The sequence below is a fragment of the Vombatus ursinus genome, unplaced genomic scaffold, assembly GCF_900497805.2.
Source record: "Vombatus ursinus unplaced genomic scaffold, bare-nosed wombat genome assembly UNPS02014828.1, whole genome shotgun sequence".
In the NCBI taxonomy this organism is placed as follows: Eukaryota; Metazoa; Chordata; class Mammalia; order Diprotodontia; family Vombatidae; genus Vombatus; species Vombatus ursinus.
Window position 1 is genome coordinate 2,486,577 of NW_020954606.1, and position 144,179 is coordinate 2,630,755.

At 37.3% G+C, this 144,179-nt stretch overlaps 5 protein-coding genes across 7 annotated transcripts in view; 2 read left to right on the top strand and 3 right to left on the bottom strand.

The window, feature by feature from the left end:
* Positions 1-19,309: 19,309 nt before the first annotated feature.
* LOC114025146 (carnitine O-palmitoyltransferase 2, mitochondrial-like) lies at positions 19,310-50,294 on the top strand. The gene is made up of 5 exons (XM_027838484.1): positions 19,310-19,536; positions 21,083-21,163; positions 22,789-22,895; positions 27,635-28,936; positions 49,966-50,294. Exons 1-5 carry the CDS (start codon positions 19,310-19,312, stop codon positions 50,292-50,294), a joined length of 2,046 nt encoding a protein of 681 aa, XP_027694285.1.
* Positions 50,295-64,245: 13,951 nt separating this feature from the next.
* On the top strand, positions 64,246-80,382 carry SPATA9 (spermatogenesis associated 9). The gene is made up of 5 exons (XM_027838485.1): positions 64,246-64,306; positions 64,489-64,577; positions 66,378-66,605; positions 77,699-77,794; positions 80,077-80,382. Exons 1-5 carry the CDS (start codon positions 64,246-64,248, stop codon positions 80,350-80,352), a joined length of 750 nt encoding a protein of 249 aa, XP_027694286.1. The 3' UTR covers positions 80,353-80,382.
* A 3,013-nt stretch (positions 80,383-83,395) lies between these two features.
* RFESD (Rieske Fe-S domain containing) lies at positions 83,396-98,099 on the bottom strand. Of its 3 annotated transcripts, XM_027838488.1 has the most exons (5): positions 98,009-98,099; positions 87,130-87,312; positions 87,004-87,038; positions 85,239-85,305; positions 83,651-83,738 (listed from the first exon to the last, which is right to left on the bottom strand). In XM_027838488.1, exons 2-5 carry the CDS (start codon positions 87,305-87,307, stop codon positions 83,731-83,733), a joined length of 288 nt encoding a protein of 95 aa, XP_027694289.1. In that variant the 5' UTR covers positions 87,308-87,312; positions 98,009-98,099; the 3' UTR covers positions 83,651-83,730. The 3 variants fall into 3 exon arrangements, with proteins under 3 accessions (XP_027694288.1, XP_027694287.1, XP_027694289.1); XM_027838487.1 differs by lacking the exon at positions 85,239-85,305 and having other exon boundaries at positions 83,396-83,738; positions 87,130-87,309; XM_027838486.1 differs by lacking the exon at positions 85,239-85,305 and having other exon boundaries at positions 83,396-83,738.
* Positions 98,100-119,302: 21,203 nt separating this feature from the next.
* Positions 119,303-120,715, bottom strand: GPR150 (G protein-coupled receptor 150). The gene has a single exon (XM_027838470.1). The coding sequence runs from the start codon at positions 120,713-120,715 to the stop codon at positions 119,303-119,305; it is 1,413 nt and encodes a 470-aa protein (XP_027694271.1).
* Positions 120,716-124,187: 3,472 nt separating this feature from the next.
* The window catches only part of ARSK (arylsulfatase family member K), a 48,006-nt gene continuing 28,014 nt past the window's right edge, over positions 124,188-144,179 (bottom strand). Inside the window, exons 4-8 of the mRNA XM_027838476.1 lie at positions 139,487-139,769; positions 137,204-137,375; positions 135,963-136,187; positions 130,158-130,382; positions 124,188-125,199 (exon numbers count right to left, since the gene is read on the bottom strand). Of these exons, the coding sequence (XP_027694277.1) occupies positions 124,919-125,199; positions 130,158-130,382; positions 135,963-136,187; positions 137,204-137,375; positions 139,487-139,769 (1,186 nt within the window). The 3' untranslated portion in view covers positions 124,188-124,918. The remainder of the gene's footprint in view (positions 125,200-130,157; positions 130,383-135,962; positions 136,188-137,203; positions 137,376-139,486; positions 139,770-144,179) is intronic.

The following is a 144,179-nucleotide window of genomic DNA, read 5'->3' on the forward strand; positions in this document are numbered from 1 at the left end:
CCAATGATAAACTCATTTGAATTAGTTAAAAGTCCAAATTGTAGGATAAATTATGGATGAAATAAATAAAAGGAATATAGTATGTATTACAACAAACTGACAAATAATTATTAAGTAAAGTTTCTATATCTGCTTCAATAAACACATAAGATTCAAGCAAGATTTAAGAATGAACAAATTAATGAACAGACAATCCCCAACCCCAAATCAGTGGATCTCATGGACAGTTCTTTCTGTAAGCAAATATTCTCATTTTAGGACAGCAGAATTACCCACAGACGTGTCACTCTGCTATTGAGATAACACTTGTTGTTCTTCAAATAATCCACTTAGAACTCTGGACTGGCTAATTATGCAAATTAGTACTGTCAACATACTATGCCAGTCTATCCATCATCATTTTGATTCTCCAATCCTAGCCATCTGGTATCACCAAGTTGGATGCAACCTACTTGCTTCTACTGGGCAGCTAGGTGGCGCAGTAGACAGAGCACTGGGCTTGAAATCAGGAAGATTCATTTTCATGAGTTCAAATCTGGCCTCAGACACTAACTAGCTGTGTTACCCTAGGCAATTCACTTAACCCTGTTTGCCTCAGTTCCTCATCTATAAAATGAGCTGGAGAAGGAAATGGCAAACCACTCCAGTATCTTTGCCAAGAAAACTCTAAAATACGCTCACAAAGAGTCCGACATAACTGAAATGACCCAACCACAATTGGTTTCTACTATCTTTTGAACCTTCATCGCTATTTGGATCAGCGCTCCTCCTCTTCAGACACACTCCAACCCAGTTCATTCCTCTTTTAGCCCATTCCCCTGGGCTATTTTGAATACAATTTAACTCTCTATTCAACAAACTCCCCTTAACAACTTCAGATTTTTTCCTCCAACATTCCTTTCATCTCCTTGAATTAGCTGAAACATAGCTTTCTCCAGAGGATACTACAACCTTCACACACACTCCTTTCATTCCCCCAATAGGGTATATTTGAGATTCTTCCTCCCCTAATCTGTTTTATTCTTACTCATCCTATAAAGCCCAACTCAAATTCCACCTTCTCCAGAAAGCCTTCCCTGATTCCTCTATTTTGTAATGACCTTCCCTGCTCTTCCCAGATCTCCCATACTGCTTATGTACTCGTGTGTTATTTTGTATAATAGCTGTATGTCATATTTCTTTACCATACTGAATGAAGGCAAGGGCAGTGTCTTATCCAGATTTTGTATTATTTTATATATCCCCAAGAGAAACTGAACTTAATAATCAGGCTTTTGTTGTTCAGTTTTTTAGCCGTGTCTAACTCTTCATGACTCCATTTGGGATTTTCTCCGCAAAGATACTGAGGCAAATAAACTTGAGAGACTTGCCCAGGGTCACACAGCTACTGTGTGACCACGGTCACACAGCTAGTAAGTGTCTGGGACCAGATTTGAACCCAGGAAGATGAGTCTTCCTGACTCCAGGCCCCACACGCTATCCACCATGCCACCTAGCTGCCTAATAATCAAGGCTACATTATGGTATATTCCATGAGGAAGACATTTTTGCTATTTGGTCTCAGTACTGAAAGGCAGATGTTAGATGTCCTTAATATTATTTAAGAAGACTTTCTTTGACACAGTTTGCTCTTTTCTTTCGGAACTCGAACATATTCAAATGATTCATGGAACATGAGCAGCACAGTGAAATTTTTTTAATATAATGAGGACCAGGTATGGCAGGATGTGCCCAAAATCTCTGCTACTGCAGAAGGTTGAGACCAGTGGATCTCTTGAGTTCAGGGGTTCTAAGCTACGGTGTATTAATCTAATCAAGCATCCACTCTAAGTCCAGCATTAATACAGTGAGCCCTCAGAGGAGGGCCACCTGGCTGCCTAAGGATGGATAAGCTGAACCATATCAGAAATAGAGCAGGCTGAACTTCCAAGCCAATCAGCATTGGGAATAGACTGTGAGTAGTCACTGCATTTCCAGCCCAGGTGAGATAGTGAGACTCAGGCAAAAAAAAAAAAAAAAATCATGAGGCACCATTGCATTTCTAAAGCACTGGCATCATAGGAACCCTGCCTTGCTATTTCAGTGTGTTATCTAGCACAAGGCAACACGTATGAAATAGGTGAAGCTTCCTAATGCAACAGCAGCACAAAGTCCACATCTCACAGCCACTTAGCAAAGTGGTGAGAACCATAGCAAGATGCACATTCATTTTGTTACTGATCTGACCTTATGAAGACCTTCCACCAACATTTTTTTTTTCAGTGTCCAAACAGAGCATTGGCTTTTTGCCATTTCATACAATGTAGTAAAATTTGTTCTCTTAAGTAAGCAAAATATACTCTCTTCAATCCAGCTTATTATTTGTATAGAAAGCTCTTTCATCATAAATAGTGCAAAGGTAAATTTCAGCACAATACAGCAACACGGCAAATTTTCATAAATAATAATAGCTAGCACTTAGATAGCACTTTAAGGTTTGTAAAGTGCTTTACAAATATTATCTCATTTGATCCTCACAACAACCCTGGGAAGTAGGTGCTATTATTTTCTTCATTTTACACATGAGGGAACAAACTGAGGCAAGCACAAGTTAAGTGATTGCTCTTCGTCACACACCTAGTAAGTGTCTGAGGTCATAGCTGAACTCCGGTCACTCTATCCACTGCACCACCTAGTTGCCAAATTCCAAGTTAGTGGGCTATGAATGAATAAAATTCAACCATAATATTCTCAATATTGCAACTTTAGGAGTGGTCCATGCACACTATTTTAACATGTAAGCAAAACAATGTTATAATTTAAATGTTTTTACCTAAAATTATATTTTCTTTAGGGCAGTTAGCTAATTTTTTCAATTCAATGATCAAATGAGATTATGATTTTATATATATATACATATATATGCATGTGTGTACATATATGTATATGTGGAAAGTGTTTTGTAAACCTTATAGAATTATATAAATATTAGATATTATTATTGTTGTGGCTGTTGTTATTATTATTTTCCATGCCTCAAGTTTAAAACCTTGATTATAAAGTGAGTGTTTGGCAAGCTAAATTATTTCAAGTCAGTATTATTATATAATAAAATATGCTTAAATAATATTAATGGGTTCCATAACAAGATGTTGAAAATTGACTAAAAAATTAATGCATTTTCTATGGGTGCTTGCTTTACAAGGGCATGAGAGTAGTGAATAGCCATAGAATCAAAAAATCATAGAAGTCTAGGGCTGAAACAGACCTCGGCGATCATCTAGTCCAATCCCCTCATTTTTGCAAATGAAGAACCTGAGGTCCCAAGGAGTTGAATGATTTGCTCCAAATCACACAAGCTGGTGACTGAAAGTATTCTCTACAATAGAAAAATACAAAATTCTTGTTTATTAAAACTGTCTTAAAACTTACATAATCTTTGTTTTATTGAGTTTTTTTACCCCTAGAGAGAATCAGTAAGTTATAAGGAGGACTTCTCACTTCATGTAGGTAACTGACTTACTGAGGAAGAACAAAATTTTGAAAAAAAAAGTAAAGAAGTATACTTGAATAATATTTAACAACTAACTAGCCTTAATCACTGAATGGACATTGCCCCCGTCAACTTGAGACCTGAGAAAGACCTTAGGTTTCCCACAGCATCTGGGGCTATCTGCAGTTGCCCTGATCTATATCTTGCCACTGGACCCAGATGGCCGGGGAGGAGAAAGTGAGGCTGGTGATTTTGCACAACCCTCCCTCACTTAAATCCAATTCAACTGCAAGTCATGACATCACCTTCCTGATGTCATGATCCTCTTCAAGAATGAAGGACAAAGGGGAACAGCTAGATGGTGCAGTGAATAGAGCTCTGGCCTTGGAGTCAGGAGGACCTGAGTTCAAATCTAGCCTCAGACACTTACCATTTGTTGTGTGACCTTGGGCAAGTCACTTAACCCCGACTGCCTCACCAAAAAAAAAAAAAGAATGAAGGACAAACAACAACCTGTGAGTAGTAGGACTACCTCCTCTTTCTTCTCCTTCTTTTCCTCCTTTTTCTTCCCTTTGCAGATGCTCTGCCCAAAGGAATGTAATTTGATTGCAGAAACCTGTTTAAGGGCTAGATTTCTTTCTGAACGACTATGCCTTAAACCCATTCACTCTAGCTCTCACTGATTGGCCAACAATAGGTCCTAGACCAAGCCCCATTTAGTGATCATGGAGAAACCTTAAGGATCTTCCCTCCCCGACTGTTTTTTTTTTTTAACTAGGTGAAAGAGGCCATTCTTTGCCTCAATTCTTATCTGGGTAAGACCTTAGCTTAAAAAGGCCAAGGTCCCCCACTGCATCCTGGGCCATCTCCAGTCATCCTGATCTATAGCTTGCCACTGGACTAGGTGGCTCTAGAGGAGAAATCAAGGCTGGTGACTTTGCATATCCCTTCCTCACTTAAACCCAATTCACTTGCAAGTAATGATATCACCTCCCTGATGTTATGGTCCTCTTCGAGAACAAAGGACAAACAACAATAACTAATTATTACAAAACTTTGTTTCATCATTTTGGTTCTATTGGAACATTCTTAAGTATGCATTTGTAGTTAGTACTGAACATTATTACACCATACTGTGCTGATTCTCTTCCCACCTCTCTGACTTCAATGATTTCTCTTCCTTTCTTATCCCTAAACTGTGGGCATTCTCCCAGATTCAGGCCTCTGTTTTGGGTTCTTTTCTTTGTATGCTCACTCTCCAATATCTTTATGTTTATGATGATAGTTTGAAAATGTATCTCCTGTACCACCAAAACCTGACTACCATCCAGCCCCTCCGGCCAATTTCTTTACTTCTATCAACAGTACATTCTCCCAATTATAGAGGCCAGAAATTCCTGGATCATCCTTGGCTCCTTCCTCTCCTTCATCTTCTATATCAAATTTCTTGTGCATTTAAAAAGTGTACATTAGGTTCTTGTACATTTTAAAAAATTCAGAATAACTCTTTTATATATACCTTTCCATCTCTACCCCATTCCTGATCTGATGTTCATATCTTGACTACATATTTATCCATTCAACAACCATGTATAGTTAATAATAAATTATTATTGTGTACACACAAAATTCTCTGGTTTTGTTTTTGTTTTTTGTTTTTTGTTTTTGAAAGCTTTCAAAAGGTACTGTTCTTACCTCTGGTCTTTCTTTACCTTCAATTCATCCTGCATATTGATTCATGATTAATCTTCCTAAAATACCACTTTCATCACCATTTTCATCTTGTTATGAATCGCCTTTAAGGAACTATAATGGTTGCCCACTATAATTGATCCAAATCAAAACTCCCCAACCTATCAAAGTCTTACTTTGCATCATTATTTCTCACTATTCTCCAACATAAATCATCCAGCCAATTAAGTTGGTGTCCACATGGCCTGTGAAACAACTACATGCTCATTCTAGCTTTCCTAAATTTGTTTATGCTGTCCTCCTCTTGTTCTGCCAACACACATCCTATACTTGCATGGAATTGTAGAATCTCAAGAGATGGAAGAGGCATCAGAGGCATCCACTTCAGTCTATCCCCCACCCCGCAAAGAGCTCCCTCTGCAAAGTAGCCAAAAAGTGATTATCTAGTCTTGCTAGAAGACTTTCTAGCAAGAGGGAAACCACTAATTCACGAGGTAGTCCATGCCACTTGTGGATAACTTTAGTTGTTAGGAAAAATTTCCTGGCATCAGGCCTTAATTCACATCTGCACTTTCCACCCATTAATTATAGTTCCATTGGCTCCCGCTGGAGTCATACAGAACAAGTCTGTTTCCTCTTCTACGTAACAGCCTTTCAGGTATCAAATATTTGATACTATCAATATCTGAAGATAGCTGTCGAATCTTTATTTCTAGTGAGACTGAAAACCAATTTTTCCCCCCAAGAATTTTATTAATAAGCTCATCCTACTTTTTAATTAAGTTTTACTTGAATAATCCAAGACCACAATTTGACTTGAGTGCCTGTGACAATCTATTCTGTAGCAACCTAACATTTAATTATAGACTGTTGTAAGTATTGTCTCCCCAACAGGATTATAAATTTGTGGGCAGGACCAATAGTTCCTATTTCTTTTTGTTCACAGTGCTGTACATATAAGAGGCAGATGTTCAATAAATATTTATTGACTTTTTTGATTGAGGAGAAAGCTTTCTTCTATTGACTACTAATGTCATGTATAATCACACCAGGACTTCATGTGATATCATCTTTCATCTTAGAAAACAATTAAAATGCTTCACTCATTAGTGAGACTATATTTGTGAATTTTAATTCTGTGGGTATAAAACATTAACTATAACAATGGTACCCATTAGTTCACAGGAATTGCAAATTTGATCGAATAAATGCACCCATGTAAAGAGAAAAGCCTATGTAAAGAGAAAGTTTACTTTGCATGAATCATATGAATATATCTGTATCAAAGATTATTTTTTAAAAACTTAAGACTTAAAACAACTCATAAACTACATCATAGGCTGCCTTGCCTCTCTAAATCCTATTACAAATAGGGCTTGGAAATTATTTTGCCATTCATTGATTTGGACTGCAATGGGATTTCATCTACAGTATTTCAATAAACACCTAAATTAACTCTGACATTTAAAATTTTTTTACTTATGTTGTTGGAATAATAGTAACAATTTGCTTTTTAAAAATTAGGGGAATCTACTCTTTTTTAAAAAACTTCTAATAGAAAGGCCCACCTTTCTAAAATTTGCATCTTGTTATAACAATTATTTGAAAATCCTGACTATAATCAACATCTTTTACATATGATTCAGCTAACCAATGGATTTGTCTATGATAAATAGAACTATATTTTTAATGCTACTCCCTTTGGCTTTTCTCAACTGAGAAGCTTGTTTCATACTTCACTGAAATATTCTTCATACTTCACTGGGCTATTCACCCAGCGCTCTCTTTTTTCTCTCTTCCTATCACTCAGTTGTCTTCTCCTCCTTTACCCCTGCCTGTTTCACTCAAAGAAATGGCTCTTCTCTGTACTAAGGAAAACCCTTCTACATTCACAAGTGATCCATTGCATCCTATCTGGGGTAATGCAGAATAAGTCTGTTTCCTGTTCTATGTAACAGCTCTTCAAATACTTGAAGAAAACTATCAAGTCTTTATTTCTAGTGAGACTAAAAACCAACTTTTCCCTCCAAAAAACTACCTTGCCAAGGCAAATTCCTCTACCTCCATCTGGTTCCATTCCACGCTCTCTAGCAGCCAAAAAAAGCCTCAAAGAAAAATGCAAATTTCACGTTAAGTCCAACAAGAATTCCCAAAAGCATTAAAGAAAAAGAGTGGTAGAGGAAAAATTAGGAAAAGAACAGAAAGTGATGTAAGAAAAGTATCAAAAGAGAAATAACAGCTTGGCAAAAGAGGCACAAAAAATAGTGAAGAAAATAATTCCTTAAAAAATGTAATTGGTTTAATGGTAAAAACAGCACAAAAAGAAGAAAAGAACTCCTTAAAAAAAAAAAGCAGAACTGGCCAAATAGGGGGAAAAAAAGTACAGAAGCTCATTGAAGAAAATAATTCCTTAAAAATTAGAATTGGGAAACTGGAAGCCAAGGACTCCACAAGACATCAAGAAACAATAAAGCTAAGTCAAAAGAATGAAAAAAAAATAGAAGAAAATGTGAAATATCTCATAGGAAAAACAACTGACCTGGAAAATAGATTGAGGGAGAGATAATTCAAGAATTAATGGACTACCTGAAAGTCACAATCAAAAAAAGGGCCAACATGTCAAATTTCAAGAAATTATAAAGGAAAACTGTCCCAATATTTTAGATCCAGAGGGTAAAAAGAATTGTTGAATCCACCTCCTGAAAGAGATCCCAAAATGAAAACTCTCAGGAATATTACAGTCAAATTACAGAGCTCCCAGGTCAAGGAGAAGATATTGCAAGCAGCCAGAAAAAAAAAAAACAATTCAAATATCATGGAGCCACAATGATCATACATGGAGTCATGAGCACACAAGATTTAGTGGCTCCCACATTAAAGAAATTGAGGGCTTAGAATATGATATTCTGGAAGGCAAAGGAGCTATAATTACAACCAAGAATCACCTACCCAACAAACCTGAGTATAATTCTTCAAAAGAAAAGATGACTATTTAATGAAATGGAGAACTTTTAAGCATTCTTGATGAAAAGACCAGAGTGGAATAGAAAATCTGACATTCAAACACAAGACTTAAGAGAAGCAAAACAAAAAAACAAAAACAAAAACAAAAAAACCCGTAAACTTGAAAGAAAAATTATAAGAGACTTAAAATGTTTGAACTGTTTACATTCCCATATGGGAAGGTGATACTCGTAACTCCTAAGAACTTTGTCATTTATTAGGGTTCTATACCCACAGAGAATATAAATCGATTATGTTGAGAGGATCTCCAAATTAAAAAAAGAAAAAAAAAAGAGTGAGAAAGAAGGATGCAGTGAGATAACAGGGAAGGGAGAGGCAGAATGGGGGAAATGATCTCACATAAAAGATGCATAAGGAAAAGCTTTCACAGAAGAAAGGAAAAGGAGGGGCAATGCTTGAACCTCACTGTCATCAGAATTGGTTCAAAGAAGGAAGAACATCACACTCAATTCTGACTCAGTAGGGAAACAAGAGGAGAAGGGGATAAGAAATATGAGGTGGGGGATGACAAAAGGGAAAGTGAATTAAGGGAGGCAGTGGTCAGAAGCAAAACAGACTTTTGAGGAGAGACAGGATAAAAAGAGAGAAAGAAGAGTAAACACAAGAAAATAGGATGGAGGGAAATTCACATTCAGTTATCATAACTGTAAATGTGAATAGGATGAGCTCATCCATAAAATGGAAGCAGACAGCAAAATGCAGCAGAAACCAAAATCCAACAATATATTGTTTATAAGAGGCACACTTGCAATGGAAAGACATAAATATAAAATAAAGGGTTAGAGCAGAATTTATTAGGCTTCAGGGGAAGTAAAAAAAGGCAGAGATAGTAATCATGATCTCAGATAAGGCAAAAGCAAAAGCAGACCTAATTAAAAGAGATAATCAGGGAAACTACATTTTGCTAAAACGCACCATAGACAATGAAGTAATAACAAAAAATTTTACAGCAAATTTCTCTGATAAAGGCCTCACTTCTCAAATGTTTAGGGAAATGGGTCAAGTTTATAAAAATAAGAACCATTCCCCAACTGATAAATGGTCAAAGGATATAAACAAGCAATTTTTCAGAAGAAGAAATCAAAGCTATCTATGGTCATGTGAAAAAATATTCTAAATCACTATTGATTAGAAAAAAGCAAATTAAAACAACCCTGGGGTACCACTTCATACCTATCAGAAAGGACAAATGTTGGAGGGGATGAGGGAAAAATATGTACACTAATTAACTGCTGGTAGAGTAACGAACATTCTGGAGAATAACCTGGAACTATGCCCAAAGGGCTATAAAATAGTGCATACTTTGGACCCAGCAATACCACTACTAGGTCTGTATCCCAAAGAGATCAAAGGAAAATGATCTATATGTACAAAAATATTTATAGCAGCTCTTTTTGTTGTGATAAAGAATTGGAAATTGAGGGGATGCCCATCAATTGGGGAATGGCTGAACAAGTTGTGGCTTATGATTATGATGGAATCCTACTGTGCTATATGAAATGACAAGGCGAGTGGTTTCAGAAAAAATGTGGGAAGACCTATATGAAATGATGCAAAGTGAAGCAAGAAGAATGGGGAGTGCATAGTCATAGCAATGTTGTAATGATGACCAACTGTGGAAGACTTGGCTATTCTGATCAACACAATGATCTAAGACAATTTCAAAGGACTTACGATGAATAAATGCTATCCACCTCCAGAGAGAGAACTGAAGAGCTCTGAACGCAAATTGAAGTATAACTTTCTAGCTTTCTTTGTTGTTTGTTGTTGTTGTTGTTGTTGTTGCTTTTTTGGGGAGGATGTGATTAATATGGAAATGTTTTGCATGATTTCACACGTATAATTAATGTTATTTTTCTTGCCTTCTCAGTGGCTGAGGGAGGAGCAAGAGGGAGGGAGAGAATTTGGTACGCAAAATTAAAAAAAAGAAGAATGTTAAAAATAAATAATAAATTTATTTAAAAATAAATGAAACAAAAAAGTGATCTTGACCTATTCCTAAGGTATAGTAAAGTCACCCTAGGCCCTGTGCTTCAGAGTTTAGAGAGTGCTCTAAATTAGAGGCCACATAGCCAAGGGGTATGTCTGGCTGATGTTAAAAATACCTTAGACATTGTGCCCATAATAGCCACCCCTCTTCCCAACATAAGATTTAGTATTTAAAGACTCTTGGGCATAATCTAGTCCAGGGGTTCTTAAACATTTTATGTGTGTCATGGACATATTTGTTAGTCTGGTGAGGCCTACGGACCTTTTTCTTGGAATAATGGCTTTTTTTAAAAAAAAATTTATAATTGAAGAAAATGCTAAATTTTAAAGTAAAAATAAAGATATACTTTTTCCATCCAAGCTCAATGACCTCCTGAAATCTATATATGGATTCTAAGTTCAGAACACCTGACCTAATTAAACTTTATAATTTTACAAAAGAGAAAAGTGGGTCCCAAAGAAGTTAAATGATTTTCCCACTGTCATAGAAGTAGATAGAAGTAGAGCCAATATTGGTGCCCAAATCATCTGACTCTAGATGCAGTGTTTTATTTTATTTTATTTTTTATAAATCATACTCTCTCTCATCAAGGCAGAGGGTTTCACTTGCCCTTTCCCCCTCTGGCTTCCTTTTTGCAACTTCTCTCCATGGCTGCCCTTGACTTCTTGGTATGATTTTCCATTTACAAATCTGTAATAAAAATTGGGGGATGTAAGGTGGTGAGCACAAAATATGATTAGTCCTTAGGGATGCTCCTGAACCCCTCACTTTGGTATGTTTTCTTCCTTAGATGTTTAAGAAGATTTTAGCAGAGATCAAGGAATCCAATTTCTTAAAATTTCTCCTAAGAGAAACAGATAATATAAATACAAAGGTAGTGACAACAATAATAACATATTTGTGTAACATTTAAGGTCCATAAAAGAACAAAGGCAAGCCAATTATTCTGTTTAACAAAGAAGATTCAGGAAGCTGAGAAATCCTACTCCAAAACTGTAAAGACTAAGCTTTATTCAGGGTCTTTAATGAACTTATGAAAATGATTTTCACATTATAGAGAAGAGCAGATGTGATTGAGCAAACAGCCCTAAGCAGTGTAGTTTGTTTTTTTTTTCCCTTCTTGGCCTATATAGTTTTCTTGTCTCTCAAAGTATAAATTTCATTCTATGCATAGACATGTCTCTGATTAACACAGAAGTTTCTCAAATCTAGAGATTAGGTTTATTCCTATTCCTTTTTGGCTCAATACATACTGAAGGAATCAACCAGATTCCATATATCTGTTCTGGTTTGTAGAGTAGGTAGTGGAATTCACTTCAGAAGGCACCAAAAGCTTGATAGTTGGAGAGAATCAATAGGTAAGATGCAGGCAAATAATGGTAAATATGATTTTTATAGATGAAGAGATCAGAGAGACAACAGTTTCATTAGAAGATTGGGAGAAATTTCTCTTTAGAGTTAACTTTGTATTTAGTCAAAAGATGAATGGTGAGTTGACAATTAGGAGTAAGACAGTAATATGTTAGCAAACTGAGTTTGCATAATAAAAAAAATCATAGTATCCATGATTACTTTTCTTTTCCAATAACTTTATTATAATATTGAGTGAAATACAAAAAAATTCAAATTATATAAACAGTATGCATGTGGTATATACTTTATATGCACATGTGAGAATACAATATATATGTGAACTTGTATAAGTAAAATAGATCATATTTTAAAAATCTTAAAGCATACACATTCCTTATAACAAATTGCCTACCCTATAGGAAAGGTAATTTATGCACTTTGTGAGAGAGGTAACTGAAGCAGTATTATTCCCAATTTTTAGATGAGGAAATTGAGATTCAGAGGCAGTAGGTTACTTTCCTAGGGTCAAATATCTAGTAAGTGTTAGAGTAAGGACTTAAACCCAGTCCTGACACCAAGACAACTGGTCCTTCTAATATTTTTGTGATTGTCCAGTCATTTTTCAGTTGCGTTCCACTCTTCTTGAACCCATTTGGGGTTTTCTTGTCAAAGATAGTGAAAGTCCAGTACCACAAATAAATTTGCTTTTCATTTTACTTATATGGGGAAAAGTTAAAAGTTTTTTGTTTTTTTTTTGGTGAGGCAACTAGGGTTAAGTGACTTGCCCAGGGTCACACAGCTAGTAAGTGTCAAGTGTCTGGTCTGGGCCACATTTGAACTCAGGTCCTCCTGACTTCAGGGCCGGTGCCCTATCCACTGCTCCACCTAGCTGCCCTAAAAGTTTTTCTGATTAACACTTTACTGTCATGCAGTTAAGTTGAAGAAAGATTAAAAAAGAAAAAATCTAGGTCTCCTATTTCCCCTATTTCCTTCCTTTCTCCCTCCTTTTAAAATCATAAAACCTTAATATTGGAAGAGTTCTTAAATTATCGAGTCTCAGTCCTACCTAAAGAGTGAAAACCCTTTACAACAACTCCAAAAAGAGATCATTCAAATTTCACTTGAAGAATGACAGTGACAGGAAAATCACTAGACAGTTCCTTCAAATTGTGGACACTCTTTTTATATGGGGTTTTCAATGACTTCCCTGTAGCTTCCACCCATTGGCCCTAATTCTGCCTTGTGGGGCCAAGGAGAGTAAGCTGAATCTCCCTTTAACATGACCACTCTAAAAGATTTGCAGACAGAGATCAGTTTGTCCCTCCCTCAGTCTTTCTTTCCCCAGAATAAAACATTCCAAATCGTTGTTGTTGTCATCATCATCGTCGTCATCCTCCTTCTCTTCCTTCTTCTCCTCCTTCTTCTTACCAATTTTCACAAGATCTGCTTTCTCATCATCATAGCTGCTATCATCTGAGCCTACTCCAACTTTTCAGTGTTTTTCATAAAATGAGGAACTCAGAACGGAATAGTTCTCTAGAAGTGGTTGGACCATGGTAGAGACCACTGAACATTCTGAGCTAAGTAATAATAAGGAGGTTCTTTTGTTAGGAGGACCCTCTATGGAGGAAGAAGCTGCTTATGCCTTGAAGGATTATGTGGATACACAGGGAGCCCTGGAAAAGAGATCATTCAACTGGATCAAGGGAAGAAGACAAAAGGAGTAGTGGTAGATGATTTCCTGTTGAGAAGGCCCAAGGCAGCTATTTATTGACCTTAAATTCACAATAACGAGGTCTGCTATCCTCCTGGGGCACACATAAAGGCCATGATGAATAACCTCCCAAGATTTGTCAAAGACAATAACTAATCCTCATTTCTGCGGTACTACCAGAGGAAAGTAGGAAGACATTACTAGGAATTGTGATATCTTAGGCAAAAAATCGAAAGCCTTAGGGGGCACTGATGATATTTCCATTACTTCTACAGTTGAAGGTAGATGCCTTAGAAGAGAAAAATGGATCTGGAAAGTGAGTAACTGGTTAAGAAGATGGTATCTGATGATGAAAATACACTTTACTTCTCTTAGCAGAGAGGTCACAGCCTACTGTCATGGAATGAGTCCTATGTTGTTAAGGCACGGTCAATATGGTGGATAGTTTAGCTTACGTAAACTTCTTTGCTACAAGGAAGGTTTCTGTTGGGAGGGAAGGTACTCAGAAGTGACAATGACATTTAAAACAAAACCATAATTAAAAAAAATGATGAAAAGATAAGCTTTTTATTTCTGCACATACTGTTAAAAATATAGGAACGACAGGCTTAGGGCAGGAATATACTGGACTTAACAAGGGCTGATGAAAAAGAAGTATGAAATAGAGATATATTTGCCTGGAGTTCTGTAAATCTAATCAAAAATCTCACCAACTACAAGAAGAAGGAAAGGGGAAAAAGAAGAAAACTTCCTTCCTCTCCTTTTTTCTCCCAACATCTCCCTCCTTATTCCCCTCTCGCTATATCCCTATATATGTATATTCAAAGTAGATATCATAGAAAGCAATAAAACCTATGTTCGCAGTCCATTGAACAAAAGATGGGTTAGAAACTAAGATGAACTTAAGACAACGGGGCAAATTTTATTACATAGATATCACTGATATTTGGTAAGATAAGACTGACGGGGTAGATTCCTTATTAAAAAGGAAAAAAAATAAAGGGGAGGAATTGTATTAACTACTAAAACAATCTATTCATAAGAAGAACTTTTGGAACCAAAGGAGGAAGCATCATAGAACTCAAGTGAGGAAGAAATAAAATGATTGTGCCACGTAAGTGTAGTGCAGATAGGAAGAAACAGAGAATTTGAGAAACAGGTCAGAAACCTGGCATGATGATATAAAATAGCAGTAATGAAGTCACACAAGTTGATATATTACTTCTATGGATGCCAAGGAGTCCAGAAGTTCCTACTAAAAAAAAAGATTCGTCAGAAACGATTTCCAGAAATGACCACATCTGTGTTCCAGCATACGTGTCTCCAGCATTCTCTATTTCCATTGTCTAGCTCAACTCAATGCATACAATGAAATGTGTTCTGCTGTTGCTGCTGTTGATGTTTAGTCATTTTTCAGTCATGTCCAACTCTTCTTCATGACCCCTTTTGGGGTTTTCTTGGCAAGGATACTAGTTTGCCATTTTCTTTTCCAGCTCATTTTACAAAAGAAGAAACTGAGGCAAACAGGGTTAAGTGATGTGTCCAGGGTCAGACAGCTAGTCAGTGTCGGAGGCCAGATTTGAACTCAGGAAGAGGAGTCTTCCTGACTTTAGACTTCCCATTGTGCCACCAAACTGTCCAAAGTGTGTTCTAGCCTGAGTATATGGGGGAATGAGGGAAAATTGACAGACTGTCAAACAAAGGAGTTTATGTTTGATCCACTAGACTACAGCCTGGAGCCATTTCCACTCTTCCCCTCCCCCTCCTCTCCTTCCAACTACCATCCTTCCCCTGCTTCCTCCAACTATCTCTCCTTGATCACCATTTCAGAAAAACCTCAGCTGTGACTCACTTCACTTCCTACCCAGACTCTCAATTCCCTTCTTCTCCTCCATCTCCTCATCCTTTCCTCCCCTTTCTCCTTCCTCATCCTTTCTTCCTCTTTCTCCCTCCTCACTCTTTTCTCCCCTCTCCCCACCTCTGAAGTTCTGGAACTTTGAACCAAGACTAAATCAACTCTGCCATTGTTCCTGCGCTCACCACCCCAATAACTTTTTAAACCAGAAAGCCTTCCTTGGTCATCATTCCCTTAGCTCCTTGAGAACAGGGACTATCTTGGCTTCTAGTATCTGTATCCCTACCTCTTAGCCCAATGTTTAACAAATGCTTTTTAAAATCATTCATTCATAGGGAACCACTGAGTCTGAGTAGGAGTGGCGGCATGATTAGACCTAGGCTTTTTTTTTTTTTTAAGTGAGGCAATCTGGGTTAAATGACTTGCCCAAGGTCACACAGCTAGTAAGTGTCAAGTGTTTGGTCTAAGGCCAGATTTGAACGCAGGTCCTCCTGAGTTCAGGGCTGGTGCTCTATCCACTGTGCCACCTAGCTGCCCCTAGACCTAGGCTTTTAGGAAATCACTTTGGCTGCTGTGTAGATGATAGATAGGAGTGAGGAGAGGCTTGAGGCAAGGAGACCATAGGGGAGGCTATGGCGATAGTCCCAGGGAGAGGTGATAAGGATTTGAAATAGAGTAGTGGCTGTTTGAGTAGAGGGAAGAGGAGGTATAAAAGAGTATTATATAGAGAAAAACAACAAGATTTGACATCTGATTAGATACATGTAGGGGGAGAGGGATGAGAGTGAGAAATTGAGGATGACATTGAGGTTGTGAAACTGTGTGACTAGAAAAATCATGTTTTTGACAGTAATAGGACAGTTCAAAGGGGAAAGTTTGAAGGGAAACATGATGAGTTCAGCTTTAGAAATGTTGAGCTAGAGATGCCTCTGGGATATCCAGTATGAAATGTCAAACTGCCACTTGGTAATACGTGACTGGAGTTTAGGAGAGAATCTATATCTGATCTATAGCTAAGAGTCATCTGCAAAGAGATGATAATTGAACTTATGGGAATTGAGGTGACCAAGACAGGGTGTGTGTAGAGGGAAAAAGAGAAGAGGATCCAAGAACTTTGAGATACGCCAGTCTGGTAGGTGTGACATGGATGACGAAGCAGCAGAGGAGAGGAAGAAGGAATGGTTGTACCGGTAAGAGGAGAACCAAGAGAAAGAGCACAGAAGCACAGAGAGCAGAATAGCCAAGAAAGGGTAGTCAACATTGTCAAAGACAGGGGTGAGGAACCTGCATCCTTGAGGATTTGTTCTATAAAATCTGGATTCAGGCAAAAGGCCGAACTTAAGGATCTCAAGGCTGCAGGTTCCCTACCCCTGGTCAAGTGCAACAAAGAGGTCAAAGAGTCTGAGAACTGAGCAAAGACCATTAAACCTGGGCAAGTCACTTAACTGTTTGCCTCAGTTTCCTCATCTGCAAAGTGAGTTGGAGAAGGAAATGGCAAACTACTCTAGTATCTTTGCCACAAACACCCCCAAAGGGGTCACAAACAGTTGAGCATGACTGAAACAACTGAACAACAACAAAAAGGGAGAGTGGGACCTAGACTGGGCAATAAATTTGGATGGAGTGAGTCTCGAAGGAGGAGAGATTGAAGAGCAATGGTGACAGAGGAAGAATCTGAAAGTGGCAATGGGAAGCAATTCCCTACCATGGCCAGTGAATCTCCTATTAATGTACTAAAGTTCTATAAATTTAAGGAAGGCAGCACTGCTTACACTGCTGCAGTGTTCCAAGTGTCTCATAGTGTGGATGCTGCAGAATCCACACATAGCTGAAAGTATTACATGTGTACATACGCCCACTGGCATCCCATGGGAATTCAATTATCCAAACATCTGTTGGAATTCTGTCTAAAGCAGAGCAACTAGTAAATATTTGACTTGCTATAATAATTTCATTCTCCAAAATGTAGAGGAAGTCACAAGAGGAACTGTTGTACTAGACATGATTCTGATTAACAAGGAGAAACTGATTAATAAAGTAGAAATGACAGGAAAATGAAAGGTAGTAAGTCTCTAAGGCTAGATTTGAATTTAGCAAGATGAGTCCTCTTGACTTTAGGCCTGCGCTACACCATCTAGCTGCCCTTAATAATAATAATACTTCTAGAATAACCACTAGGGCCATAATATGAATGGGCTTTCTATACTTTGGGTGTTGTTACATGTAACTGAAGTATAATTCACAGTGAAATAAAAACTACTTGGCACAGTCAGTAAAGAAGATGAAAGGAAGGGAGGAAGAAAAGAAGAAATAAAAGAAAAAAGAAAAAAAAGAAAAAGTTTCCAGTTCTAGCCTTCCCCTTCAATGCTTCAGGGGGACAGTGTGACCCCAAAGTAACTATCAGTACAGAAAATTCAGCCAATCTTTTTGTGAAACTGTCATTCTGAGTATCATCATCTTGGGGGATGGGTTAAGGGCAAGGGAAGAAATTGACTGCTGTGTTCAATTTGAACTTGATGAGACTGATGGGACTTTGTAGAGGGTAGCTACAACCCTGAGAAGTAGGAACTGTTATCTTCATTTCATAGATGATAAAACTGAGGCTGAGAGAGGTTAAGTGATTTGGACAGGGTAACAAAACTAGCAAATGTCTGGGGTAGTATCGAAACTCTATGTATCCTAGATTTTTGAAGAACAGATTTTAGAAGGTTTAGAGGAAGAATAGGTAGGGTTAAGATTGTCCAGGGGAAGTCAGCTCAAGAGATTTGAAAAACAATTCAGAATGAAAATCTGAAGGCATAAAGAGAAACAATATCATTGAAAAGAAACAGGAAAGTTGTATAAAGAGATCGATGTGGATGAACAAAAAACTTACATACCTACTTATATTAGATAATCTCTAAAGTCTCTCCCAGCTCAAAATTTTTAATCCTAAAAAATTCTATGTCCTCAATACTTCAAGGATTTCTAATTTGTTATGAATCCTGAAATCCTAGCTACTAGTTTCTTCCCCTTGGATCCTAATTAACTTACATTTATTTTGCATATACTCACACATATAAATGTTTCCTCCTCCAGTAAAATGTAAACTGAGGGCAAGTGTTATTTTGTCTTAGTATTCTAACACCCTAATTTTACAGATTGGAAAAAGAAGCCCAAAGAGGAAGTGGCTTAACTAAGGTTACACAAGCAGGCTGAGATTTTGAACCTGGAACCTGGGTCTCCAATTACAGCACTTTCTATTGTGTTTATTATGGACTTCTCAAGGTTAAGACAAGTGATTAGTGGCAGGATAGGTCCCTAGGTCCCGGGATCTCCAATTTAGTGCTTTTTTTTTTTTTTTTTTAACTACCTTCCTACACTTTCTGTGGAATTTTCCAAAACAATTCTGGTAAGATATGACAGAATCCCAGATCCCATATTTCTGTGTGGTGTAGTTGGGGGTGGGGTGGGGGATGGGACAGAGAGAAGGGGGTTTTACACTGAAATTGAGAAATCTGAGATTCTGACCTAACAAAAGAAAGGTATATTTTCTATTTCTAATTAAAGTCTTAATATCCTATAGACAGGGTCCCAGGGCCTTATTCCTAATCTTTACTTTTTCTGTACAAGGCTGATTTGTTACCATCCTGTCTGTCCCCTTAACAAATTTCACTATCCATAAATTGGCCACGTTATAAATAACTGTATGGAAGTTTTCTGAATTTTTTGAAATGCCACCTGGATCCCAAACAGGATTTACTCTTATTTATTTATTTATTTATTACCATAAATTACCCTTCTCTCTGTTTGTTTATTTCCATAAATTACCCTTATGTCTATTCTGGCCCCCTACAAGATCACCTGGACCCCAGACAGCTAGCATCCCTCGTGCACCCTGCCCCACACACCCACACACGCTCTATGAGCGTGCATATATACGCACCAGACGTACAGGTTAGACACACATACCCCCGGCACCCCCTCCCCCACCCCGTTCTCTCTCTCCCTCCCTCCCCTTCCCAACACCTCGCCCCCGCCCCCGCCCGTCCCAAACGCGCCTGCGCGTTCCAAGCACGCGTCGCTGAGCCCGCGAGGCCCCCTACCGAAGAGAGGAGGGACTTGGGTCATCCAACCGCCCGGCCGGCATCGGTGTGGCCGGGCGCGGCCTGCCGGGAGCCAGCGTCCATCCCCGGGCCTGCGGCCCGCCCTTCCGAGGTGCCCCGCGGGATGCTCTGTTTGAAAGGCCCGGGGGCGCGCTGTTGGCGGCCCCGGCAGCCCCCGGGGGGCTGGTGGAGGGCGTGGTCGCTGGCCAGGCCGGGGGCCGGGACGGGCGCGGCGCGTGACTACTGGCGCTCCGGCGATCACGGGCTCGTGTCGTCCACCTGGGACCTGGACCATCACTACGTGCACCGCAGCATCATCCCCACCTTGCACTTCCAGCAGAGCCTGCCCAGGTGAGGCCCCCGCCCCAGGGGGGAGAGGAGGCCGCCGCCGCCGCCGGGGGCGCCCAGCCACTGAACACTGACCACGGACGGACGGACCGACGGACGCACAGACGGACGGGGTCTGCGGCCAGCGAGGCAGAGGAGCCTTCCAGTTTAGCATTAGAAGCGGGGAGGAAGCGAAGCAGAGGCATGCAGGAACAGAAGAACTGGGCCTGAGGATTTTAGGGATGGAAGAGAGGCAGAATGGAAGAACAAATGGAGCACAGCGTACATTCCTCCGGAGCCGGAAAGGCTTTGAGTGCCGGGTGCAGCCGGCGCGTTTGTGGGGCAAGATTTGCACCCCCAAGTGGGACTGGTGACTTAAAAAAGAAAATCTCAGCAATTCAGGAAGACTGCCAAAATTAGCCTTAGGCATCCATTGATGCGTGTATATAACATATATATATACACACATACACACACAGTGGTCTTGTGTAGTTTGGAATTTTATTTTCATAATCATTCCTTTTCATAATCCTGGGAAAGACACCCATTGAATAACATTCATAGAAAAGCACACCTACAAAATATCACAAATACACTAGCGTTACAAATAGAACCTTTGGAAGGTCTTAATTGAATTTTTTCAGCATTTCAGGTACTAAGGATTATCATTCTCATCTTTCTCCTCACCCCCGTGGGGAAAAAAAGACTCCACAAAAAAACTTTTCACCTCTATCACACCATTTCTTACCAACATTATTTCTAGTCTTTCTAATGAAACACTGCTTTCACATTTCATTGTTCCATCTCGCTATGAACTGTGTAGTTTCTAATTGTTGATTACTCCCATGCTTTATCTCCATAGATACCAACATTAGTCATAGACTAATGGGCCTTGGTCTTAAACGTTTTTGATAGTTTTTATTCATAATCCTTGTAGAAGTTGGGAAAGAGATTTACTGAGTAGCATTCATAGAAAAGGACATGCCCAAAGCATAGCAAATCCACTGATATTACAAACAGCCTTTGAAAGTCTTAATTGAATTTTTTCAGCACTTTGTGCCAAAGATCATCATTCTCCTATTTCTAACCCCCCCAAAAAAAACTGTTAAAAATTTCTCACCTTTATCACTCTATTTCTTACCAACATTATTTCTGTCCTTTCTAACGAAACACTGCTTTCCTATTTCATTGTTCCATCTTTGTATGAACTGTAGTTTTTCATTGTTGATTACTTCTATGCTTTATCTCCCTAGGTGGCAAGATTTATGGATTAATACTTGCTGACTAGTTGGATTCAAACTCTTTCTCTAACCTCAATGTTATATGCATTGATAGGTAATAGAAAGTCTGACTATAAGTAATGAAAATGTTTCCATGTCACTATGTGAGAATCAGTTTCCTTACTGAACAGTTATACTTGGCTTGAGAGTGTAGCAATACATAGCTGACTATAGAGTGAAATCTGTGAATTCTAAGCAGTTTTTCCCCAATTATGAACTTAAAAACATAAAATTCTGTCTTAATACCTAAACATATTTCATTTACTTTTCTTAAATTCACACAATTCCAGATTACCAATTCCAGAGTTGGAAGATTCCATCAAGCGATACATGGCTGCTCAGAAACCTCTACTGGGAGACAGTGAATACAGGTTGGACCACTGAAATGTGATAGAAAAGTTTCCCACTTTAATGATAAATTTATAAATTAGTCATAAGTTCTTCAAAGTCTAAAATCAGGTTTAAAGCCAATAAACATAAATCTTTTGTATGGATACTTTTCTTGGTGTGATGTAATGGAACATTTACCCCCAAGTCTGAGTTAAAACATTCATGAAAGAAACTAGCTAGAGTTCAGAAACAAAGCCTTCTTCTCCATGTTCATTATGATAACCTTTGTTGACAATTTTCCAAGAACACCCTAATTTTATTTCTCCCTACCCAGCCAACTTTTCTTCCTTTCAGTCTAAAGAATGCTCTGTCTTCTTTTAGACACACAGGGCTTGAAAAATTAGAACTGTATGGCAAGATGTTGTGGCAAGACTCTTAGAACAGGAGTTGACTATCCCTTGCCCCTATCTTCCTTCTTCCCATCTCAGTTAGTAATTCCAAGATACCCTGCATGTGTGTTTTTTTTCCATCTTTTTCTGCCCCTTTCATGGCTGCAAATGAAACATCATCTTCTATATGTCTTCTCTTTTAGTGGAAGATGGCCTGTTATAGAGCTGAATTAATCACTGTAATCCTCAATTCATAGTTGTATGTTCTCTGGCTTTAATGTACCGTGCTAACCATTGAGCAGAGATTCACAAAATAAAAAAGTTCTGACCTTGAGAAACTTGAATGTATGCTGAGGAGAAGGCAGCATTGACAACAAAAAGAAACTGGTCTCCAGTGGTGCTTTGGTGACCTTGATATTTGAGCCCTGCTAGACCTGTATATCTACTTAAGATGCATAGAAAAAGAAATTGCTTTACGGACACCTACTTGCTTCAAAGGAAGATTAAACCCTAGAAAGTTTATATATAAGACTGAACAAATTTGTGCCTTTTAACTTAGTAGTAAAAATACTCACATAATGACAAGGTACCTTCCTCAAACCAGTGTCAGAGAACCAGAATTTAGAGGTGGAAGGAACCTTAGAGACTGTCAAATTAAACTTTCTCATTTTATGGATGAGATAAAGAAATATTGCCAAAGATTACATAGTTGGTCAATGGCAGAAGTAGTATTTAGAACCCAGGTTTGTTGGCTACTAATATAGTGAATGTTCTTTTCAAATTAATTTCTGAAGGTAAGCTATTCCTGCAGAGAATATAACAATTTAGGGGAATAAGATTGTTCCAAAATTAAATAAAACCTGATTCAGGTACAGCCATAGGAACTAAATAAAATTATGTGTGGTAGTGACAAAGGGGGTGTTATGCTAGAATTTCTTTTAGCAGCTGGAGATATTTTAAGGCTATTAACTAACTATTCCTTTATATGAGTTCTAGTGAGCTTTTAAAGTAATGATATTTTTGTTTCCTTACCTTTCATCAGAGTCTTTAGGTTTGAGATTAACAATAAAAAAATCAAAAGCCATGTGAGAGTTTTTATTAGATTTTGAATCAAAGGAGAGTTTAAAGAAAAGGAAATTCTGAAAGTGCAAAAAAAAAATAGTGTAGATGTTGAGATTAATAAATACTGAGTAGATAGAGTTAATTTTGTTGAAGTTTTCCCATGAAATGTTAAATTATATTATGTGCTATTAACATTTTTTTCCTTTACAAACTAGAAATACTGAAAAACTTGCAAAGGCTTTTAAAAATGGAATTGGAAAAGAGTTACACAGAAATCTCATTGAGCTTGATAAAAAGAACTTTCATACAAGCTATGTAACAGGTTTGCTTGCTTATCCTTTTAAAAAATATTAGACATTTTGCTTTTAACATACTTTAATTTTTAAACTTAGTTATCTGTAGCAGCTGTTTCACTTCTAGATACTTCTGGAGACCTGTATGTTAACTATCTTATTGCTGTAAGAACTCTAAAAAAATGGAATGGAGTATCCTTCTCTCCCCCCCGCATCATTTATTTTATTGCATCCTTAATTTGTTCCTGTTACAATTATGCATCATATTCTTTGTGGTTATTTATCTGGAAGATACATTTTTTTAAAAATGAGATGCTCACATTGTGTTTTTTTTTGTTTTCTTCATTCTTTCTACATCCACCTCCTTTTACCTACCCTAAAATGTAGACATTCTCCAAGTTCTGTCCTTGACTCTTGTTTCTCTTTACATTTCCTTGAATTATATACATGTCTACTTGATAATTTTATCTGCTACAAGACACATATTTGTAACACAGTTGATTTGGAAATAGATTTGTAATAATAGAGAGAAGTTATTAAATGTAAGCTGAGGTGGAAACTTGTCCCAAGATCAAGGGACTTGATTTTTAACAAATCATAATTAGATAAAAGTGAACTTTTGGAAGCAAAGTTGAACTATTGATATAAGCTAATTCATTACTGAGGGAGAAAAAGTGATTATTTTAGGTGTTGATTCTTGAAACTCACATTGGTTGAAATTAGGATTTTTTTCTAGATTATGCAATTCATTATTCGATAATAAAGTCATTTAAAAGTTTCATAGAACTTAGAATTGGAAGGAACCTATTTCTCTCAAGAGTTCTCCCTTCTTTTCAGTCACCTTGGTTTGCAACCTCCAGATCACTCTCAACTCCTCCCTCTTCCTCAACCCATATATTGAATCTGTTGCCAAGCCTTCTCGGTTCTACCTCTACCCATCCTTTCCCATTCTTTCTCCTCCCTCCACTCACATGACTACCTTTCTATTTTGAGCCTTTACCTCTACCTGGACCAGTACAGGAGACTACTAATTGGTCTCCCTGCCTCAAGCCTCCCTTCCTTCTCCCTCTCCGCCCCCCATCTGTCCTTCACACAGCTGCTAGAGTGATTTTCTTAAAGTACACGTCTGACTCAAAAACCTCCCTATTATCTCTAAGTTTCAATATAAACTCTTTTGTTTGACATATAAAGCCATTCACAACCTGTTTTCAGCCATTCTTTCCATATTTATATGTAACTCCCATTCATGCATTCTGGAGTCTGGCCTAACTAGCCTTCTTCCTTGCATATGAGCTTCAGTCTCCTCATCATAAAGCACATACTTTTCCCTAAATTTAAAATGCCCTTCTTCCTTACTTCTGTCTGAGAGTCCCTAGTTTCCTTCAAAGCTAAGCTTAAATACTAGTTCCTGATGAGGCCTAATCTACCCAGCTGCTGGTGCCTTCTTTGTCAAAATTATCTTATATTTATTTTGTATATGTTTGTATATATTTTATATTTATAAATATATTTTATCTACTTGTATATATAGTTTAAGCAAATATATACATGCTATCTCTCCCAATAGAATAATCATTATTTCACTTTTGTCTATGTTTAGCATGTGCCTAGCACATAATAGGTATTTAATAAATGCTTATTTGTTTGACTTTAAAAGTCATCCAGTCCAATAAATGTTTGTTGAATTGAATTAAACTTCCTTGATTTACAAATGAGGAAACTGAACCCAACAAAGATAAAAATGGTTTACCCACATTCACAGATAAAGTGCGTGGCAGAGACAAGATTCAAACTCAGATCCTGTGAATATGAGGTTCTGTGGTATAGGGAAAAAAGAGTTAGCAACTTTAGTTAGGATCCCAGCTCCTCCATTTACTGCTTGTATGATCTGAGCAAGTCACTTCACCATTCTGGGTCTGTGTTTCTCAAATGTATGATGAAGAAGTTGGCAGTATCATAAGAGCGTAGATCTCTTAGGGCTGGAAAAGACCTTAGAGACCGTTGTTTTCAACATTTTATAGAAGAGGAAACTGAGGCACAGAAAGGCTAAGCATCTCACTCAGGGTCACATAGGCAAATATTTAAAGAAGGGTTTGAACTCTGGTCTTCCTGATTCCAGTCCAATGGTCTGTCAAGATCTATGGTCACTTCCAACTTGATATCTATGATCCCATAATACTAAATTCTATGTTCTTTTCATTATATCTAATATGAATAATGCTGATTTTTAAAAAAAATTGTTATACAGGAAAATGATAAATGTTGGAGAAGATGTAGGAAAATTGGAACACTAATGCATTGTTGGTGGAGTTGTGAAATGATCCAACCATTTTGGAGAGCAATTCATTTTTTTTGTTTTTTGGTTTTTTCTAATTCTTTTTTTTTTCCTAGTGAGGCAGTTGGGGTCAAGTGACTTGCCTAGGGTCACACAGCTCAATTGGAGAGCAATTTAGTACTGTGCCTAAAGGGCTATAAAACTGTGCATACCCTTTAACCCAGCAATACCACTTCCAGGGCTGTATCCCAAAGAGATCATAAAAATGAGAAAAAAGACCCACATGTACAAAAATATTTACAGTGACTCTTTTTGTGGTGGCAAAGAATTAGAAATTGAGGGAATGGTTGAACAAGTTGTGGTATATGAATGTAATGGAATACTATTGTGCTATAAGAAATGATGAACAGGCAGACTTCAGAAAAACCTGGAAAGACTTGTATTCACTGACGCTGAGTGAAGTGAGCAGAACCAGGAGAACGTTGTACACAATCACAGCCACGTTGTGTGATGACTTAACCCTTCTCAACAATGCAAGGATCTAAGACATCAACAAAGGTCTCACGATGGAAAATGCTATCCACATCCAAAGAAAGAACTATGGAGTTTGAATGCAGATGGAAGCATACTATTTGCTATTTCTTTTCTTCTGTTTTGTTTTGTTTCCTCTTTCTGGTGGTTCCTCCTATTGGTGCTAATTCCTCTTTACAACATCACTAATGTGAAAATGTTTAATAGGAATGCATATGTATAGCCTATATCAGATTACATGCCATCTTGGGGAGGGAGGGTGGGAGGGAGGAGGAGAAAAAATTTTAGAACTCAAAAGCTTATGGTAGTGATTGTTGCTAAATCAAAATAAATAAATAATTATAGATTGGCATAGATGTCACATACTTGTGAAATTAGTTTCTATTTAGATTGTCTGCCTAGTATCATTTTGCTTATTTGGTGGGCGCACAATAAATGTTTAATAGTGACATTTTATACTTCAAAAGAGCTATAATTTCACCAGTGAAAGGTTGTCCCTCCACTGACGCAGATTGTAACCTTATTGTGCCTTAGGAGACAACATTCATGAACTACTGTGACTAAAAAAAGTAATCACCTGGTAGCCAGTCTTCTAGAGATGATCCTTCTCTCTGAATTTCATAGTCAGGCTGTTTTTTGCATGACAGACAGTCCCAGGTCCCTACATTAAAACAGCTTGATAGTGGCCAGAGCTTATTCTCTGTTAGCATTGCTTTGGGATCGCAGAGTCACGTCTGTGCTATGATGAGGGCTCAGAACAGGACTTTGGTAGAGGGTGATATTTTATGTTAATGCTATTTTTTCCAAGTACAAATGACTTTGATGTTTACCTGTTAGCTCTTCATTAAAATTCCTACTCCAATCCCTTATTGCACTATGGAATTGACCTTGGGTTTCCAAAGGCTGGTTGTGCAGAGTATAAGCTCTTAAAGGTCCTGTTATGCTAGAAAGACTTCATTTAGAGGCTGTAGAATGAGGCCTGTCTGTTGATTGAGGACCAGCCTTGATAAGTCCAGAGAGACTTATCTGCAGGCTGGCCTCAAGAAAATAAAAACAATGTTAATTCTCAAAGAGGGGTTACACTTTGTATCAATGAAGGGAAGTACTCATACCAGTGAAGTTACATGTCTTTTATAGATCAGTCTCACTTTGTATATATTTAAGGCAATTTCAGATTCATGTAAATAATTATGGAAGGTCTCTAGATTTACATACGTAAATGGTGCAGATAAGTGTTTTCCACATCCTACAAATTCTAGCTTAACAGAAGCCAAAAACTTTTATAGAAATTTCCTAATTCAGTATTTAACTGCTACCAAGGATTTTATCGGAGTAGCTGGTAAATAAATAGGTTACTTTCAAAATATAAATATTGATTGCTTTCCTTGACTGCCTACTATCTTTCTTTCCAGTGAGTGAGTAGAAATTACATTTATTTCATAGGAAAGGCCTATTTATTTTGTCTAGATAAAGTTTTAATAAAGTTGCTAATATGATTTCCCAGCTGGGAAAATTAGAAGCATGTTAGAGAGAGCGTGATAGTGTGTTACAGAGAGTTGGCCTCGAAATCAGGAAGACCTGGGTTCAAGTCCCAGTTCTGCCATTATTAGTTGTGTGACCTTTGATCTCACTTTATCTTCTGTAAGTCTCATTTTCCATATTGTAAAATGGCAATATTTGCACTACCTTCCTCAAAACTTTTTTGGAAGGCTCAAATGAAGTAATATATATAAAGTACTTTTCAAACTTCAAAACACTACATAAATGCATTCTTTTTATTATTATTGGAGACTTCCTGTTTCCTTATTAATGCCAAATAAATAAGAGTTTACCGGAACTGAATTTTTCCTTGACATAATAGTTGCTTTATGCAAATATACCATATCTATAACAATTATGCCTTCTCATAAAAACCATTTCACTGACTTTTATTTGTCTGGCTTTGTTTTTTTGTTTTTACAGGTCCATGGCTTGATAGGTATCTTTCTTCAAGAGACCCTATTGTTTTAAACTTTAATCCTTTCATCACATTTAAACGAGATCCACAAGAATCATATAATGACCAACTTGTGAGAGCAACAAATCTGACTGTATCAGCAATAAAATTTCTTAACTCTCTGAGGAGTTCTATCTTAGAGCCAGACATTTATTATGTCAACCCACAATGGAGCAAGAGTAAGGCCTTTAAAAGGTTTCTCAGCCTTCTCCCAACTTCGGTGTCATGGTATGGAGCTTATTTTGCACAAGCTTATCCTTTAGATATGTCACAGTATGGTCATCTCTTTAATAGTTCCAGAGTTCCTAAACAAGGTAAAGATGAACTGTTTTCAGATCATGGTGCACGCCATTTGCTGGTAATGAGAAATGGACATTTTTATGTGTTTGACATATTGGATCCTATTGGAAATATTCTACATCCATATGAAATACAAGCACATTTAATTAATATTTTACAGGATGGGGAAACAGTAGCTGAGTATCCTCTGGGCTACCTCACCACTGAGAACAGAAATACCTGGGCAGCAGTAAGAGAACAGCTTCTGCAAGCTGGGAATGAAGAAAGTGTGTACAAAATTGATAGCGCAATATTCTGCTTGTGTTTAGATAGTTTTAGAATAGAAAACAGTTCCCACCTATCACACTGTATGCTTCATGGATATGGTTATAATCGCTGGTTTGACAAATCTTTCAGTTTAATTATCACTGTTGATGGGAGTGCAGGGATAAATTTTGAACATTCTTGGGGAGATGGAGTTGCAGTTCTCCGTTTCATTAATGAAGTATATGCAGATAGCACAAAGCATCCTGCGGTTGTTCCAAAAAGGACTGCTGCTGTACTATGTTCTGCAAATGTAGAAAAGCTGCAATTTCATTTGAATGAATCAATTCGGTCAGCTGTGACTGTTGCACGTCAAAAATTTGACAAGCAAAGACATAAAATGACGGTGAAACCATTTGAGTTTAGAAAGTTTGGGAAACAATACGTAATTCAACAAAGAATGAGTCCAGATGCTATATTTCAACTTGCATGTCAGGTTGCTGCTTATCGTCAGTTTGGGAAAACTGTTCCTACATATGAATCATGTAGTACTGCTGGCTTTAAACATGGTCGAACAGAAACTATTCGATCTGCAACAGTTTACACAAAACGATGCGCTCAGGCGTTTATCATAGACCGGAAAAAATACAGTGCGCAAGAGCTAAGAAAGCTAATTGAAAGCTGTTCAAAATACCACAAGTTTTTACAGATGGAAGCCGCACTAGGTTAGTTTTATGCCACTTTGTGATGTTCAGAATTAGAACAGACCTTGTTAATATTTTTAGTAGCTATAAGTCATTTAAAAAAACTTTATGTACTATGTTCATTAGATTTTTTTATGTTATTGATTCAGGGTGAAATTTTAATGTATTATGTTGTTGTTCTAACAAAAAGAAACGTCCGAAAATTTATATAGGACTTAATATTTAGAAAGCACTTTATTTGCGGCAATCCAGTGTGTATATAGTATAAGTATTATTATCTCCATTTTACAGATGAAGAAACCAAAGTTTGAAACCATGAGTACATGCCCATGATTACATGGCTAGCAGATACGAGAGCCAGATCACAAACCCAGGTTTCCTGATATGAAGCCTATTGCTCTTTCCATTACTCTAGCTTTATAAGAAAAAGGTGCCAGTTCTTTCTCCTTGAATTGAAAAGAGCACTGAATTTAGAAAATCTAGATGCCCCAAATATTTTGGGGGTATTTATTCTCAAAGTGGTGATATACCAAAACTGAGGGATTCTCGAGACCAAACAAGTGGATAAGATACAGGATTCCAGCCATATTCATGGGGTAATATGAACAGATTTAGGATTTTCCTGGTATTTTTAGGTGCATCTTCAAACTGCAGAAGTGATAAGTCCATGCTACATGTTTTACTTTCTGAGCAACCAACTGGAACTTTTGAACACAACAGCAATTTGATCCATTTCACAATAGATCTATGATTATAGCCAAGTTATTTAACTTCCATGTGATATTTCCTCATCTGTAAAACAAGGGAAATAATATTTAAACTTTATACCTTGAACTTGAGAACTCAAGCAATTAAAGAATATATAAGCATGTTTATTGTTTGAAGCATAGTTTTAAAAAAATTTGTAACAAGATACTTAATTTTACCCAAAAAAGTCATTGAAAAAATATAAACTACTTACTTTACAAAATTGTTGTGAAGAAAATGCATTATGAAACAAAGCACTATACAAATCTTAGACTAGTCTAGAAGTTTACTGTCCTGTTTATCTTTGGAGTTCAGACTTTTTTAAGATTGAACGAAATGAGGGATTTGGAGAAAGTTAAAAAATTTTTTTTGTTCCAGGGGTATAAGACAGAAGAAGGTCATAAAGGTAGGAATGAATATCAGGTAGATTGTTTTGGGGAAGGAAATGGGGTATTTTTTGTTTGTTTCTTTTGGGGGGTTTGGTTGCTTTTTTTGTAGTAGGTATTTTGAAAATTAACAGATTTTCTGCAGGCAGGGATTCTAGCTTTATCCTTGCTGGTACCCAAATTGGTAATATGCCATAAATGAAGGCTTCCCAAGACACCAAAAAACAGACAAGTTACAAGATTCTAGCCAGATGCATGGGGTGATATGAACAGATCGAAAATTTTCCTGGTGATTTTGGGTACATCTTCAAGCTCTACATGGGTGATGAATCTATGCTACATGTTTTACTTCCTCTATAACTAGCTGAGCATGACAGCAATTTGACCCATTTCAGAAGTCTCAGTCACCAGATACTATTACTCAAGGCATATGATCAAAGTTTTAAGAAAATTATCTGTACATCTGAGCTACATGTTGAATTCTACTGCAGGGTTTGTAGAATTCCTTTCTGATACTATGAGTGGGATAAGAGGAAGGAAATAGTGGAGAAATAGTTATTTTTCTACCAGCATTTAGAAAGAAATGGATTTGGGAAGAATAGGATAGGTATATAGTCTCCATCTTGTTTAGTTTGAGGAAGTACTATAACTTCAAATTTAAAGTATTTGTTAATAATACAGAAAGTCTTGTCATTGTTCTATTTCTATGATCAGGAACTCTGAAATTCTAGTATACCATGATAGTATCCTATCACTCTTATCTCCCTGTGTCCCATTCTTCCTAACCCTATTCTATGTCCTCCCTGTGCCCTTCAGTTCATGTATTCCTCAGTATTTTCCCAGGCACTGATCTTGTCTCAGACTTTACTTCCCAGACTTAACTCTAGTTAACTAATTGGACTCAACATTATTCTCTACTCCTGAGTCACTTGTTTCCTTTTTTATATTATAACTCATGCCTTTACTAAAACCAACTCAGGATTACTCCCACTACTCATTTCCTCTACTTCCACTCAGGTGATAGAAGTGAAGCTAGAAAAGTCTCTACTATGTTGATTGGTTGCATTACAAATTTATGGTATCTAATCTCAAATGGGCCCTCACTGCAGCAAGGCAATACTTTCACTCTTCCCTAATTGATTCTCTATTGTACTCTGCACAGTGGCTATTTAAAGCTTCTATCTTCCTCAAGTCTCTTGCACCATTGTTTCCTTGCACCCTCAGAGCTAAGAATTGCCCTTCATACTTCACCAAAAAGATAAAAGCCATTCACTGTGAGCTCTTTCTTCCCTTTTCTGCATCTCAGGGCCCCCATTATCCCTCATTTTCCCCTTTACTCCAAGGCTAAACCTTCCATATGTACCCTTAATCATTTCCTGTTCTAGCTCCACCAGATTGCCCTCACAATCATCCCTTCTCCTTATTCGTACATCACTTCCTACCCTTCTCATTACTGCCTACCATTTCCCAAATCTCCCTCATCTTTTTTTGAGATTTGTTAATTTCAACATTCTTTTAAAATTTTGAGTTCCAAATTCTCTCCATCCTATATCCCTTGAGAAGGCAAGTTATATTTCTATACACAACTGAGTATGCATATACTTCTCTCTTTGAGCCAATTCCAATGAGAGTGAGTTTGAAGCATTTCCCTCCACCCCCCATCCTCCTTATTTTCTCATCAATTGTAAAAGCTCTTCCTTATATGCATTTTTTATGTGAGAAAATTTTGCCAATTCTACTCCTCCCTTCACCCTTCTCCCAGTGCATCCTTGTTTCTCATCCCTTTATTGTTTTTTTTGGGGGGGGGGCAGATCATTGCAACATAATCAATTCATACTCTCTCTGCGTAGACCCCTAATGACAATAAAGTTCTTAGGAGTCATAAACATCAGCTTCCTATATAGGAATGTAAGTAGTTTAAATATTTTAAGTCCCATGTGATTGGTCTTTCATGTTTACCTTTTTATGGTTTTTTTTGAGTCTTGTGTTTGTCATATTTTCTATTCAGCTCTGGTCTTTTTATCAGAAATGCTTGAAAGTCTTCTGTTTCATTAAATATCCATTTTTTCTTTTGAAGAATTATACTCAGTTTTGCTGGGAAGGTGAATTTTTGGTTGTAATTCTAGCTCCTTTTCCTTCCAGAATATCATGTTGCAAATCCTCTGGTCCTTTAATATTGAAGCTGCTAAATCTTGTGTGATGCTGACTATGGCTCCATGATATTTGAATTCTTTCTTTCTGGATGCTTGAAGTATTTTTTTCTTTGATATGGGAGCTCTGGAATTTGGCTGTAATATTTCTCGAGTTTTCATTTTGGGTTCTTTTTTTAGGAGGTGATTGGTAGATTCTTTACCCTCTAGATCTAAGATGTTGGGCCAGTTTTCTTTGATAATTTCTTGAAATATGGTATCTAGGCTCTTTCTGTTATCATGGCTTTCAGGTAGTCTAAATTATCTCTCTTGGATTTCTTTTCTATGTTATTTGGTTTTTCCTATGAGACATTTCACATTTTCTTCTTTTTTTTTCATTCTTTTGAATGTGTTTTATTGTTTCTTGATGTTTCATGGAGTCCTTAGTTTCCAGTTGCCCAATTCTAATTTTTAAGGAATTATTTTTTAAATATTTATTTAGTTTTAGTTTTCAATATTCACTTTGATAAGATTTTAAGTTTTAAATTTTCTTCTCTTCCCTCCCAACCCCCTCCCCAAGATGGCATGCCATCTGATAGAGGCCATACATGTACAATCATATTAAACGTATTTCCACATTAGTAATGTTGTAAAGAAGAATTGGAACCAAAGGAAAAAACCACAAGGGAAAAATAATATTCTTTGATCTGCATTCAGATACTATAGTTCTTTCTCTGGATGTGGATAGCATTTCCATCATGAGTCTTTTGGAATTGTCTTAGATCATTGTATTGCTGAGAAGAGCTAAGTCTATCAAAGTTGGTCATCACACAGTGTTGCTGTACAATGTTTTCCTGGTTCTGCTCACTTCACTCAACATCAGTTCATTTAAGTCTTTCCTGGTTTTTCTGAAGTCTGCCTGCTCATCTTTTCTTAGGGAACAATTGTATTCCATTACATTCATATATCACAACTTGTTCAGCCATTCCCCAGTTGATGGGCATTCCCTCAATTTCCAATTCTTGGCCACCACAAAAAGAGCTTCTATAAATGTTTTTTTACATGTGGGTCCTTTTCCCACATGTTTTTCCGACAAGATTTTTTTGATCTCTTTGGGATACAGACCTAGAAATGGTATTGCTGTATCAAAGGGTGTGCACAGTTTTATAGTCCTTTGGGCATAGTTCCAAATTGCTCAAGGGATTTTTTTCTTTAGTGAGATTTTGTACCTCCTTTTCTGTTTGGCCAATTCTGCTTTTTAAGGAGTTCTTCTCTTAGGTGAGTTTTTGTACCTCCTTTTACTATTTGGCCAATTTTGTTATTTAAGGTGTTATTTTCTTCAGTATTTTTTTTGTGCCTCTTTTACCAAGCTGTTAATTCTCTTTTCATATTTTTTTATATCACTCTCATTTCTCTTTTACCAAGCTGTTAATTCTCTTTTCATATTTTTTATATCACTCTCATTTCTTTTCCCAATTTTTTCCTCTACTCTTATCTCTTTCTTTAACTCTTCCAGAAATTCTTGTTGGATTTGGGTCCAATCAATATTTTTCTCTGAGGCTTTTTTTGGTAGCTGTTTTCACATTATTGTTGTCTTCTGAGTTTAGGTCTTCTCTCTTCTCTGTCACAGTAGTAGCTTTTTATGGTCAGTTTCTGTTTTTGTTGTTTGCTTATTTTTTCCAGCTTATTTCTTGACTTTGAACTTAATGCTGAAGTTGGGCTCTGCTCACCTTGAGGTGAGTAGGCACTGTCCCAATCTTCAGGCTTTTTCCTGCAGCTGTTTTCAGAGCTAGTTTTGGGAGTTTGCAAGTTTTTGATGCTTCCAAGGTGGTGGGATCCTGGGAGAGGTATGGTCACTGCTGTGCTGGTCTGTGCTCTGGTCTTTACCTAGGAAGGGCCCCTGGTTCTATGTAGCCACAAGTGCTAGCCTTCCTCTTTGCTTTGGAATTGTGACCAGGGTCTTCCTTATGATTGACCATCAGCACCCCTCTCTGCCCTGGAACTGTGACCCAGAACTGTGTATGGACAATACAGTTGCCAGTCAGTCCCAGCTGTACCCAATGCCAGCAAAGGGTCCTTCTCTGTAATCTCTTTCTGACTAGTTGGCTGACTGCCTTACCATCTGTGGTCTAAGAGCTTCCAGAGCTTTTGCAGTCACTATTGTCATTGGTGTGTGTGTGTGTGTGTGTGTGTGTGTGTGTTCTAGACAGGCCTCTACCCTCGTGTCACAGACTTCTGCTGACTTCCTAAGTTTCCTTAGGCCAGCAAAATGTGTCACCCTGATCTTTTGTTGACTCTGCCATTACAAAATTGGATTTGAAGCAGTATTTTGAAGTTGTTTGGAGGAGAATGCTGAGAGTTCAGCTAAGTGGCTGCCCCTAATCCTCCATCTTGGCTCAGGCCCCTCTCTCATCTTTAAAAAAATATTAGTAGACCCTATTATTCCTTCAAACTATTGTCCTTTCCTCCCATTCTCATCCAAATTCCTGGTAAAAGCTGTCAAATCTCATTGTCTCTATTTTTTCACTTCTCAACCTTTTACAATCTATTTGCCTTCTAACTTCTTCAAATGAGATATTTGTACAGCATTTAGTACAGTGCCTGCCTCATGGTAAGTGCTTAATAAATGCTTATTCCCTTCTCTTTCATCATTCAATGAGAACAGTTTTCCAAAATCACCAAGGACTTCTTAATTGCCATATCCAAATGGACTTTTCTCAGTCCATATCCTTTTTGTCCTCGGTAGCATTTGACATTGTTGATCTTGTCCTCTTCTCTTGGTTTCTCTCTTGTCTGTCTGGCCATTCCTTATTCTCGTTTACTGAAACATCATCTATATTACACCCCCTAATGATACATGTTCCACAGGGCCTTGTTCTGGGTCTTTTTTCTTCTATTTTCTTGATAATCTCATCAATTCACATGTTTTTAAATATGTCTATAAGGATGAATCCAACATCTGTACCTCCAGCTGTAGTCTGTTGAGCTGTAGTCCCACATTACCAACTGCTTATTGGACACTTCAGTTTAGAAATGGAGGCATTGCAAACTCATCATGTTCAAAATTATACAAGAGCAGTATAATCCTCAATTCCTCATACTCACTCCAAATATCTAATCATTTTCCAAATCTTGTCATTTCTGCCTCTATAGCGTTTCTTGAATCTAGCCTCTTCTCTCTACCCACATGACCACCATTCTTATTCAGGCCCTCCTTACCTCTTACCTGGACTATTAGACTTCTTCTAGTCTCTTCCATACCTGAATCCATCCTCCAGAAGTGATTTTCCTAAATTCAAATCTAGCCATTTCCTTCCTTTACTTAAACTCCAATGGCGCTCTATTACTTCCTCTCTCCTTTAAAGCCCTTCATCACAATCTGCCCCCAACTTGTCTTTCCATCCATATAAGACATTATGCCACACATAATGGAACAGCCAAAATGGCTTTCTGACCATTTCCATATGTACATGCTATCTCCCCTGATAGAATGTAAGCTCCTCATGAGCAAGAATTTTCACTTTTGTATTTGTACTGTGCCACTTAGGGTTCATTTCTTTCATTACCTTGTGTTTATTGCATGTGTGTATACAAATATATAAAATAGAGTGTGTCCTATGAGAGGATATACATTCCTGAAGGGCAAAGACTTTCACTTTTGTACGTATGTCCCTTCTGCTTAGTACAGTATCTGGCACATAATAGATATTTAATCAATGCTTATTGATTGATGCAGATTTGCAAAGTTATTCTTATCTATGTTCTCCCATAGATTCTCCAGTGAGGATTCTAAAGATCTTTCTCTAGGTTTTTTAACATTCCATGGGAACTAGTGTAGTATTTAGGCTATCTAGTTGTTATCCCTTGTTTTCCATATGTGACGCAAGGTACTTCCTGTATTTATTGAATAATGTATCCCTCATTTCACTATTGGTATATACATCATTGTTGGAAATATACTATAATCTACTTCATCCACCAATTTTCAATTGCCCTTTGGGCCACCTTCAACTTATTTGGAGATTGTGGTGTTCTAAGATTCACAAACATACAGTATCACTGGATCACTGGGAGAACATTGGTAATGAAAAACTCTGGTTTTGTGTTCAGTAACTTATTGTTAAGAGGACTGCATAATTTACAAAATGACACTAGCACCATCCCTTTCTCCTATTGGATTCTGGATCCACCTCCTTGTCTATCTGCAAGGTCTGTCATAGATATTGGTTCATTGAATTAGCCATTCACTTGCTTGTTATAGTGTGGACAATAGACATTTTCATCTGGTTATCTTTTCCTGTGTAGATTTTTAGGTCACTGTTCTGCGTAATCAGGGATTTCATCTCAAGAGGCCTCATTCTTTTGGTTAATGTTAAAATACAAGCAAGAGGGGAAGATTTTCTTTAATGTTTGCCTTTTATAAAGCATACAAAAGTTGATAAAACAATCAACTGGAACAGTAAGGAATGATGAAGAAAATAATCTATTATTATATCATCATAAAAAAATTAGAACTTAATGAATAATGTACCAAGAGATGAGAATAAAGGCTGAGAAAAACAGAACTTCAGAGATGCATATAAAGATCAACCTTGCAGAAGGAGAAAGCACAAACTTTTGCAGAAAATAGATTTGGAAAAATATGGTGGAAGAATTAATTGTCAATATGATAGCCTAAGGTTTAGGTCACTCTATATTTGTCTTTTTTTTCCGGCATCAGAACATTTTTTTAGGCCATATAGAGAGTCCGTGTTAAGAAAATGAATAGGGCTGCAGAGGAACCTGCAAAAAAACCTGCCAGATTGAGCCATAAAGACTGAAAACAGTATAGAAAAACATCTGCACAATCAAGCACTAATAAGGTGTTGGCAAGGATAAGACAGTCTTTAAAGGACAGTAAAACATAGAGGAAATATTATAAACTGAAGCAAGCTACTGAGAGGCAAAGACAAATTTAGTGAACATTTCAGTGAATCATATTTTAAAGCAAAGGCCCTTTCAATAACTCCCTTTTTGCTTACTGAACAATATTTTGGTTTTTAGGTTCCACCTTCTCAAGCATTTCCAAAGGAGGAGGAGCTCTGTCTCCTCACACTTGTTATAGTCCTTTGCCTCTTTCCTTTGCACTGATTACATTCTCTTCTTGTTTTGTAATTACTTGTGTATTTGTTATATATCTCCTATTGGACTGAGATCCTGAGATCAATGACTGTGTCATGTTTTGCCAAATCAATTGGTTTTTTCTCAATCCCCATCTTCCTTGAGTTTTTGATACTTGACTAATACTTCCTGCTTGAGTCTCTTTGCTCCTGCAGCCTCAGAGGGACAGCATTATTTCTTCCTCTTTTTGAATGGCTCATCCATTGGTCTTACTTGCTAGATATTTATCCTCTTCCTGACCCTTTAATTAGAGTCTTCTTTAATAACCAATGTTTGAATCTTTGCTGTCTCTACATTCTTTTCCCTAGCATCTCATTTACTCCTCTAACTTTAGCTACCATCTCTATCCAAATATCTCCTGAATCTATATCAAGCACTGATATCTCTTCTGAGCTCCAGAGCTTTATCATATTTCTTATAAGACATCTCTATCTGTATCCCACTGACATCTTCCTCAAACTCTTATGTCCAAAGTCAAGGATGGTATCTTTTACCCAAAACTTATTTATGTTTATGAATAAACTATTTCTACCTGTCCTACCACCGTTTATCCTGTCTTTCATGTTTGAAATAGTAGGGCTAATTTTGACTCTTCTTCCTCTCTCATCTCTCATATCTAATCAGTTTCAAGGCCCTATCAATTTCAGCACTGCAGCATTTGTCATATCCATCTTCTATTCCTATTGCCACCATCCTAATGTAGGCTCTTGTTACCACCACTACCTTGGTCTACAGTACTACTTCCTACATTTCTAAAATGTCTTCCTGAGAATGATTTTCTACCCTTCAGATTTTTGCAATAGTAATCTTTTACAAAATTCATGGTATTTAGAGCTGGAAGAATTTAGAGATCATCTAATCCAGTCCTTTAATTTTATAATGAAACTGAGTCTTTTACTTTCTGGTCACATCATTCTATTCTTCAATAATCTCTAGTCAGTTGCGTACTGAATAAAATTCAAACTCTTTGGCATTCAAGGTCCTCTACGGTCTGGTATCATACTTTGCTAGACTTACTGTCCAGTCTAACTAGACTCCTGTCTGTTTCCCAAATATACTTTGCCTCTGTGCTTTTCATCATATCATTTCTTTTGCCTGGAATGCCCTCTTTTATTTCTTTTTACCTACTGAATTCCTACCCATCCTTTTAAGTTCAGACACTCAAGTGCAATCTCCATGAAGCCTTTTTTGATGTCCTAGTTGCTAACAACTTTTTCCTTTTGACCTCAAATAGTTCTTAATTTTGGAACACTGAAGCACTTTTCATGTGATGTTGTATACTATAATTATTTGTTTGTATTTTATACCTCCCCCTTTCCATTAGATTGTAATCTCTATCAGGACAGGATCCATGTCTTTTATAAATTTTGTATTTCTTCTAGCACTGTGCTTTGAACACAGTAAGCACTTAAATGTTGAATGAATGTTGTTATGAATTATTTCACTTGTGGATGTTCAGTACCTAATAAGATGTCTTGCAAATAAATGTTTGTTGATTTGAACAACATAATTCAGTTAGAATTTTGCTTCAATTTAGGCTAATTTGATATATAAATATTAGGACTTACAGAAAAAAATTAGATTATTTTTAAGTGGTGTCATTTCCTGTCAGAAATGTTGTAGAGGAGAGTCACATTTCAGGTGGTTGGTGGGCTGTTGCCCTTTATTCTCAAAGAGGACCAAAATGACATTACCATGTTGGGGTCAAGGTACAGTGTAGTGTGTCTAACTGTGGCTGATCAGACAAATATGAACTTGGAAGGCTCTACCACAGGTTGGGCACAAAGAGTCCACGTGAACATTTGGAGAGGAGATGTCTCTGAATTTGCACATCTCGTGTTTCTTTTGAGCTACTACTCAAAGCTACTGCTTTGCTTACAGAACACAACTCCTTCTTTGATGTGGACACACTATGCTGGAGATTCCTTTGTTAGCATCTCCCATGTCACACAATCCATTCCAGAGTTCTTCAGAGAAACCTTGAGAGTGTTCTTGTATCACTTCTTCTGACCTCCATGTGAGTACATCTCTTGTGTAGGTTCTTCGTAAAGTAGTCTTTTAGGTAAATATGCATTTGACATTTGAACCACATGGTCAGTCAGCCCATTGGAGTTGCACTCTCTGCCATAGAGTTTGAATGCTTGGCAGTTTAACTTGAGAAAGGCCCAGTACCTTATCTTGCCAGGTGATCTTCAGAATCTTCCTAAGACAACTCAAATGGAAGCAATTCCATTTCCTGGCATGGCGCTGGTATACTGTTCAAGTTTCACAGGCATACAACAATGAGATCAGCACAACGGCTTTATAGACCTTCAGTTTGGTAGGCAGTCTAATGCCTCTTCTCTCCCACTCTTTCTTTTGGAGCTTCACAAACATTGAACTAGCTCTGGCAATTGATGCATTAGCCTCATCATCTATATGTAAGTCCTTGGAAAGTGTTCTGCCAAGTTTAGTGAACTTATCCACAGTATTCAAAATTTGATATAACCAATAGTTCAATGTTTGGATGGTGTGGTGTTGGCTGGTGGAGAACTTGTGTTTTCTTGATGTTAATTCTTGGACCAAAATTAGCACAAGCACCAGAGAATCAATCCATATTTTGTTACATCTCAGCTTCAAGGCTGCATTGAGTGCACAATCATTGGCAAACAGAAAATCATGCACCACCAACTCTCCCTTCACTTTAGTCTTGACTTGTAGCTTTTTCAAACTAAATAATTTACCATTAATGCAGTAGCTGACCTTGATGCTATTTTTGTCCTTGTTGAAGGAGTCTAACAACATTGCTGAAAACATCATGCTAAAAGTTAGCATGGGAACAAGCATACAGCCTTGCTTCACTCCACTGGTGACTGGGAAGGTGTGAGAGCATGGTCTGTTATCCAGAACCTGGGCAAGCAAGCCATCATGAAATTGACATACAATACTAATTAACTTCTCCAGGCAACCAAATTTTGACATTATTTTCCACAAGCCTTCGTGACTGACAGTATCAGAGGCCTTGGTCAGATCAACAAACATTATGTACAGACCTCTGTTCTGCTTCTGGCATTTCTCCTTGAGTTGTTGGGCAACAAACACCATATTGACCATTCGTTGGCCCTTTCTGAAGCCACACTGGCAAGAATCTTGCAAGCAATGACTAAGACAAGGACACAGTCCCCCATGACTGTCACAGGACAATCTATTTCCTTTACCTTCATAGAGATGGACAATGGAGGCATCCTTGAACTCCTGGTAGATAACCTCCTCTTTCTATATAACCTCAAAATTTCAGCCAGCTTTTGTATGAGCAGCGTACCCCCTGTCTTGTAAATCTTAGCTGGAATAGAATCAGCACCAGGTGCTTTGCCACATAAGAGGAGTCTAGTGGCATTCAAAACCTCTTTTTCATTTGGAAATTATGCTAGAAAGGATTGACTTCAACCTGAGGTAAACACACACACACACTTTAAGGTTACATTGTAACCAATGAAAAACTCTATTGTCACCTGAAACAGGTATCATGGGGTCAGGCACCAGAAGAGATTATAGAGGAGATGACTGGGGTGGCAGACCTGCACTACTGAAATCACACCCAGACAGATGTCCTCCAAGCCCCTCCCCAGTCAGAGTTTCCCACCAAGACCAGGGTGGCTCCGGCCGCAGGCTGTCCCCACCCTCAGGGGTCGTCCCCTTCTCCCATTGATGAGTTCCTTCTTGGTCCTCCATTTTGAACAGCCCAGGCTGACCATACTTTATCCCCCATGATTTACTATCCTCACAGCTGTGTTTCTAACTTTCTGGACTTTCCCAACATGATGCACATTGTCATTGTATGTCATTATGTGTATTGACTTCAGCATTGATTGATGATGGTCTGTTAAGAATACCATCAAAGTGTTCAGTCCAACTCTCTAGAATCATGTCTTTATCACTAATCAATGTGACTCCATCAGCACTGAGTACTTGAGATGTACCATAGGTCTTTCACCCATAAATATCCTTCAGGACATCATAAAAAACACATTGGGTTATTACTATCAGCATAAAACTGAATTTCATCTACCTTCTTACTAGGTCTAGAATCCAGCATCTCTTTGAGCTTCACTTGCACTTTACTTTTAATGGAGTTAAATACTGCCTTCTTAGAGATGGATGAACTATCCTGCTGATAAACGCTGTGGAGTTTTCAGGTTTCTGAATTTCCCCATCATTTTCATTAGACCATTCTTGATGTTTGCCAGTGTTCTGATTCAGATTAGTAAATATGGTGCTATATGACAAATCTCTGAAAGCTGCGCACTCCTTTTCTGCTTCACTGTTGCCAACTGTGTGTTGGCTCAGCTTTCCATCCAAGTTAGCAATGAACTGTTCCAGGTCAGAGAAGTGATTTAATCTGTGGACATTAAGTCCTCTGGTAGTCATCTTCCCTTGGGACCACCACTTTTGTTGAATGTGAATATTTAGCTTGGAAAAGATAAGTCTATCAGTCCAGCACTCCGAGCCACATATCACCTTTGTCACTCTCACATCCTGTCTTATCTCTTCTCCTTATAATGAGACAGTCTATTAAATGCCAATGTTTGCTGCAAGAATACATCCATAAAGTTTTATTGCATTTAGGCAAATGGAAGACAGTATTGGTGATTACAAGATCATAAAATGCACAAGTCATCAGTAGTAAGTGACTGTTGCTGTTTTTATTTCCAACTCTATTCCTACCAAGGACTTCTTGTCATATCTGGTAGTCTGTACCTACTCTTGCATTAAAGTCACCTAGAATTATAAGCTTGTTCTCTTTCAGCACTTTGGTGATGAGGGTGTCCAGGTCTTCATAAAATTTTTCTTTGACTTCATCAAGTTTCATCATGGTGGAAGCATACACACTTACGATGGTGGCATGGTGCTTTCCTGCAAGTGGCAATCACATTGTCATGAGCTTGTCCTTTTGGTAGGCAAACAAGCTTGTTGACTAGATTAGTTTTGATTGCAAAACCTATGCCATCTTCACAGTGCTCCCTTTCACTGAGGCCACTACAGAAAAACAAACAAACAAACAAAAAAAACATGTATTCAGCTGTGACATTGGCAATCTGGCCTTCGTTTGCTAGCCTTGTTTCACTCAGGGCTGCTATTTCAATGTGATACCTGCTGAGTTCTCTTGCAGAAAGAGCTGTTTGTCTTTCAGATCTACTGGATTTCATGTTGTTCATAAGCAGGCATATATTCCATGTACTGGTGGTGGGTGAAATGATCTTTGCAAAAGTTTTTGTACATTTTTTTCTGTTTTGACCATAGGGTGGGATCCCTGCCTGCCACTGTAAGCAGGTCAGGGTTGGGTGAAGCAGACAATTTTTAGGACACCTTTTCTTTCTTTTTTTTTAATTAATTAATTTATTTTAAGTTTTCAACATTCACTTCCATAAGATTTTGAGTTCCAAATTTTCTCCCCATCTCTCTACTCCTCACCCCAAGATGGTGTGCGTTCTGAATCTGCCCTCACCTCTATCACCACTCCCTTCTTTTATCTACTTCCCCTTCTATTTTCCTGTAGGGCAGGATGGATTTTTATACCCCATTGCCTGTATATCTTATTTCCTAGTTGCATGTAAAAACATTTTTTAACATTTGTTTTTAAAACTTTGGGTTTTAAATTTTCTCCCTTCCTTCCTCCCTCCCCACCCATCCTCATTGAGAAGGCAAGCAACTAAATATACGTTATACATGTGCAGTCATGCAAGAAACTTCCATAGTAGACATGTTGTGAAAAACTAACTATATTTACCTTCACCCTATCCTACCCCCCGTTTATTCTATTCTCTCCTTTGACCCTGTTCCTCCTCAAAAGTGTTTGCTTCTGATTACCCCCTCCTCCAATGTTCCCTCCCTTCTATCATTGCCCCCTCTCTTATCCTCTTCCCCCCTATTTTGCTGTAGGGTAAGATAAATTTCCATACCCAATTGAATGTATATGTCCTTAAGCCAAATTCGATGAGAGTAAGATTCAATCATTCTCTCTCACCTTCCCCCACTTCCCCTCCACTGTAAAAGTGTTCTCTTGTCTGTTTTATGTGAGGCAATTTACCCCATTATATCTCTCTCTTTCTCCTTCTCCCAGTATAATCCTCTCTCACCCCTTAATTTTAATTTTTAGATATCACCCATTCATCTTCAACTCACCCTGTGCCCTCTCTCTCTCCCTGTCTCTCTCTCTCTCTGTCTCTCTCTCTCTCTATATATATATACACACATACACACACTTACATATGCACACATATATGTCTAAATATATATACATACACATATATACATATCTGTGTATATATAATATACATATTTTTTCCCTCCAACTACCCTAATACTGAGAAAGGTCTCATGTGTTACAAATATCATATTTCAATGTAGGAATGTAAAAAGTTCAACTTTAATAAGTCCCTTATGATTTCTCTTTCCTGTTTACCTTTTCATGCTTTTTTTGAGTTTTGTATTTGAAAGTCAGATTTTCTATTCAGCTCTGGTCTTTTCATCAAGAATACTTGAAAGTCCTCTGTTTCACTGAATGTCCATTTTTTCCCCTGAAGGATTATACTCGGTTTTGCTGGGTAAGTGATCCTTGGTTTTAACCCTAGCTCCTTTGACCTTCAGAATAACATATTCCAAGCCCTCTAATCCCTTAATGTAGAAGCTGCTAAATCTTATGTTATCCTGATTGTGTTTCCACAGTACTTGAATTGTTTCTTTCTGGCTGCTTGCACTATTTTCTCCTTGACCTGGGAACTCTGGAATTTGGCTATAATATTCCTAGGAGTTTGCCTTTGGGAATCTCTTTCAGGAGGTGATTGGTGGATTCTTTCAATTTCTATTTTACCCTCTGGTTCTAAAATATCAGGGCAGTTTTCCTTGACAATTTCTTTAAAGATGATGTCTAGGCTCATTTTTTGATCATGGCTTTCAGGTAGTCCAATAATTTTTAAGTTCTCTCTCCTGGATATATTTTCTAGGTCAGTTGTTTTTCCAATGAGATATTTCACATTGTCTTCTATTTTTTCATTCTTTTGGTTTTTGTTTTATAATTTCTTGATTTCTCATAAAGTCATTAGCTTCCATTTGCTCCATTCTAATTTTTAAGGAAGTATTTTCTTCAGTGAGCTTTTGGACTTCCTTTTCCATTTGGCCAATTATGTTTTTTAAGGCATTCTTCTCCTCATTGGCTTTTTGGACCTCTTTTGCCATTTGGGTTAGTCTGTTTTTTAAGGTGTTATTTTCTTCAGTATTTTTTTGGGTGTCCTTTAGCAAGCTGTTGACTTGTTTTTCATGATTTTTTTGTATCATTCTCATTTCTCTTCCTAGTTTTTCCTCTACTTCTCTTACTTGCTTCTTAAAATTCTTTTTGAGCTCTTCTGTGACCCAGGACCAATTTATATTTTTCTTGGAGGCTTTTGTTGTCTTCTTCAGGTTGTATGTTTTGATCTTCTTTGTCACCAAAGTAAAATTCCCTGGTTTGACTCTTTTTGTGCTGCTTGCTCATGATCCCAGCCAATTACCTGAGTTTTAAACTCTTTGTTAAGGTAGGAGTCTGCTTCCAGTGTGGAGAATGTACTGTCCCAAGCTTTGAGGGGTTTGTGCAACTTTTTTCAGAGATACTTCTTGGGACCTATAAATTTTCAGTTCTTCCAAGGAAGTATGATCAAAGGCAAGGTGTTTACTCCTTTCCTGGTCTGTGCTCTGGTCTGTGAGTGACCACAAGCACTCTTTTCTTGGAACTGTGAGGAGGATTTCCTTTCTACCACTGCCACAAGCTCCACCATGCGAACATTCCTCCTTTCCCCAGGATCACTACCCAGAACTGTGACTCAGATCCAAGCAAGGGCAAAGCAAGAGAGTCCTGCCTCTACACCAGCAAAGAGATCCCTGCAATCCCTCTCTGATCAGCCACTTGATCCCCCCACAGTCTGTGAGCCAAGAGCTCCAGAAGCAGCTGCCTCCCAGGGACTGTGCCAGGAATGGAGCCTGACCAAGCTCCTCTCTCACCGAGGTCCAATAGACCTTTCCCACTGACCTTCTAAGTTATCTTCTATATTTGTGGGTTGAGAAGTCTGGAAACTTCCACAGCTGCCTGTGATTCAGTCCCCTGAGGAGTATTCCAGGTTTGCTGAGGCCCAGTCTTTGCCTGCCCTGGCCCATACTGAACTTCACTCCTCTCCCAGCCCAGTGCAACAGACCTTTCCCACCAACCATCCTGGTTGTCTTGGGCTGGAAATTTGTTTCACTCTTGTCTTTTTGTGGATTCTGCTGCTCTGGAATTTGTTTAGAGCCATTTTTATGGGTATTTGGAGTGGTTTGGAGGAGAGCTCAAGCAAGTCACTGCTTTTACTCTGCCATCTTGGCTCCGCCCCTAGGACACCCTTTCTAGCCCCTTTTCACCCTGGGAGGAGAGCAGTGTGATTCTTTAAAAAGGCAGCTCAGACACCCAGGGGGCTGCCAAATCTCATTGCTGCTTCAGTCTAGTGAGAAAATGACTCTATGACCTGGGCTACCTGTGTGCAAGGTTTGTGACTGCAGTTTCTAGGGGATTCACACCTGCTGCTTCATCCCTTGCCTGTTGCTACAGGACTTTGAGATAGGTAAAAATGGTGAAATAGTATGGATGGTGTCTTCTGATTCACCCATAAATTGTACTTAAATGAGGTAGAGTTGTGTGAAGTCATTGGCCTCACGTTCTCTTCCTGAGTCATCAAAGTCCAGTGGCAAGTCAAAGTCAAAATGACTGGTGATGGCTCAGGGTCCAGTGGATGAGCTTAGCATCTTAGATGTCTAACTAAGTTTTAAGAGCTTCACAGGGCCTGCTTCAGCTGCCTTCATGTCCATTGGAACGGATTGTTCTCATTCACCAGGGGAAGTCTTTTTTGGTATAGACACCCCCCAACTAACCAAAGGGTTTAAGACCCCTTAGTTACCTTCAACCTGATTTAGCCCATCTGCCAAAATGGTTTACCAGGGTGTGGCCACTGTGCATACCACAGCTTCGGGAGCCACAGACAAGAGCTGAATGAATTAGGTGGACACCAAAGGTGGAAAGCAGTCCTTACACCAGATGTACTAGTCTTCCCTGAACACATCCTACACCCAACACATTTCAAGTAGGGTTGGGCGAGATGACTCCTGAGATTCATTTTAACTTTAAAGATAAGATTCTAAGTAACAATTCTTGCCATCATGGAGTTTACAGTTTAAAAGAGTAGATAATGATACAAATATATAAGTATATAGTTAACAGTGCAGAGAAGACAGGATAAGTGTTGTGTTATTTAAGGTCATAAGAAGAAGTCATTTCCAAGGATTGATCAAGGAAGTCTTTCTTGAGGGGATTGCATTTGAGCTGGTTCTTGAAGGATGGACAGGATTTCAGAAGTGAGAGCTGGGGGAAGGGATGAACATTCTAGGCATAAGGATTGGCATGAGACCAAAGGTACAAAAATGAGATAAACTTGAATGTGACATGGGAAAAGCAAGTAAGACAGTTTGACAAGAGCAATAAGTATCCAAACTTCTTTGGTCATGAACCCTATTAAAAATTTTGAAATTTTGAGCACACACCTTCACTATGCATATATAATATATATGTAATGTCTTATTCTATACTCTGAGCCCTTCACTTCTCTATTGGAAGGTGGGGAGCATGTCTTCTAACCAGTCCTCTAGAATTGTGGTTAGTGATTACACTGATCAGAGTTTCTATTTCTTAAAAAGTTGTTTGTTTTTACAATATTGTCATTAAAAAATTGTTCTCTTGTTTTTGTTCACTCTGCATCAATTCATATATGTCTTCTCAGGTTTCTTTGAAACCATTTCCTTCATCATTTCTTATAGCATAATAGTATTCCATCCCATTTACATACCAAAACTTGTTCAGACATTTCCCAATTTATGGGTACCCATTCAGATTCTCATTCTTTGCAATAAACGATAGTTTTGTACATCCTTAGTCAATTTTGCTTAGAACTAATCTCTTCCTTAATTTATTCTCCCTCTAATTCCTCCTTCTCTCCTTTCACTGCCATTGCTCTATTGAGAAGATATATTTCTACATCCAATGTGTGTATATTCTTCCCTCCTTTGACCAATTTGGATGGGTGTAATGTTCAAGCATCAGCGGCTGCCCTGCCCTCTGCCACCTTTCTCTTTGTTTGTATAGCTGTCTACTTGTGCATGCTGATTGTCTGAAATAATTTTCCCTAACCTTTCTTTCTCTTCCTGCTTCCCCTCCCCACCCACCCCCATTTCCCTCTCTTTCCAGTGTTAAGTACATCAAGACACTTCCAGGCTTTGTTTAATTAGATTCTCTCTATGACCCTCTAATGATGATAGAGTTCAGAGGAGATATGTGTATCATCTCTCGATCTTTGAATGTAAGCAGTTAATCCTTGTTTAGTCCATTATAATTATTCTTTCATGTTTACCTTTTTATGTTTCTCTTAACTTTTGTGTTTGAACTTTGAAGTTTCTATGCAGGTCTGGTTTTCTATCAAGAATACTTGGAAGTCCTCTATTTCATTAAAGATCCATGTCATAGGATAATACTCAATTTCTCTGGATAAGTTATTCTTGTTTGGAAGGCTTTGCCTTCTAGAATACAGAATTCTAAGCTCTTCAATTCTTTTTTTGGTGAGGCAATTGGGGTTAAGTGACTTGCCCAAGGTCACACAGCTAGTAAGTGTCAAGTTTCTGGTCTGAGACCAGATTTGAACTCAGTTCCTCCTGACTCCAGGGCCAGTGCTCTATCCACTGCACCACCTAACTGCCCCTCTTCAATTCTTTATAGTGGTGGCTTCTATATCTGTGTGATTCTAATTGTGGCTCCTTGGAATTTACATGCAGTATTTTTTGTTTCTTTGACCTGGAAGCTCTAGATTTTGACTATGGTGTTCCTGGAAGTTTTTTTTTTAAGTTTCTCTTAGGAGGTGACAAGTGGATTCTTTCCTTATCCACTTTCTCCTCTGGTTCTAAGCAGAACCAGTTTTCTTCTAAAATTTCTTGAAATATGATGTCTAGGTACATTTTTTTTTGGTCATAGCATTTAGGTAGTCCAATGATTATTAATTTTTTCTCCTTAATCTGTTTTCCAGGTCAGTTTTTTTTTTTTTGCCATGAGATACCTTACATTTTCTTATATATTTTCAGTCTTTTGATTTTAATATTTCTTGTTGTCTCATGGAATATTGGCTTCTACTCGGTCCATTACAATTTTCAGAGTTTGTTACTTGAACAAGATTTTGTACCTCTTTTACCAAGCTGTTAATTCCTTTTCCAGTTCTTTCTTCCATAGCTCTCATTTCTTTTCCCTTTTTTTCCTCAAGAGTTTTTATTTCATTGGTTAAAAAATGGAAACTAAAAAAAAAAATACAAAAACCTCTTGTCTTTTTCAGGAATTTTATTTGAGTTTGTGCCTGAGCTGTATTTTTCTTTGAGGCATTACTTGTAAATATTTTAGAGTCATTCTCTTCTTCCAGGTTTGTGTCTTGAGCATACCTGTCACCATAGTAATTGGAACTGAGATCCCATTCTGCTTCTGGGGTCTGAGCCACTGCTACTTGCTTCGAATTTCCTCCTTTCTCTGTATATTGCTTAGGCCCTGCAACAACTGCTTACCTCTCCTGAGTCCACTTTGGATCTGTGATCTAGAAATGGATAGTAGGCAACAAAGCTGCCATTTGTTACCTTTTCTTGTTGTAGTGCCCTGGTATGAGGCTGGACTTCTTCTTGCTCAGCTGCAGAGCCTCTTTTTGGGTGCTAGTGCTGGCTTCTGGCCAAACTCCATCTCCAGTATGCCCAGACTTCTCTGTCAGTCTCTTAAAGCCAACTTGGGGTGGGAAAATGACTCACTGTGACTTTCTTTTGGATTTCCTCATCAGGATTCTAGCTAGTGTATTTTCTTGGTCTGTTTGGAGGACTTTTGAGGGGGAGCATTCTGTACTTCTTCCTTCTACTCTGCCATCTTGGCTCTATCTCCATGTGTATATCATTTAAAAATTATATACATTTGCTACTCAATAATGCATATTATAAAGCAGAAGCTAAAATAGGATGGAATAAAGATAAAATAACATTTGAATTCAAGGTCAATAGGGAGCTACTGGGGTTTATTGAGTAGGGAAGTGACCTATGTTTTAGGATAATCACTTTGGTATTTATGGAGGATGGTTTGGAGAGGAGAGGGATTTCAGGCAGGCGGGCTTAGGAGATACTAATCCAGATAAGAAGTGATGAGGGCCCAAGGTAGTGACTGTGTACGTGAAGAAAAGGCCTCAGATGTGATTAATGTTGTGGAGGCAGAAATGGCAAGATTTGCCAACCTAATGGGTATGTGGGGAGAGTAAAGAGTTGAGATTGTAAACCTGGATGACTGAGAAGATGGTAGAACCCTCAACAGACATAGGGAGATTTAGAGTAGAGATTGGTTTGGAAGGCAAGATAACGAATTCTCTATTAGACTTCAAAATGGGTAATTATTACTAAGTCAAAGACTATAGATACTTTTTGTTTGCATCCTTGTTTAAGTTGACGAGGTAATTACTCATTTTAAAAACAAGTGATTTATCTTAAATGTGGCATTGCTTATTTGAATGTGTTTTATTTTTTGATTTAGGACAAGGATTTGATCGACACTTATTTGCATTGAGGTATCTTGCAGAATCCAGAGGTGACCCTATGCCTGAATTTTACCAGGACCCAGCCTACCAATACATTAACTATAACATCCTTTCAACCAGTACATTAAATAGTCCTTCAGTTTTCCTTGGTGGGTTTGGACCACTTGTACCAGATGGCTTTGGAATTGGATATAATATCTACGACTACTGGTTAGGGTGTAACATTACTTCATATGTGGAAAGAGATTTGGATAAGTTTCTATTAGATCTTGAAGGTAGTTTAAATGATTTTTTTGATGTTTTTCAAGGGAGGTCACTTAAATAACACTGACTATTTAAGGTAACAGTTAGTGAACAGTTTTAAAGTATTTTCTTGGTCCATAAATAGAGATACAAAAATAGCTAATGTGATATTTTTACCCTAGAGTTATCTTACATAGTATATTCTCCCCTTCAGTTTATATAACATTATCTAATGTGAAAATATGGCCTTCCTTGAATGCTGATTCCTGCAAACATTCACTGTCTAGAAAGCAACAAGTAAAATGAAATTCTTGGAACCAAGAATTAATAATCCTATGTATAAGAAAAGACGGAGACTTTTAATCAGTGAAATAAAATGTCAGTAATATCTTTTCCTAGATTGTCCTTGTTCTGTTAACTTTGTCATAATTCCATAGAAGTCTATAGTTCTTCTAAACAAACATTCCTGTGCTGATATCTATTTTTAGTGTAGTTGTGGTTTTATTTTCAAATGCTTTATTTTCAAATGTTACATTCACATTACTTTTTTTCTAAGATATATTCTTTGAGCATAGGACAGTTTTTAAAAATTGTATTGGAAAAGTTTTAATTGCTCTCTCCAAAATTGGTACGTCATCATGGGTAAAAATAGATGACTAAGAAATAATTTTTTTAAAAATGATCTCACTCTTCAGTTTAGTTTAGCATGCTCAATTTGGATTTGATGGTATCCACATTTACTTTTATCACCCTTCAGTTATCTATACTTTCATCTATTATTTCTTGTATTAGCACACATATGTAGACAATTGAAAGAAATGAAGAAGGAAAGGCAGAATATAATTTTCTTTAGCTGACTCCCCCATTCTCATCAATCTCATAATAAGTTTTTCAAAGTTCCAATCATATGAGTCAGCATTTATTTTAGGTTAATCACATTTAGTGCATTATAATGACTAAGCAAGTGAGAAGCAGCCTATTGCCACATGACAGATAATTATATTTTACCCACATACAGAAATGAAATATCCATCACAGACTTGGTTCTTCACAGTAACCATAGCATGCTAGTATGTTTGGGTTTAAGTTGTTTGTGTGTGTGTGTGTGTGTGTGTGTGTGTGTGTGTGTGAACTCAATTATTAATTTGTTCCTCCAGCTTTTTCTACTTTACCTGTTACGTGCCTGTCTTCATACTCCTCCCCCTTCTTTTCTTTCCCATCCTTCCATAACCTTTCCATTCCCTTTCTCTCCACTCTCTCCTTTAATCCTCTGATCCATTCCCATTTGCCTCCAATTTCCAGCCCCCTTCCCTTCTCTCCTCTGTCTTGCCTTCTCTTCCCTCTTTTCACTTCTTTTCTATACTGTACTTCTCTCCAATTTGTATATTCTTTCCTTTTTTCTATGTTCTGCTTCTTACTCTAATTCCTCATCACTTAAATATGTCTAAGTCTGTTTCTCACATTCTAATTGTTCTTACTAATTACTAGCAAAATAAAAAATTATAGCAAGATTGGGAAGGAGCAAAATAACTCTACACACATTTATGTGTATCAGTTAATAAGCAAGGCTGTAGTAAGTGTTTACTATCTGTCTAGCTCTGTCTATATAAATATATTTCTGATGATTTAAGGATCTTATTTCATCAGTGTAGGTATTTCTTCCACTGTTGTAGATTGCAGCATTTCTAAGACTTAGTAGGTTGGACTTCAAAAATTATTATGCCTGAAAAATTAATTCCACTTTGGTCAACCTGGTGATGGGCCTCTTAAAAGTTAATCACTTATATCCTCAACCACACGTGGACTGTCTGTCAATGGGCCTCTACTTAAAGCCTTTCCAATTTGTACTCGTCATAAGCCTTCCTAAGCCCAGGATAATCTCAGCACCCAGAAGGCGCATCAGAGTAAAATTCCAGTGGCAATATACAAATATGATGTAATGCAGTGGAGAGAGCCAGCCTTAGGATTATTTACGAAAGCCAGGGTTCAAGTTACACCATTGACATATGTTACCTTGGACAAGTGACTTAACCTTTCAGTGCTTCCTAAAGCAGTTCTCAAGACTAAGCTGTGGGGTAGTTGCTGATCTGCACTGATAGAGGAGGTTTCAGGTCCAGGCAAACTTTTTCATGCAATTATATATGTCATAAAACCTTATTGCTTCCAAATAATTTGGCATCTTAAGGATTTGCAGGCACCTGTCTAGTTTGATTTTGAGCACCTTGTTTGAAGTAAATGAGATAAAACTATCCCCACAATGTGAAATACAGATCTCTTTCTGAGAGAAATGTTGGTAGAGATCTGTAGTCATAATTGGAAGGGACCACGGACATCTAGTCCAACTTCCCATAATGCAGGAATCAGTTCCTTCAGTTAACATTGCTTTACATATCATTCAGCCTTAATGCAACACTTCATGAAGCACACACAAGATACCTACAGAATAGATGGAAGTTAACCTTAGGTGGAAAGACCTCTTGCAATATGGGGCATCTGAGTCTTGACGGAAGCCAAGGATTCTAAGAGTTGAAGATAGGGAGAGATGGCATTCCAGGGCCAGGGAATCATCCGGACAAAAGATGGGGTGCAAGAAGAAACAAGTATCAGTAGAGTTTGATCATGATGTGGGTGAAGGGCAGGAATATGCAGGAAGACCGGAAAAGTAGGAGGGTGTAAGGACACAAGATCTGTTCTTCCCTGTGTGACAATTAAAAAGGTTCAAGAGGCAGTTTCTGGTTAATTTAGTAATTTTATTAATAAGGCCAGCAGGCTATTAATAAATGGATGGTCATTTGGCCATCTCTCTTAGACCAAAGACTCCTAATGGTGGTGGGGTCACAGTTTACATGCCCTTCGAAGAGGAGGTGTTCCTGAGGGATGCCTAATTAGCTCTGCTTGGTCAATTAAATGGGAAGTGGGCTATCTTGGGGTACTGTAACTTAGGTCACTCAAATCTTGGTCAAAGAGACATTAATTTCCATATCACCTGTCTTGATAATAAGGAGAATCAACATTTCTCCTCATCCCTGCCCCCACCTGTCTGAGCAAACACAATGAGCAGGAATACACCCATTAGCTTACACTTAGAATTTCTTTTACTGTCTGATTAGATCTTGGCCCCTGTAAATTTCTAAGAGAGATTTCCCACACTGGTTGGTTTCTGAAGGAGAAGTAGAAAAAGGGAAAAGCTTAGTCCTAATACAAAATTAATTATTAAATATAAGAGAAAAATACTCATTTCTCATACCTGATTATGCCAATTATAGGGTGGCAGACCTGAGAGAGTAGAAGAAAGAGAGGCCCAGGGGCAGCTAGGTGGAACAGTGGTTAGAGCACTGACTCTGGAGTCAGGAGGACCTGAGTTCAAATCCAGCCTTCAGACATATAACACTCACTAGCTGTGTGACTCTGGGCAAGTCACTTAACCCCAATTGCCTCAGCTAATAAAAAAAAAAAAAAAAGAGAGTGAGAGAGAGGCCCATGCCAGCTTGGTAATTAATTTATTTTATTAAGGTTAATTGGGGGAGTTTACAAGGCAGCTAGGTGGCACAGTGGATTCCTCCTGGAATCAGGAGGACCTGAGTTCAAATGCAGCCTCAAACAGTTACTAGCTGTGTGACCTTGGGTAAGTCACTTAACTCTGTTTCCCTCAGTTCCTCATCTGTAAAATGAACTGTAAAGGAAAATGGCAAACCACTCCAGTATCTTTGCCAAGAAAACCCCAAATATCAGAAGTGGAGCCAAGATGGTGGAGTAAAAGCAGTGACTTGCTTGAGTTCTCCCCCAAACCCCTCCAAACACCTATAAAAAAATGGCTCTAAACAAATTCTAGAGCAGCAGAAACCACAAAAAGACAGAGTGAAACAAATTTTCAGCCAAAGACAGCCTGGATGGTTGATCAGAAAGGTATATTGCGCCGGGCTGAGAGAGGAGCGCAGTTTGGTATGGGCGTGCAGATCGCAGAGACCCTGGAGCAGGCCTCAGAGGACTGAATCGTGGGTAGCTGTGGCAGTTTCCAAACTTTTCAACCCACAAATGCCAAAGACAACTTGGAAGGTCAGTGAGAAAAGGCTGTGACTGTGGTGGTGAGACAGGAGCGCAGGATCTCAGCCCCATTCCTTGGGGTGGCGGCTGCTTCCTGAGCTTCCAGTCCACAGACTGAGGGGGAATCGAGTGGCTGATCAGAGGGGGATTGCAGGGATCTTTCTGCTGGTGCAGGATTCTCTTGCTTTGCCAGTTCTTGGATATGGGTCACAATTCTGGGTGGCGGTTCTGGGGTGAGGAAGAGCACTGGCGTGGTGGAACTTGTTGTGGCTGTGGAGAGGAAACCCTCCTCACAGTTCCAAGACAGAAAAGGGTGCTTGTGGTCACTCATAGACCAGTCCAGGAAAGGAGTAAACACCTCTCGCCCTTGATCATAGCACCTTGGAAGAACTGAAAATTTACAGGTCTGTAGAATTATCTCTGAAAACAGCTGCACAAAACCCCTGAGGCTTGGGACAGTACATTCTCCACACTGAAAACAGACTCCTACCTTAACAAAGAATCTATAACTCAAGTAATTGACTGAGATAATGAGCAAGCAGGGCAAAAAGAGTCAGACTATATTATCTTACTTTGATGACAAAGAAGATCAAAACATACAACCAGAAGAAGACAACAAAGCTAAAGCTCCTACATCCAAAGCCTCCAAGAAAAATATGAATTGGTCCCAGGCCATGGAAGAGCTCAAAAAGGATTTTGAGAAGCAAGTAAGGGAAGCAGAGGAAAAACTGAGAGTGATGTTAATTGAGACCCAAAAAAATACTGAAGAAAATAACACCTTAAAAAATAGCCTAAAAAGCCAAGAGGAGAAGAATGCCCTTAAATGCAAAATTAGCCAAATGGAAAAGGAAGTCCAAAAGCTTACTGAAGAAAATACTTCCTTAAAAATTAGAATGGAGAAATTGGAAGATAGGGACAATTTGAGAAATAAAGGCACTGTAACACTAATCAAAAGGAATGAAAAAATAGAAGAGAATGTGAAATATCTCATTGGAAAAACAACTGACCTGGAAAATAGATCCAGGAGAGAGAACTTAAAAATTATTGGACTATCTGAAAGCCCTGATCAAAAAAAGAGCCTAGACATCATCTTTAAAGAAATTATCAAGGAAAACTGCCCTGATATTTTAGAACCAGAGGGCAAAATAGAAATTGAAAGAATCCACCGATCACCTCCTGAAAGAGATCCTCAAAGGAAAACTCCTAGGAATGTTGTAGCCAAATTCCAGAATTCCCAGGTCAAGGAGAAGATATTGCAAGCAGCCAGAAGGAAACAATTCAAGTATTGTGGAAACACAATCAGGATAACACAAGATTTAGCAGCTTCTACATTAAGGGACCATAGGGCATGGAATATAATATTCTGGAGGGCAAAGGAGATAGGACTACAACCAAGAATCACCTACCCAGCAAAACTGAGTATAATCCTTCAGGGGAAAAAATGGTCATTCGGTGAAATAGGGGACTTTCAAGCATTCTTTAAGAAAAGACCAGAGCTGAATAGAAAATTTGACTTTCAATACAAGACTCAAGTGAAACATGAAGAAGTAAACAGGAAGAGAAATCATAAGAGACTTATTAAGGTTGAACTGTTTACATTCCTGCATGGAAAGATGATATTTGTAACTCATGAGTCCTTTGTCAGTATTAGGGTACTGGGAGGGAAAAATTATATGTATGTATATATATATATATATATATACATATATAGATAGATAGATAGATAGATAGATAGATAGATAGATAGATATAGATATAGATAGATAGATAGATGGCACAGGGTGAGTTGAAGATGAAGGGGTGATATCTGGAAAATAAAATTAAGGAGCAAGAGAGGATTATAATGGGAGAAGGAGAAAGGGAGAGATAGAATGGGGTAAATTATCTCACATAAAACAGACAAGAAAAGGCTTTTACAGTGGAGAGGAAATGGGGGAAGGTGAGAGGGAATGAGTGAATCTTATTCTCATAGGATTTGGCTTAAGGAGGGAATAACATACACAATTGGGTATGGAAATCTATCTTATCCTACAGGAAAATAAGGGGGGAAGAGGACAAGAGAGCAGGGGGATGATAGAGGGGAGGGCAGTTTGGGGGAGGTGATAATCAGAAGCAAACACTTCTGAGGAGGGACAGGGTCAAAAGAGAGAATAGAATAAATGGGGGGTAGGATAGGATGAAGGGAAATATACTTAGTTTTTCACAACATGACTACTATGGAAATGTTTTGCATGACTATACATCTATAACCTGTATCAAGTTGCTTGCCTTTTCAATGAGGGTGGGTGGGGAGGAAGGGAAAAAATTTGTAACCCAAAGTTTTAAAAACACATGTTACAAAAAAATTGTTTTCACATGCAACTGGGAAATAAGAAATACAGGAAATAGGGTATTGACATATATCCTGCTCTACAGGAAAACAGAAGGGGTAGGGGATAAGAGAAGAGGGGCAGAGATAGAAGGGAGGGCAGATTAGAGGAAGGGGTGTACAGAATGCATGCCATCTTGGGGTGGGGGGAGGGATGATATGGGGAGAAAATTTGGAACTCAAAATCTTGAGGAAGTGAATGTTGAAAACTAAAAGTAAATAAATTAAAAAGAAAAAAAAAGAAAAAAGCCACTGGAAAGAAAAGAGAAAAAAAAAAGAGTAGTTGTTGTCACTGATAGACCAGAGCACAGGCCAGGTGAGCAATAACCACACCTCTCCTCAGAGAATACTGTCTTGGAAGAACTGAAAACCTATAGACCCACAGAGCTACCTGTGAAAACAGCAGTAAGAAAGGTCTGAAGCTTGAAATAGTGCCCCCTTCACCCCAGGAGAAGAGCCCACTTTTAACATAAAGTTTAAAAGTTAAGAAATAGGGTGGGAAAATGAGCAAACAACAAAAAAGAACCTAAGATCAAGACACAAACTCAAAAGAAGACAATGAAGTCAAAACAGCTATAAGTAAAGCCTCAAAAAGGTGAATTGGACACAAGACCAACAAGAATTCCTGGGAGAGTTAAAAAATGGTTTTCAAAATCATCTAAGAGTGGTGGAGGAAAAATTAGATAAAGAAATGAAAGAAAAGGGAGAAAATTATGAAAAGACAATTAACAGGTTGGTAAAAGAGGCACAAAAATTACTGAAGAAAATAATACTTTAAAAAGCAGAATTGGCCAAATGGAAAAAGAGGTACAAAAATTCATGGGAGAAAATAATTCCTTAAAAATTAGAGTTGGGCAATAAAACAAAGTCAAAAGAATGAAAAAATAGAAGAAAATGTGAAATATCTCATTGGAAAGACAACTGATCTGGAAAATACATTGAGAAGAGATAACTTAAGAATGATTGGACTACCGGTATTCTCCAATTGATAAATGGTCAAAGGATATGAACAGACAGTTTTCAGATGAAGAAATTTAAACTATCTATAGTCACATGAAAAAAATGCTCTAAATCACTATTGATTAGAGAAATGCAAATCCAAACAACTCTGAGGCACCACATCACACCTATCAGATTGGTCAACATGACAAAACAAGAAAATGATAAATGTTGGAGAAGATGTGGGAAAATTGGAACACTAATACATTGCTGGTGGAGTTGTGAACTGATCCAACCATTTTGGAGAGCAATTTGGAACTATGCAGGCAGACTTCAGAAAAACTTTGAAAGACTTATATGAACTGATGCTGAGTGAAGTAAGCAGAACCAGGAGAACATTGTACATAGTAACAGCCACAATATGCAATGACTAAGTTTGATAGACTCATCTCTTCTTAGCAATGCAAGGATGCAAGATGACTCCAAAGGACTCATGATGGAAAATGTTGTCCAAATCTAGAAAAAGAACTATGGAGTCTGAATGTAGATCAAAGTATATTATTTGTGCTCTGTCTCTTTTTTTTCTTTTTTTGTTTTGTTTCTTCTTTCTCATGGTTTCTCCCTTTGGTTCTAATTCTTCTTTACAACATGACTAATGTGAAAATAGGTTCAGTATGGATGTATATGTAGAGCCTATATCAAGTTGCACGCCATCTTATGGTGGGGGAGGGGAGAAAATTTGGAACTCAAAATCTTATGGAATTGAATGTTGAAAACTAAAAATAAATAAATTATAAGTAAATAAATAAATAAATAAAAATAAGTAAAAAAGAATTATTTGATTACCGGAAAGCTATGATCAAAAAAAAGAGCCTAGACATCATATGTCAAAAATTTTTCAAAAGAACACTGCCCTAATATCCTAGAACCAGAGGGTAAAATAGATTTTGAAATAATCTACCTATCACCTCCTGAAAGAGATCCCAAAATGAAAACTCCCAGGAATGTTATAACCAAATTCCAGAGCTCCCAGGACAAGGAGAAAGTATTACAAGCAACCAGAAAGAAACAATTCAAATACCATGGAGTCACAGTCAGGATAATTTTAGCAGCTTCTATATTAAAGGATTGGAGAACTTGAAATGTGAAATTCTGGAGGGCAAAGGAACTAGGATTACAACCAAGAATAATCTACTCAGAAAAACTAAATACAATCCTTCAGAGGGAAAAATGGATATTCAATGAAATAGAGGACTTTCAAGCATTCTTGATGAAAAGATGTGAGCTGAATATAAAGTTTGGCTTTCAAATATAAGATTCAGGAGGATAAAATGTAAAATTGAAAAAGAAAGTATAAGGGATTCAGTAAGGGAAGGCCTTACTTGTAACTCCTAAGAACTTCATCATCATTAGGACAATTAGAAGGAGTATATGTAGAGGGCACAGGTGTGAGTTGACTATGATGGGATGATATCCAAAAAATAAAATAAAATAAAATTAAGAGGTGAGAAAGAAGGATGCACTGAGAGAAGAAGGGAGAGAGAGGTAAAATGGTGGCAAATTATTTCACATAAAAGAGGCATGAAAGGAAGCATTTTACAGTGGAAGAGAAGATGAGGGGGGCAGGTAACACTTAAACCTTACTCTTATAAAAATTGGCTCAAAGAGGGACTAACATACACATTCAATTGGATATAGAAATCTGTCTTTCCCTACAGGAAAGTAGGGGGGAGGGCAATAGGAGAAGGGAGGTGATAGAAGGGAGGGCAGGTTGGAGGAGGCAGTGGTCAGAAGCAAAATAGAGCTTTGAGGAGGGACAGCCTAAAGGGAGAAAAAGAGAGAGAGAGAGAGAGAGAGAGAGAGAGAGAGAGAGAGAGAGAGATAAACAGGAAAAATAGGATGTAGACAAATACACAATAGTAATCATAACTGTAAATGTGAATGGGATGAACTCACCCATAAGATGGAAGCAGCTAGCAGTGGAGTAAAAATTAGAATTTGACAATATGTTATTTACAAGAAACACACTTGAAACAGAGAGACACCCACAGAGTTAAGGTAAGGGGCTGGAGCAGAATCTACTATGCCTCAGCTGAAGTAAAAAAGGCAGGGGTAGCAATCATGATCTCAGACAAAGCAAATACAAAAATAGATCAAATTAAATGAGATAAGTAGGAAACTACATTTTACTAAAAGGTACCATAGACAATGAAGTAATATTAGTACTAAACATATATGCACCAAATGGTATAACTTCCAAATTCTTAAAGGAAAAGTTCAATGAGTTAGAAGAGGAAATACACAGTAAAAATATACTCATAGGAGATCTCAACTTTCCTCTCTCAGAGCTAGATAAATCTAAACAAAAATAAACAAGAAAGAACTTAAGTAGATGAATACAACTTGTGAAAAGTTAGATATGATAGACCTCTGGAGAAAACTGAATGGGTATAGAAGGGAATATCTTTTTTATCAGTAATACATGGTAACTACAAAAAAATTGACCATATATTAGGGCACAAAAAATTCACAACCAAATGCAGCAAAGCAGAAATATTAAATGCATCCTTTTCAAATCAAAAGGCCATGGAAACATAGCTAAAAACCTAAATAATGTAATCCTAAAGAATGAGTGGATCAAAGAACAAATCATAGAAGTAATCAATAATTTCATTAAAGAGAATGACAACAATGAGACAACATAGCAAAATTTATGGGATGCAGCCAAAGCAGTACTTAGGGGAAAATTTATATCTCTAAACACTTACATCAATAAAATAGAGAATGCAAAGATCAATGAATTAGGCATGCAACTAAAAATTTGAATTCCAAATTCTTTCCCTCCTGCCCCTTCCTCTTCCCCCCCACCTTGAAAAGGCAAGCAATATGATATAGATTCTACATGTGTAGTCATCATAATGCATCTTCTTTAATATCATTTCCATTGATAAAACCTTATCTGTTTTTGACATTGAATTTGACAGCACTAAGTACTTTGTTAATGAGAACTTTCTTTTCTGGTTGTTTGGGAGTTGTGTATGCTGATAAGACAGGAGTTATAATACTACACAATTAAAAGCAATAAGCAATTAAAACTACATAGGCATATGGGATAGTAGCCAATTAATATATCTTACCCAGGAGTTCTGCTTCCTAAATTACCTGACTATTTTCAGAATGAGAATAAAAGGTCTCATGGAAGTACTTGAGCTTTTTCCCCTTTAGATTCTACATATGAATGCTAACCCAGACTCTGTAGTAGAGAGGGAATAAACTTCCAATCTACAGAGATCCAAGGAAGGAGAGAAAGACATTAATTATCAGTATGGCTATGTATAAATATATATCATCTATCAAGCATTTACATTCCCTAGAGTGAGGAAAAATAACACCTACAGTTATAAAATCCTAAAAATCAAATATATTCTTATACATATAATAAGAAGGGTCATACAATCCACGAATTAGACACAATAAAACTAATCTTGGCAGTTACAGCTTAAGGTACAATAAAACTTGAAAGTAAGTTTAGCAAAAATGAAGTTTAAACCAACATCCTATACCACAATAAGACCTGTATGTCATATTTCACCGCATAATCGTCGTCATCTCCCTCGGTTTTTTCCCCCCAGTTCAAAAATTGGTTTATAACCTTAATCAAGCTGCCTAAAAGGTAAACAGAGGAGCAATGTATTCACTGGTGGCATATGGATACACATTTATCTCTTTGAGGGCCTTGTGCATTGTCAGTATATTTCTGAAAATCAATTTGCTTTGTTTAGAGTGCTGCAGTTCTAATGATATTGTCATTCAATCCAGTGAAGAGCCTTAGGTAAGAGGGGAGCAGCTGGCAGGTGAAGCTGCCTTGAGTAAGTCACATGATATGGTAAGACTTGCATCTTCCTGGTTAGCTAAACTGTACAATTCTTCTGCCAGTGATGCATTAACATGCAAATTATTACTTTCTGATTATGGGCAAATATAAAAAACTATTTTGCGGGCTTCAAGCTGAAAGTGATTGTGTTTTCTGAACAGCATGGAAACAGTGCTACAGAAAGATAATTTTCAGTGAGTGAAAAATTGGTGGAAGACTGGTGAAAGCTTTTTTTTTAAGCCTCACATAATGGTCACACCTCACTTTTTTTGCAAAAAAACTTTGACATAAAATCTGTGACAACTGTACAGTGAAATATGGTAGTGTAAATATAAAAGGTTACTCCATATATATGAGGTACATTTTGCAAGTAGGCGGCTAGGGGAAGAATTTTTTTTAATGTACTTTTAAAAATTAATTGTTTTCAACTAATAAGCATTTGTTTTCTCTTCCATCTCTCTCCCCTGAGGAAAATAAAACAAAAAAAGATAAAACCCTTGTAATAAATATGCATAGTCAAGAAAAACTAATTCCCATATTGGTTATATCCAAAAGTGTGTTTCATTCTCCATAATTAGTACTCCACCTCTATCAGGAGATGGATAGCATTCCTTATCATCAGTCATTGAGTTGATTAGAGTTCTTAAGTCTGTTCATTTTTACAATGTTATTGTTATAGTATAAATTATTCTCCTAGTACTTTTCATTTCACTCTGCTTCAATTCCTATTCCCAAATTTTTAAAAAAAAGCCTGTCCCTTTCATCATTTTTATGATATAATAATTTTTAAAAATTTTTTCATATACCATAATTTTTTCAACCATTCACCAATTGATGGGCATTCCTTTAGTTTCCAATTCTTTTCTAACATAAAAAGAGCTTGTATAAATATTATTGTACATATGAGTATATTTCCTCTTTCTCTGATACATTGGTCATCTAGGTTTTGCAATTGTATTGATAGATCACAGTTTAGTAACTTTGGGGGAATATGGTGTATTAATGTGCCTTTCCCCCGTTAGCCCTTCCATCATTGGTCATTTTACTTTTTAAAAATTTTTTTTTTTTTGGTCAGCTCTGCCAATCTGATGGGTATGAATTAAAACTTCAGAGTTGTTTTAATTTGCATTTCTCTAGTTATCAATTTTCCAAATTTATTTTTCTCATATGGCTATACATAGCTTGTCTTTCTTCCCCCGAGAATTACTTGTTCTTATCTTTTGACCATTTGTCAGTTGGGAATGACTCATTCTTATAAATTTGAATCAGTTTCTTATATACTTTAGAAATGAGACCTTTATCAGAGAAACTTGCTGTGAAGATTTTCCCACCAGTTAACTATTTTAATCTTAGCTACATTGAGTTTTTTGTGCAAAAACTTAAATTTTATGTAATCAAAATTTTTGGTAAAAGGGAGAGAATAAAGTGAGCTAAAGAGGGAGGGAGTACTGAAGTGGGGACTTTCTTTTTTCTTTTTTTATATTAACTGATTAATTTTTAGTTTTCAACATTCACTTCCATAAGATTTTGAGTTCTAAATTTTCTCTCTCTCCCTCCCCTCACCCATCCCTAAGACACCATGCAATCTGATATAGGCTTTACATATACTTTCCTATTAAACATATTTAGATCAGATTTTATTTGTGTGAAAAGCATTTTGTAATTGTGTTCATATAGTTCCTGGTTTTGTTTTGGCAGGTAGACTCCCAAATATTTTATGATGTCTACGGTAACTTTTAATGGAATTTCTCTTTCTATCTCTTGCTATATAGTGATATATAGAAATTCCAATAATTTATGTGGGTTTATTTTATATCCTGCAACTTTGCTTAAGCTGTTTATTATTTCAAGTAATTTTTTACTTGATTTTCTAGGATTCTCTAAGTATACCATCGTATCATCTGCAAAGAATGATAGCGTTGTTTCTTCTTTGCCTATTCTAATTCTGAAGTGGGGACTCTCAAAGTATAGAAAATAAACTTCAGACTTCATAACCTTGCCCAAGATAAGCCCTCTTTACCTTGATCTGGGTGTAAACAAATAGGAATTATGTTTAGAGATATCTTTCTTGGTCATATTATCTCTTCTAGGCAATGGAAAAATGGATTATGTCTATAATTAGGTTGCAGTCAACAATGACACACTGAAAATGGAGGTGAGCCATCATGTAGCAAGTAACAACAGTTGGACAATCTGTGCTTGTACTCATTAAATATGAAAAAAAATCAGAACAAGACCTCCATTGAGTTGGGTGCTTACTTTATGGAGAATATACAGAAAGATATGGATAAAAATGGGACATATTTGAGAAGGTATGGAAAGAATCCAATTGGTAATGATGGAAAGAATACCAACACATGCCAATATGATTAATAGGTACCTCTGTTTCCCATGGTTGAGAAAGGTATTTTTTTTTAAAGAGTACTGGCAAATTTCCTTACAAAGAAACTTTGTTACTAGAGGATTCACTAATTCAGGCATCCCTGTAGAGCACAGGACAGTTGTCTTATTTCCCATAGCTCATCAGTGCTTGATGATTTGAGCTCTCACTCTGTTCTGCTCACAAGCACCTCTACAATCCCTGTCCTTACTATTGTGATTTCAGAAGATTCTGTAACAAGTTCACAAGAGGCCCATTGTTCCATAGAAAATGATTCTGGTAGTCAACCACAGGTTCTGGGCCTTCACTGCTTTCTTGAGTAGGAAGGCTACCTTCATTCCTGCCTACAGATTGAGTTGGACAAACATTGCCTAGGGCTGCAGGAGAACCTAATTCAGAAGAATTAGGAGTACAAGCAGGGATTCATCATGCCAATCAAACGCGTTGGTTGGATATGTGGCCAAGTAGTGAAGAGCTTTTCTGGAAAAAGTATACACAATCTTGTTCAAATGGGAGTGGGGATGTGGGAAATTGGGATAAAAATTCCTCAAGACTTTCTTATTTCCTCAGTCTCCAAGGAGTTCCCACTTATATATGTTGCGTTCTTTGGGAATGTGTTGGGGAGTATATTTTTAGTTAAGATATTTTTCTGGCTTCTTTTCATCTCTCAGTTGAGGGATTACAGAAAGCAGTCATGGACCTTGTAGACGAGTTTAAGGATGAATTCCCCAGCGTATTAAGATTATCACAGTCAAACCAGGTAACGTGACTTTCTAATTTTGAAAAGAGATCTTCTTTTCAACAAACAAATGAATGTTGTATTTTTCCTACCACTTGTTGAATTCTTGATCTTGAGGTTGAATGCATAAAGACACAAGAAAGAGTGATAGTTCAAATATAAGGCAAAAATGTTGCAAATTTTAGCTCATAAAAGACTCCCTAAATTTTAGGGTGCTATAAGGATTCCAGCCTAAGGAAAGAAGATAAGGTCAGGGGCCTAGAAAAAGAAACCAAAAACAACATACAAATGTTAGGAATTTGATCCAAGGCAAATCAATCAAAGTTCAAGAAGGAAATGGCTCCTGTGGTTCTGTTTGTTATGGTTAAGAGAAATCAACATGATATAGATGACAATGTAAAACAGGATAGGAAATTTTTCACTGTCTTCAAAGCAAATTTTACAGTTCACTTAAGATTTAATTAATATAAAATAAAAATGCATCTACATATACTCCAAATAAAGCTTACTTGAATTAAAGCAAATGTGATAGGAAAAATAATAAGAAAGAAAAAGATAGATGTTGTGGGCATATATTACCCAGTCAGTCAATACATATTTATTAGCACCACTATGTGCCAGGCACTGTGCTAAGCACTGGAGTTAAAAAAAAAAAAAGAAAAGACAAAAAACAATGTGGAAAGGTGTTGAAAGACTTACAATCAAGAGACTTTAGATGTTAGTATGGAACCCTCTGAGTAAATGAAGGGGTTTGGAAGAGAAATGTGGGCCAATAATTGTCTTACACTGGCCAGGAAGAAAGATAGCTTATTTATGAGAGGTAAATAATCTGATTTGCCAGAAAGGTTCATACTCTAGAGTGGAGAAGGCTTTGCCATAGTTTGGAAAAAAATATTCTTTAAAAATCATCCATTTACTTGATAATATCCCACTAGCACCTTAACCATCTGTAATAATGCCAAAATTCATGTTGAGACATTTAAAGTAAACATTTCAGCATATTAGGCTACTAAATAAACTTACATAGACATATCTACGTGATGCAGAGGTATTAATTTGTATTGACTTTTTAAAAATTCAAATACTTAAAGTATAGGGATAACATCAAAAATTAACTGAGAAATGGCTCATTTTGTTTCATTGGTTAGAATGAAGTAAAGCAATACTAAGTGATTTCTAGGGGTTCATTTTCTATTAGAAATCAAAGAAGCATATCTTTAGAGCTGGAAAAGAGCTTAGAAGCCATGGAGCCTGACTCCCTCATTTTACAGATGAGGAAAAGGAATCATGACCTGTCCAGGGTTATAAAGCCAATAATTGTAGGGGGCAGGATTTGAAGCCAACTCGTCCTCACTCCAAGTAGGGCCAACAATGTACCATTATAACATACATCATGATATAACATGTTCTGGTGACGCCAAAATATATCTGATTCACGATATTCTTGTTTTATAATTTAGTTTGGAGTAGTGGATAGAGTCTGGGCTTGAAGTTAGGAAGACCTGGGTTTAAATTCCAACCCCACCAACCCACCAGTTACATGACACTGGGCAAACCACTTAACCTCTTCATGCTACAGATTAAGACTCATTTGCTAAGTCATAGAGGGTTTCTTGTTGGTAGAGGGTGTTTCCAATCCACACTGGAAGATTCCATGTAATTCAATCACAAATCTTTGTAACTGGTGGGGTTTGTCATTTATCCAACAGATATTATCATATACAGGGAATTATGGGGATACAAAGTTGTACAAAATCTAGTGTCAGCCTCAAGGAGCTTTCGGATCATATGCCAGTCACTTTTCAAAGGTTTGTTTTTCAGAAAACAGATGTGGCCCCGACAACATCCAAAACAAGAATGGCTATCACTCTAGCTAGGATACATGCAGGAGCAGTGCTCCAAGGATTATATAAGATATCCAGATCATCAAAATCAGTTGCCAAACTTTTGCAGCCTCAACTTACCCATAGGCTTTTAGAACTAAAGAACATATCGCATCGTCTGCTGAGGGATGTAAACACTCCAAAGCAACCTCTGTATAAAGTTCAGGTAAGAGAAATGAACGTTTAAATGACAATAAATTTTTTTAAAAAAAATTGATTCTTTAAAATATTTGGAAAAAAATGAGTATGCATTTCATTTAAGTTCTTAGGTGCAAAGCTGATATTTTTTGGTAAGAAATGGATTTGCTAGGACCTTTCATCCCATGCAATTTGTTCTCAAGTATCATGAAGGGGGAAAATAATGAATATATGAGAAACAGGTCTATGGATGCCTCCTTAAAACAAGCATGTAAATTAGCACAAACCTCAAATCTCAAAGAATTAAGCAGCAAGGCTTTAAAAAAAGTTTTGCTCTCTTTTCTTTTATTTTTTTCTTAAAGTATACACAGTATCTGGGGAGGGAGTAGGGGAAGAAGGTGAGAAAATGCTGACCATATTTTGCTGTAAGGATATGCTTAGGGTCTTTCATCCTAGTTGTATAAATAGAGTAGGGTGTCACATTTGGAGAATTGTAAAAAAGGCTAGGTCAACTAGGTGCTGTCCAAAGCTAGCATACATCAATAAGATGTACAGAATGGCTCAGTATAAAACTAGCCCCCTGTGGAGTTAAATTTAATTTCTCATGCCAATAATCCCTTTTACAGTTGGCTTTAGTGTCCTAGGAATGTAGATGACTAGGCATACTGCAGTCCTGTAAACTGAGAGTACTGTTATGGTGCTCTTTTTTTTTTTTTTAAAGTGCCAAAGAAGTTATAAATGAGGTCATGTTAAAATGCAAAGTGAGGTTTCCCCCCACCTCCATTTTTTGTGTGTGTGTGTTTTGGGAATACATGATATGTCACAAGCCATCCAGAAGTGCTAGTTTGCTAGGACCTGGTGTCTATTGACTTCTAAAATGTTCAGTTTAACCTAGACAACCCAAGACCCCTCCCCACCATGCAAATCCCGGGGTTCCAAATGCTGGCCAGAGTCCCAGAACCAACTCATTCCTCCCCAGGGATTTTAAATATCTGCCTTAGCCCCAAGGAAAAACTAAAGAAGATCTAGTAAACCCCCAAACTATGTAAGAGTTATATGGTAGGTCCACAGTGTCTCCACAGCCTAAAATGACTGCTTTGTACTATGTCTCCTATACTTAACAATTTTAGGGCCAATAGTACTATTGGGAACACAAGTACATCTGTCCCTTAGCTATGTGTTTCAGGCATGAACATTGGTGAATATAAGTAGGTAACTTGATAATTGGAGAGACAGGGCTAGAAATTGATCTTTTTAAAATTAAAAAGTCCTTTATATTTTTTCTAGAATATAGCCATATAGATGAATTGAAAATTAAGTAATATACAGTATCTCTTTTTTGATTTTCTGGTTTCTTTCAAATCTAACTTAATTTTTCTTTAATATTTCCTTCTTTTGGACATATGTTCTTTAATTCTGCATCATGAAACCACAATTTTATCACATTAGGCATTAAGCATATCTTTGATGATGATACTTTTTTCCAAGTCTTTGATTATAATCCATAAGTTTCCCCTTTTAAATTTTTTAAAATTTTAAACATTTTTTATTAAAAGACCCTCCCACTACCCCTGTCTATTGAACAACGCCCCCCCAATCTCTCAATATATTTCTACATAGAACAGCAAAAGAAATTCCCATATTAGCCATGTCCAAAATGATATATAGTTATCATTTTCTGCAACTTAAGGTCACCTGTCAGGAGGCGAGTTGCATGTTTCATCTTTATTCTTCTGAACTAATGGTTTATCATTATATTCTAAAGTACTTAACACAACTTTCAAAGTTGTTTTCTCAGTAATGTTGCTATTACTGTATAAATTGTCCTCCTAGCTCAGCTTCCTTCACTCTGCATCAGTTTGAAAGCTCTTCTCAGTTTCCTGTGAAATTGTTTATTTTGTTATTTCTTATGACACAATAATATTCCATTACATTCATATCTCACAATTTGTTTAGCTGTTGTCTAATAGGAGGACATCCCCTTAGTTTTCAATTTTGTGCTACCATGAAAAGAGCTAGCATAGTTTTGTACATATATATTCTTTTTCTCTTTTATTTCTTTGCAAGTATAGATCTGTTAGCTGATTCAAAGTGTATGCACACTTTGGTCACTTTCTGAGCATGGTTCCAAATTGTTTTCTAGCATGACTGGATCAATACAGCTCCACTAACAGTGACTAAATATATCTGTTTTCCTATAGTCCCTCCAACACTTGTTATTTTCCTCTTTTGGCATCTTTGCCATTTTGATAGCTAAGAGGAAGAACCTCAAAGTTATTTTAATTTGCATTTCTCTAGTTATTAGTGATTAAACCTCTACTTCATGATTGTTGATAGCTTGGGTTTTTTTTTTCTTTTGAAAACTGCCTATTCATATTCTTTGATCATTTATCAATTGGGGAATAGCTCTTAGTCTTATAAATTTGAATCAGTTCCTCATCTATCTTGGAAATGAGACCTTTATCAGAGACCCTTGTTGCAAAGATTTTTTTCCCAGTTACCTTCTAATTTTTACTACATTAGTTTTCTTTGTGCAAAAATTTTTAAACTTTATGTAATCAAAATTTCCAGGTTTATCTTGTGTGATACTCTGTATCACTTGTTCAGCAATGAAATTCTCCTCAATCTATAGATCCAAAAGATAATTTCCTCCTTGCTCCTCTGATTCATTTGTAAATGTAATTCATATATCTAAATCTTGGATCCATTTGTAGATTATGTTGGTAAATTGTGTGAGGTGTTGATCTAAACCTAATTTCTGCCAAACTCTGTTCAGTTTTCCCAATTGTTTTTGTCAAATTTTTCATCCCTCAGTAGCTGGGGTCTTTGGGTTAATCAAACACTATGCTAGTATGTTTATTTTGCTTAATTCTGTCCCACTGATTGACGTTTGACATTTCTTAAAAAAAACTGATGCAAAATTGTTTTAAAGAGATTAAACAAAAATATATGCATAAGTAATTTATTTTAAATCTCTCTGGCTTTTGTATTTATTGCATATTAGGTTAAAACAGTGATAGATGTTTTAGTTCTTTATTCAGTGAAAGCAACAGGAAAATCTGAGCATCAAATACACTCTTATTTGAGTTTTACATACTTTTACTTAGCATATATAAGAGACAATGCTTGAGCTATGGAGCTCACAACAACAACTGGTAGGCTGGAGTATTCAAAGGGGTACTTCTTTTATTTCATTCTTTAGTATAATATGTGCTGGAAGAGAAACTTTTTTTGGTATTTTAAAAAATTGTATTTTATTTTTTCAAACAATGAAAATCTACGTTTTCTCTCTTCCACCTTCCCTCCCTCAAGAATGAAAGCAAAACAAAACCCTTGTTGCAAATGTGTATAGTCAAGCAAACCAATTTTTCCTTTGGCCATGTCCAAAAAAAAAAAATAGATGTCTATTATGCACTTTGAGTCCTTCATCTCTATCAGGAAGGGGGTAGCATTTTTTATCATTTTTCCTATAGAATGGTGACTGATGACTACATCAATCAGATTCCTAATACTTTCAATGTTGTTTTTCTTTTTCATATTGTTCTCCTGGTTCATTTCACTGTGCCTCAGTTCATACAAGCCTTCCAAAGTTTCTCTGAAACTATCCCCTTCATCATTTCTTTTTCTTTTTTTTTTTTCGGTGAAGCAATCGGGGTTAAGTGACTTGCCCAAGGTCACACAGCTAGTACATGTCAAGTGTTTGGTCTGAGACCGCATTTGAACTCAGGTCATCCTGACTTCAGGGCCTGTGCTCTATCCACTGCGCCACCTAGCTGCCCCAATCATTTCTTACTATACAATAGTATTCTATCACATTCATATACTATAGCTTGCTCAGCCATTCCCCAAAGAATAGGAACTTTCTCAGAATCTCATTCTTTGCCATCTCAAAAACAGCTTTAAATATTTTTTCCTCCTTAATTAGAGTTTGATTTGCTTAGTACTAATCCTAGGGAGAGAAAGAAAAAGAAAAAAAAACTTTTTGTCTTGTTTTCTTCTTCTTTGTCCTGCTCATAGGTATTTGTTGTTGTTGAGTTATTCAGTTGTGTCTGACTCTTCATTACTCCATGAACTGTAGTACACCAGGCCTCCTATCCTCAACAATCTCCTGAAGTCTGTCCAAGATCATGTTCATTGCTTCCATGATACTATCCATCTCATTCTCTACTGTATCTTTCTCCTTTTGACTTCAATCTTTCCCAACATCGGTCTTTTCCACTGAGTCCTGTCTTCTCATTATATGGTCAAAGTATTTAAGTTTCAGCTTCAGTATTTGACCTTCCAGTGAATAGTCTGAATTAATTTCTTCTAAGTATTGACTGATTTGATCTCCTGGCTGTCTAAGAGACTATCAAAAGTCATCTCCAGCACCACAATTCAAAAGCATCAATTCTGTGGTGCTCAGCTTTCCTTATAATGTAACTCTCTCAGCCATACATTGCTACTGGAAAAACCATAGTTTTTACTATATGCACCTTTGTTGACAAGGTGATGTGTTTGCTTTTTAGTATGCTGTCCAGATTTGCCATAGCTTTCCTTCCAAGAAGCAAGTGTCTTTTAATTTCATGGCTGCAGTCACTGTATGCAGTGATCTTTGAGCCCAAGAATATAAAATCTGACACTGTTTCCATTTTTTCTCCTTCTGTTTGCCAGGAAGTGATGGAAACAGTTGTCAAAATCTTAGTTTTTTATGTTAAAATCCAAGCCAGCTTTTATACTTTCCTCTTTCCCCATCATCAAGAGCTTCTTAATTCTTTTTTACTTTCTGCCATCTGAGTGGTATCATCTGCATAGCTGAGATTTTTGATATTTCTCCTGGAAATCTTAACTCTGGCTTTTGATTCAACCAACCTGGCATTTCGCATGATGTACTCTGCATGTAAGTTAAATAATGTAACAATATAAATTCTTGTCATACTCCTTTTCCAATCTTCACCCAATCAGTTGTTTCCTCTTTGGTTCTAACTGTTGCTTCTTGACTCCCATACAGGTTCCTCAAGACACAATTAAGTTGATCTGGTATTCTTATCTCTTTGAGGACTTGCCACATTTTGTTATGATCCACACAATCAAAGGCTTTAGTGTAGTCAATGAAGCAGAAGTAGATATTTCTCTGGAACTCCTTTGCTTTCTCCATAATCCAGCAAATGTTGGCAATTTAGTTTCTTGTTCCTCTGCCTCTTCGAAAATCAGCCTCTCTTCTGCTAATTTTTGGGTCACATATTGCTGAAGCCTAGCTGGCAGAATCTTAAGCCAAACTTTGCTGACATGTGAAATGAGCACAATTGTTCACTAATTTGAATGTTTTTTAGCATTGTCCTTCTTTAGGATTGGGACATAAACTGATCTTTTCCAATCCAGTGGCCTGTTGAGCTTTCTAAATTTGCTGACATACTGACTGTAGCACATCATCTTTTAAGATTTTAAATAGCTCAGCTGGAATTCCCTCACCTCCACTAGCCTTATTGTTAGCAATGCTTCCTAAGCCCACTTGACTTCATTCTCCAGGATTTCTGGCTCTAGATCATTAACCACACCTTCATGGTTATTAGTGATGTTAAGATCTTTCTTCTATAGTTCTGTGTATTCTTGCTACCTCTTCTTAATCTCTTCTACTTCTGTTAAGTCCCTACCATTTTTGTCTTTTATTATGCCCATTTTTGCAGGAAATGTATCTCTGATTTTCTTGAAGAGAGCTCTTGTCTTCCCTATCCTATCATTTTCTTTTATTTCTTTGCATTGTTCATTTACTTCTTATTTCTCCTTGCTATTCTCTGGAATTCTGAATTCAATCAGGTATATTTTTCTCTTTCTCCTTTACCTTTCATTTTCCTTTCCTCAGCTATTTGTAAACCTTCATCAAAGAACCATTTTGCTTTCTTGCTCTTCTTTTTCTTTGGGATGTTTTTTGTTGCTGCCTCCTTACAATATTGTGAACCTCTGTACAGTTCTTCAGGCACTCTACCAGATTTAATTCCTTATATCTATTTTCATCACTTCTACTTCATATTTATAAGGGATGTTATTTGGGTCATACTCATACTTTCTGATGGTTTTCCCTATTCTATTAAATTTAAGTCTGAATTTTGCAATACGAAGCTCATGATCTAGGCCATAGTCAGCCCTAAGTCTTGTTTTAATTGTCTATATAGAGCTTCTTCACCTTTGCTGCAAAGTATATAATCAATCTGATTTCGATATTGACCATCTGGTGATGTCCATGTGTAGAGTTGCCTTTTGGGCTGTCAAAAAAGAGTGTTTGCTATGACCAGAGAGTTATCTTTACAAAACTCTATCAGTCTCTACTATGCTTCATACTGTACTCCAAGGCCAAATTTGCCTGTGATTCCAATTATCTTTTGGTTTCCTTTTATCATTCCAATCCCCTGTAATGAACATGACATCTTTTTTTGTTGTTTCTAGAAGACGCTGTAGGTTTTCACACAACTGATCAGCTTTGGCTCCTTTAGCATCAATGGAATGTTTTGCCTTGGATTTAAACATATATTATTCTGTCATTTTTGAGATTCTACCTCAGTACTGTTTTTCTCACCCTGTTATCGACTATGAGGGCTACTCCATTTCTTCTAAGGAATACTTGCCTACTGTAGTATATGTACTGATCACTTGAATTAAATTCAGGCATGCCTTTCATTTAAGTTCACTGACACCTAAAATGCTGATGTTTAATCTCATAGCTATAATAGTAGCCAGTGGAACAGAAGACTTCCATTCAGGAATTTTAAAAAGTCCCTAAAACAGAAAGCATTCCAGTAGTTAGACTGAGCCAGAAATAGGATGCCAAAATAGAGACTGTTCCTGGAAATTAGAGACAACTTGCAGGCCATTATTCTGCTGGCCTTTTCACTGTTGTTCTTTGTACCTTTTGTGGGTTCCACAAAACCTGACATTTTTTGAAGTTTAATAGCCATCTACAGTTAATGTTCTTCTTTGTCATTCTCAGATCTCTAATATACTAGAAATGCTGTGATTGTTATTTGTTCAACTGAAAATGTATATAATTCAGTTAAGAATGATAGTATTAATTTGAACAATGAAAAGTTTTTTTTTCCAAGATGCAGAGTAGCACCACCAACAGGGCTTGATTAAAAATTTTTCAAATGGAAAACTTGGAGTTTCTGGACAATTTAAAATTTTTCCAAAAGTCTGACTTTTGTCCACTTTAGTAGTCTAGAAAAAGTCATCACCTGGAAATATCTAAAAAAGACATTTTCTTTTTTTTCTTTTTTTTTTTAGTATTTTTAAAAATTTAGTATTTTCTTTTCCCTCAGTTACATGTAAAAACAATTTTCAACATCCATTTTAAAAACTTTGAGTTCCAGATTCTCTCCTTTCCTTCCTCTCCATCCTTCCTCTCCCACTGAGAAGGCAAGCAATTCTATATAGGTTATACATGTGCAGTCACGCAAAACATATTCATAACAGCCATGTTGTAAAAGAAAACATAGACAAAAAAAAAAAACTCAAGAAAATTAAGAAAGTAAAAAAAAAACTATGCTTCAATCTGTATTCAGACACCATCAGTTCTTTCTCTGGTGATGGATAGCGTTTTTTCATCATAAGGTTCTTCAGAGTTCTCTAGGATCATTGTATTGCTGAGAATAGCTAAGTCATTCACAACTGATCATGTTACAATATTGCTATTACTTTGTACATGGTACATTTCACTTTTCATCAGCTCATGTAAGCTTTTTCAGGTTCTTCTGAGAGCATCCTGCTTATTATTTCTTAAGAGTACAATAGTATTCCATCATAATTGGATATCACAACTTGTTCAGTCATTCCTCAACTAATAGGCATCCCCTCAATTACTAATTCTTTGCCCCCAGAAAAAAGCTGCTATAAATATATTTGTACATATAGGTCCTTTTCCTTTTTGTTTTTTATCTCTTTTGGGATATAGACCTAATAGTGGAATTGCTAGGTCAAAGAGCATGCATGGTTTTATAGCCCTTTGGGCATAGTTCCAAATTGCTTTGCAGAATGGTTGAATCAGTTCACAAGTCCACCAATAGTGCATTAATGTCTCATTTTTCCCACATCCCCTCCAATATTTGTCATTTTCCTTTTTTGTCCTATTAGCCAATTTAATAGGTATGAGGTAGTACCTCAAAATTGCTTCAATTTGCATTTCTCATCATTAGTGAGTTATTTTTTCATATGGCTATGGATAGTTTGGATTACTTCATCTAAAAACTTATATATTTTGATTGAAAAAGACATTTTTACAGAATATAGCTGTCCCAAAGCTGAGGCACTCTTGATATAGGCAAAACTATTCTTAGGGCTTTCAATTACATAATTGTGAGTAAAATGAGGCAACAGGTTCAGAGGAGGAAGATAAGCAGACTGAAGAATTATAAAAACTCAGTTGTCTGGGACCATTTAGTATATGTACAAAAAGAGTCCTGTACAGCCCAAAAAGTACCTGAAATATTACACACTTAATATTCATAAAGATGATACTGTCATCAAGAAAAGAGTGATGGTATCTTGTGCTTGAGAAAGCCAGATGACATGTAATCTGTTTTCAAAAGATTTCCATGAAAAATAGTTAGAGTAAACAAAGTTTTGTCATTGAGAGAAGTAAGCTTTATTTATCTGGAAAATTCACTAATGTAAAATACCTCCCCATGAAGAGTGAATAATGTGTTATTACAATGCCTAGTGTGCAAATAATTTCTCAATTAGACAGAATTTACTAAATATAAAATACAGTTAAATCTTATCTCACTTCAGTTTGCCAAATAATAGGCCTGTGAGAGGTAAGGAACGATTATGTTTCCATATAAGGAGATTGAGAGAAAAAGTAGCTTAGAGGTTCTAGAACCAGCTGAAAACGGATGAAACTGGTTGTTTGGTTAAAGAGGCTGGAAGAAGAACAAAGGTTAAGCTTTAGAGTGTGCATGCGTAATGGCCTCATTAATACTAACTTCTCCACCCAGAGGGGAGCAATAGCACAGAACTAGGCACATTTCATATGTTAGCAGGAGGAGGGACATGTTATGAAGTGGAAGAATCAGGAAAATTGTAACCCAGAAGACCAGGGACCAATCCTGGCTCTGAAGGGAGAGACAAGAAGGAATTAACTGCATAAAAGGCTTGCTCTGCCATCTGTGGGTGTGTGTATGTTGCTTTTTCTTTTTTGGGGGGTATCACACACACACTTCTTGCAAGAATTGTCAATAAATAAATGTCCCTTTGGTCATTTCAGTTTAAGTTTTGTTTCTTAAGGGAGGATGGAACAACTCCACATGGTATGTTTCTAGGAGAGCAGTGAGTTGTGGCTGCACGCTTGGGCTAAACCCCTAACCCTACCAAGGAGTGACTGAACCATGTTTCTCACAGTTCTATTAAGTCCCAAGTAATTTCATAGTCTCTTCTAGCAATATTTTATCTATTTCTCTCCTACTCCCTAGCTTACAAATAACCAATACACAGATAAGCATGGTCCTCAATCCATGACCCCTGTCCCCAGTGCTGCTGCCATAAGAGCCCATTGTGAAAAATCATGGAGCTTTTAGAGAATCTGTGAGTTCATAGAATCATGGAATGTTAGGGCTGAAAGGGATTTCAGAGGTCATCTGGTTCAATCACCAAAGAAGGTAGCATTTAACTAGACCCTTAAAATGAGCTCTGGGTGAAAGTGAGGAGGGAGGGCATTCTAGACATCAGGGTAGCCCTTTGCTACCCTGGCATAGAGGTTGGAGATGGAATATCAAGTATAGAGAATAGCAAATAGGTTAGTTTGACTATATAAAGTGCCTGAGGAAGGGTAATGAGTAATCAGTCCCCTGAAGCAGGCTGGATCTAGAATATGAAGGGGATAAATGCTAAGCAGAGGAAATTTAAAACCCTAAAGGCAAAGGGAAGCCACTGAAGTATCTTGAGCCAAGGTAGTAACAATCAGCCCTACAATTTAGTAAAATCATTTTTGGCAATCTTATGGAGGATGAATAGAAGGAAAGGAAGAGACTGGTTTCAAGAAGGTCAAGTAGGATATAATTTCCCTCTAAGACTGACAAAAATGTTGACTAGAATAGGCCAAGGACAATACTAGGTATAGCACTCTACTGGACACTTTTCTTCAAGTTGACATTAAGCCTTTCATCACCACTTATTGACTGACGGCATTCATTCATCTCTGGATTTTTACTGTACCTACCTAACATTCAGGCCATGTATTTTTCTCTTTTCCGTAAGGATATTGTGAAAAGTTTTGTAAGTAGCTTGTTAAAAAACTGGGCATACTATATCTATATACCTTTGTGGGACTACAGGAAAGTTCATCAATGAAAAACCATTTGAATTAAAAGGAATCTCTTTTAAATGCAAATGCCTTCTGGAGGATTTGGGGGGATATCAGTCATTCTCACATAAGTGGAATTTCATTCAATCCATGGCTTTTTCTAGACATCTAGGCGATTAATCCCAGTGGCCACTAAACACAGGAGCATTCCCACCCCTTTGTTTTGAGGGAGGGGCAGGAATTTACTATTTGTTGGGCATGGTAGGTCTGGGTATCTATGGACCTGGAAAAGACACTAGAAGGGCATTAGATGGGATTATAAAAAAAAAAAAAAAAAGGTATGAGTATTCCAAAGGCAAACTTTTTCTGTTTCAAAATTTTGCCTAGGGATGGCCCTGGTAAAGGAGACAACTCTTCCTCTTCATCTCCTATATTGCATGCCTCTCTCCCTGCACTTCCAAGATCCAGAACTCAGCCCAGTAATATTAACATAGCTGCATTATAGGTTAAAAGACCTTTTGTGCACTAGCTTAAGACCTAATCATTATTTATTACAATGTTTCCAGGGGAAAATGCCTTCTGGGTTCCAGCCAATCAACTTAAAATAATAATAGTAACTGACACATAAAGCACATAGGGAGAGTGCTTAAGGCTTGCAAAGCACTTAACATATATCTATATATATATATCCCAACTGAATGTCTTCTTTTCTGGTAGAATCTTGCTTTTTCTAGGAGTAAATGATAAAGCCTCATTTTACACTCCACATAAGGCTTAAATTTTTTAAGTGTCAACTTTTTTAAAAGAAAGAAAAAGAAAAAAACTTACTTTTTTTTCCCCTTTTCCTACAGGTCAGAAAGGGTTCTTTGTTAGATGTAATCTCCTTTCCAGCAAAAACTGCCTTTGCAAGCATAATATATGCATCTTATGCAACACTAATTTACTTGGTAGGTTAATAAAATACTTCCAAGTGCAATAGTTCTTTCATGTAATGGTGAAAAGATAAGGTGAATACCCATCTTATTTTTTCATAAAGATCAAATGGTATGTTAAACTTAGAATATGCATAGCATTTGGGTGGAATTTCAACCTTGATTAGCCAGAATAAATGCCTTTTTGAGAATAAGTATTACATACCTAGGCATTCATCCAATTGTCACACTGCAAGAAAGAATGGCCCTATTTTCATACCAACCTAATTATAGTACAGTAGAACGTCTGTTAGCCAAATCTTAATTAATTAAACATCTATATTATCTAAAGTATACTGAAAGAAAATAAGAATGCTGAAGTAGTCTTATCAAAGGCAATTTCTAGAGACCTGATATTATTTAAATGTTTCCTCTAACATTGAAATTGCACTATAGTACAGTATCCCCAATATCAATTCATAAAAGATAAAAGAAGCTGTCATTGTTTAATTAACCAGAGTTTCCTCAATACTTTGGATAATCAAGACAACTCTAAAAGCTTCTTTTATTTAATGGATAGAAAATGGAATTGAATATCTTATTAAAAGCTTTTGCATATAAAATACAACCTAGGAGAGTATGATATCTACCTTTTTAATCTATAGTCTCATTAACCTTGACTTGTGAATCAGTAGAAACATTGTATGATAGAGCTAGAAGTGACTTTAGATATAATCTAGTTTAATCTTCTCCTTTTAAAGATTAGGAACTGAGGTCCAGAGAGATGAAATTACTTGTCCACGGCCACATAATTCATCAGTCGATACAATTCCCAGGCTATCTATTATGCCATTTGTTTTATGGGGTTGGGGAATGGTGTTCCTTCTCTGCATCGAACCTAAAAATCCAAGAATTGTGGAAAACAAATCTGGAAAAGATATACTGGGCTATCTATTCCAACCCAAAATGGCATAGGATGACATTCAGATGGGGAATTGGGGGTCAGGAGACCTTGACTGTAATCCTGGTTTTGTTATCAATTAGTGTAACTTTGGGCAAACCCTTTTACGTCTTTAGGCCTCAGTTTCTTCAACTGTAAAATTGGGGGAGGTGTACTAAATGATCTCTAAAGCCTTTCTTGCTCTTGAAATCAATGATTTCTGTAGTCTATGAACTAACTAAAACTAACCCTTTATTTAACCTGTGGCCTTACCTGTTATCATATTCCTAAATCCCCTATTTCCATCTAAGTCCCAGTACTATCAATCAATGGAATGAGACCATATGCCCCTGCAAATGGGCTGCAAGCAGGTCTCTCACCTAAGTACACCTAACCCAAAATAAGTATGTTGTATGGACTTAAGGTTTACTTAAAAATGTTTGCCTTTAACCCACAAACATTCTGAGGTAAAATGCCACAATTTTTAATCATGTTGTCAAAGTATTACCCAGGTTAAAAAACAATTAAATCTTCTTATCTCACTTTCCGTCTAATTGTTCATAAGCTATCTTACAAAAACTTCAGTAAGTTCATAGCCTTTTCCTAGCTGTACTGGTTTGGGCCTTCCAGATTCTCATGGACTAGATCTTGCTATTTGCCATTTGTTTATCTGTTTATATGCAGCTTCCCAGGTATAATTTCAGCTCCTTGAAGGCAGGGACCATTCTTTATATCGTTGTAGCTCTATGTGATAGAATAGTCCCTTTCAGAGTTTAAGTTGCTTAAAAAATTCTTGTTGAATTGAGTTGAATTGTTAATTTCCTTGAATACTTGCTGTACTCTACAAGTACTTAGGTTTCATTTGGATGTTGTACTATACTGTGTTTCCCAACTTTTTCAAAATTGTTAAAACTAACATTTTTTATTTCATACATACTTGCTGATAAAAGTGCCATATAGAATAAATTTATTTGTGAGTGAGACTTCAGGAGTTGGAGGGGATAAATGGATTAAAATAATTTTAAAAGAATTTTAGTGATATTCTTTGAGATAATGAGTCTGGGGTACCACAAAAATTGGGGCTGGAAATTACTGTTCTCTTGTCTTACTGAATTCTTCTCCAAATGATCTATATTCTTTTCAAATTATGGTACTGTAAACTAGACAGTTATTACCTATATGCAGAAAATTCCAAAGGTGTTATAAAGAATTCTACTTTATAGTATTGGTTGGGAAGCTAATTCAATCCTTAGAAAATATTTTCTTTAACAAATCATGAAAGCATAAATTCTGAAGTTGTTATTGGAATACATAGATTGCTAACTTTAAAAGAAAATATTATTTAAAAGTAAAATAGATTTTTCTTTTTATTACATAGACAGTGTGTATTAATGCATTGCTGGAGAAGGTGAAGAATATTTTTCAAGAAGAAGAGTCCATAAGGCAAAACAAAAAGGATAGTTTTGAAGTTAGAAAAGCCTTTTCTGAGCCTGCGTTTTGTGAACATGAAATCATAGCTAAACCTTATAGATCTCTGCCGGAGAACCCAAACACTGTTCTCCTCTCTGATATTAAGCTTCCTGATATTAAGTTGAGTGACAGGATTCAAGTATTACATTCTGTATTTGACCAATCAACTGAAATGAATGAATAATATGAATACAAAAATGACTTTTTAAAATGGAGCTTAAATGCTATCTGAAGGTATATTTAATCTGAAAATGGAAAAAATGTAGGTATATTGAATACCCTACTTATAAACAAAACAATTGCTACAAAATGTCATTCTCTGGTGCTATGTAGAAGAAAAATAAACTGAACTGTTTTATACATATGTATAAGTGGTTTTCAGCACAAAAAAGAGAAAATAACATAGATATATAAATCAGTGTACATCTTCACTTTAACAAATCAATATTAATTTGGTAGATTGTGTGTGTTATTATAGCACAGCCTTGACTGTGGGGCCTTTTACAATAAATTTATATTTTTGAAATCTCTTTTGAATATCTTTCTAATAACTGAAATTATTTTTAAAAATTTTAATGGAGTTTTATAAACTAACAAAATCCCCCATAATCCTTTTTATAAAGACAATGAGTATATGAGTATTCACAAGCTTCATAGTCCAAGACTATTTTGCCATAAATAATTACTTTCTGCCTCACTTTCTCAATCTGAAAAACCTAGATGCAAACACTTGAGATTCTTGGGTAGTCATACTATTTAATTATAAAATATTACATTTACAATTTTAATTTGTATAGATAAGTTTATTTGTATACACAACTTTATGGTAGCTAGATGACACAGTGTATAGAGGGCTAGACCTATAGTCAGGAAAACCTGAGTTTAAACCCAATGTTATAACTCACTACCTACATGACCCTGATTGATTCATATAGGGAGTAAGTGTATGAGACTGGATTTACTGGGCAAGTCATTTACTGGATTTAAATCCATTTATTAGATTTACTGGGAGAGCCATTTAACTTGTGAGTCTGTTTACCTCAGTTCCCTCATCTGTAAAATTGGTATATTAGCACCTACCTCCTAGAGTTGCTGTGAAGGTCAAATTATATCATACTTGTGAAGCACTTAGTGTAGTGTTTGACATACACTAGGTTCTATTTAAATGTTAGCTATTATGATTATGAAGTTCAAATCTTACATGTAATCAAATATATAAAACTAACTAACTTTATAACTTTAAAAGAAAAAATGAAGTAGATTAATACTAACACTTAAAGGTGACCTTCGTTTCATATTCCTAAAGTGTATTTTCAAGGCTTAAAATGTATTATTTATAGATTACAGAGAAATCATTCAAATTTAAGGCCACAAATCACACTCATGCTGCTAATCCTAGGAATATGTGAGCTCTTTGAGGATAGGGACTGTTTAATTTTTTGTTTTTGTATCCCTAGCACCTAGCACAATGCCTGGCACTATTAATGCTTAATAAATATTGTTGAATTGAATTGAGTTGAGTTAAAGCTAGTCCCCTGACTCCAAAGTCACTATCTTGCCAATGAGCTACACTTGTTTTATGTTGTATCTTTAACCTTTGGGATTAACATAAATATATGCATGTGATTACTAATTCCTTTTCTAGAATGTCCTTGAGTTGTTTCAGTCATGTCTAATTCTCTGTGACCCCATTTGGGGTTTTCTTGACAAAGATCCTGGAGTGGTTTGCCATTTCCTTCTCCAGCTCATTTTACAGATGAAGAAACGGAGACGAACAGGATTAAGTGACTTGCCCAGGGTCACATAGCTAGTAAGTGTTTGAGGTCACATTAGAACTCAGTTCTTCCTGACTCCAGGCTGGGTGCTCTATCCAATGTGCCATTTAACTGGCCTAGAAGTTCCTTACCCATTCTTTTAGTAATAAATTCTGGAAAATTGCCAGGAATTTGAGCCAAGTTTATCACCCTTCGGTTTACAACCAGAATCAATCCCTTTTTTTTTTAATTAAGAAAAGAAACAAACAAAAAAAACCCAACCAGGACATTTGTTCTTCCTTGTCCTGCAGCAACTCTCACATTCTCTATACTCTTTCAAAGAGCACTAGCAATGGTTCAAAAGTAATATCACAATAATCTGGGATACATCCCAGGTGTGTCTGGGCCAAGTCACTTGAACTCATCGGGGCAGTTAGTTGTTTTCTCTTATTATCTTCTTACTTATCTTGGGTTTCAACTTCCTATCTACTTTTGTTCTATCCTTTTCTTTTTCCAGTCCAAAGATCATTGTCCTTAGTAGAGAAAACAGACACAAGAATTGAACAGTTCTGCCCTCCTTCTGCCTTCTGTTATCAAGGCCCCAGCTCCCTAGAACACTGGTCCTATCTTTGAGCTTCCTCTTCTCAATTTTGATTAAACAAAATATAATAAATCCCTTTCTGTTATGTCTAGCATTCCTTTCCAGACTCAGATCTTTCTGAGCTTCAGTTTTCCAAACTTAAAGGACCATGACATGCTTTTGCATTAATCCTCTGATAAGTGCCCTTGTTTCCATTTTCTGTACATCTTTTATTTTACTTTTTTAAAAAATGATATATTTTGTTCTTACAAGGCCTTTATTTCTCAATATATCTTTTTCTTCTCCCACCCAGAGAATCATCTCTTATAATAAAAAAGAATAAATGGGAAAAAAGAAAAAAGTTTGGCAAAATCAATCACCATATCAACCAAAAGCAACATTACTCAATGTTTTGCACCTACAGTCTCCTGACACTGCAAAGAAAGAAAGGAGGAGCATTCTCATATCTCTTCTTTGGGTTTAAGTTTGGTCATTATAATTACTCAGCATTTAGTTTAGATTTTTTTAGTTGTTGTTGTTGCTGTTTTTTCTATCTCCATTGTTGTAGTAATTGTGTATATTCTTTTCTGGTTCTGCTTAAATCAGTTCATATGTCTTCCTATACTTCTCTATATTAATATTAATTCCATTATATTAATTTCTGTTTCAATCAGTTGAAGTTAAAAGGCATTTACTTTATTTCCAGTTTCCTGAGGTATGTCTTGTTTTGTTTTTTGTTTTTTGAAGCAAAGTTATGTCAATGAGTATTTTGATAAGAAGAATGTGTCATAGATTTTGTTTCATATTACATTCCTGTTTATGCTTCTCTGAGTTATCATTTTGTTTTTTTTATGATACATTTATACCAGGTTAATTTTATTTATTGCCTTTTGTATAGAATTTTCTAAAATATAAATATATTTTGTTTCATTATTGTCATATATTTTTAAAATTAGGAACTTTCCTCAGAGTAGAGGGTCTTTGAATTACTTTAAATTGTCCAGTGGCATAGAAATCAGAATCACACTTAAAATCTGAAGCCTTAGAAAGAGTTACATAAATATGCCCATTTTTCACGGTCACAGTATGGATTCTTTGCTTTACTCCTTTGGAACACCATTTGGGTACTGCTGATGGATCTTTAGGGTTTATAGATTGATATAGTCCTTCTCCTGTTGATAAAGTAATTTTGTATTTATGCCAGGGGCAAACAATACATGTCCGTCCATCAAAATCCTGGGGAAGAAAATGATTAAGCAGATTTAACATTTTGAAATCCCAAATTCTCACATCAAGCATAAAGATTTTTTAATGTAATTTTTATTTTATTTTACTTTTTACTTTTTTCATCTAGCAAACATTTGTTTTCTCTTCTCCCACCAATCACTAATTGAAAAAAAAAGGAAAAACAAAACTTTCATCAAATTTGAATAGTCAAGCAAAACAAAATCTCACATTAGTCATGTCCAGAAACGTATATTTCAATCTGCATCTTGAGTCTTATCACTTTTCCGACAGAAGATGGGCAGGAAGGCAACAAGATTTTTTTAAATAAAAGATATATTAACTTGTATTTACTAAATGCCTACCACCTGCCAGGCACTGTACTAGGTGCTGAAGATACAATCACTAACATAGCAGTTCATGCCTCCAAACAGCTTGAATTGTTTGGGTTTTTTTTTGTGGAGACTTTATTTATTTTAATCTGCATTCTGAGTCCATCAGTTCTCTAACTGGAGGTGAATAGCATGCTTCATCACAAGTATGTTGGAATTGTGATGGGTCATTGTGTTGATTAGAGTTACTAAGTCTTTCAAAGTTGATTATATTTACAATACTGCTGTTATTGTACAAATTTTTCTTCTGGTGCTGCTCACTTCATTTTCTATCAGTTCATATAGTTCTTCCTAGGTTTTTCAGAAACCATCTAGTTCATTTCTTATAATATAATGGTATCCCATCACATTCAAATATCATAATTTGTTCAGCCATTCTCCAATTAATAAGCATCCCCAGTCTGCGATCCTTTGCCATGAAAGGACTGCTATAAATATTTTTGTACACATGGGTCCTTTCACTCTTTCTTTAATCTCTTTGGGGTATAGCCCTAAAAGCAGTATTGCTGCATCAAAGGTTATGTATAACCTTCTGGGCATAGTTTCAAATTCCTTTCTAGAATGGTTAGACCAGCTCTACCAACACAGCATTAGTGTACCTATTTTCCCGCATTCCTTCCAATATTCGTTATTTTCCTTTTTTTGTCATTTTAGCCAATCTGGGGTTGTGAGGTAGTATCTCAGAGTTGTTTTAATTTGCATTTCTCTATTGAAGATTTATAGCTTTTTTTTTTTGGCAACTTTTTTTGGGGGGTGGGGTGAGGCAATTAGGGTTAAGTGACTTGCCCAGGTCACACAGCTAGTGAATGTTATGTCTGAGGCCGGATTTGAACTCTGGTCCTCCTGACTCCAGGGCCAGTGCTCTATCTACTGCGCCATCTAGCTGACCCTAGAGCATTTTTTAATATGGCTATTGATAGCTTTGATTTCTTCCTCTGAAAACTGCCTATTCATATCCTCTAACTATTTATCAATTGGGAGCAGCTTATATTCTAACAGAGATCTAACTTTACTTATAAGTGTAGCAAAAAGTGTGTTGGGCCTGTAGTCATGAGAAATCTAGTTTTGAATCCCACCTCTGACACTTTACTAGCTTTGTAACCATGGGTAAGTCACTTACCCTCTATGAGCCTTGATTTCCTCATCTGTAAAATGAGGATAACAGCACATACCTCACAGGGTCTTTGCTAGGATCGAATGATAAAATGTATATAAGGTGCTTTGTAAAGTTTAAAGAACTATATAAAAGTCAGTTATTATTAATAAAATCACACAAAAAAGAATTACTATATTAAAATTATTTTTAAAAAGCTCTTGACAGTTGATCACCCATCTGAAACATAAATGCCAAAATGAATGAAACAAAGATTTTTATGGTATGTAATAGGAAACTATCACATATATGTGCTAGAAGTGCCTGAACAATTTTCTCCCTGAAATAAGAGATCTTGCAAAGTGTTTTTACATTTAGTTAGTAAATCGTGGTTTTAGGTCATAAATACTAACCATGTACCTGGGATATATGGTATATAATAGATGTTCAATACATGTTTACTGAATGAACTCAAGTGAGGTAGCTAGGTTATGGATAGAATGCTAGTCCTAAAGTCAGGAAGACCTGAGTTCAAATCTGGCCTCAGATGTCAGATGGGTTAAGCTGTGTGTCTCTAGACAAGTCACTTAACCTCTGCTTACTTCAGTTTCCTTAACTGTAAAATGGGAATAATAACAGCACCTACCTCCCAGGATTGTTGAGGATCAAATGAGATAATATTTGAAAAGCTTTTAGCACACTGCATTGCACAAAGTAAGCGCTTACTAAATGCTTATTCCTCTTCTTTTTCCTCCTCATACTACAAAATTCAAAATGAAATTCACAGATTTTTATTCCCAGTTCCACTACAGAACCAATGTGTGATACTGAGAAAGTAATTTAACCTGTTTTTAACTCAGGAGTTTGAAATCTATCTGTTGGAGAAATATCTTACCCATTAAAGATACTTTAAATGTTGCATTTGTAAAGCATTATAAAGTGATAAGTATTTATAAAGAAAAAAAATGAAGTCCTCAGATAATATAAAATGCTCTATTCCTTTTCACCTTCAAGAGGTTACAAGAATGAAAACAACCTCCACTTCCTACTTGAATTATGACTCACTTTTCTAGTTGCAATGTGAGTTTAAGTAAGAAACAGAAAATAGGAGGGCCAGGTAACAGAAGGACCTTGTGACTTCCAGGGCCCCTATAGGACAAGGAATGTTAACAACTCTGGAAGAGTGGGAGAAAACTCTATAGCTTGGGCATAGTTCTATGCTTGAGCATGGACATGAACATCATGCTTAACATGAATATTAATTAAGCTGCCCTTCAAATTTCATCCACCTGGTCTAATAGCCATCATTAGTTATGGAATAAATTCTGAATGAAACTTGAATTTACCATCTATCACACTGCCCTAATATCTAGCAATCTCTTAATAACACTCAATTACTAAGCTCACATCTAGGTTAAGGATGAACCAGACAGATACAAAGTTCAGAGAGAAAAAGGACATCTAAGTTGAGATGAAACCTTCCATGAGGAGGAAAGGTAGTGCTGCTCACTTTTAGTATGGAGTAGAGGGTTTGAACAAGCAAAAACTGAGAAGAAAGGCAGAATAAGAATACTGGACAGTTTGCAAACTCTTCTGTAGTTGAATCTTTATAGTATAGCTTATGTATTTTGTAATATGAGTTTGGAAATATTACATTCTAAAGTAAAATATAATTTTTCTGTTCCCCACTAGTTTTGAAAGCCAAAAGATTAATAAAATACTAAACAATGAAAATATTAAGAAATTAAATAGAAAAAAATAATCAGTTTGTTGAAGATGGGTTTGTACATACCTCTATTTCTCCCAAATGTAAAGGTCCTCCTGAATCTGAAATATAAGTGAATACAACATCTGGTCAACAAAAATAGTTTCATAGTTAACTATATAACCACAAAGAGAACATATGTAAAAATCTTACGGTAACAGCGAATGTCCATAGCATGATATTCTCCTTTGTGATAGAAAATGACAACTTCTCTGTCATGGACTACAGCTGTCATTCTTTGACATTTTTTAAAGTCTTCTTCTGTACCAACATAGACAGGAGAATTATCTTCTATTGTCTGGGGATCTTGTGTACAGCTTGGCAGATCCATGTCTGCTAAATAAAATAAACGGGAAAAAATACACTAAGTAACTAATAAGTACAGTCTTTCTTAGTTCATCACCTTAACCAATACAGTTAATTATATTGTACAAAAAACAGATTTCTTCCAGATGAATAAATGACTTTCCTTGATTCCTTGATCAATATAAAATTCTTATAGACACAGAATCATTGTTGGCTCTTATAAAGTAGGCATTTTATTTTTTCCTAGGATAACCAGTACCATTATGTATGCTGTCTTACCAAGAGTTTCCACATTCTTCCTCCTCCATTGACCTAATATCTCTAGCAAAGCCACTATTCACAGAGGGGAACACCAGTAAGTTATTGCTAACTTCTTCCTAGGGTGGCAGAAGCCACTTTTGGAAGCATTCCTGGTTTTCTTTTCTACTGTGGTGGTGGCAAATGTAACTTTCAGAGGGTGTAAAGAAACTTCCATAACCTTTTTAAAGCCTGTTGTGTTTTGTTTGGTAACTTTAAAATGTTAGGAAAAATGTTTAAAATGTTAGGAAAAAAGGGTCTGGTCTGAGAAGCAAGGTTTTTCCTAAAAGGAATAAGTAAGGTTCTTCAACGGAGGAATAATTTCCAGGATAGAGAGGCTCTAAATTTATTAAGACCAAATTGTGTATACAACTGTTGCATGCCATTATTATATGAAGGGCAGCTCAGAATTACATAGAAGGCAGAAATCATACAGGTACTCAGAACTTTAGCACTTTAGACCACTGGTTCTCAAAGTATGATGTGGGGACCCTTGAGGGTCTTCAAGACCCTTAAAGGAAGAGTTTGTGATTTTATAATAATACTGAGATATTACTTGTCTATTAAAATACTCTCCACTTTTCCAACCTCATATCTGAGGCTAGATTCTCTTCATATATGTCAACCCAAACAATATATTGCAATAGATTGAATGCAGAAGCAGATATGAGAATCCATCTTCTATTAAGCCAGACATTAAAGAGATTTGTAAGAATATGTAAAATAATGCTACTCTCCTCACTAATGTCCTCACTAAAAAACTAATTAATTTTGTTTTGGAAAATAATTATTCATAGAAAATATTAATGTTAACATGGAATAGGTTTATTATTGTTATTTGAGATTAATAAACATTTAAAATTTTCATCAATTTTAATTTCGAAGATAACAAATATTGGTAGATATAACCATATTAATAAAAGCTCTTTGGGATTCTTGATAACTTTTAAGAGGTAAAAGCCTGCTGAGACCAAAAGGTTTAAGAACCACTACTCCAGACCATATTCTCTGGCAGGGAGGAATTAAGGACAGTTAGTGCTCACAAGTGTTATAGAAGCAATTAGCATGTTTTCCTTTAAATTAAGAACTAGCTAGAAGAGGAGGAAAAGGAAGAAAACAGAAGCCGTGAATTCAAGGCATAAGAGATGTAAAATTTGGAGTTTTAAAAGTAATTATAAAGGTACTTAGTTTGTATTTAGTTGTAATTTTTCTAACCAATACTTTTATTAGAACATTGTTATTTATAAGAAGAAAGTCTTTTACTGACTAGCTGTGTGATCTTGGGCAAATTACTCTCAGGGTCTCAGTTTCCCTTTTTAAAATTTTTTTTTAATTTTTAGGCAATTGGGGTTAAGTGACTTGCCCAGAGTCACACAGCTAGTAAGTGTCAAGTGTTTGATCTGAGGCCAGATTTGAACTCAGATCCTCCTGATTTCAGGGCTGGTGCTCTATCCACTGTGCCACCTAGCTGCCCCTTTTCAGATTCTCTTTTTAAAGAGGAGGTTTCAATAGATGAAATTTAAGTTCCCTTGTAGCTCTAAATCTATGATCCTTTGACAATGAGAAGCAACAAAACTCCAGTCAAATAGAAAGGTAAATATTAGTAATACACTGTCAAAGTTAAAGGACATGTCTATTCTGTTAATAACAAGTAGATTTTAGGGAATGCACTTTTTTGGGGGGGGGTGGGGAGATTGGAGAGATGTTTTGATATTTGTTGGGAAGTGTTTGCTGTTTAAAAACTGTATTAATATTTTTAGAATAAAAGTGTCTGTGGCCAAAATTTTTCTCAACTGTTGGTCAACCTTCTGGTAATAAGCCTTTCCAAACTTAATTAGACTAGTCTTTGTATGACAAACACACAGAATCCATCACTGGGCCTGTACTTGAAGTCTTTCCAACTTAATACAACTTTCTAGAGCTTGAGCTCTAAGATTAAAGCATTAGTGAACCCAAGGTTACTGCCATGTAACAATGAAACACTGAAGTAGGACTTTAATGGTGGATTGCTGGTATATAAATAAAAAATAACTAGCAATTCCAAGATAAAAGATGGGCTGGTAATAAGGACTAAATATTAAGATAATAATGCTGTGAAATAAAAGTAATTCTTAGATCTCTATTTTGAATCTTTCATAACTTTGCCAAATACAATCACAGGCAGAAATTCTCTCCAAAAACCTAAGGAAAAAATATTTAAAAGAGGTTAAATAAAACTAAGTTGAACACTATGTTATTATAATGACTAAATTAACTCTTAGAGAGAGGTAAGAGAATGTACTTCCCTTCTTTGAAAAAGTAGAACTCTTGAACTTGATTGACACGTTGGCTAGTTTTGCTGAGTTGCTTTTTTATCTTTAATTTATTTGTTTGTTTGTTTGTTATGAGATAGCTTGACAGGCAGGAGAAAGGGTAGAGATTATGTAAAGAAACGAAAGTGATATAAAGACAAAATATTTTAGACCAGACTCAAGATTTCACTGTGGGCATCCTATGAGCAAAATCCTACCCACTATTCAGAACCTGCTCTGGAATTTAGAGAGTTTAGAGAGTTTAGAGAGTTCCTGAGGCCACTGAAAGATAAAGTGAATTGCACAGAGTCAAACAGCAACTTTATGTTCAAAACAGGGCTTCAACCCCTGTTTCTGTCTAGAAGTCCGACCTGTTCCCTCTCCACTGTGCCATGCTGAAAATAAGACATCAATAACAAAATTTTTGATGGTTCAGTCCAAAAATAAACTTTGAAAAGTCATTAAGTTCTTTATGTATCAGGTCTGATACACACGCATACAGGTCTATCAAACAAACAAAGCAACAACCCCAAATACTATAATCAGTTGCTCAACTGGATTGTGGATTCTTAAACTACCTAGATTATTCTTTCCCCTACAAAAGTTACCTTTTATAACTAGTTTATTTGTACTTCCGCTGGAAGATTGGCAAATGTGATAAGGTGTCAAATTTGCTATTAAGTTGTGATGATAAGTCTGATTATCTAAAAAGTTGAAATTTGTCTCAAGTTTTCAGATTAAATGTGCATTTAAATTTTTCATGTTTCTCCCTATTCTCTAAGATAAATGAGAGTAAACTATTTCCTTGAAAAACAAACAGAAGCCCTTTTCCTCTAAAATATACATGTAAAAGCCAATTCATTCATTCAGATGATTTTTACAAAGCGAATTGCTAAATTAGAGATTATGTAAATTCCTAAAAATATTAGAAAAGTTTACTTCCAAAGTAAGAGTTAGGCAACAAGAAAAAGAGGAAGGGTAGAGAGAGATCCCCAGTTGCTTTCTTTCGGACTTCAGCAGTGAAATGCTAGAGGATCAAGGACCTTTGACTGACAGACTGGACTCCTGCTCTATAGAAGGTCAAGGAGATCGAAGGCAAAAGTCAGTAAAAGTTGACACTGTGGAGTGTCTCACATCTTAACAGTGAAAAGCTGTATAAAGTTATTCTATGACGAAATATCTAGGTGCTTAGTAAGTTCATAGTATCTTGAGCCTCAGTTCAAATCCTTAGAGAGCATTTAGTCCAATCTTCCTGATTTTACAAATAAACCCAGACTTAAAGAAATTAAAATCACACGAGTAGTAAACAGCAAAGTCAGAATTTTAACACGGCTCCTTTCTACAAATTCAGTTCTCATCATTCCACTATACCATCCTGACTTGGATTGAATGAGGGAGGGGGGGTACGTAGATAGGAGAAATAAATTCTAGTTCCCAAATTTAAAATACCTTTTCTGGAGATTTGGGTTGTGTGTTAATGTCTAGAGAGTCATTCTGTCTCAAGAGAAAAGTGGAGATGGGGATTAAATACTTTATCTTCAATTAATATTTTTTTCTTTCTTTTTTTTTAGTGAGGCAACTGGGGTTAAGTGACTTGCCCAGAGTCACACAGCTAGGAAGTATTATGTGTCTGCGGGCATATTTGAACTCAGGTCCTCCTGACTTCAGGGCTGGTGTTCCATCCACTGTGCCACCTAGCCGCTCCTTCAAAGAATATTCTGTCCACAGCACTGATATGAAGACTTTAGAGAGCTGACTTAAAACTAAGCATTGAGGGAGAGAAAGCACAAGGTAGCTATATAATTAATTCATTTTCTAGATTTTAAAAAAGTAGAAAAACCACCAGTACCATAAAAATAAGGAAATGCATAAGATGTGTAATAATATCAAAATTACAGCAATTAAGTCCAAAAGAAAGTAAAAACAAAATACAATATTTTCTTAGTTATGGGAAATAAAGTTAGCAAATTCACAGAAATCTATGACAATGGTTTCAACTTCTTTCAAGGTTGGGAGAAAAGGCTAAAGTGGACTTTTTTTGGCAAGAGATGATAAGAACAGAACAAGAAAGCTGTAGGTGGAATGATAAAGGTTTAAGGAACTTTATTTACTCTTTTTCACACTATGAAATACTTATCTTGTCATTTCATTTTAAATGGTTTCTTTGTGTACAACATAAATGCCATTACTTGTTATATTTAGTGACTTCATAATTAACAGCTCCATATCTTAATTAAAAGTTGTGACTATCCTTGTCCAGACTGTTGTAAACAAGACCAATCCAATTACTGTCATTTTAAATGTATTATTCATATTTCCCTACAAATTTTAATTTATCTTAATTCCATATTAAAATAACACAATCTTAACAGAAAAAAAGTGACAAATTAATTCATTCAATTGTTAGTATTGAGAAGGAAAATATTTCAGAACAGTAGCCATTAGTTCCCTTATAATTTTTTTTCTCCTTTCTCTAACTTTGAGTGACAATACTGTACATAATAAATTAGATAACTAATTCCAGGGGGACTGACAATTTATGTTAGACACAGAGGAGATGGGGTATACACTTAGGATAAATATAATTATAACACATTAAGCTCAATTAAGTCTATTAAATTCTACTGGACTTCTTAAGCATCTGTAAGTGAATATCTCATACAGAAGAGCCAAAGAAGACATAATGAAAGCAGGAAAACTAAAATTACTTACTGGTTACTCCACAGTACACAGGACTAATAAGTTCAAACTATTGCGACTCGGCCAACATAAAGTTATCAGAACTTCTAAGATGGCCACACCTCTGCCTTCAGCTTCGGAGAAAATAAACTTTAGAAACTTTTTTTTTCTCTCAATGGTAGCTCAGTTATTTCTTAGTGCTATTCCTCAATTTACAATTAAAAAAAAAAAGAGGAAGGGGCACACATTTCCCATACACCTTTTAAAACAAATTCTTAAGAAACACCAAATGAGCATTTCTGTTTACACTGTAGAAGAGAATTGTATGTAGTGCTGCAAAGCTTTATTGTGCAGAGCTTTTCAAGTATATAATAAATGCAATGTTACTTTAAAAGCTGTCCTGCTTATCTGATTTCTTCTTTAGCAGAGACTCCTACCCTTGTCCTTCATTTTCAAAGAGAACCATGACTTTGGGGAAGATGATGTTGTGACTTGCAAGTGAATTAGATTTAAGTGAGGCAGGGTGGTACAAAGTCACCGGCTCCAGAACCATCTGGGTCCAGTGGCAAATTATAGATCTGAATGGCTGGATATAGCCCAGGATGCAGTGGGAAACCTTGGCCTTTTTAAACTAATGTCTTTCCCAGGTCTCAGTTTGTCTGAGGCAACGCCCATTCAGTGATGTATTTGATCAAATGTAGACTCCATAACATTCAAGACCAACCAGTACCTCACTAACCTCTATTCTCTAGCATATTACACTAGAAAAATGCTAGCTTTGGTGTCAGATATGCTTACTATGTATTCGATCTTGGGCAAGTACTCATCTACAGATTAGATAACCACTAAGATCACTTATAGCTCCAAAAATATAACTCAGGAGAACAGAAGCTCCAGCCATATTCAGTTCTCACAACTTTCTAGTTCTTATTTTTGTATCTTCACACATATTGCCTCTCCCCCACCAATTCATGTCCCTCACCTCTGGAACATGCCTTAAAACTAATTTCCTCTTGGAAACCTTCCATGATTAAACTCTACATGACTACTCAATAGTTATGTACTGTAAATTCTATCTTAACTTACACTTACTAACATGTTACTCTATAATATCAAGCGCTTCAGTTCTTGCTATGTTCTTTCCTGTGTTCTGTTGTCCAAACTACACTGTAAATTCCTTTTTTGCAGGTATTGTAGTATCTTCTATTTCTTTCTGTCCTTCAGTGATAGTTGCTGGGTAGGGTTCAGTATATTATTCGGTTAACTAAGGTGAAAAAAGACGCTATATACCTGTTAAGCAATAGAACATGGTATAATAGCTCCTGAAGTTTCAAAGGTAAATAGAAAAGTGTTTAAATTTCTGTAGATTAAAGTTCATCCAGGATATGCTTGCTTACTTGAAAAGTAACAACATAGTTGAAAATTTGCTAAGGCCTGGAAATTGTAAAAAAATGTAACATGCTATTGAAAATACCCTAAAAATAAAAATTTTATACAACACAAAGGTAGGGTGTAAAAAGTTGTATTATTCTTCATCTTGAAAAAGACAGTGTGTCAAGTCAACAAGCGTATACAAAGAGTGTATTGTGAGCCAGGTACTATGCTAAGCAGTAGGGGTAGAAGGAAAGGAAAAAAACATCCATTCCCTCAAAAAGCTCAAAATATAGGGGCGGAGACAACATATAAACAATTACATACAAACAAGATATATACAGGATAAATTGAATACAATCTCAACAAGAAGGCACTAGTATTAAGCATGTGCATATATTTATATATGACTGATTTTATATGTATGTGCATATATACACAGGTATGTGTGCATATATAGTAGCTATATATGATTTTATAGTATCTATCCATCTATATATACATACATAAGTATATGTAGTATCTATATTGATACTATACACACATATATATGTAGGTACATGTTTTTCTGAAATGTGTTTTCCAAACTACTCTGTCAATTCCTTTAATGAGGTTAGTATCTTCTATTTATATGTGTATACACACACACACAGAGTCATCATAGTAGTTGAGCATTTCTGATATGCATGGGCTACCTCAGCAAATATAATAAAAGTATCATGTTGAGAGATACCTTAAAACATCTAGTGAACCCTTCATTTTACAAATGAGAAAACTGAAGGTCAAAAAACTGAGGGGTTAAAGCAGGGGTGGGAAACCTGCTGCCTCGAGGTCACATGTGTTCCTCTAGGTCCTCAAGTGCAGCCCTTTGACTGAATCGAAACTTCACAGAATAAATCACTTTAATAAAAGGATTTGTTCTGTAAAACTTGGACTCAGTCAAAAAGCCACATTCAAGGACCTAGATTTGGACTGAGTTCACTTTCAAGGACCACGTGGGTTAGCAGCATCCATGAGAGAATCATAGACTATAGATATCTATATCTGTATACTAAATTTCATGTTTTAGTCTAAAATTCAATGCTAACAATAGCTGTCCTCTGACTTCAACCTCTCTGGACCTTAATTCAAATTACTTAACCTCTCTGGAGTTCAGTTCATCTATAAAATAATGAGATTGGATTATAATGGATTTTTAAGGCCCTTAAATCTATGATAAGAATCATAGAATCATAGAATTTGAGAGTTAAAAAGGACTTCAGTGACCATCTAATCTAACCTTTACCAAGAAGTAGTGGGGATGCTCTAACAACCTAGCATGTTGCAATCTAGCTTCTGCTTAAAGACTTCTATAGAGGGGAAATTTACATCTCCAAGCAGTTCATTCCATATTTTGGACTGCTCTAATTGTTTTTTTTTTTTTTTACATCCCGCCTAAATTTGACTCTCCAAAACTTTCATCTATTATTCCTGGTTCTGACCTCCAAGGATAAATCCAACAAATCACATTACAACCTTTCAAATACTTGACAACCACTCTCATGTCTCTCCTGAGTTTTCTCTCTTCTATATGCTAAACATCCCTAATTCCTTCACTGGATCTCCATATGATATAAACTTAAGGTCCCCTCATCATCCTGGTTGCTTGTACTGCATCCAGGGCCATCTCCAGTTGTTCTGATCTGCATCTGGCCAGTGGACACAGATAGCTCCTGATGAGAAAGTGAGGCTGGTGACTTTTCACAGCCCTCCCTCACTTAAATCCAATTCACTTGCATGTCATAGCATTACTTCCCAGATGGACAATCAACTACAACAATGGTTGCCCTACTCTGGACACTCTTCAGCTTGTCAAAGTCCTACCTAAACTATGCCTTCGTTCCTCAAAATGAATATAGTACTAGATGACACTTGGACAAAGAGGAACATCAACATCATTCTCTTTGTTTCTGGAATCTAAGCTCTCAGTGCTGCTCAGGATTTCACTAGCTTTTTTGGTGGCCACATCAGACTGATGATTCATATAGAACTTTCGGTCCCTAGAACTTTTTCAGAACAACTGCTGTCCAATTAACCATGCTCCCTCCATCTTGTACTTGTGAAGTTGATTTATTTTTATAGTTAAGTGCAAGACTTTACATTCATCCCTCCTGAATTTTATATCAGATTCAGTCCAAGGCTCTAGTCTGCCAAGATCTTTTAGGATCCTGGCTCCACCAATGTGTTAGCTATCCTTCCTGACTTGGTGCCATGGGCAAATCTAATGATCTGACCTACAAATGTACTAACATAACTGTATAGTAAACCATAAACTAGTTGGTTTATATTGGTGCAAGTTTTTTTTTTGTTGTTTAAAGCTGTGCTTTTTTGGGTAAATCAATGAGTGACAGCCAGTCACCTAAATTAGTATATGTGCACATACACATATACTTACTTACATGTAAATTTTTTTAAATCATTAAAAAAATTTTTTTAAGTTCCAAATTCTCTACACTCTTACCACAATATCCCCCTCCTAGACAGGGCAAACAATATAGATTATACATATGAAGTCATGTAAAACACTTTCATATTAACCATGCTGCAAAACAGACCAAAAAAGAAAAAAAAAGTCCATATATATATATGTGTGTGTGTGTGTGTGCGTATATATATATATATATACACACACACACTTATTTAGGTGACTGGCTATACACACACACACATATGTATATATACATATACATACACACACGTAACTTAAAAGGAGCCCTGTCGGGGGTCAGCTAGGTGGTGCAGTGGCTAGAGCACCGCCCCGAAATCAGGAGGACCTAAGTTCAACTCCGGCCTCAGACCTAACACTTGACACGTATTAGCAGTGTGACCTTTGGCAAGTCATTTAACCCCAATTGCAAAAAAAAAAAGAAAAAAGAAAAGAAAAAAAAGAGCCCTGTCCATACTGTCTAAGGGACAGTGGTTATCAGAAAAGAAATCTTGCCTGCTTGCTTTCTGGATCTGGAGTAGGAACAAGAAATTCTACTTTTTCCCCAGAGCAATGAAGCCCTATCTTCTCCCTATATCCAGATTAGGCAACTCCTTCCCCTATAGTCTTAGCCCCATATGCTGAGCAGACAACTACTTCCCCCATAAGCTGAATAGGCAACCCACCACTCCATAAACCACCCTATCACCAGCGACCCTGTGGTCTAGAGACTTTCCCAAGACCACGCAAGCTCAGTAAGACTCCTCAATGCCCGATAGTAATTTAAGTGATGTCGGTCTCATTTACATCTTATGAATATGGTAATGCTGAAGGGACTCTCGAGAGTAAAAGCATAGCTATTTCAAGATAGCCACCCGGAAGACCCAGTACAGCGCAGGCGCAAGTCTTCTTTTGCTTGCATGGCACAATGTGCCACAGCAAATTTCCCTAAGTTCTTCCTCCTTCAGCTCTGACATAAGCAGGTCCCCATTCCCCTTCCACCCAACCAACCAGTGTTCTGAGCTGCTTTTACGATAATAAAGCCCTGCTTGGAAGGACTCTGGCCTTACCGACTCCTAACCAGCTCTCCCACTGCAGATGAAGCAGCAGATCTAAATTGCGAAGGTTCACCTTTGAACTCCCGGGCTCAAAACCTAACTCTCCCAAACTCCCAGTGCAAGCTATTTGACTTCATTAAATAAGCCTCGGCTTCCTCCTCGGGAAAATGAGGGAGTAGAATTTTATTGTCCCTAAACTACGTTCCAGATTCAAACACCACGAATGAAGACCCTGGGGACTGTGAGGTAAATGGTACAAGGCCAAGAATCAGCCCGCGGGCTCGGGTTACACTGAGGACCTTCGGCCCGTTGGGCTCGGGAGGACCGGGAAATCTCTTCCCCTCCCCCCGTCATGGAGACAAGGGCTTTCTCCCAGCTCTAACGACCGGGCCACGGGGAGGGAAATGCCCCGCGGCCTCCAACCGCCAGTCCACGCGCCCGCCGGAAGTAGGAAGCAGCTCAGCCTCCTCGAGCGCTGCCCCCCCTCTCCCCCGCCCAATCCGCCCGCGAGGACGGAGCGTGCAAAACCCGCGCTTAGCTCCTCCCCTCCTTCCCCGCCCCCGAACCTCAGTCCAGGGAAAGGAAAGCAGCGCCACGCAATGCGGTGGACCCCGAGAGCCCGGCGGTCCACGTAGATTGAGGCCTTTCGGCGTTCCCTTCTCCGCGGGGGCGGAGCGATATCATGCACGTGACCCGAAGCGGAGCGTCTGGAGGCTGGGTGGCGCTATTAATTTGTGAAATTCTCCTTCTTCCTCGCCTGGCCTCCATCCTCTGCCTTTTGAGCTGGTCTAGACCAGATGGTGTATTGTGTGCCTGGTCAGGGGCACTCAAGTTCGAATCCCGCTTCAGACACTTAACTGGGTGACCCTTGCAAGTTGCTTCCTCATCTGTAAAATGGGATGATAATTGCACCTGCCTCCTGGGGTTGTTATGAGGACCAAATGAGAGAAAATTTCTAAAATGCTTTGAAAACCTTAAAAGTGCTTATGTGAATGATAGCTATTATTAATATTATTCTTGCTCCTCACTCTTGGTCACCTGTTGCAAACCCCTTCAAGGCTCAGCTCAAGTGTCACTTTCAAGAAGCCTTTCCTGATTTTCCCAGTTGTTAGTGCCCAGCCCCTCACCTTGTATATAGCACCTGTATTTACTTATTCAAGAACATGCCTCCACGTAGTGGTAGCTCCAGTAAAGGATTTAATAAATGCCTGTGGTTGATATCAACCAGGCTAACCAGATTTGGAATCAAAAGTTCAGGCCCATTGTTTATTATTATTGTTTATGACTGAGGGAAAGTGACTGCGGGTCTCTGCGTAATTTGTAAAATGCCTCCATGGGGTTAGATACTTTAGGTGTCTTCTACGTCTAAATGTTCTGACCAGCTAAAGAATCCCTTTACAATTCCACAAGAGAAGAGATTCAGCCTCTGATAACAGTTTTGGCTACTTCTGTGATGACCACCAATCTTTTGTATTTTTCCTCAGCCCATTTTTTAAAAATACAATTAGTATAGCCTCCATCCTTGTACTCTGAATGGCTTGCATTGTAGGCTCAGTTGAAAGACATTTTTATATACGTAAGCTTGACTTTTTCAGGGCATTGTTAATTATTGATTAGGCATAATACCTTATTCACTTTTCACATCAATCCAAGAAAAGTTATTACTGATTAAATATGATACTTTATTCACTTTTCATATCAATTCAAGAAAAGCCAAACTTGTTCCCCTAGATATTCCTGGGTTCCTTGTGTTTTGCATTGGCAATGAAACCCATTTACTGTAACAGTTTTGATGTGAAGAGAAATTTATTGGATTCTCAAATCAAGGTTATTCATTATTAAAATGAAAAAAATTACCAAGGGCATTGTGCTGAGGGTTGAGCCAGGTGCCAAGAGATTCAGGGAAATATAGGAATTCAGGAAGCATAGTACCCTGTCTTCAGAGTGTTTATAATCTAGTTGAGGAAACAGAACTATAAAGATAATTTGAATATATTCACTTAATATTTTAAAAAGCAAATACTCAAACATCACCACATTACAATAATTCCAATAAGAAAATAACATTTTAATAAATAAAATAACACATGATAAATGAAATAAACCATATATATATTCACAGGGTATGAGAACAAGAAGAAGAATATCTCTGTAAATAGTAAAATTACTTCTGGATTAAATAAAAAAATCAAAGTAATTATACTTTGCTAAAATAGTAAAAAAAAAGTTATCTATATATATTCATTTTATGTATTGCCTTGTTCCTATGATATGCTCAACATATATATCCTTGCTCCACTTAATTGCAACCTACACCATTAATTTTCTTGTAAGATTGCTACATCTCTGCCCAATTTTTATTCTGGATCCCAGCCTCCCAAAGGTCCCATGATGGTTATATTACTACAATCTGAGGTTGCATAGTATAATAACAGAATTAGAGGTATAGCCAGTAAGTGCTACACATCTATTCAGAAAAGAGAGATAGAAATCCAAGGGCTTAGAGTCCTTTATGAAGGTTTCATGGAGAAAGTCACGACAGGATCAAGGCGACCTGGCTAGGCAGCTTTTCATGTGAAAAGGCCTCGATCATCTTGGTGCAAACATAAGTCATCATTGTTGTAGAGCAGCTCCTCCCCCCTCCCCCCCCCCATGCCATTTAAGGTTGCATTAATGGAAGTAAAATGTGCAGAAATAGGAAGATTATAGTCCTGCTTAATCTGCCTGGTCTAGTGTCACGTCCAGTGTGGGGCATCCTATTTTAGGAAGGGAATTGATAAACTGCAGAGTCTCCGGAGGAAGAATAGATAAAGAGGCAGGCGTAGGGATGGGGGCGGGATCACTATCTTCAGATATTTGAAGTGATATCATAAGGGAAGAAAGATTACATTTATTCTGGTTAGCTCCCCGGTGGAAATTACAGAGAGGGAGATCTTAGTTCGGCATAAGGAGGGACTGACTTCCTAATAAACAGCTATCCAAAATACTTGTTGATAGATTAAGGATGCCCAATAGCTGCAATTCAGTGGAGAAGCAGCATTTAGGCAGTGGAAACTCAGGAGAGAAACAGCATATTGCTGCAGAGGTGGAGTGGAGAAACAGCCAATGGCAATTGGCAGCTCCCCGGTAAACAGCAGATGGCAGTAACAGTGCAGAAACAGGTGAGAGAGAAAGCAGCTCAGTGAGGGCGCATAAACAGAGGCTTATCACTCGGGGGCGGGAGCTTTGCAGGCTGAAACATCACCATAGGAGCATGAATCAGAATTTCAGACAATAAGCATTTATTAAGAGCCTCCTATGGGCCAAGCAAGCGCTGGACTAAGCACTGGGGATACAAAGAAAGAGTCCCTACCTTCATGGAGCTTACAATCTAATGCAGTCTTCTTGAAGGTGGCACTTGAGTTGTGCGGTGGACAGAGAGCTAGACTTGGAGTCAGGAAGACATGCAGACACTTATTTAGAGCTGTGTGACCCTGGGCAAGTCACCTAACCTCTGTTTGTCAAATGAACTTTACTCATTGGTAAACTGGGGATAATAATAGCACCTACCTCCCAGGGTCGTTGTGAGAATCGAATGAGATAATAACTGTGAAGTGCTTAGGACAGTACCTGGCACGCAGTAAGTACTATATAAATGTTTATTATTATTATTATTATTGTTATTATTATTATTATTAATGAGGTATACAACACATAAAAAGTAGCTGACTGGTAAGAGGAAAGGATACTCCACAAAGAAGAATGAGGAAGTCCTGCAGCTGGGGTGGAAAATGGTTTGAGGAGATGTGAGTAGATTTCATCTTTCATGATGAGGAGTTTCTGGAAATCATGAAGTCCAGGAGAGCAGCCAGGTGGGAAATGAAATTGAATTAGCTACACATTTTTTCTCCCACTTATCGGGAATCTTTTGGACTTTGTGCTATTGTGTGTTTCTGGGGAATTGTCTGTTTCCCAAAGAGCATCTTGAACCTTGGTGTAGTTTTCAGGGAACCATTCTGAGCTTGGCCTAGGGTTACATATCCTCTCTCTACAAGGCTCTCAGCATATCACAGGAACTAAATATTTGTTGAATGGTGACAGACTGTCAGAATATTTTTTTGTCCATGTACACCATTGGAGGATTCCTTTGCAAGGACTGTGGGGATGGAGAAGGAAAAGAGAAGGTTAATAGATCACTTAGAGATTTCTAGCCTAGGGAATTGGGAGATTGGTGGCATTATGGAAAGAAATAGGAAAAAATGTAAGTGGGAAAGGGAGAGTCTAGAAATGGCAGTGGGGAGCAGAGGAGTATCCCAACTGTTTCATCAGGATCAGTGTGTCTTAGTGGTGAAGAAGGTATAGCCTGTGGAGGGGAGGGCCAGGAACACAGGGTTGCTAATGTTAGAGGAACAGTGAAGAGAAACCTTTTCTACATTGTAAATCCAATTCTCTTCCCACCTCACTGTCCATAGACCTTTCTTTCTTTCTTTCTTTCTTTTTTGCCTGTTTTTTTTCTTTTGGTGAGGCAATTGGGGTTAAGTGACTGCCCCAGGGTCACACAGCTAGTAAATGTCAAGTGTCTGAGGCTGGATTTGAACTTAGGTCCTCTTGACTCCAAGGCTGGAACTCTATCCACTGCACCACCTAGCTGCCCCTGTCCATAGCCTTTTCTAGAAGGTATCTTTGTGCCACCACCCCTGCCTGACTTTCCAGCCCACCCTCACATTGAGTCACTTATATTATGCCCCAGCCACCTCTCCATAGGCAGCTCTCTTGTTTGCTGTCAGGGGTCCCATCCCTCAAAACTGATACCTCTCTCGAATGACTATCTCTATATAACCATATCTATCTGTTTGCTTGTTGTTTTTTTTTTTTCTGGAAGCAATCCGGGTTAAGTGACTTGCTTAGGGTTATCTATATCTATCTGAAAGTGTATCTCTACTTTCTCAATTATGCTTCAAACTCTCTCAAACCAAAGGACTCTCAGAATGCTGTATGGGATATTTCCTGGGCAAGTCACTGTTAGATGCAATGACTGATGGGGATGGTAGTGAAAAGAGCAGTCACCTTTTCCCTCCCTGCAAGTCTTCTTCATAATGTATTTCCAAGCATTGATGCCCTTGAACTGAACTGCCATCTCTAGGTGTTAGCCAATTAAAGTCCTGTGAACACATGTCTAATTTTTGCTCAGCCAATGTAATAGCTCTCTTTAGTTCTGTAAGAGAAAGATGTTCATACATCTTTACAATTAAGTACTTCATTGATAGGCCTTCTGATTTGGGAGACTGGTCAAAGATCAACTCCCCATAACAAATAGAAGAGTGTATATTTGATCCTAGAGTTAATTGTGAATCACTAGAATTTATGGAGTAGAAGTGTGATATATTCAGATCTTTATTTTATGAAAATCACTTTGGTGGTTGTATTGGAAGGGGGAGAGACTTAAGGTTGAGGGAACTGATAGGTGTCCATTCCAATTCTCAAGGTGAGAGATGATGAGGGCCTGAAGAAGGATGGAAGCTCTGTGAGTGGAAAGAAAGAGACACATGAACAATGTGAAGACAGACACAACATGATTTGGCAAGTGTCTGGATATGTGGGTAGTGAGAGTGAGGAGTTGAGGAGGACAGTGATAGGCTTAGAACTTGGACAAATAGAAAGATGATGGTACTCTCAACAATAAAAGGGAAGTTTGGAAGAGGAGTAGGTTTGGGAGGAATGATGAGTTCTGCTTTGGATATGTTGAGTTTGAACTGCTTATGAGATATCCAGTTTTAAATGTCCAATAGTTAGCAATTCAGGACTGGAGCTTAGGAAAGGAATTGGGGCTAAATATATAGATCTGAGAGTATTCAGCATGTAGATAGTAAATGAACTCATAGGACTTGGTGAAGTCATGAAGTGAGAATATGGAAAGAAAAAAGAAGGCCAAGGATGGAGTCTTAAGGTATGCCCATGGTTAGTGGGCATGACATAAATGAAGATCCAGCAAAGCAAACTGAGAAGGAATAATTAGGGAAGTGGAGGGCCAGGGGAGTAATGTCACAAAAATCCAGAGAGGAGACAATATCCAGGAGTAGGTGATCAACAGTGTCAAATACAGCAGAAAGGTCAAGAAAGCTGAGGATTAATATCCAGCTTAAAGAAATCACTGGTAACTTTGGAGAGAGAAGTTTCTGTTGAGTGATATCACAAGCCAGGTTTCAGGGAGTTTGGAAGAGAATGAAAGGAGAGGAAGTAAAGAAACCGAGTGTGGCTTGTTTTACTAGTTTTTAAAAAAAACTTTTTAATTATAAATTTAACAATATACATTTAATAAATTTAATATAAATTTAACAACATAAATTTAACAAATATGAGTTTTTTCCCCAAAAAGAAGAACAGAAAAAGAGGACTGCATATGAGGCCATGAATATCTACCAGGTACAGTTTAGTGTTTTTTTTTTTCATATTTCAAATTAAACGTGGTAATTCCAACACCACTCTGCTTTGTTTCATTCTGAACTTCCTTCTACTGTCTTCTACACATTCTAAAAAAATTATTCATTGATGTTTTTATCTTACTTTTCCTCTTCTTTTTTGTATCAACATCATTCCTTTATACCCTTCTTAAATTCCCTTCATTGATCAGCATTCCTAAGTCTTTCAAAGTTGGTTTTCTTTATGATGTCATTATATAAATTGTTCTCTTGCTCCCCCTCACTTTGTCACTTTATACAAGTCTTTCTAGTTTTCTCTGGATCCGTTCTTTTTATTATTTTATATGGTGCAAATATTTTTGTACATATGGGTCCTTTCTCTCTTTCTTTGCTCTGCTAGGGATCTATTCCAAATAGTGATATCACTTGCTGGGTCATAGGGTAGGCAAGTTTTAGTTGAGTATAGTTCCAAATTGCTTTTCATAATGTTTGGATGACTACACAGCTTTACTGACATTAGTGTTCTTGTCTTTCCACAACTCATCTGACAATTGTCACTAAACTAGTAATTCCTTCCCCACCAGTAGTTCTTGGGTTTATTGAATGCCATGCTATTATATTCAGTTGCTTCTGGGTCTCGTGTATATAATCTGTTCCATTGACCAAATCCAGATGGGGAAATCCAAGAAAAGAAATCACAATGAGTTATTTTTCCAACCTAAGTCAGCATATGGAGACAGAGAGGTCTGTGGACATTGTGGATGGGATGTGGCCAGGAACATGCCAAGAGAAGCACTCCAGTACAGGGAGAGGCTGTGAACCAGGGCAAACAGGGGTATAAGACCCTTACTGTGGCACCATGACCTCTTCCAGAATGTGGGAACAGGTGCCAACTGAACACTTTATCACCCACTGCCCAATGGGTGTAGACTGGGTATATATGTAGGTAGGGAACCTGTATCTGTGGAGGGCATTCCAAAGTAAGGAGTAGTCATGGGCCCTAGAATATGTACCCAAAGAGGATCAAGTTCAGAAGCAAATGGCAGCTCCTATTGCTTAGAATTTAGGAATAGAGTCAGGTCTCAGTTACAATTCCTAGACCTATTCAAAGCCAATAGGGGAATAAACAGGGTAGGACTCCCAAACCAAAGGGAAGCTTGCAGTTCTATCTCTTTGAACCAGCAATTTCCCAGCTGGCTGAAGGTGGGAAAGGTGAGTCCAGCTGAAGTCTAATGGCATTTCAACCAGGGGCAAGCCCACAGGTGTGTTGCTCAGACCTAAACTCAGGTTGAGAACTTGTAGAACTCCAACCAGTGACTGGACTTTGTCCTGGATCAGACTACTTAGAGAGCACCAATAACTTGCAGGTCCCTAGCCTGAGCTGTCTCTGAGATCCTGCCATAGCACAATATTCAATACCTCAAAAGAAGCATCAACAGAACCATCTCAGACCTTTCTTCCAGAAGTGCACAAAGCCTTTCCCTAACATCAAGCCCAAAGACAAGAAGTAGGCTAAAAGAATAAGCAAGCAAACAAAAATCCTACCATTAAAAAGCTATTGTGGTTACAGGGACACTGTAACCCAGAAGAGAATTACTCTATGACATCCAAAAGTAAAGCCTCAAAGAAAAACACAGCTTGGGCACAGACTTAAATGGACTTCCTGGAAGATACGAAGCAAGAGTTAAAAATAATTATATCAATGAGATGAGAATGCTTGAGGAAAAAATTGGATAAGAAATGAGAGCTATGAAAATTAGAATGGACAACATAGATGTCAATAACTCCATGAAGCAACAAGAAATATTAAAAAGAAAGTAAAAAAAAAACTGGAAAAAATGGAATAAAATGTAAGACAGCTCATAGCAAAAATAACTGACTTAGAAAATAAAGGAGAAAAAAATTAAGTATCATTGGACTACCTAAACACCATGATCTCCTCCCCAAAAAAAGAGCCAAGACGTCATATTTCAAGAAATTTTCAAAGAAAAACGCTCAGATCTCAGAATCAGAGGACAAAGTGGAAATAGTCCACTACTCACCACCAGAAACAAACCCCTCTCAGGAACATTGTAGCCAAAATCCAGAAAGTTGAGGCCAAAGAAAAACTACTATGAGTAACCAGAAGGAAAGAATTAAAGTAACCAGGAGCCTCAGTCAGGATCACACGCAATTTAGCAGCCACCACTAAAGTGGCAGAGAGATTGTAATATGATATTCTGAGAGGGAAAGGATATGGGCTTACAGCCCAAGAATAATTTACCAAGCAAAACTCAATGTAATCATATAGGGGGGAAATGGACCTTTAATGAAACAGGATTTCCAAGCATTTCTGATGAAAAGACTAGAGCTACAATAGAAACTTTGGAATTCAAACACAGGAGAAGGAATATGATAAACACTGATAATATGATATGATATGATAATATCATAATATGATATTAATATGATAATAATATGATTATATGTAACTGAAATTTATCCATAATCCTCTACACCTCTTCTCTTTGCCTAGTGCTGACCTTGTTCACTGTTTTTGAAACTTTCTTTCTCTCCTTTTAATCCCTTCTTTACAATCTATCCTTGGAAGTTAAAATTTGTTTTGCTTGTGCTTATTCCCTTTCATTTTAGTTTCTAACCTGTTCATAGATAAACATTAAGTTAATTACTCTACCTAACTACTTATCATCTGAGTGGTTCAGTGGATGAAACCATCCCAGGAGGAGAGGAAAGAACACCTTGAGAAGTCATTGTGTTTTACTTTTGTCACTACTGATCACATTCCTCTACATAAAAAGACAAATTTCTGATTTTGCTTAAATAGTTCTCCACTAATTCCACCCTACATTTCCATTTTCATTTTCTGTTCTAATTGGTTTCATCCCCATTTCAATCAAGATTGCCTTTTTAACCACAGAGGCCATTAGTGAGAGGATCCCCTGTATATGGCAGCCAAATTACATGTATATATTTGTTTCTATTATATATTTGTCTGTCTCCTTTCTCTTACAGGCTAATGATTGAAGAGAAGACTCACATAATGTTAGAGCTAGGAGGAGGAGAAAGAGATTGAGAAAAAAAGAATGAGGAGGAGGAGGAAGAGAAGAAACTAATCTGTTTAGCAGCTAGCCACTCAAAAACCATTTATTAAGCACAATATTCCAGCCACTGTGCCAAGACTAGGGATACAAAGAAAGGCAAAAAATGAAAATAAAAAAAGTTCCTTCTCTCAAGAGGATCATAATCTAGTGGGGGGGGGGGCGTCAACATGTAAATAATTAGCTACATACAAGGTATGTATGAGGCAGCCAGGAGGAGCAGTGGATAGAGTGCCAGTCCTGGAGTCAGGAGCACCTGAGTTCAAATCTAACTTCAGCACTTAGTAGCTGTGCAATACTGGTCAAGTCACTTACCTGTTTGCCTCAGTTTCCTCATTTGTAAAATGAGCTGGAGAAAGAAATGGCAAATCAGTCCAGTATCTTTGCTAAGAAAACCCCAAATGAGGTCATGAAGTTGAAAATGACTAATTGATTAAAAAACCCAACAACAACATACAAGGTATATACAGAGTAGATGGAAGGTAATTTTGGAGAGAAAAATACTAACAGCTCCAGGGACTAGGAAGGTCCTCCTGTAGAAGGTGGGCTTGGTGCTGAGTCTTGAAGAAAGTCAAGAAAAAAGGCAAAACATAAGAAGGGAGGGCATTCCATGCATGGGGAACAGCCAGTATAAAAGTACAGAGATTGGGGCTGGGGGGGATGGAACGTCACATCTGGAGAATAAACAATAGGATAGTTCTGCTGGATGGTTGAATGTGTGGTAAGGAGTAAAGTGTAAGAAGACTGGAAAAGTAGGAAGGAGCCATGTTATGAAGAGCTTGAAATGCCAAACAAAAAACTTTATATTTGACTGTGGAGGTAATAAGGAGCCTTTAGAGTTTATCAGATTATTTTAATATACATTGTAATAGCTGTATGTGTATAACATACTTTTATATAGATTTTAAGATTTGCAAAGGGCTTTCCTGACCCAAAACCTGTGAGGTAGACAGTATAAGTATTATTATCACCATTTTATCAAAAAAGAAACTGAGATTCAGAGATATTAAGTAACTTGTAAAAGGTTATAAAACTAGTAAGTAATAGATCTACTTCTTTTTCCAGGGCTAATGGACTTTATAGTATACCATAACTACCTTTATTTTAAGTGTTTATAAGTCTACAAAGTATTCAAAATGGACATATGACTCCAGTATTAAAGATTATACCATAAAAAAATTAGAAGAGAAGCAGGTAGAATACCCAGATGCAGCTGGGGGCACAGTGGATAGAGTGCCAGACCTGGAGCAAGCAAGACCCGAGTTCAAATTTGAATTCTGATACTTACCAGCTGCATATCCCTGGGCAAGTCATTTAACCTCTGTCTGCTTTAGTTTCCTCATCTGTAAAATGGGGTACCTCTGAGGGTTGTTTTGAGAATGAAATGACAATTTTTTTTTTCCAAATGAGATATTTGTAATGTGCTTTGTAAACTTTAAAGTGCTATGTAAATGCCAGCTATTTTTCATAGTTATGAGTAGGAAACATTTTCTTAACCAAAAAAAAGACTAAATAAAAATAGAATAGATCATTTTGATTACATGAAATTAAAAGCTTTTGCACACACAAAAAATTAATATCTTTAGAATAAAAGGGGAAGTGGTCCAAAGGGGAAAAATCCTTCTTTCAAATGCCTCTGATAAGAGTTAATATCTAAGATATTGAGACAACTAACAGAAATATTTAGGTCTGAAAACCATTTCCACGTAAGTAAGTGATCAAAGGACGTGAACAAATAGTTCTCAGAAGAAGAATTGAAAGAATATTAACAACCATATGAAAGAATGTGCCACATCACTAATAATAAAAATGCAAATCAAAATAGCCCCGAGGTTTCAACACTTGTTTCAATTAGTTTTTCAGTTGATTCTCTAGCATTTTCTAAGTATGTCATCGTCTCATCTGCAAAGAGTGATAGTTTTGTTTTTTCAATGCCTATTTTTATTACTTCAATTTCTTTTTCTTGTCTTATTTCTATAGCAATATTTTTCTAGTGCAATATATTTCTAGTACAATATTAAATAATAAAGGTAATAATGGACATCCTTGCTTCATTTGTGACCTTATTGGGAAGGCTTCAGGTTTATCCCCATTACAGATCATGCTTACTCTTGGTTTTAGATAGATACTACTTATCATTTTAAGAAAGGTTCAGGTGGCTAGCTAGGTGGCGAAGTGGATAGAGCACCAACCCAGAAGTCAGGAGGACTAGAGTTCAAATGCGGCCTCAGACACAAAACACTCACTAGCTGTGTGACCCTAGGCAAGTCACTTAATCCCATTGCTTAGCAAAAACAAAAGAAAGACTCAATTGATTCCTATGCTTTCTAGTGTTTTTTAATAGGAATGGAAATTGAATTTTGTAAAAGACTTTTTCTCCGTGTATTGATATAATCATGATTTTTGTTATTTTTTTGTTATTGATATGGTCAATTATGCTGATAGTTTTCCTAATATTGAACTAGCCCTACGTTTCTGGTATAAATCCCACCTAGTCGGAGTGTAAGATCTTTGTGATATATTGCTGTGATCCCCTTGCTGGTATTTTATTTAAAGTTTTTGCATTGATATTCATTAAGGAAATTGGTCTATAGTTTTCTTTCTCTGTTTTTACTCTCCCCAGTTTAGGAATCAAACCCGTATTTGTGTTATAAAAGGAGTTTGGTAGGACTCTTTATCTATTTTTTCAAATAGCTTATATAGTATTGGGATTAATTGTTCCTTAAATGTTTGGCAGAATTCACTTGTGAAGCCATCTGGCTCTTTTTTTTTTCTTTTCCTTAGGCAGCTCATTGGTGGCTTATTCAATTTCTTTTTCTAAGATAGGGTTATTTAAGTATTCCATTTCCTCTTAATGTAGGCGGTTTATGTTATTGTAAATATTAATCTATTTCACTTAGACTGCCAGTCCTAATAATCTCTTTATTTTCATCTTCATTGATGGTTCATTCAGCTCTTTAATTTTTGATACTGGTAAGTATCAAATACTTACTGAAAGTTTTAAAAATTGAACTAATAAATAAAACTTGGAGTTGGCTTATGAAAAGATAAAATAGAAAAACCATCAGTTAATTTGATTATGCCAGTGGGTGCATATATGTTTAGTATTGATATTACTTTATTGTCTATGGTTCCATTTAACAAGATGTAGTTTCCTTGCTTATTATTACCCTTTTAATTAGGTCTATTTTTGCTTTTGCTTTGTCTGAGATCATGATTGCTACCCCTGTCTTTTTTACTTCAGTTATGCATAGTAGATTCTGCTCTAGCACCTTATTTTAACTCTGAATGTGTCTCTCTGTTTCAGGTGTGTTTCTTATAAACAACATATTGTTGGATTCTGGAATCCACTCTAGTATCCATTTCTGTTTTATGAGTGAATTTATCCCATTCATATTCACAGTTATGATTAGTAACTATGCATTTCCCTCCATCCTGTTTTCTTCTGTTTGTGCTTCTTTCTTTTTTTATCCTGCTCTCCTCCATAGTCTGTTTGGCTTCTGACCACTGCCTTCTTTTATCTGCCTTCCTTTCTTTTTATTCCCCTCCCCCTTCTCTTATCCCCTCCCACCCCTACTTCCCTGTTGGGTATGATAGTATTCTATTACCAATTGAGTATGTATGTATGTATGTATTTTCCTCTGAGCTAATTTAGATGAGAGTGAGGTTCAAGCATTTCCTGCCCCGCTTCCTTCGCCATTTCCCCCTCCACTGGAGAAGCTCTACCTCTTGTACTTCTTTTATCCTTTACCCCTTCTCCAGGGTATTCCTCTTTATTTACTATCCATTTTTTTTCATAATTCCAACATCATCAGTTCATTCCCACACCCTCTTTCTATGTAGATTCCTTCTAACTGCCCCAATAATGATAAAGTTCTTAAGATACATGTATCATCTTTCCACATAGAAAAGTAAGCAGTTTAACCTTATTGTATCCCTCATGATTTCTTTTTCATATTTATCCTTTTCTTGACTCTTTTATTTGAAAGTCAAATTTTCTCTTCAGTTTTGTTCTTTCCATCAGGAATGCTTGAAAGTCCTCTATTTCATTAAATATCCATTTTTACCCTTTAAGGATTATGCTGGGTAGGCTATTCTTGGTTGTAATGCCAAATCTTGCCCTTTGGAATATCATATTCCAAGCCTTCTGCTTCTTTAATGTGGTAGCTGCTAAATCTTATGTGATCCTGACTGTGGTTCCATGGTATTTGAATGGTTTCTGTATGGCTGTTTAAAGTATTTTCTCTTTGACCTGGGTGCTCTGGAATTTGGCTGTAATATTTCTGGGAGTTTTCATTTTGGGATCTCTTTCAGGTGGTAATCAATAAATTCTTTCAGTTTCTATTTTACCATCTGGTTCAAGGATATTGGGGACACTTTTGCTTTATAATTTCTTGAAATATGCTGTCTAGGTGTTTTCTTTGATTGTGGCTTTGAGGTAATGCAATAATTCTAAAATTATCTCTCCTCAATCCATTCTCCAAGTCACTTGTTTTTCCAATGAGGTATTTCACATTTTCTTTTCTTTTCTTTTTTCAACCTTTTGATTTTGTTTTATTGTTTCTTGATGTCTTATGGAATTATTAACTTCCACTTTCTCAATTCTAATTTTTAAGGAGTTATTTTCATCAGTGAATTTTTGTATTTCTTTTACCATTTGGCCAATTCTGCTTTTTAAGGAGTCATTTTCTTCAGTGAACTTTTGTACCTCTTTTTTGATTAGGCCAATTCTATTTTTTGAGGTTTATTTCCTTCAGTACTTTTTGTTCCTCTTTTACCAAGCTGCAAATTGTCTTTTCATAATTTTCTTCCTTTGCTTTCGTTTCTTTACATAATTTTCCCCTGGCCATTCTAATTTGATTTTGAAAATAATTTTTTTTTAGCTTTTCTAAGGATTTTTATTGGTTTTGTGTTCAATTCACATTTTTTCTTAGAGACTTTGCTTTCGGCTATTTTGACTTAATTGTCTTCTTCTGAGTTTGTGTCTTTATCTTTGCTCTCACCATTTTTACAGTTATGATCAGTTTCTTTTTTTTCTATTTTCTCATTTTCCTACCCTTTTTCTTGATTTGGAACTTTATGTTGATATTGGGTCTGTTGCCAAAATAGGGGTGGGAGGAAGGTCGTAGTGGTGTAAGGGCACTTTCTCAAGCTTCAGGAAGTTTTTTAGAAGTTTTCAGTGCTTCCAAGGTGGTGTGATCTGGGGAGAGTTGTGGTCAACACTCTCCTGGTCTTCACTCTTGTCCTTACCTAGGAAGGGCCCAGATCCCTTGGGATTGCAATTGATACTGCTCCTTAAGGCCCCTCCTCCCTTGGGACTAGAAGTGACACTGCCTCTCAGGGTTCCCTGATCCCTTGGGGCCAGAATTGATACTGCCCCTCAGGGTCCCCTGATCCCTTGGGGCCAGAAGTGATACCGCCCCTCAGGGCTTCTACTTCCTTTTGACTGAAAGTGCTCTCCCAGCCCTTGAGCTGACTAAGAAGTGGGTATAAGCAATGAAGCTGCCAAACAATGTCTAATCCTGCATCCAGTGCTAGCACAGGGTTTCCCTGAAATCTCTTTCTGACCAGTTGCCAGGTCCCCTTACTATCTCTGGCTTGACAGCTCCAGACACTGCTGCTGCTTCTGTTACCACTACCTCGTCCCACTACTGGGGTTTCATTCACATGGGCTCAGGGCCAGCCTCCTCTCCCATGTCACAGAGCTCTATTTCCTACCTCCTAAGTATTTTTGGGCTGAAAAAGTATCTCACTCTGACCTTTTCTTGATTCTGGCTGTCCAGAATTCAATTTGAGGTGTTATTTTAGAGTTGTTTGGAGGGGAATATTGGAAGAGCTCAGCTCTCTCTACTTGGCCATTTTGACTCTTCCCCCAGAAATTCTTTTTTTTTTTAAACCCAGGGTGGTTCTCAGGTTAGAGCAAGGGTTCTTAATCTGGAGTTCATGAATAGAATTCATGGTAAGTCACGAATTTGTTTTTGTTTTTGAATATTTTGATAACAGTATTTCAATGTAATTGGTTTCCTTTGTAATCTTACGTATTTTATTTTACGCTTTTAAAAACCTTCTGAGATATGTCAGAAGGTTTTACCAGACTACCAAAGGAGTCCATGACACAAAAATGGTTAAGAATTCTGGGTTAGGGGGCAGCTAGGTGGCGCAGTGGATAGAGCTCTGGCCTTGGAGTCAGGAGGACCCGAGTTCAAATCCGGCCTCAGGGACTTGACACTTACTAGCTGGGTGACCCTGGGCAAGTCATTTATCCCTGATTGCCTCACTTAAAGAAAAAAAAAAGAATCTTGGGTTAGAAGAAAGTGGAAGCATACATTTGGAAATAAATGCGATGTAAAAAGAAAACATATCAATACACAATTTTTAGAACACTGTGGCTAGGTAAAAAGAAAACTAACTAGCCAGTATAGATGGTATTTAAAAGAACTCGAGTTAATTAAGGGACTATGTTCTAACCAGACAAATTAGACTGATTATATTGCTAAACCTTTTCATTTAATGAAGCCCACAAAAAAAAAGAGAGGTCTTAGAAACAAAGAGCATGAGCTACCATTTAAAAATCAGCCCAACACTACATGGCTACCAATCTGGGAACACTGTAACCTATGAAGAATCAAAACTACTGGTTACCCTAAGGGAAACAGAGAGGTGCATTATAGATATACTTCAGTTTCCTAAGGAGCTGCAGGACTGCTGCCTTTCACAAAAGAACCATAGAAGTTGTCATCCAGGAAATGTGTGATTAGAAAAGGCGGTGGGACAGTCATACAGAGGAAGAGCAAAAGATAACAGACAGCCTGCAGCACTGGTATCTGGAGGATACAGTCAAGAGCATGTATGGGTTTCAATATGAACTGTGGAAGGGGAGTACCCATGTGGAAGAGGTAACAGATCCAATTGCATAATAATAACTGAATTTTATATAGCACTTTAAGGTTGGAATATATTATCTTATGGTAGCAACAGGAGAAAGTGTGGCTTGATGTGTCTCTTGTTAGAATGTTGAGTTCCTTGAGAGAAGGGACTGTTTTGTTTTTCTTTGCGTCCCTTGTGCTTAGCACACCGCCTGGCATGTAACAGGTGCTTAATGAATGTTAGTTGACTAAGAGTCTCTAGATCTAAAGTTCTGTGATTCAAATACCTATTGAGATTCATTAAAAGTTATCCTGAATATTAATTCAGGTATAAAAAAGTTGCATCAAAGGTTAATAATCAGAAAGTGTGAAAGCCAGATATATAAAACAATTATTTCTTTTACATTTAAGTTATTGTAAAATTTTAAATTGAAATTTCACTGATTATCAATTCTGTTTTTTCATATAATTAGAAAACTGCAAAATTAAGTTTGACAAATCTTCCCTTGTAAGCAAACTAAAAATTATTGCGTTATAATGATACAAGGCTTGTTACTATCTACTTTGAAAAACAAACTGGAATTCTATTTTTAGCAGCAGCGGGAGCTTCTGATGAGGAACTCATTTTGTCTATATAAATCAGCACCTGCTTTGTACCATCTCTATGCTGCTGATTTCAAATCTATCTCTCTTGCTTCATCTCTCTGTTGACCTCCAGTTTCATACCTCCAACTTTCAGACATCTCCAACTGGATGTCCAGTAGACATCTTAAACTTAACATTTCCAAAACTGAACTTTGTCTCTGAACTCTCCCTATCTCCACTTTCCCTATTGTGTAGAGGACAATACTATCCTCCCAGTGCCTCAGGTTTACAACCATCCTGGAATCTTCACTATCTATCACCCCCCATAGCCAATCTATTGCCAACATCTATTGATTTTTTTTCTTGCTTTTTGGTGAGGCAATTGGGGTTAAGTGACTTGCCCAGGGTCACACAGCTAGTTAAGTATCAAGTGTCTGAGGCTGGATTTGAACTCAGGTACTCCTGACTCCAAGGCGGGAGCTCTATCAAGGTTTATTGATTTTTAGCTTTGCAACATCTCTTGTATATATATATATCCCCTTCTCTCTTCTGCACTACCTCCATTATCACCACAGGAACCATTGCAATAGCCTAGTGGTGGGTCTGCCTGGCTCAAGTCTCTCCCCATTCCAATTTATCTTCTATTCAGCTGCCTGAGTGCTTTTTCTGAAGTACATATTCAACCATGTCATCTCCCTACCCAATAAATGCCAATGGCTCTCTATTGCCTTGACGGTCAATTACAAAATGCTCTATTTGGCATTCAAAGTCTTCAAAACTCGCCCATTCCTACTTTTCCAGTCTTCTTATACCTTATTCCCCACCACAAACTCTTCAATTCAGTGACTCTGATCTCTTTCCTGTTCCAGAAACAAGACACACCTTTTTTTAACTCCAGGAATTTTCCATGCCTGGAATGCTCTCCTTCCTTATCTCTGCCTGCTTTAAAGTCCTATTTTCTATAGGAAGCTTTTCCCAACTCCTCTTTATTCTAGTGTCTTCTTTCTGTTTTTTTTTTTTACCCCCTATTTATTCTGTATATAGCTTGCTTTGTATACATTTGTTTGCTTGTTTTCTCCCCCTTTAGATTGTAAACTTCTTGAGGGCAAGAACTGTGTTTTGCCTCTTTTTGTATCCCCAATGCATAGTGCCTGGCACATAAAGGGTGCATAACCAATAATATGTAATTTACGATTTTAGAGAGTTGCCTGGGGGCACTGGGAGGCTGTAATTTGTTTAAGGTCATACTATAAATACATGTTCAGAGGGAGGGCTTGAATTCTTGCTTTTCCTGACTTCTTATCTACCAGGCTGCATTTCTTCTATCAATTTTTGGTTGCTTAATTCATTATGTTCCTGACTGTTGCTTTAGGTGCAGTACTGTCTTCCATATACTCCTTCCTTATTTAAGGTATGAAATTTCATTCATGGTTGCCTATTTTAGCCACAATCTGTTTCACTAGCATAATTCAAACCAGAAGTGAATTTGCCTCTCTTCTGGAAGTAGACAATATTTTCTATTAATTCTTGTTAGATCAACATCCAACATTGAGATGTGATTGCTATTTCCTCCCTGTCCTTTTCCCATCGAGACCAATTAGGTTCCAAACCAATTCTGGAAGGCAAGTTTGGCCCATCCCTTAATTATTTGCAATCTGTAGATTAGGTAGTTCCAAGGTCAACCTGATAGTTAAATTTTGTTCTACAATGGGATTGGAGTGTCCTTTGAGACTACTCTAGAACATCTGTATTTGGCTATAGTAGTGGTTCTCAAAGTATGGCCCAAGAACCCCTGGGAGACTCCAAGAACTTTGCAAGGGGAGGTGTCTGAGAAAAACATTTTTCTTCATAATAATAGTAAGACATTATTTGCCTATTAAAATACTCCTCTCTTTTTCAACTACATATCTGTGTGAGACTGGATTTTCTTCATACAGAATGAATACAGAAGCAGATATGAGAATCCAACTGTCTTCTATAAAGCTAGGCATTAAAAAGGTTTGCAAAAACATATGAAGCAATATTACTCTTCTCGCTATTTTTTTTGTTTTGAAAAATATAGTTCTTTTCAATAAAATATTATTTATGCTAACCTGTACTGGGTTTATCATTGTTATTTTCAAATAAATTTTTATTTATTTAAATACATAAATAAAAATTTTAAATTTATTTAAATAATTTTAATTAATTAATAATATTAATTTAAATAATTTTATTTAATTAATAGTTAGTAATTAATAAATTTATAAATATATAAATTAATATATTTATATTTATAATTTAATTATAAATTTATAAATTAAAATATTTATAATTTAATTATAAATTTATAAATTAAAATATTTATAATTTAATTATAAATATAAAATAATTAATAATTAATAAAATTAATTAATAATTTAAATTTTAATAAATTAATTTGAATAAATTTTTAAATAAATAAATAAATTTTAAGTAAAAAAGTATTTTAAAGCTTATTAGGTTTAATTTCTAATATGGTAAATATTGACAGACATATCCCATATAAACTTAAAAATTAACAGTGTAAAGGGGTCTTGAAATGCCTTTATGTTGTTTGAGAGCCATTGGGCTAGAGGATTATCATAGGCTCTAAGGGTTTGTCTAGGCAAGGATGACTCAGTTTTGGATTTTACTTCTAAGAGGTCACTTTTTTGGAAAAGAATGACCCTATTAAGTTTATAACAGCCCCCAGTGAGGCCAGGGGCCTCAATTCTATGTTCAGTTTTGAAATTTTACAATGAGTGTAATGTGAATTAGGCTTAATGACAATATCGAAGTAATCTATACAGAGTTGAATTTAGTTAGATTTCACATCTATTTATTTTCTCTCTATTTTGTATTCTGATCCTAACTGTGGAATATACAGAGTGTTTCAAGCAGATAACACCCAGATGTAGAAAAAGCCTATCAGATTTTAAGTCTATATCTTTTTCTAACTGGTAGATATGAAAGTTCAAGCCTGTTAAACTCATGGTTTTGTTATTGTATAGTTGTATTTTAATTATTTAATGGTTTATAATCCAGTTTGTAGATTTTCTAGGTATTCTTCTCTTTTTTCTTGCTAATAGTTTTCATACTATCATAGTACCTTAGTACTTTCAGTCAAGGGTAGGGAGGGTCAGAGAGAGGAAATAAATAAATCATTACTGCTTGATAACATTCCTGGTAAAAATTTTGAGGGAGAGGTTAAATAGTTAAAAAGGGGTTTTCTTTATCTGTGGATATATTTTATCTAATATTTTTCCTGTCCATCATGATAGATTATCAATAGTAAATGCAATAATATTTTAAAAATATTAACATATTATAATAAATATTAGTAAATTAGGAGTTTTGGGTTCAGTTTTTGATTCCATCACTTTGACCTCAGTCAAATCAATTTACCTTTATGTATTGATTTCTCCATTTGGAAAAGGATATGAAACCATTGTTTCCCGATCCTCAGAGCTATATGTAAACACACAAATTACTATCATTTCATCTTTGTTATGTAGTGAAGTGCTCACATATTCAGTCATACCCTTTCTTAGAATCAAGGACATCTGGAGAGGAAGGTAGAGGGACCCCACTATTATCTCCCTGTGTTCTGATTAATCCATCATTTTTAGCCTCCATCTTCTGGTAAATATGCCAATATTATACTTTTTGAAAGGGTTCCACACAGCTTCCTAAGGATAGAGTTTCAGTCTCAGCTGCTTCTTCTCAGTGTGGCTATATCTCTCATACTAAAGAATTCCTCCAGGTGACAGCCAAGGCCTTTCCTCCCAATTAATCTCTGAGTCTAGAGGCAGGTACTGAATATAGTGCTGTAATGAAAGATTGGTAAGTTTCTTTCCCTCCAGTGAGAATTTTCGGATGTGGGTTATTTCAAAAAGGTTAAATTAGAGTAATAATGAAAATAGCTAATATTTGCATAATGCTTTAAGCTTTGCAAAGCACTTTACATATATTATCTCACCTATACCCTCTGGGAGTTAGGTTCACGATGCCTTTAGAGAGCAGAAGCCAAACAAACAGAAATGAGGGCACCTATATTTTTTAAAGGAGAAACTAATAATTCTTTGCATAGTGGGCACTTAATAAATACTTGTGGAATAAATGAGTAACATGTGAAAAGCTACTATTTTTTTGAAAAACATTTTTATTTTTTACAAATACTCTATCACTAGTCAGTCGCCACAATGTAATATAGCATGATTACAGTTCTAGCAGCATCTCAGCCATAGTAGCTAATCAATCTGTCCAACAGAAAGAATGTCTTTTTTTTTCCTCTGGTGGAAAGAAAGAGAAACACAGGACACATGGTATAAAAGATGCAAGCAAGACTCAAACTAAAATAAGAATTGACAGCAAATACACAATTCTTGGCACTTCAGTTAAAACACAACTGCAGAATTCAAAACTCTATTTAAGTATTAAATAGATGTGAAAAGTGAGAGCTGTCTAAAGATTTCTTAGTCTTCAGAACAAGTGGCTGCCTGATTTTTTTTTTCTTTTCTTCTGTACACACTGGAGAATGAGGTGAGAGAAATGAAAAAAGTTAGGAAAGGAAGAAGGGAAAGGAGAGAAAGGAGGAAGAAAAGAGGGAAAGGGAAGGAAAGGGTGTCAGGAAGGGAAGAGAGACTGGAGAAAAAAAGGAAACAAAGGGAGAGAGAAAAAAGGGAAGAGGCAGGGAAGGAGGAAGATGGAAGATGGAAGGATGGAAGAGGAGAAGGGGAAGGAGGGGAAAAGAAGGGCAGAAAAGGGAGGGAAGAAGAAAAAGAAAGAGGGTAAGGAAGGAGGCTTTAAAGTAAACCACCTGCTTTTCTTGTTAATCAAGGATCTCTGGAGAGATGGGCTTTCCTGGCTTCCCCCGAAAGGCTCAGAAGTCAAAACTCAGGCCACTCCACTGACTAGAAGGCGCTTTCACAGGAGCAGGGGAGCTGCTTGGGGGCAGGCGGTAGTGGTGGGTGAAGGAAGCCCTCCGACGTGGAAGCTCCAGGCTGTTCCCGACGATGATGGTGATGATAGTGGTGGTGGGGCCAGCGGTGCCGGTGGAGTGGCTGGTGTCCCCGGGCCGCCTCGTCCTCGTCCTCCCCGTCTCCTTTCTTCGGGCAGTGGCCGCAGCAGCAGACTGTGCCCAGCCTCCTCCACAACCGCCGCAGCCGGCTATCATCAGCTTGGAAGAAGAGGTAGACGTAGGGATTGAGGGCGCTGTTAGTGACCACCACGACGCCCAGCGCAGAGGCCAAGCCCTGGCCCTGACCTTCGTCCGGGGGCTCGGACGACCAAGCAGCAGCCAGCTCCGCCGCGAAGTAGGGCAGCTCGCAGACCACGAAGAGCAGGGCCAGCACCAGGGTCATCTTTAGGCTTTGCACCTTGGCTCGAGTGAGCGAGCTTCGAGCTGGGGCCCTGCAGTGGCCAGCCTCCCAGGCGCAGGGGGACCAGGGGACAGGAGCTGACGCCTGGGGTCGCTGCTGCCACAGAGTCCAGAGCAGGCGGCCGCAGGCGACGCCCACAACGGCAAGAGGGGCCAGGAAGCCCGCGACGGCCCCATACACCGTGTAGACCTGCAGGTGCCAGCGAGGCAGGGCTCCGAAGATGGTACGGCACCGGCGCTCTCCGGACCATGCCCGGGCAGAAGCCGATGGCCCTGGCGGGTTCTGCGAGGTGGCTAGGGAAGAGCCAGGTGTGGACGAAGCCGAGGGCAAGGCGGGAACTCCACTGTAGCCGTCGGGGAGGCCGGCGGACGGCCAGCCACGGACCACAAAAGCCTGGGGCAGGGCGAGGAGCAGTGCCAGCAGCCAGCCTAGGGCGGCAAGAGCGCGGGTGGGGAGGGGAGGGCCCAGGGGCCGGCTCACCACCCGGTGTCGCTCCAGGCAGATGAGGGCGAGGATGTTGGAGGAGGCCAGGAGCGCTGACACCTGCAGCAGCTTGACTACCCGGCAGGCCAGGTCTCCCGCCACCAGGTGGGTGTTCCCCAGCAGCTCCCAAGCCAGCTGCGACAGCACGGTCCCCCCGCACACGTACAGGTCGGCCAGGGCCAGCTGCACCAGCAGAAAGTCCATCTTCCGACGCTTGGGGCCGGCCCAGGGTCCACCGCCACTGCCGCACAGCGTACAAAGCACGGTGGCGTTACCCACCACTGCCACCACCAAGATTATCCCGAGAGAAACGAGCCGGACCTTATGGCTTGGAAGTGTGGGAGCCGGGGACAGCATCCCGGCAGCAGAGCCCCCCACAGACGACAGGTTGATACCCTGGCCCAGCGGGATGGAGAGGTTAGGTACCTGCGGCAGAGGGCCGGGTCCAAAGGGATCCTCCATATCCTAGCAAAGGCGGCTCCGATGATTGAAGTGTTGGCACCGCAGGGGTGGGTGGGACCGGGCGCGGGAGTTCGAGGTGAAGGTGAAGGAGCGCTCCAGCTGCGGGGCTGCCGGGTTAAGTTCCTTCTTGGAAAACAAACTTTCTTGAAAACGCACAAAGAGTGATGAATGCCGACGGATTTGCGCTCTCTCTCTCTTTTTTTAAAATTTTTTCTTTAATAGGTTGTGTCTCCGTCATTTGACACTGCGTTGTGGGCTGTGCACCAAGTGAAGGCACGATTGCTTATTCGCCACCCCCCACTTCGAGCCGCCGCAGCTTTCCCTTCCAACCAGTCCTGCCCGCCCCCTGTCTTCCCTGGAGCGCGGTGAATGGAGTAGATCAGCCTTGAGAGAACAGCAAACACACAAGTGGCCTTGCAGCCCAGTGAGACCACTCTCCAGGAAGAAAAGCGCTTGGACGGATAATTAACGATTTGGCCGGAGCCTTGCAACCATCTTCCCTCGGAAAGCAGCTGCCTGCGGGAAGCACCTGGCTGCCTGGGGCTTTAAAGGGTCTTCTTTAAAGAACTGATGTATTTCCCTTAAACGCCTGGCTGGGGACGATTAACCTGGTTTAAAGCGTGGCTCTGTGTAAGAATGAGAAAATAAAAACACAGAACCCAATAGCAATATATGAATAAAATCAAACCAGAAGAACGTCCGAGAAGCTTGGTACGTATAACCTGTCCAACAATCAGTATGGATTTTGTTGCAGTGACTTCTCTCAGGAATGAAGTCAAAGACTTGCAGTTGTGATTTTCCGATCACTAAAGGCATTCTTTTCCATAGTAGCAGACTGCTACATTCTCTGCAATGTGAAATTAATTTCATTAGTCTAAAGAATGCATTAATAGGTTTTATGCAAATTAAGTAATCCATTTATTGCTTTCCCCCTTATATTTTGATCCAGGGACGGATGTATCGTTTCTTCTCACTCTTGATTTCCCCTTCCACCAGATGGGAGGTTGCTGAGAGGGACTACGCCTCCATTAAACCTAAGAAAAGGTGACTAAGAAAACGTACAAGCAGCCAATCTTTTTTGGAAAGAGAAATCCAAGTAATAGGAATTGGTTTAGATTAAATCCTTGCAACAGACCTCTCCTCTTGAGCCCCCCATAAACAAGATTTAATTTTTCCTGCTTGAACCGTTGCAGCCCTGCCAACATAAAAAGACCAGCTAGGTTAAGGATCCTTGCACCAATCTGGTTCGTAGTTAGGGCCAAAGGTAAATAAAATGCTGTTATTGAAAATCTTAGACTTGTGAAAGCTATAAAACCTGAGTGCTAGAACCCTATAAGGTTTGCCTAGGTATCCCTCTTGCCAACCCCCCCTTTTTTTTTTTAGCAAGGCAATGGGATTAAGTGACATGCCCAAGGTCACACAGCTAGTAAGTGTTGCATGGCTGAGGCTGGATTTGAACTCGGGTCCTCCTGAATCCAGGGCTGGCGCTCTATCCACTGTGCCACCTAGCTTCCCCCCAATTCTTTTTTTAAAAAAAGATTTTGACATGCTTTTCAATAATGGCTCGCCTGCTCATTCTCCCCACCCCCAGGGGAGCCAGAACTCTGGATTGGGGTTAGGGATTCCAATCCTAGTCCTTAAAGTCAGTTGTCTAACCCTGGATAAGTCACTTTACCTCTTGTGGGACCTATTTTCAGTAACTATCAAATGAAAGGGTTGTTCTAAGTCCGCGAGTGGGGCAGCTAGGTGGTGAAGTGGATAGAGTGCCAGGCCTGGAGTCAGGAAGACTAATTTTCTCAACTTCTGGTCAAATCTGGTCCCAGATGCTTACCAGCTGTGTGACCTTGGGCAAGTCACTTAACCTTCTTTGCCTCACTTTCCTCATCTGTAACATGAACTGGAGAGAGAAATGGCAAGCCATGCCATTAAAAAAACCCCTAAAATAGGATCAGTAAGAGTCCAACACAACTAAAAAAAATCTGGGGCAACTAGGTGGCAAAGAAGATAGAGGGCTGGCTCTGGAGTCAGGAGGACTTGAGTTCAAACCTCACCTCAGACAATTACTAGCTGTGTAGCCCTGGGCAAGTCACTTAACCTTCTTTGCCTCACTTTCCTCATCTGTAAAATGAACTGGAGAAGGAAATGGCAAACCACTCTTTGTCAAAATTTGAGTTTCTATCCCCATTATATATTTTGGTGATCCGGAGCAAGTCACTTCATGGCTGTAGAGATCATAAAATTCAAATAAGCATATTGTAAAGGAAAATCATTTATTCATATTAAAAAACATATTATTGATACTTATTGTTTTTACATGACAGTAATTCCATACCTTCCTTTTCCCCTTTGAAATCTCCTTTGTGACAAAGAATATGCCACCTCCATCTAATCTTTGAGGAAAAGGTAGGTAGGCACACTTTAATTTTTATTGGAGAGGAAAAGGCATTTGGGGAAAAGGTCATTGAGTCATATAGTCTATAAAGATATATTAAATATCTGCTATATGCCAGGCACTGTGCTAAGTGCTAAGGTTACAGAGAGACAAAAGACAGTTCCTGCCCTCAAAGAGCTCACAATCTAATGGGGGAGAAAAGCAAACAACTATGTACAATAAAGCTATCTACAGGACAAATGGGAAATAATAATAACAATAGCTAACATTTACATAGTGTTTATTTTGTGCCAGGCACTGTGCCAAGTACTTTACAAATATCAGAGATAAGAGGGGTTAGGAAAAGCTACCAGTAGGTGGGATTTTGTCTGGGACTGGAAGAAAGGTAAGAGGCAGATAGGAGGAGGAAGAGCATTCCAGGAATGGGGGATATCCAGTAAGAAATGTCAGGATTCAGATGGAGTGTCTTGTGTAAGGAAGATCGAGGACACCAGTGTCACTAGATCAGAGTATGGGGGTGGTGGGGGTGGAGGTGGTGATAAGCAAGGTGGTGCTTAGGTTATGAATATTGAATATCAATGATTTTAGATGACAAAAAGAGGACTTATGTTTGATCCTGGACTTATATTTTATCCTGAAAGTAACAAGGAGCCACTTGTATTGAGTGGGAGTGGTTGTGGTGATGTGTATGAATTGGTTAGACCTGGACTTCAGGAAAATCACTTTGCAGGAAGGATTGGAGGAGAGACTTAAGGCACACAGACCTACTAGTAGCACATTACAGTAGTTGAGGTGTGAGGGAATGAGGGCGTACACTCGAGTGGTGGCAGTGTCAGAGGAGAGAAGCGGGTGAGAGATGCTGCAAAGTGAAATGAACAGGCCTTGGCAACAGATAGGATATGGATGGTGAGAGAGAGGGGAGTCAAGGAGGACACCTAGACTGGGAGCAGTCTTTGTGTAGGACTTCCAGACGAGACATATTTAACTGAACAAGTAAAATACAACATTTGTAATGGGGACATTTATTAGCACAAATAAAAAAGACATTCAAGAAAATTCATAGAAAGGCAGTAAACACGATTGAAGAACTGTTCAAATATGAACAAATTCAAAGAATGGAATCTCACTTTTATTCATTTGCAAAAAGTGCTTCAGTAGAACATTTTTTCAAAGTAACTACAACGATAACGCAGTTAAAGTTGGATCCAGGTTCCTGCTACTCTTAACAAATCCAGTTCCCCAGCCTCACACAAGCTTCAACCCAGGGTGCTAAAAGAATAAACATAATCAAGGAGTGAGATGATTCACAGTCTGATGAGTCTTCGACTTATGCCTTGGTGATGTTGGGCAAGCTATGTAACTTCAGTGGGCTTCACACCCTTCGACAAAATAAGGCACTGGACTGTTCATCTTCTAGCTCTCAATCTATGATCTTATGGCTGTTCTTATTTGATGTAAATTAACTTTAAAGGTTCAATAAATGTTAAAACATTTCACAGAGGTATTATCTTTGTATTAGAGTATTTGTAACTATATAGTTGTTTTTTTCATATTTTATTTAAGCTGTTTAATATCAACACATAATAGCAGCTACATTAGAAAACATAATTCTATAAACATCCAGCTTCTATTTTAAAATATAACAGCATTTAATAAAATTGCTTTGACTGCCAATGATCACTTAATTATCAAATTTCACTATACCTTTAGTGATAAAGACTGTTGTAACCGTATACATATTTATACCACTTGTATAAAGATGTAAAAGCATGTAAGTAGAGCATATTGTTATGCATTTTTGTACAAACATTTTATAAGTTAGTGTTGGTTTTAAGCCATTGGTTAATTGCACTTTCATACTTTCTTGGTTCTTTCAACCAGTCCTGGTGCCACCTAAGGTTTGCTATAACTTTTGTATAGTTTTGTCCTAAGCTGTCTTTCCAACTGATAAACTCTTTCTTGTTGTACTGGTGGACAGAAGCAGAAACTACAGGGTAGTTTATAATGGAGCGAAGCTTTTGGTCCAGAGAATGAGTGATTTCTGGAAACCTTGTGGCTATATTTGTTAATTCATCTGGATCTGAAGAAAGATCTGAAAGAAAAAAATTTATATGGCTGAATGATATATTTATTATTATTCAAAATCAAGTCACCTGCTAGAAAGATACCACTTTATGTTGAATTCAGAATGTCATTATTTTACGTTAGATTTGCTATTATGTGAGAAACTGCTTCTTTTTTCCTCTTTTTGGTTAATGTGAATGCTGAGCAGGAGGCATTCCCTTGGAATGCAAATCAGGAATGGTCCCATCTGCCTGGATGACAGTGGCAATGCCCTATCATTATTTTTGGCTTCCTGTTGTCCTTTCCTGTCCATTCTGTAGGGATAACAGAAGCAAAGTAGGGAGCACTCTAATGTCAGGGCCTTATCATTAGCAATGTGGCTTGAAACTTTTTAACAACTAGGGGGCAGGTAGCTGGCCCAGTGGATAGAGCACTGGCCCTGAAGTCAGGAGCACCTGAGTTCAAAGCTGTCCTCAGACTGAACACTTGACACTTACTAGCTGTGTGACCCTGGGCAAGCTTTTTAACAACCTCAGTTGCCAAAGTACAAGTCCTGCTGGTACTTAACAGTAAATTATGAGGATAAATTCCTCAAGCATCATAAAAAAACACCTGGATCCATAGATTCTTGATATATCTAAGAGACAAATAACTTCTTCTTGAAACCTCAGTTATATGTAATTTCTTTCATATTGTTATTTTCTACTAAGGCAAAAAATTGCCTTCTTGACAAAGGGGTATGATTCTAGAATAAACAAGTTTCTGGTAGATATATTTAAGGATGTAACATTCCTTTAATTTAAAATATGCCAACAATATTGAGTATGATGTATTATATTTAAAGTATGATGAAGATGCTAGTTCCTCTAGGGTTAAGCACAGTTTTGTGCACAAAGTAGGTGCTTAATAAAACCTGTCTAATCATTATTAGAAAGCTATTGAAATAATTTACACCAGAAATATGACTGACAAAAGTAAAGAACTTTGTCCAATTAAATTTTATTTATAAAGTACTTTCAGAATAAAAGTGACATCTACTCTTAATTTACTGCTATACTGAAGCACTGTGGAAATAAGTTTGGGTAGAACTATTCCTCTTCTCTTCCCTCTCCTCTCAGGTTATGGTGTATGTGGGTGTTCACCAAAAAGCTTTAGGTATGCTGGAACGAATTTTATAAATACCTTGTGCATTTGGTAATTCTTTGTTTTCCTAAAAGTTCTGATTGCTTTAGGGTTGCCTATGTCTATAACAACATTACCTATTTGGTGGGGCAGCTTGGTGGTGCAGTGAATAGAGCTTTGGCCTTGGAGTCAGGAGGACCTGAGTTCAAATCCAGTCTCAGACATTTAACACTTAGTAGCTGTGTGACCCTGAGCAAGTCATTTAACCCCAAATGCTTCACCAAAAAGCAAAAAAACAAAACCAATAACAACAAAAAAACCCATTACCTATTTGGTCAAATTCTATTGAGTGTATATAAAGTTGGAAAGGCATTTTGGGGCAAAATTCAATGTCTAGTTAAGAAATAAGTATTTTTATTCAGTATATTATGTGAAATGATTGAAGGTTTTTGAGTAATCTGATTAACTCAATTCAATTCAACTAATACTGACTGAATGGAAAGGTAGGTTGGGGCCAAATTGTGGAGAGATTTGAGGGTAAGAAAATTTAAGTTTATTTGGTATGTTTTTATTTTATTGATGAGGCAGCTAGGTGGCAAGAGCACTGGGCTTGAAGTCAGGAAGACCTGAGTTCAAATCTGGGCTCTGACACTTACTAGTTATATGATCCTGAACAAGTCACTTAACCTTTAACTGTCTCAGTTTTCTCAATTGTAAAACAGGGATAATAACAGACCCTACCTATAAGGGTTGTGAGGATGAAATGAGACAATATTTGTAAAGCACATAGCACAGTGCCTGGCATATATGGGGCACCTAATAAATATCTGTTCCCTTCCTTCTCCCTACATAATGGGGAGCCTTTGAAAATTTTAAAAGTAAAAGGATTAAGAAATTATGAAATATACTTTAGGAAGATGAATCTGGCAGCAGTTTATAGGATGCTTCTGAAAATGAAGAGAGATTGTAATCAGTAGATTAATGAGGGGGTAATGAGAGCCTGAACTAGGCAGGTAGTAGTAGGAATAGAGGGAAAGTTGGCAAATAGAAGGTTTTAGCAACTGAATGGATATGTTAAGTAAGAGGGACAAGGAATGGTCAAAGATGGCTTGAAAACTGCAAATATGGATATTGAGAGGATGACGGTGTTATTGATAATAATGAGATCTGAAGGAGAAGCAGTCTTTTGAGGAAAGATGATATGTTCAGTTTTCTATAGCTTGAGGTATTAGTGGGGTATTTATATGGTGATCTCTACTGTGATGTACTACTGAACAGATCATAGTAACATAAACCCAATCATACTTCAAGTGATACCGATTAAATAATACTTATATAGCTTATTCTTATGCTAATAATATAATTTCCATATAGTTCTTTATAGTAATCTATTAAAGTATGACTTTAAAGGCACAACATATGGTGCTTATAATAGTCTTTAGGTTACATTTATTAACATTGCTTAGGAAAAAATGGCAGTGCAAGTTCAAAAAAATTCAACCACAGCTAAGGCAACGTGAACTTTCAAATATGTAAATACCATTTTCTATAAATAAAATATGAACAATGGACCTTAAGATGCAGATAACCTCTAAGAGTAGCTAATAGTTATTTATAGATGGCAAGCTCCTGATGAATTCTTTTGTATATTTTACTGAACAATTTATACTGACGATGTAATTTACTTTCTCTAAAGTAGCACTTTCATGCCTCATCATGGTATGAAGGTGGTTTGGGGTTTTTGAAGGCTGTATCAGCAGCACAAGCTAGTGTGTTCTCTCTCTCTCTCTCTTTTTTCCTCTCGTTCTATCAAGTAGGAAAGTCTCTGAATATGGCCCTGATAATATGTCACTGTCTGAGGACCATTCTACCTAAGTTTGGAGAGGTTCATTAACAAAAAATGTCTACCAAGTGTGGGGCTTTTGGGCACAGTCACTCACAAAACTGTCTAATGTGGAGTAGATCAGAGGTGTCAAATGTGCAGCTAGCAACCCACAACATTCCCAAGGGGATCCTGAATCAGATTAAAATGTAACTGGGAAATATTTAACAAAATAAATAAAAACAATAAAACACAGATAATATTAATATGTGTTTTTTCTAATTCAGTATGTGGCCCACAGGGATCCTTATGCTTAACGCCCTCCATTCTATTTGAGTTAGCTACCACTGATGTAGAGGGATTGCAATTGAAAACTTACGCTGATGAAAACACAGCTCTTCCAAAGCATGTCTAAGTAATATAATTTACAAAGATAATTAAAAAGTAAGATTTTGGATATTATTAGGTTCTATTAGATTCTCAAGTTTCCATTTGAACACTCTTATAAAAATCATTGTTTGATTCCTTCCTTTAAAATTGTGTATACTGTGTCCCAGAGCAGAGAAGAAAACCTCTTGCTAACATGGCTGATGATTCTCTTTGTTACTTGAGCTGACTAGTCAAGTGCCACCAGAAGTCTGCTTCCTAAAACATGATGTTAGATGATAGCTCTTTAGGGCAAGGACACCAGTGAAAAAACACTGAAGAATTCCAGGTGAGACTACTCACTGGTTTCCTTTCCTGGTCTACCTCCGGTTCTTTTAGAAATCTATCTCTTGGGCACATAAGGAGGGCCCTGATCCACTCATCAGCATATAAACAGCCCAAAGTCATCTTCAGGTGCTGACATCCTGAACTCTGGTTGAAGGGGAACCGGTCAATGTTAACTATAACTACAACTAATATGTTACTATAATACAATACTTTTATATTATCATATGAGACAACAGACATTCACATAGTACTTTGAATTTTCTAAGATGTTTTCTATACATTATTTCAGTTGAGCCTTGCAACCGCCCTGTGAGATAGCAACTGCAGGTATTGCTAGTCCCTGATGATGAAAATGAGACTCAGAGAGTGTAAATGAGCTGTCCATTGTCACCCAGCCAGTAAGTGTCGGAAGTGGGATTTGAACTCAGGTCTTCCTGAATCTGATGCTGGTTCTCTCTACCCTAAGCACACTCTCAGTAAGAATTACTTTGAAATAACAACTTTGATAGTTCAAAGAAAAACTGGCATTAACATGTGATTAAGGAAAAAAAAACTGGCATTAATATGTGATTTAAAAAATCTAGAATGTCTATCATAAGAAATAATTTAAAATACTATTATAATATTCCTGTCTGAATTGTTTCCTTTAACAACAGAATATAAAGATGTTTAGAAATTTAAATACTTTAATACCCAACTTAATTCATTCAATATCAATGAAAAATTATATTCCTACTTTTGCCAAAAAAAGCATAACACATCACTATGAGGCAGGAGAACAGGCCTTCAATTTCTAATGGTACATCTACTGCAAGAAACTGGTACAATGTATATGCCTACTGGATTAAAGCTTGATTCATTCTACTTTTGTCTGGTGTACTATGAAAGGACAAGAATTGTGAAGTTAATGAAATTCCGTTTTGAAGATGTCCACTAGAATCAATTTTGTACCTTTAAGGAACAATTTTTTTTCTCCCAACTTGTTGTTAATCTTCCTAGTAAGGTACTCCCACTTTTGCCCTTTGCTCTATTAATTAACTTTAAAAGTATATTGAGAGGTTGCAAGGCAGAGCAGAACAGAGAGGGAGTCAGCCTTACGTTCATCAGGGAAGACATGCAGTCAAGTTCTGCTTCTGACTCATCCTGGTTACGGGACCCTCAAGCACATCACCTACTCTCTTAATGCCTTAGGCAGCACTAACACTATAAAAGGTTGTGCATTTGCCAATAGTTCTAAATGGGAGTTATCTACAACAATGAAATCACAGATATGGAAAAAAATAAGAATATAATAAAAATGTAATTTAAAAACATATCAATTGATTTACCAAAGAGTTGAGGAGGTGATGAGGCACCATCAGAGTAAGCTATGTATTTCCATTTGTCAATTCTCAGCATATAGGTGGAAGCATTCACATTGCAGCCGTGGAATTCACTCAGAATCCAGGGGGGGCGTGGCCTTGTAGACTTAGAATTATTACTGGAAGCTTCTGATGATAATGGAATCAAAGAATATCCACTCAGGTTCTGATGGAGAGGAACTCCAGCAATATCTAGACATCAAAAATATAACAATAGTTTTTCAATAAAGCTAAAGATACCTACAATATTATTCACTTTTTTTTAATGTATCAGGCCGAGAGATGTGTCCCAGAGCAGAGAAGTGAGGTGCAACTAGGTGATGCAGTGGACAGAGTGCTGGGCCTCCAGTTCACCTTTCCACCCAGTTCTTATATATTTATTATGAGGAAAAATAAATCATGCTTTTGATACTGAGCACAGAAGAGGCACAGTTATATGAAATAAGCACAAAAAAGTTAGCGTGACACAATAAGAAATCAATTTACAAATTGATTCAAATTGTGTTCAAAAATTTTGTTTGTAAATCAGTTGTTTGGAACTTGCAATCCATTTTTTCCACCAGAACAACAGTTAGGTTCCTAAGTCAGACCAAAAAAAGCCCATGAACCCACAATGCATCGGAAACTATTTTTCATTTACAATGAAAAACAGAAAACAACAATGTTCAACAAACTTCTTAAGTATTGGTTTCCCAATCTATAAAATGGGAATACTACTATTTCATTTCATACTTCACAATGTTGCTGAGAAGATTAAATTTATATATACTGCCCAAATCTCTCCTGAATTCCCAGCTGCTGGTTAGATATTTCCAAATGTATGGCTCATAGGGGTCTCAAACTCAACATGTCCAAAATAGAATTCACTATCTTCCACAACTGAACCTGATCCTCATTATAACTTTCTTATTTTTGCTCAGGGCACTAGTATTCTTCTAGTCACCTAGGCTCATAACCTCAGAGTTGTAATAATAGCTAAGATTTATATAGCACTTTTAAGGTTTGCAAAGTGTTTTACATATATTATTGCACTTGATTCTCACAACCCTCTGAGGTAGGTTTTACTATTATCATCCTCATTTTATAGTAACTCTTCTTCATGCCCCATGGCCAGTTACTGGCTAAGCCTTGTGGAATCTACCTGCCACATCTATCTCACATCCATAGCTTTTTCCCCACTCACATAGCCAAGATCCTAGTTAAAGGAGCCCATCACTTTTGTCTGGACTATCATAACTGTTTTTCAAATGGATATTCAGCTTTTAGTGTCTCTCTCCTCCAAGCCATCTTTCCCACAGCTGCCAAAAACAATCTACCTAAAGTATAAGTCTTTGTCATGATTCAGTATGTTTACTTTTGCTGGCGTCTCCCTTCGCCCCTGCTGCCACTTTTAGCTGTTGCGACTTTCCCTTGGAACCTCTATTTTGAGGAAGCACCCAGTCCAGCTAGCCTTCCTCCTCTGGACCTCACCATCAGGCCTCAGCTGCCTTCTCTCTCTGCCCTAGGGACCTCTTCTCCCATTGATGGATTTCCCCTGGAAGCTCATTTTGAGGAAAATCCCAAACCAGTCATCCCTCATTCCCCTGGAGTTTGACACTCTGCCCCTAGGGGGATTACTGCCACCTCTCTTCCTTTTTAGTGCCCTTTATGTGTTATCTCTTGTCATTAGAATGTAAGCTCCTTGAAGACAGGACTGTCTTTTTTGTTTGTATTTGTATTCTCAGTACTTGGCTTAATGCCTGGCACATAGTAAGCCCTAAAAATGCTTATTGATTTGACTTGCTAAAAGAATTATGTATATTACTTTTCATGAATAACAATTTAAAATTTTATCTACATATTATACATTGATTGCACCGAATGAACAAATTTATTTCCTAAGGATCTAATGCAAAATATGCTGATTATATAAAAATGTGACTTTTTTAGGGAGGGAATTGTATGCTATATGCACACCTCCTCCTATTCTGGATTTTAACTTTCAAAGGACTACAAATGTTTGTTATGAGGAAGATGTTACATACTATCCCTTTATACGTGTATATTTTGGTTTCTGACTGGGACAGGAACAGAACATTTGTAGAACATCTGTCTAAGGGACATTGATAAAATCAGTTTGAGAAGAAACAACCTTAATTAAAAGATTGCAAAAAGACATAGACTGTTCTGAGGACTTGGGAGAAAACTGCATCTCAGATAAATGCACTAAGAGGCCTTGTTTGAAGGCAGAGCACAGATTTGGTTGCAGATGGTTGCAGGGCATTGTGGTCTATTAGATCATTTGTGTGTGACTGTCTTTCGAGTTGTGAAAGATACAGTTGATAAAACTACATATCAAGTAACTGTTTTTGAACAATGGGAAGACTATATAAGAACTGGGTGGAAAGGTGAAATTTCTGAATTTACATTACAAATTTGAGATGGGTCACTGCTTATGAGGTCCTGATTTTAGACGTTAGAAACCAGAAACAAGTGGACTAAGAGATGATCAGGTGAAGAAAGAAGCAGGAGAATTAGGAAGCACAGGAAAGTTCAGGCAGAAGTCACAGGAGACAAGAAAAGTTGCTCTCAAGACAGAATATAGAGCCTAATAGCATTTGATTGAAGCCGACAGGCTGCTCTGCAGTGGTATTTCTGGAAGTCATGCTGACTGGATGAGAGGCATTGCTTTTCTGAGATTTGATGGGCTGGATGAAGACATAGTTGCCCCTAGTGCCATCTACAGCCTGAGGAAGGGAAAGCTCTGAGATTTGCCTGTGTTACCGTTGACTGCTTTTCTGGTATGAGAGGGAAAAATGAAGTGGGAAAGACAGGTTTTGCACCTGCTTTGATGTGAGAAGAGGTGTAACTTTGTTGAGAGCCTATTAGGAGAAAACAGAATCCCTTGCTTATATAAGAGCTGACCGGGGAAAGGCTGCATGGCCCTGGCATTATCTATAGCTTGAGACAGAAGAGGAACTCCTCAGAGATCTGAGCAGATCTGAGGAGTCTGGAAGTTCTCTGGCTTAAGGGAAATGCATGTCACTGAAAAAACATAACACTTTCTCAGATCCTTTCCAAGGGTAATTGTGTGCTAAAAGATCTTGTCTGATTCAGCAGCCTGAGAGTAAAAGAAGAGTAGCTTTGATAAGCAGGAGAGCTGGGAGGCATAGAATAGGAACAGAGAAGTAGTTTCGCCCAGCAGGAGATACATGGTGCAGACTGACGGCCTGCTGTTGAGAGTCACGAGAGGTCCTAGGCACATAGATCCCATTACTTTTATGTCTCCCTACTAGGTATCTGATTGTGTTCATTTAGCTCTATAGATATTAAGTCCATTAGTGGGAGAGTGTAACCCAGGTTTATGAGTGGATTACTCCTGTTTTCACCTTCTATAGAGTAAATACTATGATTATTTTTGCCTTTGACTTATCAGAAGCATGAAATCAGGGGCTCAGGAGCTACAAGTGGTAAGGAGAAGAAGTGCAACCCTCCAACACTAGGATTACTCCCAGGACCCAGAGAGCAAGTTTGACTTGTAGCCACATGTTAACGGCCAATGCCACCCTTCTTTCCTCTAGGGAAAACACCTCGGATTTGCCAGCATGAGTTTAGGTTGGGGGTGAGTGATCCAGCTCTAGGATAGGGGTGTGTACAGTCAGTAGATAAATATTTATTAAGTACCTAATATGTGCCAGGCACCGTGCTAAGAGGTGGAGATAAAAAACAGAACCCTCTCCCAAGAAACTCACAATCTAAAGCAAGTTCTCAACTTTTTTGTGTTATGAACCCATTTGGCAGTTTGCTGACATCTAAACACACCTCAGAATAATTTCTTAAATGCATAAAATATATTGGATTTAAAGGAAAAACAATTACATTGAAATACAATTATCAAAATATTAAAAAAGTAAGTTCATAGACTCTAGATTAAGAACTCTTAATCTACAGGATTTGGAAAAAAAAGTTCATAGGCTCTTTCAGTAGAATGTAATCTCCTGAAGTACAGAGACTGTCTTATTTTTATATTTGAACTTCTATTGCCTAGTATTATGTCTGGCACATAGTAGCTGCTTGATAAATACTAATTGTTATTGTTAGACTCATGACAGAAAAAAGACAACTTAAAAAAAGCAGTGTGATTCAAAAGTCAGTGCAAGGCCAATGAGAGAGAAGGTGAAGCAGTTCAGAAAGATGATTCTAGATGAGGGCACAGTGACATTTGTGGGTTATAGAAATTCGTTTCTGTATTTTATAATCCCCCCTCTTGGACTACTGCAATCATCTCCTAATCATCTCTTGGTCTTCCGGCCTTAAATCTCTCCCCTCCAATCTATCCTCCATGCAGTGCCAAAGTGATATCAATAAAGCACCAGTCTGACCGTGTCATTACCATGTCATCAATAAAGTCTGACCATGTTATTACCCTACTCAAGAAGCTTTCATGACTCTTTTTTTGTAATTAGAATCAAATACAAACTCTTGTTAGGCATTATAAGTCTTTATGGAAGTATATAGAACTGAGGCCTTATAAAATTATAAAATAATAAAATTTATAATGTTATTCAATTTAAGTATTAATATTTTAACAGTATCCTGGTCTGATGTCCTTGGTCTCCTCTGAACGAAGACCTGATCAGTCTCTCTTGAAGGAACACAGAATCAAAATAGGAAGTACATGTAATTCTCCAAAGAAGGCAGATCTGCAGGTAGATCATCAAATTGGGTTTATGGTGGATGAACTAAGAGTGACAATGTCTTCTTGTTGACCAAATGAAGAGAGGCATCTCTTTTGTTTACCACTGACCAGAATGAAAGAGGGAGTCTTTAGAGGGAATAGCTAGTTTCTGGAAATTACCTTTTACTAAGGATATGCGCTGACATCCACATTGATCTCTTTATTTAGTAATTCTAAAAACTCTAAACGAATACGTTTTACTATTGCTATAGGATTCCATCTTTTCCACAATTACTATAAAATGTGAGTTGGGAACTGTGTGTATTTGTTTGTTTTGACAAGGACAGCAGGGAAGTCTTTTCTTCTTTTTAGCAGGAAGCCATTTGCTGGTCAGAATTTCTTTCCAAGTATATGCTTCACATTTAAAAAATAATGTCTCTGTTAAGATTTGGACAAAATGCAAGGGAATACTTCTCCCCCTTCTTCAAAATCTAGCTCTAAACTACTTTCCAGGATTATTATACAGTGCTCCCCTTCACGCATTCTACGTTCCAGACAAAACTAGATTTCTTGTTATTCCTCACACACAAGATTCTGTCTGCCATCTCCATGCCTAGGCACAGGTCATCTCTCAGGTTTCGAATGTACTCTCTTCTTACATCTTCTTCTAATAAATCCCTAGCTTTCTCCAAGAACCACCTCCTCCATAAAAGTCTTTGCTGAATCCTTGAAATCACCTTGTTTTACTTTGTATTTATGTAATATCCACTTCAACGGGTATATATCAATTTCCCCAATGGAACTAAGACTTTCATTTTGTCTTTGTATACCCAGAACCTAGGTGCACTTGGGACATAGGTTATTAATAAATGCTTAATGATCAACTGATAATCCTATGACTCATATGAGTATTTTGAAGGAAATGGGATTAATTATGGGGAGTGAGGAGCAGAAGGATACATTTTACTTTTTATAAAGTTGAGTCATAAACAACTCACTCAAAGCTATTGGCAAGCCAGCTAGAGCTGCCTTGGTACACAGTCTTGTCCCATCATCTTCCTAAGTCACCCAACAGTAATACAAGTTTGTACTTCAGACTGAATCACCTGACTTACCTAGCAGCGTGGGGTAAATATCTACAAGAGATACCATATCTGGGACCTGGAAGTTTGCTTTAATGCTGGGCCCCATCATCAGCAGAGGAACATGGGAACTTGCTTCATACATGCTCATTTTATAGAACTGGCGATGGTCCATGGCCAGCTCACCGTGGTCAGAGGTGAATATGACAATGGTCTTCTGAAGAAGATTTAACTGGTAAAGAGTCAAAATAATCTCACCTATCGAAAAAAGGAACAAGTTATTATAACAAAAAAAAGGTGGTTACATATATACATATATGTATATTTATAGACTCAAATATTCAAATGGCTTTTTGACTTCCTTCACTTTGGACCTTTCCCTGAATGATACACACTGCAACCCCTCTGTTCTGACAATCCTGTGCACCTCTTGCTTATGTCTGATCAGAAGTTCATCACAAGTCTTTCTGTGCTGTCTTCATTTTATCAATACATTGCTCTTCAGATAATTCTTATTGTAAAATGCTAGTTTAGAAACTAAACTCCAAGCTCCTGGATTTTGTTAATATTCTAATACTGGCAAAAAACGTTCTGCTGCTTCCTCTCACTTCCTAAAAAAGGACTAGGAATCACTGTCTTCATAACCTGAGAATACGATAATCACAGATAGATTAATTCTAAACTGCAAAACAAACACTTTCCTGATATGTTACCAACTGAAGGCCGCTTTAATTTTGAACTGGCCTTGAACCCACATGAAAGGAAATCTGTTCCAGCTGCAGGTCAGCTTTGGTTTCTAGAACCCTAGGTGAATGGTAACAATTCTGGAGCCCCCTGGAAGTGAAGAGTTTGACAAAGGGCAGACCAGGCTTTCAGGACTGATTCTATAACTTGGAACTAGAGCTGTCTTTGCAATGCCCTGTCATTTGCCTACCCACGTTTGGCTCGTGCCCAAAAGTCAGCCTTTCCATCCAAAAAATTTGTCTTAAGCAGATGGTAGCCTTCTTTGATCCCTCCTTAATGTTTGAATAAACTGAATTATCTTCCAAGTTATTTTATCAACTGATAATGGAGATATGCAAAGGTTTATTCCACAACTAATAGTATGTCTTCTAGTCTTTCTGTGCATCAAGTATGCTGTCTCTAAGCAACTGTTGTATGAACATCCTTGAGTAATTTTCTACAAGTCACTAAGCCAGCCTGAATCACAGTCAGTTAGAAAAACAACATTCTTCTTCTTCTCTATGTAATTGCTTATTAATTATACCACCTACCAAGCATGGCATCTGTCTCAGCACACATAGCATAATAAAATGCTCTAATATCTCTAATTTCTTTCTTTGTGAACTGCCCGGTGCAGTTTTTAGTGTAGGAAGAATAATAATCTATAGGGTGCATTTCTGACAGAGGAGACCATTTTGGAATTTTGATAGCTTTATAAAACACCTAAAAAAATAGAGAGAAAATTCAGTTACATAAAGATGAGAGTTATATATTTTTACATATTATAAATGCCAACCTACAGTTTCTAATTAAGGATGGGGAGAAATGACTTGCCATAAATTATTTAAAACAAATATTTTATCAATTAAATATGGAAATTCTATACCAATTAATTGATTTGACATTTGTTACTGTACATTTTGTACATGTAGAATGAGACATTTCTGAAAATTACTTTAAAAGCTGTATAGCCAAACTGAAATTGCTATAATTATATGCTAACATAGAAATTCTAAGAAGTACAAAAAAAAAAAAAAAAGAAAACCAACAGTTCAGTATGGTGGTAAGTCTTAAAAATCAACAATGGTCTAATTCTTAAATATCAACACCAGGAAGTAAAGAATTTGGTTTCAGCTCTTCTCCTTTCTCTTCCTGATAGATAGCTCAATGGCAGAAGTACCTATAATTCAGGGAGATATCCAAATGTTTATTTAAATAATATCCATGATTCACACTTCTATAGGGCTTTAAGGTTTGCAAAGCATTTTCCTTACAATGATCCTGTGAGGTACAGTAGTGCAGTTATTATTATTCTATTTTACAAATAAGGAAACTAAGGCTCTGAGGCATGTTAATTGACTTGTCCATGGTTATCCAATTGCAGTCTATGGCAGGATTCAAAACCAGGTCTCTTGACTTAAAGTCCAGCGCCCTTTTCCAATCCACTATGTTGCTTATAAGCAAATGTCCTTTTATTTTTACATATACATGCTTCCAGGTTTAGCAGACATTTAATTACAATAAAATACCTTTAACTTTATGAGGATTGTACGAAATGATCTCTAGGATAGTACTTTGTGACTATAAAGCACTGTATAAATGTAAATGTATTTTTGTCATGAAATATATTGAAAAATGACTCGTAAAGAAGTTCAGAGATATGCTTACTGATTTCTTATATTTACTTAACTACTTTCATCAGGACAGCTTCTACTTTTTTGCAAGAAGATGCTATTGTTTTCCTCACAGATAAACCTGAGAGGCAACACATTATGGTGGACAGAAAGCTGGCTTCAGAGGCAGGAAGCCCTACTTTGATCATAGTTATCTTATATGACCCTGGGCAAGTGCCTTGATCTCTCAGTACTCTAAGGCACCGCAGGGCTTCTGAAACTTTTTCCACTGTGACCCCTTTTCGCCTTTCAGTTGCCTGGCCTGAAGGCATGCACAGTGCAAAGTGCACATGCTTTGAGTTCAGAACCAAGGCTGCCGTGAAGTTGCCCCACGCAATACTGGCAAGTACCGCCAGAAACACCTTGGATTTATTATGTGTTTGATTTTTAATTAAGTTTTGGTCGTTGAGCATTCAGAAACCTTTTACTGTTGCCAAATTTTTCACGACCTGGGGTCGCAACCCACACTTTAAGAAGCAAGTCTAAGCAAGCCTCTAAGTCTAGAAGTTTCAAAGAAGGGTCTGTCCTACATTGGGAGAGGCAGTTTCCTTTTCTTAGAATTCCCCATAACAATGAAATAACAGGTACAGTCCATATTCTTATGGATAAAACAACCTTATGGTAATCCTTTACAATGGCTCACATTTATATGTTTAAGATTTACAAGGTTTACTTGTCTCATAAGACACCCTGTGAGGTATGTTGTGCAAATATTATGACCCCTTTTCATAGATGAAGAAGTTTGACTTTAGGAGAGTGATGTGCCCAAGGTCACAGAGAGAACTGGGACTTGAAAGCAGGGGTGAAGAACCTACAGCTTTGAGAGAGGCCAGGTGCCCCACCTGAGTCCTAGGACTTCTGACTCCAAGATCAACCCTCTTTCTACAACCATCATACTTCCACTGCTTTAGCTGTGAGAACACATATACACATATCAGACACAAGGCAATATAATTGAGTTTAATAGATGAGTTATGTTCATTTTTATAAAGCTGCCTCCTTAGCTGTTATATATTATATTATATATGTTATATATTATATATGAGGCTTTGCATTAGAATATTCATTTTTCATACCTCTAACCCGGACGCAAGGAAAAAGAGAATGGAATTCTCAATAAAACATGTATAAATTAATTTCTGTTTCTGAAGGTATACTTACTTTTTCAAGCCAATAAGGAGATGTCTGGAATGTGGAGGATCCAAAATTTTCCCCTGTATATGGTGATGGATAAGGATGTGGCAAATTTAAGCCCAAATAAAGAACAAATGGTTGAGTAAAGTTAATTGCTTCTTTTCTTAACCAGCTTGTTGCTTTATCTGTATTCTGCCAGTCTTCTTCCATTATTCTTGTTTTTATCTTATCAGGGATAAGATTAACCACAGGCCTGCCCTCCTGACGAAGCAAGAAATCAACATCTCTTGTCCAAGCTTCCACACGATTGCTGAGGAGAAAAATGCAGCTTTCCTATATTTTACTTTAAAACTCTGCTTTTACCATATATTCAATAAAGAATAATAATAACTAGATGGGAAATGACATGTGAAACAAATTTTACATTCAATCTTGTTTCTTATGGAATAATGTGTGATCATAAAAAGTTGTACAGTTTACTGCATTATCAAATCAAAAATTAGGAAAATATGCAAATAAAAAATTTGATAATATATTTTTCAGAATGACCATGTTATGTTGCCTTAGAGGTACTAATTATTCCTATTATTAGTTCAACATACTTATTCAAATAAAGAGTGACTTAGATTCAGTCATTGTTTTCCTTATTCACTTTATTTGTATCTTGTATTCCTTTTGTCAGAAAAATAAACCATAATATTTCTAATCAATGATCCTATAATTTAATTATATCACTTGATCCTTATATTTTAATTCTATGTCCCATGCATATTCAAATACTTTCATCATTATCTTAATTTTTGATTCTGTCTTTTGTGATTTCTAGGGCAATTATAACACTCTGGTTATATCCTTCTCTACTTGTACTGATGTAATTTTACCACCTGGTATTTTCATGCTTAAGTTTTACAACTTAAGTGGATTGGTGACCTCACTGATGTTGGTAATTTCCCTCCACTGGTACAGATTACAACTCATCCATGTGTTTCTGCCCCATGTGATTCTCATTCATGTTTATTATATTTGAAACCTTTATTTGTTTTCACCTTACTGGTGTGACACACTTTCAATCTGGAGGAATCATTTTATAACATTACCTCAGAGAAGGGAATATTACTATGTCATAAGAAATGATAATAGGAACAGTTTTGGAGAAATCTGGGAAGACTTTAATGGGACTGATGCACAGTGAAGTGAGCAGAACCAGGAAAATAATTTCTGCATTAACAACAAAACCGTTAAGAAAAACAACTCTGAAAGACTTAAGAACTCTAATCAATGCAATGACCAAACTCAATAATAATAACTCTTTAAGGTGAGATGGATGCAAGATAGAGAATAAGATATAAATTTTTGGACATGGTCAGTGTGAGAATTTGTTTTGCTTGACTGTGCCTATGCAAGGATTTTATTTTTATTTTTTCAATTTTTTTTGGCAGGGGAGAGTTAGAAAGGAGTGAGGGAATGCAGTCCCCTTTTCCCTCTGTCCCCTACCTTCCCCCCTTCCAAAGGGATCCCTATTGGAGTATTTTCTAAATGTGTAGAAGAGAGGAGGAAGTCTAGAAGGAACCACAAACAAGCAGGACATTTTTTGAAACTCACATGCTCAAAGTATGGAATACTTAAAAAAAGAGAAGTAAGCTGTACATTATAGAGATCTGCAATGTCATATACAACCTTTTTTGTTCTACTATGTATAAGGAAATTGCTATAGAAACAATATCCTAACCTTTATTTCCCATGCAGGGGAGGATAGTTTTTCTTTTAAAAGTATTGTGAGCTTCTGTGAGACTTTGCTGGTTCAAGGGATCAAGGACGACTGTTGACTTCACTTCCTGAGTGACTGTTTGAGTGAAAAGAATCCAAGAGGAGCTGAATGGGCTCTCAGATGTTTGGCTAGGGGGTCTCAATGAAGCTTCCTTCAGTTAAATCAACTCAAGGGGTTCTCAATGCTCACCTTTGTGGAACATCTTCCTCCTGCTGTGGCTAAATACATTCCCTTGTCTTAACTGTTGAAATGACCTATGAATGCACATTTTGCTCCAGTATCAAACCTAAACTACCAGGACACTAGCCTGAGCTATGCCCAGTCCAGAAGAGAAATACTAAATTTATTTATTTTTTAAAGTTTTTGTTAATTTTTTAAAGTTCAGAATAAAATTGCCTGTCTTGTCTTAATGATAACTTTATCCCTCAGAAAGGGAAGGAACCAGTGAAACTGCTTCTTTGGACTTAGGAGTGGAAATGATGGGAAACTTGAGGAAGTGACCATTCTACCTTAGAATTTGTTATAGAATAGAGAAAAGTTGGGCATAATTTGACAGATATGGACCCTAGATATGGGGAAAGAAGATTTCAAAGGGCTTACAGAAAGGATTGGTAGATGGACTAAAGTTCTATAAGGGGAAGTTAGCTTTGGAGGGGGATCATAAAAATAAAATTTTGAAAACACATTTTAGATTAAGAGGAAAAGGAGGAATTGCCTAGATACCAATATAGAGATACACAGGAACTCAACAAGCAAAGCTGTTTTTTTAAAATTTTTGTCTCTGTAGCCCTAGTACCTAGCACAGTGCCTGGAACACAGTAGATGTTTAGAAAATGTTTGTTAGAATTTAATGGATGACATCTAGGAATGAAGTCTCACTGGAATGACTCAGATACATGTTTGACCTTGTGCCAACATTTTTATCAGTGACTTGGATAAAGACACAGATGGTATGCCTTTCAAATTTGCAGATCACACAAAGCAGGAAAATTCAGCAAAGAGGCGGCAAGGTGGCACAGTGAATAGTGTGGGATCTGGAGCCAAGAAAATCTGAATTCCAAACCTCAGACACTTATTATCTAACCCTGGGCAAGTCACTTAACCTCTATCTCAGTTTTTTCTTCTGTAAAATGGGGATAATAATGGCATATATCTATCTCTCAGGGTTGCTGTGAGGATAAAATGAGATATTTGTAATGCATTTTTCAAATCTTCAAGTACCACATAAATGCTGTTATTATTATTGTTATTGTTGTTATCATTATAAATAACAAACTCCTTGAGATTATAAGATGGAGAGAAAGGTTCCATCTGTATTGGTGGAAGGGGTTTCCTCACCTGGGAACTTCCTAAACCAATAAAATTGCAGGTCCAATTCCCATCATTGGATAGCAATTAGTACCCAAGAAGTATTCAAAAAATCTTGATAGGCTAGAACATCATGTTAACTCTAACAAAGTGAAATTTAATGGATATAAATGTAAAACTTTACACTTGGGTTCAAGAAATCACTCCTATGTACAAGATGAAGGACGTATGGTTAATTAGGCAGCAATTCATCTGAAAAAGATTTGTGAGAATTAGTTTATGAGACTGAATATGAATCAATATTGTAACATGGCATCCAAGATTCCTGCATTAAGACAGGCATGGTACCCAGGACACAGGCTACAATAGTTCACTGTACTCTGTCCCAATCAGACCATATCTGATAGAATGTTTGTTCTGCTTGACTCCAATGGATAAAATGTGGAGCAATGGGTGGAAGTTGGAAAGGGACAAATTTAGGCTTGATTTAAAGAAATAACTTTCTAACAATTCTAGGTATCCCAAAGTGAAATGGGCTATACTTGGGGAGATAGTGAACTCCCCTTCACTGAAGTTATTCAAGCAAAAACTTGATTATTTGTCATATATGTCGTAGAATGTAGTTTTGCTCAGATATGGGTTGGATTTAATGGTCTCTGAGGTCCCTTCCAAGATGGAAATCCTGTAGTTTTGTTTGAGGCATAAATTAAGGAGATAATTCCTGGCCAAGGTGGTTTGTTGCTGCCATTATTTTATTTGGGGTACAAACATAAGAAGAATTTATATTCTTACCCATTTAAAAATTAAATGGTTTAACTGCTTTGATTTGCTTGTTAGTCATATGATTTTAATTTTAATATTTATAATATTATAGAAATAATAATAAATAATAGAGAAATGATAAGATAAGCAGTGGCTGGCCTAATTAGTCATTCAATCAGTCAGTCAATAAGCATTTATCAAGCGCTCACAGTATGTCAGGCACTATGTTAAGTGCTGGGGATTTAAAGAAAAACAAAAGCATGGTCTCTGACTTCAAGGAGCTAGCACTTAATGAAGGAGACAACATGCAAATAACTGTTCATACAATATATATATACGGTGCCTATGGAAGATAATCACAGAGGAAAAGCACTAGCAGTGGTGGAGACAGGGAAAAATCTGCAGAAGGCAGCATTTGAGCAGTCTTAAAGGAAGGCAGGGAAGCCAGGAGGCAGAGGTGAGGAGGGAGAGCATTCCAAGAAAGGGGAAAGCCAGTGAAAAGAATTAAAGTAAGATGACTGAAGTGTTGTGTTTGAGCAACAACATGAAGGCAAGTGTCATTAGGCTGCAGTGTGTGTCAGAGGGAATAAAGTGTAAGAAAAATGGAATGGTAGGAAGGGACCAGGTTGTGAAAGAATTTGAATGTCAAATATAAGATTTTATATTTGATCCTGGAGGTGACAGGGAGCCACCGGAGTTTAGAGTAAGAAGGTGATGTGATCAGACTGACTCTTCAGGAAAATCACTTTGGCAGCTCTTAGTGGAGGACTGAATGACGTGGGGAGAGACTAGAGGCAGGTGCAGCAATCAGTAGGATACTGCAACAGCGTAGGTGTGTGGTAAGAAGGGGCCATCTTTGAGAGATACTGTAAGACATGGAGG

What these genes read in the sequence shown, in the direction of transcription:
- RFESD (XM_027838487.1), bottom strand. Translation starts at nt 87,307, where the DNA reads ATGGATCTGCCAAGCTGTACACAAGATCCCCAGACAATAGAAGATAAT. An exon ending in TATGGACATTCGCTGTTACC is followed by an intron (nt 87,039 to 87,129) that starts GTAAGATTTTTA and finishes CTTATATTTCAG; the next exon opens with ATTCAGGAGGACCTTTACAT. An exon ending in TACATTTGGGAGAAATAGAG is followed by an intron (nt 83,739 to 87,003) that starts GTATGTACAAAC and finishes TTTCTTCCCCAG; the next exon opens with GATTTTGATGGACGGACATG.
- SPATA9 (XM_027838485.1), top strand. Translation starts at nt 64,246, where the DNA reads ATGCCAATCAAACGCGTTGGTTGGATATGTGGCCAAGTAGTGAAGAGC. An exon ending in GATTATCACAGTCAAACCAG is followed by an intron (nt 64,578 to 66,377) that starts GTAACGTGACTT and finishes TTTGTTTTTCAG; the next exon opens with AAAACAGATGTGGCCCCGAC. An exon ending in ATGCAACACTAATTTACTTG is followed by an intron (nt 77,795 to 80,076) that starts GTAGGTTAATAA and finishes TTTATTACATAG; the next exon opens with ACAGTGTGTATTAATGCATT.
- GPR150 (XM_027838470.1), bottom strand. Translation starts at nt 120,715, where the DNA reads ATGGAGGATCCCTTTGGACCCGGCCCTCTGCCGCAGGTACCTAACCTC.
- LOC114025146 (XM_027838484.1), top strand. Translation starts at nt 19,310, where the DNA reads ATGCTCTGTTTGAAAGGCCCGGGGGCGCGCTGTTGGCGGCCCCGGCAG. An exon ending in CTGGGAGACAGTGAATACAG is followed by an intron (nt 21,164 to 22,788) that starts GTTGGACCACTG and finishes TTTACAAACTAG; the next exon opens with AAATACTGAAAAACTTGCAA. An exon ending in ACAGATGGAAGCCGCACTAG is followed by an intron (nt 28,937 to 49,965) that starts GTTAGTTTTATG and finishes TTTTTGATTTAG; the next exon opens with GACAAGGATTTGATCGACAC.